Source organism: Elephas maximus, chromosome 22 (assembly GCF_024166365.1).
Source record: "Elephas maximus indicus isolate mEleMax1 chromosome 22, mEleMax1 primary haplotype, whole genome shotgun sequence".
Taxonomy (NCBI): domain Eukaryota; kingdom Metazoa; phylum Chordata; class Mammalia; order Proboscidea; family Elephantidae; genus Elephas; species Elephas maximus.
Genome location: NC_064840.1, coordinates 75,242,763 through 75,386,941, shown reverse-complemented (window position 1 = coordinate 75,386,941; position 144,179 = coordinate 75,242,763). Strand labels below are relative to the sequence as shown.

The window sequence follows — 144,179 nt, the reverse complement described above, 5'->3', positions numbered from 1 at the left end:
CGCTCCTTGGAAACCCTATGGGGCAGTTCTGCTCTGCCCTATGCTGTGACTATGTGTAAGAATGGATTCCTCAATAGCAGGTCTATAGTATTCAAATATGGAGTAAAGAATAAACTACATTAACAACTGCCTACTCCCTGACCCTCCCAAATTTCTTCCACAACCTTCTGAGCTGATTATAAGTTCTACAATAGTCTGTGCCTTGCGTTCGGTCATCCTTGTTTCCCCAGCCCTGCAGCCTAGAAACTCTCTCTAGGCAGGAAACGGAGGCAGTCGTGGGATTGCCTAGCAGTTCACACCTGCTTAATACATGGTGTTCAGGGATCACTGTGCTGTATGCTGCATGATGTCTAATGTCTGAACGTTCTTCCATCTATTTTATCTGATTTTACAGATGTTTCAGGCGAGAGGGAAAACGAATCTCTGTTATTCCATCATGACTAGAATCAAAAGTTCTATTTGTTTTATTTTTCATCTTAGGAAAATAAATTAAGGTTTATAATCATTTTTTATGCTCATACTAAAGCTGTCAAGTCTCATTTGGTCCTTTTGTCACATGCTGTTTTAAGCATTTTCTTGGAGTAAAAGTCTAAGTTTCTTGGTGCAGGGAGCTTGGCGGTGGCACTGTTTTCTTTTCAGTGTATTGAAACTTCCATAATATCTCTAATTAAGCAGATTTAGAGTTTCTATTTTGAGGAGCCCTGGTGGTGCAGTGGTTTAGAGCTAAGGCTGCTAACCGGAGGTCAGCAGTCTGAATTCACCAGCCACTCCTTGGAAACCCTGTGGGGGCAGTTCTACTCTCTCTTATAGGGTTGCTATGAGTTGGAATCAACTCAACGGCACCGGGTTTGTTTTTGATTTGGTTATTGTCCAGTTGTAACTACATGGGGTGGCCAAGCATCCTTAAAAAAGTATTCTAGACAAGGCACATGTTAAAGGTAATTAAGAACAAGAGAATAACAAGGAAATTGTTTAGTTGTTGTTATGGACGGAACTGCATTCTCCAAAAGTATGTATTGGAAACCTAACCCTTATACCGGTAGATGTAATCCTGTCTGGAAATAAGGCTTCCTTTGTCATGTTAATGAGGTCATGTCAGTGTAAGGTGTTTCCTAAACCTAATCACTTCTTTGTTATAAGGAGCAGCACAGAGACAAGCAAACACAATGAAGCTGGAGGGAGAAGGGCATAGGGGTCCCATGAACATGGCCAAGGAACAGAGGGACTCCAAGGCTAGGAAGCTGCATCAAGGGTCTTCCCCATGTGCTGACACAGAGAGCCTTCTCCTAGAGCCTGTTCCCTGAATTTGGAATTCTGGCCTCCTAAACTGTGAGAGGAAACCCTGTGGGGCAGTTTTACTCTGTCCTATTTTTTTTATAGGGTCACTGTGAGTTGGAATCAACTTGACGGCAATGGGTTTGGGCTTTTTTTTTTTGTTTAACTGTGAGAGGAGCCTTGGTGTCACAGTGGTTAGGTGCTTGGATGGTAACCAAAAGGTCGGCGGTTTGAATCCACCAGCCACTCCTTGGAAACCCTATGGGGTAGTTCTACTCTGTCCTGCAGTGTCGCTATGAGTCAAAATCAACTCAATGGCAACGAGTTTGGATTTATTTATATATTTATTTTGGTTTAACCTGTGAGAAAATAAGCTTCTGTTCTCTAAAGCCACCCACTTGTATTATTTCTTATAGAAGCACTAAGAAATTGACAGTTGGCCCACAAAACAAAACAAGACTAAATGGGTACACCAGCCATGGGGCAAGGACTAGAAGGCAGGAGGGGACAGGGAAGCTGGTAATAGGGAACTCAAGGTCGAGAAGGGAGAGTGTTGACATGCTGTGGGGTTGTTAATCAATGTCATAAAACAATATGTGCACTAGTTGTTTAATGAGAAGATAGTGTGTTCTGTAAACTTTCATCTGAAGTACAATTAAAAAAAAATTGACGGTTGGCATATCTACTAAGTAGGTAGATTGCCTTCAGCCACACAAAATCCTCGATGACCTAGTCAAATATGACAAGAAACTAAAAGAAAAATTCTCAAGTATTCTGAAATATAAACTTATATATATTATTATGAAATATGAATGTCTCTGTAAATGAATTATGTTTGAAATATTAGCTACTAACACCATAAAGACATAATGATTAACAAGCCACTTAAAGAGTGTGACAAAAAAAACAATAAAACAGAAAAAGAGCCCAGAAGCAGATGTAGAGGGTCACTTGTTTTGTGACAGGTTACATTGCAGTGATACTGGGAAGAAAGCGTCTTTTTAATAAATGACGTTGTGTCTGTTAGATATCCATACGGAAAAGACCAAATTTAGCCTCTGTTACACGCTACACAAAAATCAGCTCCAGCTGTACCGTAGTTCTAGCATTAAAGTAAAATAATGAAGCTTTTGAGAAAAACATAAGAATGTCCTTAAGACTTTGCTGTAGGCCAAAGTTCTTCAAAAATTGATCATCTTAAAGAAGTTAAGAGAGATAAAAGCCAACTGCTACTCTGGAAGCAGATATTTGCTGCATATATTTGACAAAGGGCTCATACAGAGGAAAAAAAAAATCTTCTATAAATCAATAAGACAAAAACAGACAACCCAATACAAAAATGGGCAAAAACCTCAAAAGTCATTTCACAAATGAGGATATCCAAAAGCCAATAAACATATGAAATATTGCTCAAATTAGCTAATCATCAGGAAAATGCAAATTAAAATAACATGCATAGCAGAATGGCTAAAATAAACAGGCAGAAAATACCAAATTTTTGTGAGAAGGAGCAGTATCTGAAACAGAGAGAACATAAATTGGTACAAACACTTTGGAAGATTGCTTACCTTTGTCTACTAAACCTGAACATATGTGTGGCCTGTTACTCATAAATTTCACTCCTTCATGGACACCTGTTATGGATTGAATTGTGTTCCCCAAAAATATGCGTTGTAAATCCTGACCCATAGACCAGTGGATGTAATCTCATTTAGAAATAGAGTTTCTCTGTTATATTAATGAGGCCATATTAGTGTATGGTGTATCTCAAACCATTTGCTTTTAAGATACAAAAGGAGCAAATTAGGAACAGAGACAAGCAAGCAAAAACAGGGAAAACTGACACTGTGTGGAAGACACTAAGGAATGCCGAGAAGAACACTGGCGAAGCTAAGACATGAATTCTCCCCAGAGCATATCGAGAGAGCCTTCCCCTAGAGCCGGTGCCCTGAATTCAGAATTCCAGCCTCTTAAACTGTGAGAAAAGAAATTCCTGTTTGTTAAAGGCACCCACTTGTGGCATTTCTGGTATAGCAGCACTAAGAAACCAAGACAACACCGAAAGTAAAATGTACATCCACATGTATTTTATGTTTACATGCGTTTTACACACGGAATGAAATGCCACACCATCATCACGATCGGTTGCAGATCAGATCTCTGAGATTCATAGGGTTTTCACGGACTGATTTTTCAGAAGGAGATTGCAAGGCCTTTCTTCCTGGTCAGTCTTAGTCTAGAGCACCACTGAAGCCTGTTCATCATTACAGCAACCATGAAAGCCTCCACTGACAGGTGAGTGGTACCTGCGTACGAGGTGCATCGGTAGGAAATTGAAGCTGCGTTTCCCACATGGAAGGTTAGAATACTACCACTCAACTACCAATGGCCTCATAAGTAGATACCTCGGCTATTTCAAAATTTCATAGCGAGTTGTCAGTCATTCAACTCATTGGGTTGTTCTAGACAGGCCAGAGAAAAATTCAAACCCCAGGTCACTGTTAGCCCCACAGGCATCAGGATGAATCTATATACACACAGAATGTAGGTAGAGCTCGTTTTAAATCAACTCTTCAGATATTTCAAGTATATGTGGGCTCTTGTTATATTTTCTACTGAATTACGGAAATAATGTGCATAAAGAAGTCAAACATTTACTCAGGCTCCATTTTTTATGTTTTTCAAATGTGGTATAAAATTGTATAAGGGGCACAGCACTGTGTTCTTAGGGAGAAATGCGTAAATTGGACGTTGAAGACCATTGGTGTTATTAAATTTGGTGTTCAAAATCTAAAAGGAAGCCTTTCCTTCGGTGAGAAATTAGAGGTTCTCCATGGGTGCAACCAAGAAAGAAGGAGCCTGAGAACATGCTGATGTTGAGAAATATGTTATGTTACAACATGAGCTTGAAACAAATATTTTAAGAGAAACTCCTAACTATTTTTTAATAACGCAAATGTATTGATGAGACTAGAAATGTGTGAGACATAAAAATCTATTTTAAACATTTGTTTTAAACATATATTCTATGTGTCCCCAAACTGAAATGCTTAGTTATTTACAAAGAAAAAATGAGAAAATAAAAAGGAAAATGTGATGTTTCTTTTTCTCCTAAAATGGATTAAAAGGAAAAAAAAAACAATCTGACCCTTCATATTGCTGGTTATGTCTTCCTGCCTGCAGCCTGATGCGTGCAAAGACGGAGGAGACAGACAAGGGATGAGACATTATTCTGATATTCTCAAATTCCCATAGAGGATGTAGTGGAAATGACAAAGCGGGTAGTCTCAGCACTCTGTTCTGCTGAGCTAATCGCCTGCCGTTCAGGCTGTTTTGAGAGGAAAACGTGAGATACCTAAAGATGGCCCCGTCTAAGGTGAACCATAGAAGAAGCTATGTTTAGTTTCCAGTGCCAGCCCTTCTGCTTTAGATTCTGTGTTAGAATCCTACCTCCTATGTGTGCAGCTGGGAGCCCTGGTGGTGTAGTGGTTAAGAGCTTCGGCTGCTAACCTAAAGGCTGACAGTTCAAATCCACCAGCCCCTCACTGGAAACCCTATGAGGCAGTTCTACCCCGTCCTATATGGCCGCTAAGAGTCAGAATTGACTCAATGGCAGTGGGTTTTGGTTTTTATACAAGCAGCTCCAAATCTGTATGGAAATAGAGTTTTCTTTGTGATGTTAATGAGGCCATATCATGGTAGGATGTGTCTTAAACCTAACCACTTCTGAGCTATAAAATCAAAAAACTTGTTGCCAAATCAAAAAACTTGTTGCCGTCGACTCAATTCTGACTCATAGTGACCCTGTAGGACAGGGTAGAACTGCCCCATAGAGTCTCCAAGGAGTGCCTGGTAGGTTCAAACTGCTGACATCTTGGTTAGCAGCCATAGCACTTAACCATTACACCACACCGCCAGGGTTTCCTCTGAGCTATAAGGAGCAGCATAAACACAGAGACAAAGAAGCATAGAAGGGAGAAGACAGATGACATGTGAAGATCCACAAGAAACTGAGAAATGAAAGGGGTACAGATTCTACAAAAGACAAGGATCTTCCTTTAGAGCCCACGGGGAGAAAGCTTTCCGCTGTAGCTAGTGCCTGAATTCAGACTTTTAGCCTCTTAAACTGTGAGAAAATAAATGTATGTTTTTTAAAGCCACCAACTTGTGGTATTTCTGATACAGCAGCACTAGATAACTAGGACAGCTTCTAACCAGTACTTGGCTGTGGGTGCTTGCTAATAGAAAATGGTCTGAGACAATGATCATGCTCAGGCTTGCCTCTGATATTTCATCTTCTGTACAAGGAGTGGGAGCCCTGGTGGCATAGTGGTTAAGAGCTTGGCTGCTGTCCTACGCTAGGGTCTCTAGAGAAGCAAAACCAGTAAAGCGTATAAGTATATATACAGAGAGATTTATATCAAGGAAATGGCTCATGCGATTGTAGAGACTGGAACATCCAAAGTCAGTGGATCAGGATAGAGGCTTCTCTTGATTCACATAGCTGCAGGGGCTGGCAAACCCAAGGTTGGTAGGTTGGAGAGCAGGGCTCTTGCTCACAGGCTATGAAGACTGAAGAATCCCAAGAGTGCCAGGCAAGGCTGCAAGGCTTCTCTTGACTCACGCAGCTGCAGGGGCTGGCAAACCCCTGATCAGAATATCAGAGGGCATGGCTCCCACTCACAGACTGTGAAGATCGACTAATCCCAAGATAGGCAGATAAGCTGATAGCTCAAGTCCCAAGAACCAGAGATCAGACGAACAGGAGGCAGCCACAGGATCCAGAGCGAGCAAAAAGCCAGAAGTCTGCTTATATTTGGGTGCAGGCCACATCCCCAAGGAACCTCCCTTTATACTGACTGGCTACTCGCAGCAGATCCCATCGTGGGAGTGATCACATATAACACTGAGAATCATGGCCCAGCCAAGTTGACACATAATCTTAACCATCAGAGCCGCTAAACAAAAGGTCGGTAGTTCCAATCCACCAGCCAATTCTTGGAATCCTATGGGGCAGTTCTACTCTGTCTCATAGGGTCGCTATGAGTTGGAATCAACTCGACTGCAATGGGGTACAAGCTCTGAGGAAGGTTTGAGTTTGTGTGCAGATATGAGCACAAATCAGGAGTGAACCTGAAAAGAGAACAGTTCTACAGAAAGATAGGAGGAAAGTGACCTAGAGGCACCTGATCCACTTAAAATTGATAAGCTCGTATGCCAATAAAAATACCTGAAACACACAAAATAAAAGTTAAAAAGATTGCCATTAGTATTTTCTTTCAGTCTCCATTTACATTGTACAAGCCAATATGAAGCAATAAAAACTTGGAGTAACTATTAATACAGACTTTCTTCACTTTTTCATGGTAGGCAAAAAGCTAAGTCTGTGAGATTAGATCTTGGTGTAGATTTAGATATCCTATAAGTTTTTTCCTAACTTAGAATAAAAGTCGATGTACTTTAATTTTTAAATGATATTAAAGTAGTAGGAGTTACAGTTGTAGTGTTTCAAGAATGCTCAGGTATAATAAGCTACCAACCCCTAAACCCTGCGCTCTCAAGTCAGTTCTGACTCATAGCGACCCTACAGGACAGGGTAGAACTGCCCCAGTGTTTCCAAGGCTACAAATCGATTCAGAAGCAGACTGCCAAATCTTTCTCGGTTGGTGAGTTTGAACCACGTACCTTTTGGTTAGCTGTCAAGTACTTAACTATTGTGCAACCAGGGCTCCTTTAAGAAGCTACAACCAAGCAAAAATTGAAGTGTTTCACTCCCTTCTGATTTGTCTGTAGACTTGGCCTCAGTGTTGAAATTTTTTTAAGCTTAACGATCCATCCTATTACTATGTCCGTATACATACATGCATATATACAAGTACATATACCCTGTTGCCATCGAGTCGATTCCCGACTCATAGCAACCCTATAGGACACAGTAAAACTGCCCCCATAGGGTTTCCAAGGAGCGGCTGGTGGATTCGAGCTGCGAAACTTTTAGTCAGCAGCCAAGCTCTTAACCACTGAGCCACCAGGGTTCATACAAATACATACACACATCTACAGTTAGAGAAACATACAGATACGTGAATGCACAAACACCACAATGTAGTGATTCTCACTCTGTATAAAGGTGAAAACATTTTTAAACTCTGCACGTAGCCATTCTCATTCCCAATGTAGTGATTCCCATGCTGGAGAAAGGCAACAGTTTTTCTGCTTATTGTTCGCAGTTGCCATGTATGAGCCCCTAAGCTTAAGATTACAGTTTCCTCTATAGCTAATATGTCAAGACAGTTTTCCCAGTTGCCTACAATGTTTGGCTGTCGTGTCTCTATAGTGATATTTCATTTCGAACAGTTATGGCCAATTACAGTAAAATCTATTGAACCTCATCTGGCAATTTTTAATGAGGAAGGGGGATTATGTGAGAAGAAGACACTCTCTGTGTTCTCTGCTTTTTAGAAATTTCCCTTCCATCTGGACTATCATCAAGAGGGAGAAGAAAATAATTTGGCTCCTGGCTGCCTGAGTGAATGCTTAAGATTGAGTACACTTATGTGTTCATATGTTCATCTAGTCATTCAACTGTCTGCCATTAACATTTACTCTGGATTGTGCATTAAACTAAGGTGAGCTATTAAAAGGATAGGGAGCTATGGCCTGTGTTCTCTGCAGCTGACACACAGAACTTCCTGGCTCAGCAAGTGAAGAACCAGTTGACACAGACCAGGTAAAATGCATGAAGGATTTGTAGTAAGGAGAGACTAGGGTTCAATAAGACATGTCTGGTGTGGAAAGTCCATCTCGAATAATGGAATGTGATCATTCTTATTAATTCTTTAATTTCCGTTTCACCTCACATGTGCACATACAGAGAGCAACTTAATGCCTTTAGCTTTGTTTCAACAGGTTGCCCCACCGCTGCACCCCCAAGAAAAACCTGGTACTTTAAAGGCTCATGTGCTGGTAGTTTCTTTCTTTTTGGGGCGGGGGGGACTGATCCTAGCGAAAGACTTGAGAAAGGGAAAAAGGAAGGAGTTAAAAACTGAATAAGAATATTTCATCAAGTTGGCCAACGATATAGGTGACTTAAGCTCAAGGCCAGGCCTTCTAGAGTCTTGTGAACGTCACTGCAGTGACAAAGCTTCCATCCAGTGTTCCTTCTTGGTCCCCTTCTCTGGATTTACCCCCCCGCCAGGCTCTCCTGGGGCCCTTCCTATATTCTCTCAAAGCTGTTTCCCTGCTACATTTCCTGTACGTTTAACACCGCCTAGGAGTCTGCTTCTCGAGAACCCAGACTAGCATACAGGAAAGAAACTTTGAAAATAAATAAAAATAGGAACTTCCAAAAACAAGACATTCTATGATTCTGTGCTGTGATCTACATTCTACCCACCAAATACATCAATTAGACCTGAAATGCAGGCCTATGTGTACGTGCTTGGGTATACTTGTCAAAAGACATAGGTCTATACACAAAATTCAGATGTGAATATCTTTGTGCCTGAAAGAGAAGATGAGTTTACAAGGAAAATCCAGGATTACAGTCAGGGGTCTGCTGAACTCTCGCCCAGAAATAAGCTGAGGAGTTTGGTAGTGAGTAATGGAAATCAAAGACTCACAAAAGCCATGGGATAGAGAAACCAGGCTTTTCTACTGCACAAAACCAAAGGCTGAGGCAGAACTTCCCTTATGTGAAACGAACCTGAAAAAGAGCAGAACAATTCTGGAACCACTCATTCACTGCCTGTGACTCCATGGAACTGATCAGCTGAAGTGAATGACACACACACACACACACACACACACACACACCCAGTGAAAACAGCTCTGAGAGGACCTAGTCAAACCTGACGCTGGCTACCTAGATCAGCCCATTCTCATTGCACGGAAGTTCATGTCGGCCCATAAGCCATCTGATTTTGGACTTTACCATCTTGCTGGCAGAGTCCTTGTGTGGTACAAATGGTGAACATGCACAGCTTCTAACTGAAAGTTTGGAGGTTCGAGTCTACCCGGAGGTGCCTCAGAAGAAAGGCCTAGTGATCTACTTCTGAAAAATCCGCCACAGAAAACCCTGGGGAGCACAGTTCCACTCTGACACACGTGGGGTCGTCACAAGTTGGAAACGACTAAACACAGCCGATGCTGTCGGCTGAGTGGACACAGCCTCAAGGCTGCCAGACAAAAGGGGCAAGTGGCGAAAGAGGGAGACACGCTCCAATCAAGATAAGCTTTGAAACCAAAATTTCAAATCACCTGAGGAAAACGTACACCAGGGAAGACTCCAAAATCAGCAACAAGATCCATTTATGCAAAACGAATTTTTTTAAACGCACAATGTCATACTTTAAAATAAATATGTACAAAATCTCCCCCAAAATAAAGGAAAGAATAACATCAATAAAGATAAATGAGAAAATAGGCAAACGATTATTTTAAATATGGTCCATGCATATTTGTTTATTTATTCCATACTTATGTAAGGAGATAAATAAAATATTAAAATATATATATATGGAGGATAGACTTAGAAGCTCCAATATACGTTCAATGGTGCCAGGAACAGAGAGAAAAATAGGGAATTGGAAGAACTAAAGTTAGAGATTTCCAGAGAGAAAGGGTTGTCTTGCAAGACTACACGAACTGATGAGAACGGTGGAAAAAGAATCACACCCAGACACATATCGTAGACTGCAAAACACTAAGAAAAAAAAAAAAAGGAATGTTAAAAGCCATCAGAGGACAAGTAAAATTATCTGCAAAAAGAAAAAAGAGAAAGACTGATGACAGCCTATTATTAAGTTCTCAAAGATAAAATTATGAGATTAGCTTATAACATAAGGTAAGGAGAGAGAAATTGCAAGTTACTTTTTTCCCATATAAGCTATCTTCAAGAGTCATTGTGAATTAGGCATTTAAAAATTTAGTAAAAACTAAAATCTTTTGTCTTAGAAGAGGTACAACCAGAATGCTTCTTAGAAGCAAGGATGGTGAGACTGCGTTTCACATATTTCGGACATATTGTCAGGAGGGATCAGTCCCCGGAGAAGGACATTAGGCTTGGTAGAGTACAGGGTCAGCGAAGAAGAGGAAGACCTTCAACGAGATGGACTGACACAGTGGCTCCAACAGTGGGCTCAAGCATAACAACTGTGTGGATGGCACAAGTCCCGGCAGTGTTTTGTTCTGTGGTACATAGGGTCGCTGTGAGTTGGAACCGACTCGACAGCACCTAACAACAACAAAATATTTTACCTGAACCTGTAGAGTACGTACTTGTAGCACGAAGAAAAGTAAACCTAGAATGAAGGAGTGAAATGCAGGAAGCAAAGCACAAGGAACAATGTCTTATAAAATTGAAATCATGTTATACACGTACAAGTCACATAAAACAGAAGTGATATAAAATATGTTTACATTTGCTTTACGTTTTGTATTTTACATTAAAAAAATAGTTTGACTTCAAAATCTACAGCCACATTTCTTGAAGGTAATGGTAAGCAGATACTTAGAATGCCAATACCATTGTTTTAGTCAGCAACATGATAGTGATACTAAAAATACAGACTTGTCTAGAAAGATACACAGTGAAGTACAGTATAAATTAAAATTTTAACGGCTACCACTAAATCCAGAAAACTAAAACATAAAAACATGGAAATCAAGAGAAGGTGGAAAGGAAGAACAAAGGAAAATATTATGACCTGCCAACCTTCCCTCTTAGGGCCTTTCCCCAAGCTAAAATCTTTGCCTCGGATCACTTCACTTTATGACTCCAAGATAGGCGGGGTCCAAATCCATTCTAATTGCATTTTTTTTTAAATAACATCGGGGTTTTTTTTTTTTTTTTTAAGCCAGCAATGAAAAATAACTTAAATTTTGAATAATTGATGTGTGGCTTTCTAGAGTCCACCTTGAATGTTTACCTGGCAAGGGAATTAATTTCAAAAAGGAGCAGGCGTAATGCGTAAGAAATCCTCAGATGGGAGGGAGACGCCAGGAAAAACATTAGTATCTGAGCAGAAATAAAAGCGTGACAATTCTGTGACAGAAGTGTGCACTGGGGGCAAAGGAGCCTCAGGAGGTGGGGAATTAAATCCCGACTTTTGTCTTTTAATCCCTGTGCACACATCTGCCAAATATTGACCAAATGTTAGGCGGTGCCAAGGGAAACTGTCAATATTGATATTGCTTATAGATAAAGGGAACTCACGAAGGAGACACAGACTAAGCAAACCAACTTCAACATGTCAAAGGATTCCAATTAAAATCATTTTTTGACACTGTCCCACATGTGTGTCTATTCATTATGCTTTTCACTGGTGTATCACTAAATGTGTCATTTTAATTTAATTATAAATTGATGATAAAAATGATCCGCGTTCCTCTTTAGTATCTTGATCATCCTGTCTCAGGTCACAATTTATAAAATGATACCATCTTGCTAAACTAAAAAAAAAAAAATTTTTTTTTTTTTTTTTGCTGGCAGCATTTAACCAAACAGAGCAATGTTTTTAATTAGAGTTTTCATTCCACCATTCTGTCTGATGTTTTAGAGGGAAATTACCCATAAATAACTTTTTTTTCTTTTGTAGATTGTCATTATTGTATCTTAATTGATGTTATGTTTTCACAATACTTACAGACCGGCAAACTGGATTAAAAAGCAGGAGGCAACTATAGGCTGTCTTTTAAAAACTAACATTTTAAATGCATGAAAATGAGCACACAAGGTGAAAATATAAGCAGTCTTAATGTTGTTGTTGTGTGCCATTCAGTTGATTTCAATTCTAGCGACCCAGTCAGAGAAGAACTGCCCCCTAGGGTTCTCCTGGCTGTAATCTTTACAAAAGCAGATCGCCACATCTTTTTCCAACAAAGCCACTAGGAGGATTTGAACTGCCAACCTTTCAGTCAGCAGCCAAGTGTTTACCTGTTTCATGAGAAAAATTACAATTGTCCCGTTACCTTTAAAATGTTTTGTACAAGTATTAGAAACTCTTTTACTGTTGATTTTAAATATATAAGATGATTTTTAAAAAAGTAAAACTAATATTTATTTAGTTGTTGTTGTTAGGTGCCGTCGAGTCAGTTCCAACTCATAGCGACGCTGTGCACAACAGAACGAAACACTGCCCAGTCCTGCACCATCCTTACAATCCTTGTTATGCTTGAGCTCATTGTTGCAGCCACTGTGTCAATCCACCTTGTTGAGGGTCTTCCTCTTTTCCACCGACCCTGTACTCTGCCAAGCATGATGTCCTTCTCAAGGGACTGATCCCTCCTGACAACATGTCCAAAGTATGTAAGATGCAGTCTCGACATCCTTGCTTCTAAGGAGCATTCTGGTTGTACTTCTAAGACAGATTTGTTCATTCTTTTGGCAGTCCATGGTATATTCAATATTCTTCACCAACACCACAATTCAACGGCATCAATTCTTCTCCAGTCTTCCTTATTCATTGTCCAGCTTTCGCATGCATATGATGCGATTGAAAATACCATGGCTTGAGTCAGGCACACCTCGGTCTTCAAGGTGACATCTTTGCTCTTCAACACTTTGAAGAGGTCCTTTGCAGCAGATTGACCCAATGCAATGCGTCTTTTGATTTCTTGACTGCTGCTTCCATGGCTGTTGACTGTGGATCCAAGTAAAATGAAATCCTTGACAACCTCAATCTTTTCTCCGTTTATCGTGATGTTGCTCATTGGTCCGGTTGTGAGGATTTATGTTTTCTTTATGTTGAGGCGCAATCCATACCGAAACCTTGGTCTTTGACCTTCATTAGTAAATGCTTCAAGTCCTCTTTACTTTCAGCAAGCAAGGTTGTAACATCTGCATAACGCAGGTTGTTAATGAGTCTTCCTCCAATCCTGATGCCCCGTTCTTCTTCATATAGTCCAGCTTCTTGGATTATTTGTTCAACATACAGATTGAATAGGTATGGTGAAAGAATACAACCCTGACGCACACCTTTCCTGACTTTAAACAAATCAGTATCCCCTTGTTCTGTCTGAACGATTGCCTCTTGATCTATGTAAAGGTTCCTCATGAGCACAATTAAGTGTTCAGGAATTCCCATTCTTCGCAGTGTTATCCATAGTTTGTTATGATCCACACAGTCGAATGCCTTTGCATAATCAATAAAGCACAGGTAAACATCCTTCTGGTATTCTCTGCTTTCAGCCAGGATCCATCTGACATCAGCAATGATATCCCTGGTTCCACGTCCTCTTCTGAAACTGGCCTGAATTTCTGGCAGTTCCCTGTCGATATACTGCTGCAGCCATTTCTGAATGATCTTCAGCAAAATTTTGCTTGCGTGTGATATTAATGATATTGTTGTATAATTTCCACATTCGTTTGGATCACCTCTCTTGGGAATAGGCATAAATATGGATCTCTTCCAGTCAGTTGGCCAGGAAGCTGTCTTCCGTGTTTCTTGGCATAATTTATTTGGTACACCATAATTAAAAACAGAAGGAGCCTTGGTAATGCAGTGGTTAAGCACTTGACTGCTAACTGAAAAGCCAGCAGTTTGAACTCATCAGTGGGTCCACAGGAGAAAGATGTAGCAGCCTGCTTCTGTAAAGATTACAGCCTTGGAAACCCTATAGGGCAGTTCTACTCCATCCCACGGAGTCATTATAAGTTGTGAAATAACTGAGAATTTCTTCGATATTAAGTTCTTGCCAACATCACTTCCTCTGGAATATCTTAATTCTTTTTGTCACAACCATTTCCCTCATTTTGTTGGAAAGTTCGCCTTCACTGAATTCCACTAGCTCATATCTAAAATCTCTCAAACAGCGCAGTGTCAGAATTCCCACTGTTAGCTATGTCTTCTGTAACTTCATTTACATTCAACTTGAATTTCACTTCCAGCATTATCACCTTTCATTTCTTTGTTGCACTTTAATCTTTTCTTGACCAGATTCCCTCTTTTGATATCCATTTTTATAAAATGCCATGTGGGTTTATCACTGGAAGACTTGGAGTGATTTATGGGCTAAGGAGGTAACGGTGAAGTTGTATTTTATGCAATTACTCATGGTGAAAATACCATGGTAATTGAAATTTAAACCCTGCTGTTTAGGGAGCTAAGATTTAGTTTATTTACCTAAATCTTGGATTGAATTATGTCCTCAAAAGTGTGTGTCAACTTGGCTAGGTTGTGATTCCCAGTATCATGTGGTTGTCCTTTGATGTAATTATCCTATGTGTTGTAAATCCTAACCTCTATGATGTTAATGAGGCAGGATTAGAGGCTGTTATGTTAATGAGGCACAATTCAATCTACAGGATTAGGCTGTATCTTGAATCAATCTCTTCTGGGATATAAAAAAGAGAAGCAAGCAGAGAGGTGGGGGACCTCCTATCATTGAGAAAGTAGACCTGGGAGCAGAGAGTGTCCTTTGGAGCCAGGGGTCCTGTACTGGGAACTCCTAGACCTGGGGGAAGACTGATGACAAGGACCTTCCCTGAGAACCAACAGAGAGAGAAAGCCTTCCCCTAGAGTTGGTGCCCTGAATTCAGACTTCTAGCTCCTAAATTGTGAGAGAATAAATTTCTGTTTGTTAAAGCCATCCACTTATGGTATTTCTGTTATAACAGCATTGGATAACTAAGACAGTAACTGAATATTATCCTTATCAAACTCATTCAAAGTAAAGATGGCCTCTACAGAGACATCAATTGGTTAAAAGTTAAAGGATAGAAAATAATATTTCATACCAAAACATACACATACAAACACATACAGGCTATACTATATGTTAATATCAGAAAAAGTAGATTTCAAGAAATATAAACAGGGATAAAAAAGACATTTTGTAATAATATGGACAATTCATCAAAAGGACAACAAAGTTATAATTATGCAAAAACATAAAAAGAGACACGAAACAAAACTTATTATATATGAAAGGAGAAATAGACAAATCCACAAATATAGATGGAGATTTGAATATCCTTCTCTTAATAACTGATAGAAAAAAGGCAGAAAAATGATTAGAATAGTTGTTACTGTGTGCCGTTGAGTCAATTCCAAATCATAGCGACACTATAGGACAGAATAAAACAAAACAAAAACTAAACCCGTTGCCGTCCAGTCGATTCCAACTTATAGTGACCCTCTGGGACAGAGTAGAATTGCCCCACAGGGTTTCCAAGGAATGGCTGGTGGATTCAAACTGCTTACTTTTTGGTTAGCAGCCAAGCTCTTAACTACTTCTCCACTAGGGCCTTACAAGGACAGAACTATCACATAGGGTTTCCCACAGAGCAGGTGATGGGTTGAACAGCTGAGTAATTTAACACCAGAGCTCTCCCAGGGCTCCTTAGAAGACTAAAAAAAAAGCAAACCCAGTGCCGTATAGTCAATTCCGACTCATAGTGACCCTATAGGACAGAGTAGAACTGCCCCATATTAGAATGCTAGAACTAGCTAATATACACAGGAAACTTCACTCAACCACAGCAAAATATATATATATATATATATATATATATATAATGCACAAAGATAATGTACTGAGAGATCATATTTGGGAAAATAAAACAAGTCTTAATGAATTTGAAAGTATTGAAACCATTAAATTATACTCTCTGATCACAATGAAACTGACTTAATAAACAAACAGAAATGATATCAGAAAAATCCCCAAATATATGGGAATTAAATAGCATTACTTTTATATAACCCATGGGTCAAAAAGAACAGCACACAACGAATTAGAAAATATTCTGGATTGAATAAAAATGGAACACAAATATCGAAAGTGTGTAGGGTGCAGCTAACTGTCCTTAGAGATATATTTGCAGAATTAAACATTAGAAAATAATGAATTTAACCAAAATGAGTAGAAGAAATGAAATAATAAAGCCACGTCCAGAAAGCATTAACACTGAAAACAGAAAACAATACAGAAAATCAATCAAACCAAAATTTGTTCTTTGGGAAGATGAATAACACGTATTATCCTCTAGTTAGGACTAATCGGTAGGAAAAAAACAAAAGGGAAAAGGCAAACTACAAATAGCTGGCAGGAGAGAGAGCACGTTAGTCAAGATCGCAAAGACTTTAGAAGATAACAAGGGAGTATTATGAATATCTTTATGGCAATAGATGTCAAAGCTTAGATAAAATGGATAAATTTCTTGAAACAAACTAACAAAATTACAAAACTCACAGAAAAAAAAAATGTCCTATAACTTCTGAAGAAATTGAATTTATAGTTAAAATCCTTCCTACAAAAAAAAGAAGAAAGTTCCTGGTGTCTATGCTATTGAATTCTATCAAACATTTCAGGGAGAAATATTATAATTCTACTCAAACTCTGCCAGGAAAACACAAAAGGAGAAAACACTTACCACCTTATTATATGAGGTCAAAATTACTCTGATACCAAAACCAGACAAACACATTAAAACTACTGACCAATATCTGTCATGAACATGGTTACAAAAATCCTCAAGAAATATTACCAAATTTAACCCATACGTAAATAATTAGGATAATTCATCATGACCCAGTGGGGTTTTGCAAGGTGATTTAAGTTTCCAAAAAAAAAAAAACAATGTCAAAAGATTAACTAACTAAAAAAGAAAAGTGACATGCTGATTTCAAGAAATGCAGAGAAAAATTTTGATAAAATTTAACACCAATTCATAACAAAAAATCTCAGTAAAATAATAATAGAAAGGAATTTCTTTAAGCAGATAAAGGGCAATTAAAAATTATAAACAGCGTGCTTAATAGTGAAAGACTGAATACTTTTTCCTTAAATTTGGCAGCTAGGCTACTTTGCCCACTGTCACCATTTCTATTCGACATCATACTACAAGCCATACCTAGTAAAGTACAGCTATAAAAAGGAATAAAACACATAAAGATTAGAAAGAAAATCTGCCTTTATAGAATGAATGGTGATGTATAGAAAAACTTAAATATACATAAAAACTATCAGAACTAATAAGTGAGCAAAGCCATAGGATACAAAGTCAACACACAAACCTCAGCTGTATTTCTATATATTAGTAAAAAGAATCTAAAACTGAAAAAGAAAAATAACCATTTATTATGCATCACAAGGAAACCCCAGTGGCGTGGTGGTTAAGTGCTACAGCTGCCAACCAAAAGTTTGGCAGTTCAAATCCACCAGGCGCTCCTCGGAAACTCTATGGGGCAGTTCTACTCTGTCCTATAGGGTTGATGTGAGTTGGAATCGACTCGATAGCAATGAGGTTTTTTTTTTTTTTATGCATCAAAAAACAAAAAAGAAGAAGACCCTCATTAAGATGGACTGACACAGTGGCTGCAACAACGGGCTCAAGTGTAACAGTGATTGTTAGGATGGCGCCAGACCGGCCTGTGTTTTGTTCTGTTGTGCATAGGGTCGCTGTGAGTCAGAGCCAACTTGATGGCACCTAACAACAACAACATGCATCAAAAAATGTGAAATACTTAAGGAAAATTACATAGAAGCTATGCAAAGATCTGTGCACTAAAATCTACAAAACATTGCTCATAGAATTTTGAAAAGGCTTACATATTTTGTGAAATATTGAGAAGAGTCAATATTGCAAAATGCTAATTCCTCCAAATAGGTCTCTAGCTCAACAAAATCTAAATCGAAATGTCAGCAGCCCATGAACTGATGTTAATGGGAGAGGAACAACTCCGAAAAGGAGGGTGGTACTGTTTGGACAGCTCGAAGAGTGTAATCAATGTCACTGCATCGTGCATGTAGAAACGGTTGAATTGGTGTATGCTTTGCTGTGTATATTCTCAACCACAACAAAGTAAAATAAATTATTTTAAAAAATCAGCAATTTACCCTAAAATTTACACAGAAAAGCAAAATAACTACAAAAAGGAAAACAATTTGTAACCAACTTTGGAGGATGTACATTACTTCAAGACTTATTTTAGCTATTAATAAACCAGACATGTGCTACTGGCACAATGTTAGAAATACAGGTCAGTGGAACAGAGTAGAGACTGCAGAAATAGGTCCACATATATGGGATCAATTGAATTTCAAGAAAAGTATAAGGGAAATTCAATGGATAAATGAGTTTTTCAAAAGATGGTGCTATAAAATTTCGATATCCATATGAGAAAAAAAAAACCTAGACTCTTCACTTACATATGTACAAAAAATAAGTTGAAATAGATTAAATATCTAAATATATAAACTAAAACCATAAAACTTCTGAAAGAATACATAGTAGAAAATCTTAGTGACTTTTGGTTAGGCAAAAGTTTTTTAATAAATCAGTGATAGCATGGAATCTAGAAGAAATAAACTGATAAATTGGACTTCATCAAAATTGAAAACTTCTTTTAAAGACAATATTAAGAAAATAAAAAGACAAACCAGAGGAGAGAAAATATTTGCAAAATATATAAAAAAGGACTTATATCCCGAATATAGAAGAATGTTTACAATAAATAATAAAATGACAAATAATCCAGTGAAAGAATGGACAAAATATATGAAAAAACACTAGGAAGATATACTGGCGTTAAACTAACTGATGAATAGATCCTCAGCGTTATTAGACTTCAGGGAAATAACAGATTAAAACCACAACAAGATCCCAATATACACTCACCAGCAGAGCTAAAATTAAAAACATTGAATAAATGAGGATACGGAGCAACTGGAACTCTGAGCCACTCCCGAAAGGTACCGAAAATAGTACAAACATTTTGGAAGTTCTTATAGTTAGACATATATTACCATAAAAAACCCAGTGCCGTCGAGTCGATTCCGACTCACAGTGACCCTATAGGACAGAGTGCGCCTGGCGGATTGGAACTGCCTTACGACCCAGCAATTCCACACCTACGTTTTCCGCTCAAAGAGGAAGATCCTCAAGGAGATGAATTGACACAGTGGCCTCAACAATGGGCTCAGGCACAGCAGTGATTGTGAGGACGGCGCGGGACCACAGTGTTTTCATTCTATTGTATGTAGGTCACCGTGAGGCAGAACCAACTCAAAGGCACCTAACAACGACAACATGAAATAAAATAGTTGATGAAATTATGACTATTAAAGCAAGTAATATGTTTCCTTTTTCTTTTATAAGATCCATACTGCTGATAACTCATTTCATGGGTTTCATTTTTCCAGGTCAAATATCTTAACTCCTTTTAAAAAGTTTCATAAAAGTTATATTTATAGCCTTTTATGCCTTCGAGTATTCTCTTCTAGAATCTCTTCAGTGTTTCTACCCTTCTTCAAAAATAATACACTAATAAATCTACTAAGTTCAAAAAAATTAAGTTGGAGGATATTTGGAGAAAAATTAACTGTTACAATGAGATAAAGAAAATGAGCTAAACTTAATCATCCCCCAAAATGTGCATACTAGAAACTTGAATTATTAATAAATGTGCCTTCATAATTTTTACTTATATCACTGTTTCAAGCAATATTTTTATGATCTAGGAGAAGCAATGTTTCATACCCTAATTATTTTATGAGGGAAATATGCCCCAGTATTAATTTGTTCACTTATTTGTCTATATGCATATTTGTTCAAAATCACTAAGAGATGTTAAGGAGCTGCTCTTAAGAACTGAGTCTCTGGAACTGAGCACTCTGGCCTGGATCTCAGCTCAGCCACGTAGGAACTGGGTGACCTTGTACAAGTTCTACCAACCTCTCTCTGACTCACCAGACTGTATCATTAAGGTAATAACAGCACCTAGGGAGGAGTAGAACTGCCCCACAGAGTTTCCAAGGAGCGCCTGGTGGATTTGAACTGCCAACCCTTCGGTTAGCAGCCATAGCACTTAACCACTACACCACCAGGGTTTCCTCAAAATGGTTACGAGTGTTAAATGAAATGCTGCGGACTGTCAGACATGTGTTAGAGTTGAACCAGTTGCCGTCGAGTCGATTCTGTGCAGCTAGATTATTTATGTTCAAGAGTAGTCAAAGGTAAAAATAGCCCTAACCAGGAAAAAGCCTATTTAAAATCTTTATGCTGAAGTATAAAAAGGTATTCATTTTTCTTTTTACTCTAAAATTGAGATTTTTGTATCTCAAAGGATGGTCATGGTCACGCCACTGAATTCATAGTAATACAGTTCCTTATTTAACCTGAAAAAAGAAAAAAAATGCAAATTTTAAAATGCCGATATCCTGTGGATATTTCACTCATGGATGATTTGATAACATTCCTAACTAATCCAGGCATATATGTTCTTAGATTGGTGCACATGTCGAATCTGGTGATCGTTCACCTTCTGACTTAAGAAACTTTATATGTATTTCAAATACTGATGTACATTGTTATGTCAATCACAGATTACACAGTTTATAACTTTATTAGTCAAGTTCAAAGTCAACAGCCTTCTAGTTTGTTAGACTTACAAAACTACTCTGGAAAAACTGGGGAGTTATTATATTTATCAGACAACAAACATAAAAACAATTGGTATTGTTCAATAACGAATTACAGAGAAAAATAAACATGAAAGCATAACCAAAAAAAAAAAAAAAAAAGAAGATGGGATTAACCATTAAAATACGTTTCTTAACCAGACTTTACTTCTGTGTTTTAAATTCTAATAAGAATGCAAAATATACTCCCATGTTACTGTTCTCCACTCATGGTTTATGACATGCTGTAAAATTTTCTTATGGTTTGATTCAGTCTGCATTTGAACACAGAAAAGTTTTCAAAAATATTTACCTAATAAAAATTAAAACATGCTAGCTGGTTTGCAATAGCAATTTAAACCAGTGAGAATATTCTCTGTTTTAGAAAGACTCACAGTTCACTGGCTTCGACCCTGTCACAGATGTTACCTCATGAGAAATACGACCCCTCTTACATCCTGATTGAATAACTCTGAAATTTCCTATTAGGTTGAAATCTCTCACTAGTTCTAATGGACTCATTATTCTCAGCACCAGCTAAAATTCTAGTATCAAAATACTAACAAGTGATTATTCTATTAGAATCTATTTTTCTAAATGTGTCATTTTAAAAAGGCAATTTGCTACCTTTCTTCACTTAAAAAAAATTCTTTTCACATATACCAGAGATCCCATAGTAATGAAATATTAAAGACACTAGTGAACAGCTTTTTTTTATACTTTCAGAAAATGTTTTTAGAGAATATCACAGGATCCTGATTACCTGGCTCTCTTCAAAATCACGACACCTAACTCCTTCACACCAAGTGCTGCATTTCTGAAACCCTTTCTTTTTCTCCCAGTATTTTAATCATTCCTTTTCCGAGCCTACACAGCAGCTTCCTCATATTTCAATTATGCCGTTCTTCTCACAGCCACATTTCTACATCAAATGGTCTCCAACTCCCTATCTCTGTATCTCTGCTCCCCTCCTTTGATTCTGTCCTTGTCACCTGCAGACATTCTACCTGCTCTTTGCTCTAGCCTAACTCTCAGGGACCCCTTCAGTGCAGCCCGTGTGTCAATTAACCTGGTAATAAAAATAGATGCATTAATCGTGTAAATATACTTACATATTAATAACAACATTCATCTTTTGTACTGTGTAATAGTTTGCAAAAGGCTTCTACACGTTTTCTGATCTGGTCCTCACAATCTCTGTTGAAGCTATGCAGTCACGCCTGCATGCACGAACGAGTTAATTAAAGACGTCATTAATATCTGGAAATCAATAAATATATGCTGATTGTTTAGATTACTATTGTTTTAATACAAACTCAAATAACATCTAGTTCAATCTAATACATTCTGGATCTATTACTGCTCAAAAGTAAAACAGAGGAAAGAAATTTCAAGCTTCAGTCCTTAGCTTTAAAAACCTCTCTCTCTCTCCCTCTCTTTCTCTCTACATAAGTATAAATATATATATATATATATATATATATATAAACAGGAAATCCTGGTGGGATAATGGTTAAGAGCTTGGCTGCTAACCAAAAGGTCGGCAGCTCGAATCCACCAGGCTTTCCTTGGAACAGTATGGGGCAGATCTACTCTGTCCTATAGGGTCATTATAAGTAGGAATCAACTCCAAGGCAATGGGTTTTTGGTTTACATATAAACAGTCATGGGATGATGTTTGATTTAAACAAACATGACAATCTGGGAACTCTTAAAATTAAGGAAACGTATTGTTTTTCTCCTCTGGAATCAAACTTCCCATTTTTAGCTGTAATGCTCAGGTGGATTTTCAAAAACATTAAGGAGTAAGAAAACTATAGCAGAAAACAATTGTCTTATACTACCTTTCATCTTCAATTATCTTGGTGAGTTTCACACTAATTAACATAAATTTTGCACTTTTATCTAAGTTTTTGTTTATTCAATCTCTTTTCCTTATCAGTACCAGCTGATTGATTACGTTCCTTCCTGATCTTCTGTTAAATAAAACGCAGAGTGAATTTAGAGTCCCTGCATAGTCCCTGAATAACAAAGTTACACTGATAGTGTCTCCTTGAGGATGGTGTGTCTGTCATCCATTAGGTTTCTCACCAACTTCACAGCAAGGTGCCTTCTAAATTTGTGACTTAGCTAATTTGCAAATAACTACATACCCTGAACCTTCAGATCATTTGCAAGTAGTCAAACCTCAAATACCCAGGACTATGGTCCCTTTTCTTGAGCTAGCCAGCCTTCTGTTGATCTATGGATTCCATCACTAAAGAAGGAGTAAGTAGTAAACTTTCTCTGACATGCAAAATTACGAGAAGATAGTCAAGGTCACCTCATTGTACTGTGTCTGGAAAAGGCAAGGAAAGTAGGCACGGACAGCAATGGCGACAGGATGAGTAAGAGGTAAAACAAATTAGGCAACAACTCTTTTGGCGAATATTTTCAAAATGAAGGAAGCTGAGCATTGTAACTTTAAGTTACACTACTCAACATGCAGGCAGCATTATACATGGATATAGAAAAGAGAAGAGTTATAAAGAACATAAACATTCCTTTCTTGTATGGGTTTTCAAATCAACAGGGAAAGAATAAATCATTTAATAAAGGGTAGTGGAGAATCTAAGGAGTCTTTGTGGCTCAATGGGTAAGCGCTCAGCTGCTAACCTTGCAAACCAACCCAGTGGCTCCCTAGAATAAAGACCTGTGATCTACTCTTGTAAAGATTACGGCCAGGAAAACCCTATGGGGCCGTTCTTTCGTGGGGCTGCTGTGAGTCGGCACCAACAACAACAGTGGAGAGTTTGATGATCGTCTGGCAAAGAAAAGCTAGATCTATGCTCTACACCACCAAACATTAGAAAAGAAATACACAAAACTAGAATAACTATTAGTGCACCAACTATGTTACTTCATTTTGACATATGATGTATGTACATAGTGATATGTACAGTTTAATTAATTATACAATGAACACACAGGAAACCACCCTTCAGGTTCAGAAATGAATCATTTCCAATCACAACTTCATCCTTCCCCCCCAGACAACTACTATTATGACTTCCGTGATATGCATGTACTTTCTTTTCTATACATTTTAACATATGCATGCATCCCTAAACAATAAATTCGTTTTGCCTGTTTTTGAACTATATGATAACCCATTGCCCTCGCGTTGATTCTGACTCTTAGAGACCCTATAGGACAGAGTAGAATTGCCCCATATGGTTTCCAAGGAGTGACTGGTGGATTCGAACTGCTGACCTTTATGGTTAGCAGCCAAGCTCTTAAGCATTGTGCCACCAGGGCTTCTTATATGATAAGAATCATATTTTATATATTTTTTGGACCTTACTTCTTTTCTTTTTTTTTTTCAAAGTGATGACTATAAAATTGGTTTGGGCTGTTTTCTTCCTCTGAAGTTTGCCCATTTTCATCAGTAATTTCATCTTAAACTGTGGCCCGTGGACAACTGTGGTGCTCAAAATCTTTTCAAGGCGTTCACGAGGTCAGAGCTGTTTTCATTATGATTTATAATTCTATGATACCATTTGATTTTTTCACTGTCTTGACATTTGCATGGTGGTTCAAAGACACGAGTAGGTAAAACTGCTGGTGCCTGGTGCCTTATGCTTGAATTAATGCGATGACACCAGCCTTAGCATGAACCAGCCAAAATGTCACAGTAGCCATTGTGGCCTTCTCCACAACGCCTTCACAGAGAAAAAATATCTGCCAATTTTACTTAACAATGTCCTGATGAAGCCCCCAAAAATATTAATTTCATGAATGCTCAAAGATTAAGTATACTTTTTAAAATATTCCATACGATGAAATGAGAAGTATGTGCAAAGCATCTCTGCTGCACTCCAGAGTACAAAGGAAAAGCACATAGGCACTTATAATGTGTGAACTACACTAGCCACTTTTTCATAAAACACCATTTTTGCTTGAAAGAATGACTGACAGGCTTGAATAATTCAGACTTGAGTATGAGACCAGCAGCCTGTCCACCATCTTGAATAAGCAAAAGGCTCTGTCTGCCATCTTCTGTGATACATGAACTAAACCCCTATCTTTAAGCTATCTCCTTATTTAGGTATGCTTCCTGCTTCTGGCCAATTTGAGGAAAATAAGAGACTGGGGTCACAAAATCAGCTGAAACTGGCAAGAACTAGATCTGGCCTGCCTGACATGCGCAGAACCATTGGCCCCTCTCCTCTGAATGACCCCAGAACTCTTTTCCCACTGACAGAACCAAACTTTAGCTTTCCCGAGAATGGGGGAAAGCTTTCATAAGTGAGGGGTCCGAGCCTAAGATCCAGTCTGAGAACCACCCCCCCCCCCACTTTCTTTAGACTGAGTAAGCGCAGAAAGGCTGAACTGCCCCAGAAAAACCTTTTTGGGCCAGGCCAATCAGCAAGCTGGACCCACCTTGAGACGTTCCTAAAGACCCCAGACCCAATTTACTTCACCCATATAAACCCCTTGGGCTATTGTTCTGGGAGCCACCTTGGCTGCACAAGTCTCGGTGTGGTCCTTTGTTGGCCAACCAAATAAAGCTTCTTTCGGTTTCACCGGTTTCGTGCCTGTGTGGCACTTTAAGGAAACAAAACTGGTCATATCTGGTGCCAATGATATAATTACCCATTTCAAGCAAAAATTAGAATTTTTGAAATTGTAAGCTTGACACATTTCCAAGACTACATTACAAAATTGTGCAGAGTAAAAGACCCATTCAAAGTGCAAGAGGGGGCCATAGTTTTTAATGTAACAGAGTATAAACCATTAATAGGCTCTTAAAACTCAGCAACAAGAAAACAAACAACCCAACTAAAAAGTGAGGAAAAGATCTGAAAGAACACATCACCCAAAGAAGATATACCAGTGACAAGTAAGTACAGAAACAGATGTTCAACATCAGATGTTATTACAGAATTGTAAATTAAAACAACCATGAGATGCCACTACATACCTGTGGGAATGGTTATAATAAAGAAAAAAAAAAAAAAAACTGATAACATCAAATGCTGGAGAGGATATGGAGCAACAGGAATTCTCATTTATTGCTCACAGAACGTAAAGTGGTACAGCCTCATTAGAAGATGTGACAGTTTCTTACAAAGCTACCCATAGCCATACCATATGATCCAGCAATCCAGCTGCTAAGTATTTTCCCAAAGAATTTACACATGAATGTTTATAGCAACTCTATTCATAAATGTCAAGAATTGGAAGCCACCAAGATGTCCTTCGATAGGTGAACGGAAAAACAAACTGTGGTACATCCACACAATGGAATATTATTCAATGATAAAAGGAAATGAGCAATCAAACCACAAAAAGATAGGGAAGAACCTTTAAATGTACATTCCTAAGTGAAAGAAGTCAGTCTGAAAAGGCTATGTTCTGTGTGATTCCAACTATATGACATTCTGGAAAAGACAAAACTGTAGTAAAAAGATCAGTGGGTGCCGGGAGGTACAGAGACAGATAAGGGGAAAGGAATGAATACGTGGAGCACAAGGGATTTCCAGGGTGGTCAAACTATTCTGTATAATATTGTAATGATTCATATATGACATGGATTTGTCAAAATCCACAGGATTGTACTACATAAAGGGTGACCCCTCATATAATGTATGGATTTTAGTTAATAATGTTATCGATATTGCTTCATCAATTGTAACAAATGTACCACAGTAATGCAAGATATTAATAATAAGGGAAAACTGGACACGGGGAGAGAAGGTACTTGGGAACTCTCTGTATTATCTGCTTAATTTTCTATAAATTTACAGCTGCTCTAAAAAAATTAAGTTTATTAATGAAAAATGTTTTCATGGATATGGCTTCAGATTCCACGTCGCAACTAGCCTGTGAGAACTATGACTTGTTGAATTTTGGTGTAATATCAAAGAATAATATTTTCAATAGTCTTAGAAGGCTATTAAGATACTTCTCCCCTTTCCTACTCTACATCTGCATGAGACTGGGTTGTTTTCATATTTTGCGATCCATACAACACATGACATCAAAAGGAGACATGCAAACCCAGCTGTCTTCTATAAGCCAGCCATTAAAGAGACTGGCAAAGATGTAAAGGAATGCCAGTCTTCTCTCTACTCTGTGGTTTTGGAATATATTCATATTTTTTATAAAACATGTTGTCTTAGTTGCCTAGTGCTGCCATAACAAAAAATAGAAGAAGTGGTTGCTTTAAAGAGAGAAACTTATTTTCTCACAGTTCAGGAGGCTAGACATTCGAATTCAGAAAGTCGGTTCTGGAGGAAGTTTGTCTGTTTCAGCTTCTAGTAGCTGCCAGCAATGCCTGGCATGCCCAGGCTTGTAGCTGGATCTTCTGTGTCTGTCTGTCTTTATGCTCATTTTCCTTCTGTATGTGTTTATTCTGCTCTTTTTATAAGACAACACTCAGAAGTGATCAGGTTTAGAACCTGCCCTGCTCTGGTATGACCTCGTTAACATAACAGAAGAAAATCTGTTTCTGGGGAATGGTGTCCGTGCTTCAGCTTAGTGGCTGAGAGATGCAGTTATGGCCTAGCCCTCCTTCTCTGGCCCAGATCCCACCAGAGAAGGCCTCAGAGGTAGTACAGGCAGTCCCTGTGTTAGGAACGAGATCAGTTCCTAAATCTCTCTTTAAGTTGAATTTGTAGGTAAGCTAGAACAGGTACATGTGGTTCTTATTTAGTTTCAGTTAGTCAAATGTTTGTCTTAGTATATAGTATATATTTTGCCTTTCTATGCATATAAAGCACTTAAGAAACACTTCCAGACCATGCAATGTTTTCATGAGCATCAAAAAGTAGTGAGTGCATTCATTATTACAAACCACTGTATTTAACTCAAATTTTTAATATAACAGGCTTTAAGGCAGGACGTTCTTAAGGGTGAGTTTTCCATAAGTCGGATGTTCAAAACCAGGGGTCTTCCTATAGTTCCCTTGGTGGGTCAGTTCTGAGTTGTTCTCAGGGTCATATCAAGAGGCCTGGTCTCTAGAATTTGCCCCTTCAGTCCTTTCAGCCATTTTGTAGTTGTCTTACTTCCTGAATCAAATCATTTTTTTTGCTTAAAACTCTTTACATGCTTTTAAAAACCCAGATTTTGGTTTCATGCATTGATTCTGAGTGAAATTCAAAATATTTAAGATTGATAAACCAACAGAATTTCTTATCTCTATAAGCCAGGAATCAGAAAAAATTTTCTGTGAAGGGTCAGATAGTAAATATTTAGGCTTGGGGGGGTGGGGGGAATGCAGTCTCTTGCAAATATTCAACTCTGCCAATTTAGCATAAAAGCAGCGATACATAGTATTTAAATGAATGGCTGTGTTTGTGTTTCAATAAAACTTTATTTACAAAAACAGGCACTGGGCCACAGTTTGCTGACCCATGCTACAAGGATAAAATAATTCAGGTTTTAATAAACATTTGATTAAAGTATCTTAAGAATCCTAAATGTAGTTCTAGAGTGAAATACATTTATAAGATCCTTTGACTCCAAATTTATACATATACTTCCACAATTTACCTTCTATTTAAGTAAAAAATAGAAAGTATGATTTGAGTGTCTGTGATTCATAAACAAAAAAAGTATGTATCTTTCACAGGATCTGTGAGTCTCATAAATTGAAATCATATTAAAGGTATTTCAAAACAATTCTGAAAGTTCTGTAGAACTCATTTTATTTGGAATTGTATAAATTATTCTTAATTACATTTTGTGAAATACTCTAAAATTTTAAGGTGTTTTACCTTATTTAAAAAGAGACACATATACCGCACTAAGAAATAATATTTTTTCCATGCTGATTTAAATACAGTATGCTTTCTGCATGTTATGCCATGTTATTTTTTGATGTCATGTAACTTTCTTTGCCATCTGTGATTGAATATTAAATACACTTAGCAACTACAAAGTTCTAGCATATTTTGCTATCTGAACTGGCACTTTTCATTGTTTCAGCCCAAAATGATTCATGTCACTTATGTTTATATTTCATTGGCCATAATAGTCAGGTGGCCCAACATGTAGTCTTGGAAGTGTGGTCTCTAAAATACCCAGGAAGGAAAGGAGAATCTACTATTGGTGAGCACTAGCAATATCTTCCACTCTCCCTTTCTGATTTTAAACCTAGATGCAAGGAGTGTTTCATATTTACGTCACCCACTTTGTCTATCCAGGTAGTTAACTAGTAATGTTGTTATTGGGTGTATCTGAGTCGATTCCAACTTACAGCTACCCCATGTGATCCCATGAAACCCACAGGGTTTTCTTCAATGTTATCTTTACAGATCACCAGGTCTTTCTCCCACACAGCTGCTGGGGGGGGGTTGAACTGAAAACCTTTCGGTTAGCACCCAAGTGTTTAACCTTTGCCCCACAAGGGTTCTTTTAACTGGTAACAGATCTTTAAAAATGTAATTTCAAAATACAGACCATGTAAAAATATTGATACCTTACAAAAATATACTATATATACATTTTCAAAGGCCCTGAAATGGACACCAAAAATTTAAAAAATAGTGATATCACCGCAAGGAATATTATAATAACAATAAAGATAATTGGCACTTATGAGTTTTAACTAAATGGAACACAGTTCTAAACTCATGCAATTTCCACAACAACTCTCTGAGTTAGGTTACTCTTTTATCCCCATTATACAGATGAGGAAAACTGAGGCACAGAGGCATTAAATAATTTGTTCAAGGTCACATAGCTATTAAGAAGTAGATCTAGGATTTAAAACCAGAGAGTTTGACTGTATAGTTGGCTTTAACCATGATGTTAGAACACTATGATTTATACGCATCACAAATTAAGTGTGATGTTATACATAACAAGAATCCTTCCAATTGCTGTAAGATTTAAATCACCAACTTGAATTGCGGAATTGTCAAAGATGAAAAGAATTCTATTTGAGATAAGTAAATAAGAGACTAGAAAATACCACAATGCATCTCCTTTACATCATATTTCCCAGTTGGGTTTACTGGGTCAAATATCATGCCAACACTTATTCTCCTAAAATTAGTTACTGAAGATGAAAGAAGAAGATTCAATGGTTTTACATTTTCAAATTTTTACATTTCAACTTACTCTTCACAATTTAACAATACACTTAGAGTGGGTGTACAAGATGTCAAGCATTGTCATATACATTTTACAAAAAAGTTGCTGTTGTTAGCTGTCCACAGCCCCCAACCCATGGTAACTCCATGGACAATTGGATGAAACACAGCCTGGTCTTGCACCATCCCCATGATTGGTTGCAGGCTGGACCACCGTGATTTTCAGAAGTAGATTGTCAGGCCTTTCCTTCCAGTCTGTCTTACTCTGAAGGCTTCATTGAAAACTGTTTAGTGTCATAGCAACACGCAAGCCTCTACTGACAGACACGTGGTGGCTGCCCATAAGACGAATTAACTGGGAATCGAACTTGGGTCTCCCAGATGAAAGGCGAGAATTCTACCACTGGACAACCAATGTCCTCTAACAAGTATGAACTCAGTCAATTCTAATAAGTCCTAATTTTATCCTAATTTTACTGATGAGAAAATTGAGGTGTGGTAACTTGCCTGATGTCACTTAGTTCGTGAGTTCCAGATAAAGGATTAAAAAATTTGATAGTCTGATACTAGATCCCGTGTTGTATTTTCCATGCTATTTAAATAAAAATTGTGTGTATAATAATAAGTTATTAAAAGAAAGTAAAAATGTTTAGTTGCTGAAAAACACTACAGATTCTATAATGTGCTTTAAACAAATAATACCGTGTTCCTTTATTACAATACTTTTTACTTGCTGATTTATACTAAGTCTTTAAAAGTCCCACCTTGCTCATTTTTCCCATGTTGCGTGACCCCAGCAAATGATTTGTACGTGAGCACTGTATTTTGAAATGCCAGAGCTATCATAACGTCAGCAAGAATTTTCTAACAATTGGTCCAACTCTGCCTCCAAAACCAAAACCCACTGCCGTCGAGCCGCTTCCAACTCATAGCGACCCTAGAGGACAGAGTAGAACTGTCCCGTAGAGTTTCCAAGGAGCGCCTGGTGGATTCGAACTGTCAACCCTTTGGTTAGCAGCCATAGCACTTAACCACTACGCCACCAGGGTTTCCTGCCTCCACTGGAAGGAATTTTAAAATAATATTTTGGTATAGGTTTAAAAGGCTGGATGAGTGGAGTATTTGATAGCCCAGCTTCTGTCATGCACCATTACAGTAAAACAAAAATCTCCTCCAGATGATAAGAAAATAGTCAGAGAAGACTATGCCCTTTGGTTAAGATAAATGCCATTTCAAGTGCTAGATAAACTTGTAAGCATTATGCCAGATGGGAAAGGATTCATGTAAACTTTCAAGAAGCTTTTGCCTTGTGGAAAAAAAAAAAATTCTTAAGATAATTTGTAATCGTACCTAAAAGAGGGCTAAAGATTTAGCATTGCAATTGCCATTTATATTGCAAAGAAAAATGCAATCGTGAGCAGTTTACATCAGTTCCTTCTCTTCAGTTGTTTTAGTCATTCTCTTCTTGGAACTATCATTCAAAATACGGTGTTGCCTTTGTGTCCTTTGTGGGATATACTGCACTTTGTTTGATGATGAAAAGTTGCCATTTTCTTTCATCTGCATTATCATATTCCTTCTTCTTAGGTGCTTTTTAGATGATATCCTCATCCTAAAGAGAGCTGCAGGAATCCATCAGATCTGTTCAGACATCTGAGTCTAATTAATGAGGTTCTAACTATTGTTTTTATCACAGATTTGGTAAATTAGGGTTTCCCAGTCTCTAAGCATTGAGTGGTTCATTACTAAAGATCGCAAAGCGTGTTTCATACGTATATTACATATCTAATGAAGAGGACTAGAACGTGACAAATTTTCATGCAAGAACCCATGTATTCATACTGCCTATGATTCAGTAGACATAACAAACCATTTCTAAAGTTAAAAGTGGAATCACGTAAACTTCTAAACTTTGAGCTATCACAACGGAAAGGAAGAAAGGGGGAGAGAAGCAAAAAACAAAAAAAAGTTACGTAATCACAGTGGTGATTAGCCAGACAAGAATACTGGCTATTCTTGGAACCACCTTGTGTCTCCACAATCAGCTTCTCTTTGGTTACATCAATTATCATCATCACTGTAGGAGGAAGAACTCTGGCTAATATAACCAAAAAAAAGAAACAAAAGGAAAGAGAAGCAAGCACCAGAGAGAGGGGACCTCATACCACCAAAAAAGCAGCGCTGGGAAGCAGAGCACATTCTTTGGACCCTGGGTCCCTGCAGAGATGCTGCTAGTCCAGGGGAAGACTGAAGAGAAGGCAAACAGAGAGAGAAAAATTTCCCCTGGAGCTGACATGCTGAATTTGGACTTTTCGCCTACTTTACTGTGAGGAAATAAACTTCTCTTCTTTAAAACCATCCACTTGTGGTATTTCTGTTATTGCAGCAGTAGATGACTACGACACCCTCCTGCAACATCAATATTTTATCATGGCCCTGATTTCACTAGTTCCCCAAGAGGTGCAGCATTGCTTTCGGATTACTATCCTGGTGGGGAGGGAGAAGTGTTAGCAATTCCATTTGGTCCTTTCCACCATAAGAGTTTTCACTCCACAGATCAGAGAACCAATGTGGATTCTGCCAATTACTAAACATGTATATTTTAAATACACATTCTGTGCCTGGGAAGATAAATGCAGGATGGGTCTGCAGTCCCCAGGACTCAGTATGACACCTTAAGCTAAAACTGTCCATAAGTTAAGTCCCCAAAATGGCCTCAGTGCAGAGCTTACACTTTTTTAGTGAGTCACCTTCATATATTGCCTCTGGACCCTCTGGAGATGGCATCAAAAGAGGTCTGTACTGTAGTCCTGTATTAATTTTCTACTGCTGCTATACCAAATTTGCATGAACTTAGTGACTTAAAAGAATACAAATTTATCTTCCAGCTATATAGGTTAGATGTCTGAAATGTATCCTACTGGGTTAAAATCAAGTGTCAGCAGGGCTAGATTCCTTTACAGAATCTCTGGGGGAGAATCTATTTCCCTGCCTTTTCCAGCTTCTTGAGGTTGCCAACATTCCTTGCCTTGTGGCCCCCTTCTTCCATCATCAAAGCCAAACTTCCATGGTTCTGGCCATTCTTCCATCCTCACATCTCTCTCTCTCTCTGAGTCTCTTCTGCTTCCTTCTTCCACTCTAAGGGCCTGTGTGATTACATTGCTCACACCCAGATAATCCAGGGTAATCTCCCTATTTAAATGTCAGCTGATTAGTAACTTTAATTCTATCTGAAACCTGAATTCCTCTTTGCCGCGTAGCCTAACATATTTGCAGGTTCCAGGGATTAGGACACAGACATCTTTGAGTGGGATAGTAGGCATTGTTCTGCTTACTTCAAATCCTATCATCAAGTTGCTGGATCATTTCTCAAAGGGCAGTGGATTTTTGAACTGGCATAGTTCTGGAACTAGGTAAAATGCTGTGAATCTCTATTACAATGACAGTTAGGTTTCTGCCCATCGGGTTTAGACATTTTCTGCTTTTATAAGTCAAGTAGCTTCTGAAAAGGCCACCCAAAATTCATAAACAATAAATATGTATTTCACTCCTCAATAATTAATATGGAGGACAAACTCTCCTTTCTTTCACAAATCATCTGCTGCTCTATCCATTTGTCAAGACTAATTAGAAACCAGAGATCACGGGAGCCATCTGATTCTGTCCCCAAAGGTCAGCCACCTGGGGCAAAAGAGAAGGGTCAAGAAGAATAAAGAATAGATCTAAAGGGGCAAATGAGAAAAAATTCAAGCCTACCATCTCTCACCACTTTGATCTAATCCATTATTGAGTACCATTAAGTTTGCCTCTGGATTACCTTTATGAACTTCTCTCCACACTGCTGGCAGTACCTTAGTCCAAGGCACCATCTTCTTTCTGCCCCACTACTGCACTAACTTCCTAACTAGTCTATTTACATCCAATCTGATTTCCCACCTCCAATCTATTGTCCACATTGCAAAGAAAATCAACTTTCAAGTCCAAGTCATCTGTCTTATTCACCTCACTTCAAAACCTTTAACGACTTTCCACTGTTCAGAGAAAAACCTCTCAATCCACTGGCCTCCTACCTGACTCTCAGCCTTATGTGGAACCTTGCTGCCAACTTCTGCTTCTTTTTACTCCAGCCACACTGGCCTTCTGTTGGTCCTTGGGCTCTTCATAGTCTCGGCTTCTCCAGTCGTGTGGCTACGCTCTTCTTTCTTCTTATGATGTTCTCTTTCCCTTTCTACCAATTCCATTTCCATCTCTTTTTCAGATGGTAGAAGTCCTACTCTGTGTCCCCAAACTAAGTAGCTATGCATGTTTGTTTTTTGCCTTCCTAGACATCACAGCCATTCTTTTCTTACTGTCTTTTCTGCGCCACAGAGAAAATTCCAGGAACAGCATTGCTCAGAATTGCTTTACCCATAAGGCTCCTGGTTAAATGGTGCATTCAAGAGATTTGCAAGGCCAAAAAGAAGAAGGCCTTTACTTTCTGAAGGTAATTGCAGGCAGATGAAAGAGCAAAAGACCGATTTGAGCTTTGGTGGCACTCCTGGAAATCACCAGCAGTAGCTTCTAGAGATACAGGGATAATGAAGATTTTTAGAATAAGCAATTATGTAAGTTCATGAAGGCTAAGTGACTTCTGTGGCATAGGGGAAAGGCCATCACAGAACGTACGTTCAAGTTCATTCTTGGTCACTGGTCAGGCAGCCCTAGATAATTTATCTGAAGAAGCTTTCTGTTCTCTCATTTTAAAATAAAGAGGTTTCCCTTACAGAATAAAAGAACATGGAGCACGTGAAACAGCAATAAAGTAAATGGCAGTGTCTAGCTTGCTACAATCTACTGAGTTACGCATCCATCCTGTTCTCTTTTTGATCCTGTAAACTTACATCCCATAATGTCAGGAGATATAAGGGAAAGAACTTTCTAAATGAGTTTTCCTCAGGCTTAAGTTAATTGTTTTTTTTTTTTAACCACTTTTAAGCTTATTTAAACGGCATTTATTTCTCACTATAATCCTGAAGACATACTTCCCTAAACTCAACGCAGTGTGCATTCGTGTTTTTAAAATATCACCTAAAATGAGCTCAGCGTCACATTTTTCTTCCTAACTTGCATTTTTTTTTGTTTTGTTTTTTTTCATAAGGCACAATCACGAGGAAAGGGTGATGGTTCATGTTGCTTTTGGGAGACAGCTGAGCTTGCAAGAAAATGAGCCACTAGTATTTCCTACATGTCCTGCCCGTTCTACTTCCTCAACTTGCAGGAGTGTGAGACTTCTAGGCCCTGGATGCACTCTTTTGCCTTTTCATTTTTTCATGAAAGCCAGACATGATATACCAGGTAATAGGGATGTGAATAGGCCTTGAGTGTGAAGTTTTATGTTAATGTGAATTTGGCTAGGACTTGGGCTGTGTTTAATATTTGCTATAGCTACAGGCTCATAGCCTACCATTGCCGTCGAGTGGATTCCGGCTCAGAGCTAGCCTGTAGGACAGAGTAGAACTGCCCCATAGAGCTTCCAAGGAGGACCTGGTGGATTCAAACTGCTGACCTTTTGGTTAGCAGCTGTAGCACTTAACCACTACACCACCAACGGGTTTGGTTTTGGTTTTATAGCTGCGGGTGTCAGAAGCTTGAATTTCCTCTACTGGCTTTACTTTTGTCTCTACTCTTGTCTTTGGAAGGAGTCCTGATGGCATGTGGTTAAAGCTCTCAGCTGCTAACCGAAAGGTTTTGGGTTCAAACTCACCAGCTGCTCCTTGGGAGGAAGACGTGGCAGTTTGCTTCCGGAAAGATTTACCGCCTTGGAAACCCTGTGAGGGCAGTTACTTAGTCCTATGGGGTTGCTATGAGTCAGAATTGACTTGACAGAAGCAGGTTTGTTTTTTAATTGACTTTGGCTTTCCCTATGGTTGTTGTTAGCTGTTGTTGAGTCAGCCCCTGACTAACAGCGACTCTGCACAACAGAACATCACCCTGTCCTGCCATCCCCATGACGGCACTGTTGTGACTCACAGGGTTTTAATTGGCTGATTTTTGAAAGTAGATTGCCAGGGCTTTCTTCCTACTCTGCCTTAGCCTGGAAGCCCTGTTGAACCCTGTTCAGTATCACAGCAACATGCAAGCCTCCACGGACAGAGCTATGGTGGCTGTGCTTGAAGGGCATTGGCCAGAAATCGAACTCAGGTCCCCGAAGGTGGGAATTCTATCACCGAAACTAAAAGCCCTTAAATTAGATCTGAACCTTGCATCTCTTTCAGCTTCAATCCCATTACTACACTGCAGCTCTGTTCCTGTGGTGGTAGAGTTTGGAGGAAGGAAAGTGTCTATCATCCTATAAATCTTAGTCTTTTAGTGGGCCTCTACCTGAGCACTGACCTCCTTCACAATAGGTTTTTAGTCCCCTGCCCTCCACGCCCTCTCCCCTTAACAGGAAGGCTAAAGAGGAAGGCTAGAGGGGGCTGGAATCGGATCATTGTCCTCAGGCTGATCAAGTGAGATAATGCTTGAGAGTCAGAATCCACTCGATGGCAGCTAACAACAAAGCCACAGGGTCTGAAGAGCAGCCTTTATTACAGAGAACGCGCTGGGTGTATTTCAGACTGGTTACTTTCCACCTCCCCCTGCCAGAGGCACCAGTGACTTTTCCTGACTCTTTTTTTATTTTTCTTTTCTTCACCTTGAGGAGCTGGTGGTGTTCTGGAAGTAAAACCCACGAGTGTTGGGCGTTCCTGTGAGACTGCAGCCCCCAGGAGCCTCACAATCACGCTGGTCCACGCTCTGTCTCCAGCTAGCTGCTCCTGCACCAGGTAAGCTGATCTGGGCTGTGATTCTCTGCTATTGCCTGTCTCTCAGGAGCTGGAGTTGGCCCTTTGCCCTGATACCTCAATTCCCTGGTGGGCCCAAGGAAAGTCATTGATTTTCAGGTTGTTGAGCATTTTTCCCTCCAGACATGGGTGACAACTGCCGAGCTTGTTAGATGTAGGAGTTAAAACTGCAAGCCTTCCATACACCCCCTTTCAATAGTGACAGTACGGTAGAGGCAGAGCTTCTCAAAGGAAAAGAAGTATATCGGTCCTTCCACCCCACTGAGAGTTGGCATGCTATTTTATTATAATTTTATGTTATTTTTAGAAACATAAATTTAGACCTAAATTCCATATCTGGAGAGAGACAAATAGAGAGAGATGATTTTTTTTAATGGGCATTTAGATTGGCTAAAGAATGTGGAAGTAAAAGGGAAGTGGTTGGCATTCTGGAAATAAAGGTCTGTGCATAAAAATACCTCAGAGACATGCTAGGCATACAGCCCACTCTGATGGAAATAAACCTCATTAGGATAGAATTTGGATCCCTGGTGGCACAGTGGTTAAGTGTTTAGCTGCTAACCCAAAGGTCGGCAGTTTGAATCCACCAGCTGCTCTTTGGAAATTCTGTGGGCGAGTTCTACTCTGTCCTCTGGGGTCCTCCAAGGCAACAGATTTTTTTTTTTTTTTTTTTTTTGGTTTAGGATAACCAAAAAACCAAACCAAACCCAGTGTCATCGAGTCAATTTTGACTCAGCGACCCTATAGGACAGAGTTTAGGATAACATTTAAGAAAGATTGCAGTCTTATTTTTTATCCCCAGAACTTGACTTTCCTAAACATGTAGCATTGACCCAAAACAAACAAACAAACAAATAAACAAACAAAAAAAACCCCACAAAAACCTGTTGCCGTTGAGTGGATTCCAATACAGGACAAAGTAAAAGTGCCCATAGAGCTTCCTAGGAGCAACTTGTGGCTTCGAACTGGCAACTTTTTGGTTAGCAGCTGTAGCTCTTAGCCTCTGTGCCAAAAGGCTTCCCCAGCACTGACCAAAAAAACACCTGTTGCCATCATGTCCACTCTGACACACGGCAACCCTATAGGACAGAGTAGAGCCGTCCCACAGAGTTTCCAAGGAGCACCTGGTAGATTCGAACTGCCAACCTTTTGGTTAGCAGCCATAGCTCTTAACTACTATGTCACCAGGGTTTCCATAGCATTGACAGGGGTATCCAAATTTAACAATATGGGAAGGGGTTGTTAAACTCGAGACCTCAAAAGGACCTCACTGTAAAGTGAGAATTGTAAAGGAAATAGAATGAGTTCTGATGTTAGTCTGCAGGTCCTCTTTACTGAGAATTTGGTAATAAAAGCCTAAGGGAGTCTTCATACCAGCCCTTCCCGGATCCACCTCTGCCATCCTGCTTCTTCTGGTCTGAAGACCGCCTGGCTAGAGCTGCTGGTGCTTGCTTCATACTGATGACTCATAGCGACCCCATGTGACAGAGGAGAACTGCCCCTTAGAGTTTTCTAGGATCTAATCATTACGGGAACAGATTGCCAGGTCTTTTTTCTTTTGAAGCATGGAGCCACTGGGGGGGTTCAAACAGCCAACCTACCTAGCACTTAATCATTGTGCCACCAGGGCTCCTTCTATTACTCTTAGCTTTTTAATGATTATTTGAAGAATGGTTGTGTGACATTTTGGGTTTCTGTCTCTGAAACGCAGTACACGGTCTCTGCCTCCTTTCTACCAGGCATTTTATCTTCCCAGAGATATGTTCTCTGGTACCTGTGGGCATGCTAAGAGCTTTTGGGCCACCTTTTGACAGGAAGTATCTCACCTCCTGTTTGGAGCACCAAGAAGTGCCTGTGGAACTGAACACCTTCCTCAGAAGTATCAGGTCATTAACGTGTGTTATATTCTTTCTGCACCCAAGTTTGTGTTGAAACTTGAAGAATGTGATTTAAAAAATGAGATGAAAGTGTGAAATTCTGGCAGGATGGCAGAAGGCGAAGGGCATTCTTCTGAGGTCAAGCCTGAAACATCCCCCCACCCCCTTTCCTCCACTGTAGGTCTGGGGAAACAGCTTGTTAGGTGCTCAAAAGAGGTCTGTAGCTAAGGCTCACATCAGTAGAGATGGAGCAGAAGTGGGCATTGTTACATCAGTACTTCCACTGGGTAGCATCCATATCTTTTCCTCCCGTGTCTTGTGTTGAATCAAGAGGAACAAGAAAAACAAATCACTTATGTATGGGGTCTTCCCTCAAAATTACATATTATGAAAGAGGAAATACTGTGAATTAATGAGTATATAGCAAGCATACCTAATTTAGAAACAGGAAAAGATGAGATTTTTATCTGTCCCGTATTATCTGCCCTGCTTCAATAACCCTTATTTTCCTTTTTACTTCTCTTTTTCTTTTTTAATGTCCTAGATGGGAAGAGGAATGAGTTATCAGACAAATTTAGATTTTGCAAACTATTGCACTGATGAAAGTATTATTGAGATGCTTTGTTAAGGAAGATTTTCAACACAGAGATGTGTCATTTCCTTTCCTCATGGACCAGATGCTGAAATAGTATGTAATAAAGATTTTAGGTTTCATTTGTAAAGAGAGAGAAGTGGATAAATCAGTGCTGCCTTCCTTAAGACAATAGGTAAAAGGTTTATTTTAATGTTGTCTCCAGAATTGTTTTTTTAATGTGTCATATATAATATCTGTGTGTGTGTATCTATCTATTTGTCTGTCTATCTATCTATCTAAAAGGAGTTCTGGGGGCACAGTGGTTGGAACTCACCAGCCACTCTGCAGGAGAAAGATGAGGCAGTCTGCTTCCTTAAAGATTTCAGCCTTGGGAACCGTAGCGGGCAGTTCTACCCTTGATGGCAGTGGGTTTTTTTTTTTTTTTTTGGTTGGTGTGTCTGTGTGTGTGTCTACAAATATTTATATATACACATGGGCACATACAATTTTCTGGTAGAATATTTTGTTTTGTATTTGTTTTTTGTTCATTTTAATGATAAATATCAGACATTTCTGCTAGGTTCTATGAGTGAAAAACGTGTACGTGAATAAATATACATGAAATATACTAAATACTTGGTAGTTTAAATTAGCAAGACATTTCTTCATAAAATTGTGCATATTTAATTTTTTTATATTGGCTTTATTCAGAAATATGATTTAGCATATTTTAATTGCTTTTGGTATCTTTTATGTACCACTTTGGTACTCAGCCAATTCCCTGTTTTTACCTTCACTTGTTCATATAGCAAATATTGGCTGGGCATCTACAATACACACTTCACTGAACTGCTTGTGGGGAAGGAATATGGGGGATAAAATACATGTTCTCCCTTCAGGGAGTTCATGATCTAAGGCATATAACCAAATAGGCGTAATATAATTTGATCACCTTAAGTGGCATCAAAGTGCTTCAGATAACTGCTGTGGGAATACCTGAAAGGACAAAACTGCATTAAGGGGAGAAATGACTGTCAAAAACATCTTCATGGAGATGTTAGAATCTAGGCTCATCTTGAAGAATGGGTAAGATTTACACAGTGTGAAGTGGGGCTTGGTATCTCATTGGTCATGCGAGAATAGCAATAGAAAAGTCATAGACGTGAGAGGACGGATGTTTTATACCATGGTTCGGAGCTGAGACTCCGAAACTACGCCACCTGAGTTTAAATCTCAGCTCCACTACTTCCTAGTTGTGTAGCATTAACGACACAAACCATTTGTAGGTTTTGGCTTCCAAACCTGTAAAAAGGGGAAAATAATACTACACATCTTATTGAGCTGCTATGAGGATAAAATAAGAAAGTTCCATATTTTTTTTAACGGTACTTTTAAATCATGGGGATTCATTTGTTGACTGTTTTCTGTGTACCACGAAAGTCACAAAAAATTATTTTTAAAACTCGTAGTAAATCTTTGAGTTGATATTGCGTATAAAGAAACTACAATTCAAAGAGGTTAAAGATTTCCCGACGGTCATACAGCTGGGAAACTGTCCAGCCCAAATTCAAATCTAGATTTCAAATTCTAAAATTGATGCTCTCTCCCCTCACTACCAAGAAAGAGCACCAGCTGAATCCGCACAATACGGACGTTTCCATTTCGTATAGACAGGTTTCTTAAGCGTGGAACTATTTATTTCACACATAAGTTAATTCTGTTTCACCTGACATACATTTTTAACTGGCTTACAAAAAAAAAAAAAAAATTTTTTTTTTAATGAAATTGAAGTTTTTGTAAGGAAGGTTATAAAGTGAATATTTATTCCAAATCTTAAAGATGAAATAAACTTTAAATGTATGATGAAAAATCTGAATAGGGAACAATCTTTGAAGAGAGAATGTTCATCATATATGGAAAGAAAGATAGTAAATATCCATGACATATAAAGAGTTTATTCACGTATATACATAAAAGATAGGTTCTCTGGGATGTATAAGAAATGTGTATGAATAAACAATAAACCAAGAAGAAAAAAATAATAATCACGTAAAAATATACCTTCCACACTAAAATATCATCATCTCTACTAGTAAAACATTAAAAAAGAGGAGGAAAATATAAGAGTTCCATTATAGGAAAATGGCAAAATAAATAAGATACATATATTTGATGAATGGTGGCTTAAACGGTTTAAGTGCTTGACTACTAGCTGAAAAATTGGCCCTTCAAACCCACCCACAGCCTCAGAAGAAAGCCCTGTTGATCTCCTTCCTAAAGGTCATAGCCTTGAAAACCCTGTGGAGTAGCTCTACTCTGCACACATGGGGTCCCATGAGTTGGAATAGACTCGATAACAACTAACAAGAACGACAGTCATTGTAAACATGAAAACACCACATAAGGAATGAACATGTTGATACGATCTAAAGAGAAAAGCAAAATGGCAATAATATGTACACTATGATATCAACTAGAAACCCTGGTGGCATGGTGGTTAAGCGCTACGGCTGCTAACCCAAAGGTCGACAGTTCAAATCCACCAGGCGCTCCTTAGGAACTCTGTAGGGTGGTTCTACTCTGTCCTATAGGGTCGCTGTGAGTCAAAATCAGCTCCATGACAATGAGTTTGGTGTTTTTGTGATACCAACTATATTCATGATGATTATGTACAAAGACTTGAATTTAATCTGAAAATGAAGGTACTTTTTCTTGTGTTAAGGTGATGGGAATGACAAAAATTTTGTCCCAGCCAATCTGTAACATTGCTATTCTGTTTTTATAACTAAAAATAGGAGAAAGTAAAGGTAGTTCTAAACAAGTCATCAGTGAAATTCTTTCATTATGGTTTTTCTCCTGTTGCAGTTTCACTCACTTTTATGAAAAGCTGATATTGCAGAGATGTGTTTCACTTCTGTGAGAAAGTGCTTTTAATAGATTATACAAACGCAGGAGATTTCATAATTCTTTCTCAGTGCATTGACATTTGGTAGGAAAAGTAACTTTATGTGAAGGTGCTTTTTCTCCCTCCTTTGGAAATGATATTTAACGTTGGAAATGATATTTAAAGGCACGCTTGAATTGTGTCTATTGGTCACTGGTGGCTGGCAAAGCCTCTTATGTTTGTTTACTCTGACATGACTAAAAAAATTCAGATGATGATAATGAGAGTAAAGAGCTGGAGGAACGTGGAATAACTGATGCCTTTGGGGGGGAGAGGGAATCGATTGTTGGGGTGATTTTTTTGTTTCAGTTTGTTAGATGTACACAATTCATTTTATTTTCCAATGAGTAAAAGAACTTTTACAACTTCCACATTAGTGAAACATATACTTTTCTTAAGGCATAACCCCAGATGTGAAGTTCAGTCATCTTGCAAAATACTTTGTCTTTTATTTTTTTGTCTTTGTCACTCATTTATTTACTCAAACGTTTGTAAGGGCACCTACTAATTACCAGGAGCTGCTCTTATCACTGAACTAAAGAGATAAATCCTGTATTTTGGATGTAACTGCAGCAAGAGGAGGCAGACGATAAAGAAGATAAGTCAGGGAAACATTTTATATTAGATGATGATGCGTTCTTAGAGAAAAATCTAGCCAGGAAGGGGACGAGGAAGTGAAACAGGGTATAGGCAGTCCGGAGGAGAGCGGAGCTGTTCCTAAGTCTGTCTTTATGACAAATTTGTAGGTAAATCAGAACAGGTGCACACAGTTCTTACTTAGCATCCGTTAGTCAAATGTTTGTCTTAGTATATAGTATATATTTTACTTTTCTATGCATATAAACACTTATGAAACACTTTCAAACTGGGCAATGTTTTCATGAGCATCACAAAGTAGTGAGTGTGTTCGTTACTATGAACTACTGCATTTAACTCAAATTTTTAATATAATAGGCTTTATGGCAATTCCTTGTTCAGTACTAGTTGTCTGTAAGTCAGACATTCCTGACCCAGGGACTGCCTGTAGTCAAAATTTGAAAAGCAATGTTTAAGGGCCACCCTGAGAGTGAGATTTTAGTCTGTACCTGAGTGCCATGGGAAGCAAAGCTCAGGTTTTGAGCAGGAAGTGACAAGATCTGACTTCCTCTTTAAGGGTACCATGCTGGAGGCTGTGGGGAGGATGAAGTGGAGGCAGTATAAATACAGCTGGAAGACCAGTGCTATGAACTGGATTCTGTCTCCTCTCCTACAAAATATGCATTGAATTAATTCCTAGCCTTTGTAGGTGTGTATGTGATCCAAAACAGGGTTTTCTTTTTTGTGTGTTAATTAAGTCATAACAGTGAGGGGTTGGGTGTCCCAAACTGAATCATTTCTGAGGTATAAAAAGACCAGAAGAGTTGTGAGTCACTCACAGGGGGAAGAGAAAGACAAAAGAGAGAGATGCATCTACTAGTCCAGGGAAGCCAAGGGTTGCTGGCAGCTACTAGAAGCTGCAATCATCAGAAAAGGACCTTCCCTAGAACCATGCCCTAAACTCAAACTTCTAGCCTCCTGAACTGTGGGAAAATAAATTTCTGTTCTTTAAAGCCAGCCACTTGTGGTATTTCTATTATGGGCAGCGCTAGGTAACTAAGACAACCAGTTAGAGAGCTATTAAAATAGTTGAGGTGAGAATAAGATGATGGTACTTGGACCAGAATGGCAGTGGAGGTGCTCATGAGAAGCACTTGGCTTTTGCATGGGGCTTGAAAGCAAACCAACAGGATTTAATAAGGGATTGGATATGGAGCGTAGAGGATGTGGCAGATGGAGGCCAAGGACGACACCTAGGTTTGGGTTATACCTGTATTAGAAATCCAAGTAGAGATATTAAGCAGTTGAATGTATGGGTCTGGAGAGGTCTAGGCAGGAGATACTCATTTAAGAATCATCAAGGGTATAGATTGTACTTAAAACAATGAGGCAAAAGAGATAAATAAGGGAATGAATATAGAGGGAAGAGAAAAGAGAATAAAACTGAGGCCTGGCACTCACTGATATTAAGAGATTGGGGAGTTGAGAGGAATAAGCAGAAAAAAGTAAAACTCCCCTCAATGTAATATCTCAGTGCAACCATCAGCATCTGTCTTCTCAACAGAAGACCCTTCATTTTTATACATTTACTATTTTTTGATGTCTCCAGAATCTGCTTCTGCCGCCATCATTTAAATAAAACAGCTCCAGTCCCACACAGCAGGCTATGGATGTCCTCACATGATATCTTTTTTTTAATTCCTTTCATTTCCATGACCCTGACTGCCTCTTGTTCTTCTCCCTCACTGTCAAAGCATTCTTCCTTGTCTTTAGTACTGGTTCTTCTTCCTCTACCTGCCCATTAAATATGTTTGTTCTCGAGTTTAGGTTCCTTATATTTTTTCTTGAAAAATATGTTATACTGTTTGATTTTTTTCTCCTATTTTTTGTTAAAGTTTTATATCTTAACACTTGATCATGAGTTATTTTCAATTTTCATGTCCTCTTTTTAATTGCCTCTTGGGTGTTTCTCTTAGCTGCCTTCCACATTGCCACTACCCAAGATGCCTGGCTGGGGTAGATGAAAAGGAAATTCAAAAATTAAGATAGAGTGGAAAGAATGGATTAAAGGAATGTTTAGAAAGCAGGAAGTCAAGACTTGCTAAGGTCTCGGATCTCGGGGTCTCGGGGTTTCGGGGTCTCGGGTCTTGCGGATGAGTGGTTTACAACACAGACCCGACTTCTGGTTTGAGTGATTGCTTTGCTAGCTCTTACCTCTGTCTCGCAAATATGCCTGACTGAATCATATATTCCTTGTTACACAGTAATAAGCAGATGATAGTAGTAAATGGTTATAATAACAAATAAAGAATACTGAATATACCATAGGCTTCCAGAAGAAGGAGTAAATCAGTCTTAGAAGAAATGCAACCAGAACGCTCCTTAGAAGTGAGCTTGAGAAGACTTTGCCTATCTTACTTTGGACACATCATCAGGAAAGACCAATCACCAAAAAAGGACATCTTGTTTGGTAAAGCTGAGCGTTGGCAAAAATGCAGGAAACCCTCAATGGGATGGGCTGGCACAATAGTCACAACAATGAATATGAACATGCCAACGAACATGAAGATAGCACAGGACTGGGCAACATTTCCTTTTGTTATACATAATGTTACCATGAATTGGAGCCAACTCACCACCAGTTAACAACAACATAACAAATAATTCATATAAATGGACGATATGCTGACATCTGTCTCAGAAGAAGTACAGCCAAAATGCTCCTTAGAAGCGAGGATAACAAGACTTCGTCTCACATACTTTGGACATGTTATCAGGAGCGACCAGTCCCTGGAGGAGGACATTATGCTTGGTAAAGTGGAGGGTCAGTGGAACAGAGGAAGACCCTCAAGGAGATGGATTGACACAGTGGCTACTACAATGGGTTCAAGCATAACAACGATTATAAGGATGGCACAGGACCAGGGAGTGTTTCGTTCTGTTGTGCTTAAGGTTGCTATGAGTCAGAACCGACTCGACACACCTAACAACAATAGCAACTAGTTGCATTAAAAAAAAAAAAATTCTGATTCTGAGATGTGAGATCTGAGCTGGATATATTGGTTCTACCAGTACGCAGGTAGTGTGGTTCAAGCCTTGAAGGTAGATGAGATTCCCAGACAGAGTATGAAGACTAAGGGCAAAAGGCAGTAACAGCGGGAAATGCCAGCAACCCTATGATGGCACCATCCGTGACAAACCTAATCTTTTCTTTTTCTGGAAAAATAATGCTAATATTTCATGATGCTCTCCCGCTGTAAACTGCCCCCAGAAAACAAGCAGAACTTCCCATGACGTGCCAAAGTAGCCAGAAGGGGAAGACTTTTCAACAGATTTTAGTGTTCATCTTACTTCCAGCCTTCTGCTCCTGTCAGGGGTTTTATATAACCCAGTGTGGTCAGCTAGGTAATCCATCCACAGACATTTACGAGATATTTTTCAAAGTTTTAATCTACCCAAACAGACTGTAGTTTGAGATATAGTAATCTGGAAAATATTATCATCTATATTGTTGTTGGTAGGTGCCATCGAGTTAGTTTCAACTCATAGCGACCCTATGCCCAACAGAATGAAACACTGCCCGGTCCCGAGCCATCCTTACAATTGTTGTTATGCTTGAGCTCATTATTGCAGCCTCTGTGTCAATCCATCTTGTGGAGAGTCTTCCTCTTTTCCACTGACCCTGTACTCTGCAAAGCATGATGTCATTCTCCAGGGACTGATCTCTTCTGACATGTCCAAAGTATGTAAGACACAGTCTCGCCATCCTGGCTTCCAAGGAGCATTCTGGCTGTACTTCCACTAATACAGATTTATTCATTCTTTTTTTTTTTGGCAGTCCGTGGTATATTCAATATTCTTTGCCAATACCACAATTCAAAGGCGTCAATTCTTCTTCGGTCTTCCTCATTCATTGTCCAGCTTTCGCGTGCATATGATGTGATTGAAAATTTCAAGGTGATATCTTTGCCTTTCAAAGAGGTCCTTTGCAGCAGATTTGCCAGTGCAATATGTCTTTTGATTTCTTGACTGCTGCTTCCATGGGTGTTGATAGTGGATTCAAGTAAAATGAAATCCTTGACAACTGGACAATCATTTCTCCATTGATCATGATGTTGCCCATTGGTTCAGTTGTGAGGATTTTTGTTTTCTTTATGTTGAGGTGTAATCCACACTGAAGGCTATGGTCTTTGATCCTCATTAGTAAGTGTTTCAGGTCCTCTTCACTTTCAGCCCTTCTATAGATGAGGATGATCATCTATAGAAGCCTATAAAAGATAGATCAAAGTTGAGAGATTTAAAGAAAAACAAATTTGAACTCAGTCTCTATCTCTGCGTGAAAGGGAAAAAAAGCAAGATCTTTAATGGACAATATATGTAGATTGTGATGCCAGCTGTATAAAACCAGGTCATGACTGCCAAAAGAAAAATATTTTTTTGTTTATTTTTACTTAATTTGTGTAGATAACAACTTCAATTTATATTTTGGATAGTTTGTGAAAGCAAGACTGATTAATGTGATCAGAAAAATGAAAGAAAAAATCCACAAGCAGGATGGCAGTGAGCCATTCCTGCTGGATCCTCTGCCTTTTAGTTTGTGCTTCCATGATACTGATCCAGTCTACAGTCCCATATTGTCCATGCTATCATGGCTTTTAATACGTTGTTTTCCATTCCTGGATTATTCTTCTTACCCAAATCACTGTTCATTTCTCAAAATTCTAACAAGGTGTCATCTTTTCTGTGTTCCTACCTTTACTACTCACTTTCCCAGTGGACTTACTCACTCTTTCTTTTGTCTATATCTGTGCCTTGTATGTATATGTATCACGGTGTCAGGTGATTATCAAGTTTATTGTCTCCCGTATTAGTATGAGGTCTTTGATGGTTGAGAATATTATATACACATTGATCCTGTTGACTTACAGAGTACTTGATACAATAACACACAATATGAATTTGTTGAACTGAGCTGCATAGAGATACAGATACTTCCATCTTATTAAAGTCATTGATTGAAAACAGTACCTTCCATCTCTGTTTTCATTATGTAGCAACTGGCATTCTAGGGTTCACCTAAAAAAAAATGCATGTTTGTAATTTTCCCCCAGAAAAGTCCTTTAAGCTAATTTGGCCCCTGTAGTTTCTGTGCTGCAGGTTTATATGAAAGACCATGTGGAGCTTCTGAGCAAATACACAAATATAATTAACCTTTTTCCTCCTTTAGGCCAACTAGACCCCTGAGTTATCCTTCTGGAACTGCCACTGTCTCTTCTCTTTAAAATAATAAAATGTTTAACTTTGGTTGAAAAAAAGCATTCTTAATTGCTTTAACAAAGGCCTGTAATGCATATATAAAGTCTTTAACAAAGGCCTTTAATGCATATATAAAGAACTAGACACACAGAGTGGAATACATTCCCCCAAACAACTCTGAGGAATGTATACTGGTGCTGAAGCTCATGAAGATACCTTTTTCCCCCATGATAGCAGGTCTTCGTTTAAAGGTGTCTTAACAGGCAGGTTGCTGGAGGCAGATATTACAGAGAGAGGGGATGGGGGAGAGAGAGGTTAGGGCTCCTGTCTCTCCATCTACGGTCAGGATATGTGTTAAACAGTGGTTCTTAAAGAGGGCTGGGTGTTTGGAAATATGCAGGGATGAGGCTTGCTTTGTTTTTTAAGAGGGGAGAAAGAAGAGGGATTAGGAGGCAGAGCAATGATTGCACATGGTTAAGCTCTCCATTGTAAACTGAAAGGTTGGTGGTTCGAAACCACCCAATGGCTTGACAGAAGAAAAGACCTGGCAATAAAAATATGCTACCATAAAGATTACATCCAAGAAAACTCAGTGGAGCAGCTCTGCTTTGTCATATTGGGTTGTTATGAGTCAGAATCGACTTGACGGCACCCAAGAACAGCAACTGACATTTAGTGGGTGAGAGCCAGGGATGATAAACCTCCTACACAACCAAAACAGTTCCACACAAAAAGAACTGTCCCCCCAAATTATTGGTACCATTCCCTTTAGAAATACAGAGGGATGTGGCCTAAGCTAGTTGTCAACTGGACATGACAAAATAAAAACAAATACTGGTTAGGCAGTGAGTGGCAATGTCACAACAGCAGAGCACAATCTCTTTTCCCTAAGACTTGGTTCATGTTCAAGGAGGCTATCAAATGAGTAAGACAAACGTAGAATATGAAAAAAAATCGAAATCACGTACAAAACCTACTTGCCAAGAAATTCCCTACCATCAAAAGCGCACCATTTTGATCCCTCTATCCTCCAAATGGCAGCGTTTTATTCTGTTGTACCATAGGGTCGCTGTGAGTAGGAATCGACTCAATGGCACCTAACAACAACCATCTTTATGGTGAGCAGATCACCAGGTCTTTTCTCCCTCAGAGAGCCTGGTGAGTCCAAACCTCCGACCTTTAGATTAGCAGTCAAGGGCTTTAACTACTGTGTCACCAGGGCTCCCCTACATATGGTAGACATACAAATTTAACTAATTAAGTATATTTATCTTCTTCTTAAAATTGCATTCTAATCATAAATTTCAATTTGACATGAAAAAAAAGCCTTAAGCATATATTTTTCCATTTGTTTGATAGAAGCCTTAAGCATATATTCTTCCATTTGTTTGATAGAAGCATGGAGCAGTGGGACAGATTTACCAATGAACAGGAGGAAGCGGATAACCGCTCAGAACCTGTGAGATTTGACGCTCGCTCAATGACAGCTTTGATTCCTCAGAGTAAGTAGAGGGGGGGTATGGGGATGCCCACGGAGGTTGTTATTAGAGTTGTTGACAATATGTAAAATTATAGTCTTGAGATTTATCTTAAACATGTATGAATGTTAAAATAGCAGCTATCTGATGAGTCTACCCCTCTCTTGAGACAGAACAGAAAATGAGCTTAAACCATTAAGTAAAGATCCATTGCATTAGGTTAAATTGGTTCACAATAGATTGACATTTCTGATTTCCAAGTCTCAATACCAGTCCTAGAGATGACTATGGTCTTACCATCATGAACTAATATTTAAAAATTGTAGGTGGTAGGTATTGAAACACACGTTTGTACAGGTTACAACTGGAAATCAAAAGAAGCGCTATTCAGCTGTAGCTGGACAGGCTTGTTCAAGGAGGCAGGACAAAGGACTTCATAATTCCACTAAGTTTTGGAAACCTTGGCGACTTAGTGGTTAAGAGCTATGGCGGGGGGGGGGGGGGAAAGCCCATTGCGGTCCAGTCAATCCTGCCTCATAGCGACCCTATAGAACAGCGTAGAACTGCCCCATAGAGTTCCCAAGAAGCGCCTGGTGGATTTGAACTGCCAACCTTTTACCAAGGTAATAGATGAGATGAAGGCAGTCACAGAGACATTTCAGTAAGAGGAAGTAACATATGCAAAGATAAAGGGCTGTGAATGAGTTCTTGGCTAGGCAAACCTGAGATACAGGTCACAACTCCAGGGCAAGGTGGACCTTTGTGCTGTGTGGAGGATGGAGGGGGGTGTGTGGCTCTAACCACAGAAGCAAAAGCAATAATAGTAAAAGCCGTTATAGGCAGAGATACTAAAATTTGAGAAGGACACAGGCATTGGGGACAAAGAAAAGGCAACAGAAACTTTTGATCCCTATTTAAAAGGTAGAATTCATACAACTTGTGATTTTAAATCGGAGATAAGGAAGAAGACGACTCGTTGGTTTCAGGCTTAGTTGACTTGGTAGGTCATCTTGCCCCGATTGTGGGTTCTTATTTTTCTTTGCTTTCTACCTTTTTGTTTGTTTTCTTTTTTATTTTTTCATCTTCTTATCTTTTCTTTTCCATTTAATCCCACATAGAACATTACTAAACAATGTCTAAACTTTTATTTAGGAGTTTGTAACCTGAAATCAAATTTTACTCCCTTTTTTTTTTTTTTTTAAATTGAACAATAAAGACAAAAGCCATAGAAAAGAATTTTGGAATAGATGTTTTATTCACCTACTCAGAGAAAGGTCATCTCATCTATTAAGTTTCCAGTCCGTATTGATTTACCTCTATCATATTTAACATCTCATTACGTGAACCACCGTTCCACATAAATGCATAATGCTAAAACGTTATTGTTACAAATGTATCTGGAAATGCCCAGAGGATGGGCTTCAGGGATCTGTTCCAAAGTTTAGTCAAAGTGAAAATGTTTGAAAAATTCATATTGTCTTAAAGTACTTGAAAATTTTTATCTTAACCCAGAATATACAATAGCCAATGTTTTCTGTCTAAAAGTAGTTTGGGCTTTTGTTTTTTAGGTCCTAAAAATGGCCCTAATCTTCAAGAGAAACTGAAGTCTTTCAAAGCTGCGTTGATTGCTCTTTATCTCCTTGTGTTTGCACTTCTCATACCTGTCATCGGAATAGTGGCAGGTACTGTATTCTAGAGTTCTGAAGCTCAGCAACTCACCTGTAATTATTTATCGCAGAAGCAAAAAAATAACTGTCCTTTGCATATGGTAGATTCATAAGGAAAACTTCATATTACAAAGTGTTTCTCAAATTTATTAACTGGAAAAATAGATTCTGAAAATTTAAGTGGAAAGGGTAGTTTTTTTTTAAGTCAAATACTACCAAAATCTCTCTCTATATATTTTTTCTGGGTCTAGCAGCATGAAAGGAAATGTATGGGTGTGACAGTGGGTGTGTGGGTGGGTGAGTGGACATGTTTCTCTCTCTGTAATGTGTGGAAATGTCAACAAAGGGGCAAGATTTAATACATATTTAAGATTTAGTTGTTTTCAGAAGTAAAATAGTTTAAGTAAGAATATGTAAAAGCAAATTAATCCTTAAATGTTTCCCCATTTTTGGTATCTATGAGAATTATTTTTTTCTATTTTATATTACCTTTTTGTAGTCAAATCTTAAAAGTTATCCTGCTACAAAGCTACTGAGATGGAACTGGGAAAGAAAACTGTTTTTGCATAATAGGCATTTACAATAAATATTTCTCCTCTCAGTTCTGATCTTCATGTTTACAGTAGAATTTAAACTATCTTTGCTAGTTCTGAATTTAATTTTTCTCTGAAATACCTGGAGTAGTATATATATTATTCCTGAAGAAGCGTAACACAAAAAAAATCCATCCATTTTAGTGATTAATGTGATTTTAAATCATTGAAGTGATTGCTATTGATTATTACAAATTTAGCAACTGAGCCTATACATTCTCACCATGAATCATAGCTTTTGTCCTTGTTGTTGTTGTTAGTTACCATCAAGTCGGTTCTGACTCACAGCGACTCTATGTACAACAAAATGAAACACTGCCTGGTCATGCATCATCTTCACAGTTTGTACCATGTTTGAGCCCATTGTTGCACCCACTCATTGAGGATTGTCCATTTCAGTCCATCTCATTGAGGATTGTCCTCCTTTTTGCTGACCCTCTACTTTACCAAGCATGATGTATACTTCTTTAGGGACTGGTCCCTCCTAATAAAATGTCCAAAGTACACAAGATGAAGTCTTGCCATCCTCACTTCTAAGGAGCATTCTGGTTGTGCTTCTTCCAAGGCAGACTTGTTCATTCTTCTGTCAGTCCATGGTATATACAATATTCTCCACCAACACCATAATTCAAAGGCATCATTCTTCCTAAGTCTTCCTTTTTCATTGTCCAGCTTTCACATGCATATAAAGCATTTGAAAACACCATGGCTTGAGTCAGGTGCACCTCAGTCCTCAAAGTGACATCTTTGCTTTTTAACACTTTAAAGAGGTCTTTTGCAGCAGATTTTCCCAATGCAACACATCGTCTGATTTCTTAACTGCTGCTTCCATGGGTGTTTATTGTGGATCCAAGTAAAATGAAAATCCTTCACAACTTCAATCTTTTCTCTGTTTATCATGATGTTGCTTATTGGTCCAGCTGTGAGGGTTTTTATTTTCTTTATGTTGAGGTGTAATCCATACTGAAGGCTGTAGTCTTTGATCTTCATCAGTAAGTGCTTCAAGTTCTCTTCCCTTTAGCAAGCAAGGTTGTGTCATCTGCATAAGGCAGGTTGTTAATGAGACCTTCTCCAACCCTCATGCTTCATTCTTCTTCATATAGTCCAACTTCTCAGATTATTTGCTCAGCATACAGAGTGAATGAGTATGGTGAAAGCATACTTTCATACAGCTCTGATGCGCACCTTTCCTGATTTTAAACTGCACACTATCTCCTTGTTCTGTTTGAATGACTGCGTCTTGGTCTATGTACAGGTTCCTCAAGAGCACAATTAGGTGTTCTGGAATTCCCATTCCTTGCAATGTTACCCATAATTGTTCAATAATTTCCACATTCTGTTGGATCATCTTTGGAATGGGCAAGTATATGAATTTCTTCCAATCAGTTGGCCAGGTAGCTAGCTGTTTTCCAAATTTCTTGGCATACGCAAGCAACCACTTCCAGTGCTGCATCCATTTGTTGAAACAACTCAGTTGGGACTCTGTCAGTTCTTGGAGGCTTGTTTTTTTGCCAATGCCTTCAGTACAGCTTGGACTTCTTCTTTCAATACCATTGGTTCTTGATCATATGCTACCTCCTGAAATGGCTGAACATCGACCAATTCTTTTTGGTACAATGGCTCTGTGTATTCCTTCCATCTTCTTCTGATGCTTCCTGTGTCATTCAATATTTTGCCCATAGAGTCCTTCAATACTGCAACTCGAGGCTTGAATTTTTTCTCCAGTTTTTTCAACTTGAGAAATGCTGTGTATTTCCCTTTTGGTTTTCTAGCTCCAGGTCTTTGCACATTTCATTATAATACTTTACTTTGTCTTCTCAAGCTGCCTTTGAAATCTTCTGCGCAGCTCTTTTACTTCATCATTTCTTCTATTAGCTTTAGCTACTCTACATTCAAGAGCAAGTTTTACAGTCTCTTCTGACATCCATTTTGGCCTTTTTTTTCTTTCCAGTCTTTTTAATGACCATTTGCTTTCTTCATGTGTGTTGTCCTTGATGTCATCCTACAGATTGTCTGGTCTTTTGTCATTAGTGTTCAATACATCCTATCTATTCTTGAGATAGTCTCTAAATTCTGATGGGATATACTCAAGGTTGTACTTTGGCTCTTGTGGATTTGTTTTAATTTTCCTCAGCTTCAACTTGAACTTGATCTGAGCAAATGATGGTCTGTTCTGCTGTCGACCCCTGGCCTTGTTCTGACTGATGATACTCAGCTTCTCCATAGTCTCTTTCCACAGATATAGTCTACTTGATTCTTGAGTATTCCATCTTCGCGGTCTATGTATAAATTGTTGTTTATGTTTTGAAAAAAGGCATTTCCAATAAGTAGGTCATTGGTCTTGCAAAATTCTGTGACGTGATCTCTGGTGTCATTTCTATCACCAACACCATATTTTCCAACTACAGATTCTTCTTTGTTTCCAACTTTTGCATTCCAATCACTAGTACTTATCACTGGATCTTGATTGCATGTTTGATAAATATTGGTAAAAATCTTCAATTTCTTCATCTTTGGCCTTAGTAGTTGGTGTGTAAATGTGCATAATAGTCACATTAACTGGTCTTCCTTATTGGCTTATGGATATTATCCTATCAATAACAGAGTTGCACTTCAGGATAGATCTTGAAATGTTCTTTTTGATGATGAATGCAACACCATTTCTCTTCAAGTTGTCATCCCTGGCATAGTAGACCATATGGTTGTCCAATTCAAAATGGCCAATACTAGTCCATTTCAGCTCATTAATGCCTAGGATACTGATGTTTATGCATTCCATTTTGGTTTTGACAGCTTTCAATTTTCCTAGATTCATGCTTTGTACATTCCACCTTCCAATTATTAATGGATGTTTGTAGCTCTTTCTTCTCATTTTGAGTGGTACCACCTCAGCAAATGAAGGTCCTAAAAGCTTTACTCCATTCATATCGTTAAAGTTGACTCTGCTTTGAGAAGGAAGCACCTCCCCAGTCCTATTTTGAGTGGAATGCCTTGTTCACCAAAGGGGGACCCTGCTGGTATTTGAAATACCAGTGGCATAGCTTCCAGGTTCAACATGCAAGCCACCACAGTACGACAAACTGACAGGCAAGTGGCAGATGAAACACATAGAATAAAATTTAGGTTTCCATATGTTGGAACCCATGCTGAAATTTATCAACTGATGCCAAAAATGAGACAAGTACAATTTGTGGAAAGTAGTAACTTTCTCATGTATGTTTAGTTAATGGATAGTCAAATATCCGTAGTGATACCTGTATTGGCTTTTCCTGTGACTCTCCCTTTTGCTTCCTACCTGATAAATGAGAACCTATTTTTAGTTTGCCTCCCATTTTATTCCAAGAGGCCTGGTAGAAGCAATATAACCAGAGATTTAAAAATCTAAGTAAGAAGAGTAAGATAAAAATATAGATATGTAAAGGTAAAATGTAATGCCCCCTAAAGTCCTGTATACTTCTAGCAGTAGGTCAAAAATTTGATAAGTATTCTAGTGCCAGTTGAAGACATAAACCTGGTCATTTAAATTAACAATTCCTACACATAATATAAAAGCAAGCCAGTTTTTTCCTGAGAAGCTTTTCTAGTACTGAGAGCAGAGAGAATTACTTCTGTGAGTCTTTGAAGAGAAGAGAACTTGTAAACTAATGACCAACACCTCAACGATGTCTTACAGTTTATATGGCCACATTTTTCATAGGGCTATTATTTAAAATGTATTTCAAAATAACCTAATGAATTTTCTCTGGGAAAAAAAAAACAGAACATTTTACTTGGGCTAAACCTGACATCCTTCAGGTACATGGCTCTTTGGAGAGTCTGGCTTGAATTAGGGATGAATTTGAGGGTTTCATCAGGGGTGTATTGGTTGCACAGTGGTTAAAACGCTCCACTGCTAACTGAAAGGTGGGCAGTTTGAATTCATCAGCCGCTCCACAGGAGAAAGATATGACAATGAACCTCTGTACAGATTTACATCCTTGGAAATCCTATGGGGCAATTCTACTCTGTCCTGTCCTATAGGGTTACTATGAGTCAGAATCGACTGGATGGCATTGGGTTTTTGGTGGGTAACTCTCCACGTCTCTGTGACTGTTAAAGTGTCAGCCATTTGCTCTGACAAGAAATAGCCTGGGAGTAAGATTCATTTTCATGTGCATACTAATCAATTTAACATGAAAATGCTCTTGAATAGAAGGCTAAATCTCCTTTGCTAGGAGGAAAGTTAAGAAAATATTTTAAGACAGAGACAAAATTCTGCTGAGAGGAATAATGACAACAACGACAGTAAAAACTGTAATAGTAACTAGCATTTTTGAGTATTTACTATACTCCTGGCACTATAAGCTTTCCACAGATTATTCTCCGACAACTACCCCCTGACCAGAGACTGCAATGTTCCTCACTACCCACACGAGGAAACTAAGACCGCCCAAAAGCAGAACTAGGACTCCCACCCATGAATTCCGACTCCTACCCTCTATACTCTACTGTCTCCCAGGGTAATTGAGTTTTCATCCCAAAATGGAGTGAGCCAATTAAAAAACCACCACCAAACACAGAGTTGCCATACCTTTAGCCAGGAAAAGTTTTTTCACAGGTAAAATTTAATGTCTATTTTGGCCATGAAAAATAAACAAAAACAAAAATAGGCCAAACAAACGATATAGTCACCTAAGTAAAAAAAAAACCTAATGTGTCTGGCATGAAACAGTTAACTTCCTGATGAGCTGAAGCTATCCCTACATTGTTTATCTAGATGCTTCTCTGATGTTTAAAATGCATACCTGAAAGATGTTCTGTTGTTGGGGATTATTAGCTCTAAGCCAGGAAGGCCATGGGTCCATTCAGAGCCAACCCCAAATGCTGCAACTTCAGATAGTACCAGAAAGAAGTCTGAAAAGAATTCAGGGTTCGGATTAAGTTCAAAATCCCTGGGCTATAAGAAAACGTTACCAAGTCAACACCTTTGTTCTAAGGTTGGCAATGATGGATATGAGGTAGTTTTTTTTTTTTTTTTTCCCTAAAACTGCAATAGGTACCTTGTAAGATTGAGATTGAGAAGAAGCTAAAAATTTTGCAATCTTAAATTCACATTAAACCACCCAGATTCACCAGTGCAACAAAGCCCACTCTGTGTATCATGCATGAGGAAAAACAACTGAATGTCTGTTTATGTCTTACTTAAGTTGTAGATCACAATATTTTTCAAAGTGACCAAAATGTAATACATCTCTCTACATGATATAAAAAAAAAATAAATAAATTAGATAAAATGTATCCTTAAAATGATAATTGGTAGGTGAAATGAAATATTGTACATAAAATATTCTATTCAAATTTAAAGTCTCTTATATATTGAATTGTATCATTTTAATTATAAACTCTACTCCATGTTTCCTTTTCTTAAAGAAGCTGCTTGATGGCTTTCATACTAGAGCATAATAATGTCACATGTCAGGAAGACATAATCTATGATTAATGTTTATAAATTGTTATGGAAACACTGAAGATTCTTTAGTTAAAAACAAAATAAATTTTTACTGGGAGAAGATATTGCCCACATGAAAGAGTAAATTGACCTATAGAATCAAAATAACACTTTCTCTGCTTTTTTTGCACAAGCCATCAAAAGGCCACACAATCTCTCTCTCCAATATTAATGGAAGAAATGAATATGTGAAAATACGATCTCTGGTATTCTTTACCTAGATTTACGATAACAAGAAGTTTTAAGAAAGCGTGGATTAAATTAGTTTTCTCTCAAGGTCTGAGGAAACTAGCAATGTTGTGTTTTTAAACCTATAAGCAAAATGTATCCTTTAACCATCAACTTGCTTTGAACTTGATATTAAATAAAAACCCTTGGTCACATGACTTTCATAAAATTAGGTCCTCCAATTCCATACTGTGAAAAATATTTGCTGTATCCATATGAAATATAGTGCTTTTTCTACCAATGAAAGTAAAATTATACTGGTGGGCAATTAGAGTAATATGGCTAGCATAGAAACTACTATAAAACTACATAAACCATAGAAACTACTATGCATGGGAACATCCAAGCCCAAAATATTTTTGATATTACACAATATTAATTTTCTATAGTTGTCAATATTGGGTTTGTAGATGCTTAAGTCACAGATATTCAATCAAAAATATTAATTGCAATAAATGCTAAAGCTCATTAAATGCTTATTATGTGTTAGGAACTGTCTAAGCTTTAATGTATGCTAGCTCATTTGACTATTTAAACACTAACTATTGGTATCTGATTATACAGATGGTGAACTAGAAGCACAGGAAGATTAAGTAACTTGAGGTCACAGCTTTGAAAGGACAGGGCCAAAATTGCTAACCCAAGTGGTTTGACCCTAGAGCCTGTGTTCTTAACTGCCACCTAAAATGCAATAATCATCATAAACAGAAACTTTTTAAGGAACAATTTCGAAATAATTTTCTTAAAGTTGTTGGATTGGGCTTCTGGTTGATAAAGTCAGAATCTATTCCCAATCAGTTTTATGTTCCTGTGATTCCTAAAGTAGTACTTGACACATAGTAGATGGTTAATAAATAAATCACAGAAAGGGTGACTGCATGAGCGATGCTGCCAACCCAGGACGTGTTCCCTACACTGAACTTAATAAATGTGATGATACGCAATCATGAAAGACACTTGTATGCCCCATTTACCCATAAATTAAAAAAAAAAAAAATTGCCACTGAGTCCGTTACAACTTATAGCAACCTATAGGACAGAGTAGAACTGCACATAAGGTTTCCGAGGCTGTAAATCTTTATGGAAGCAGAATGCCACATCTTTCTCCCAAGGAGCGGCTGGTTGGTTTGAACCGCTGACCTTTTGTTGAGCTTAATCACTGCACCACCGGGGCTCCTTATCAATAAATTGTTGTTGTTAATAGGTGCTGTTGCACCGGTTCTGACTCATAGCGATCCCGTGTAAAATAGAATGAAACGCTCCCAGTCTTGTGCCATCCTTACAATTGATCAATAAATTTGGGAGTATAAAAAAAATACACACTTAATATGTGAGTATTACTATCATGGGCCTTTCCAAAATATTACCACACACGTTTTATTAGCACAAATAAACTAACTTTAAAAAGAAGGTAACCTGGAAAAACATGATAGAATTTTTTTTTGTTAGGGTTTAATTGCATATATAATACAATACTTTTCTTATAATAACAACTACAATAGCAGCAGTCACCAAACAGCTTCTTTAAGAGAGTGTAGTGAATACAGCAGACTCCATAGTTAAGAGAATACCTTACATGATAGGAGCTCCTCGGTGGCGAAAGTGTTAACATGCTCAGCTGCTAACCAAAAGCTTGGAGGTTCGAGTCTACCCAGAGGCACCTTGCAAGAAAGGTCTGGTGATGTACTTTCAAAAATTCAGCCACTGACATCCCTATGGAACACAGTTCTACTCTGACATACATGGGATCGCCATGAATTCGAGTCAACTAGCCAGTAACTTTCATATATACAAAAAAAAAAACTTGTTGCGGTCAGGTCGATTCTGATCCATAGTGACCCTATAGGACAGAGTAGGACTGCCCATAGAGATTTCAAGGTGTAATCTTTATGTTGTTGTTGTTGTTAGGTGCCGTCAAGTCAGTTCCAACTCATAGTGACCCTCTGTATAACAGAACAAAACACGGCCTGGTCCCCAGCCATGCCCACAATCGTTACGCCCGAGTCCTTGTTGCAGCCACTCTGTCAATCGATCTCATTGAGGGTCTTCGTCTTTTCCACTGACCCTGTATTTTACCAAGTATGATGTCCTTCTCCAGGAACTAACCCTTCTAGACAACATGTCCAAAGTATGTAAGATGCAGTCTTGCCATCCTTTTGCTTCTAAGGAACATTCTGGTTGTACTTCTTCCAAGGCAGATTTGTTCTTTTGCCAGTCCATGGCATATTCAATATTTTTTGCCAACACTACAATTCAAAGGTGTCAGTTCTTCAGTCTTACTTTTCATTGTCCAGCTTTCGCATCCATATGATGCGACTGAAAATACCATGGCTTGGGTCAGGTGCACCTTAGACTTCAAGGTAATATCTTTGCTTTTCAACACTTTAAAGAGGTCCTTTGCAGTAGATTTGCCCAATTTAATGCATCTTTGAATTTCTTGGCTGCTGCTTCCATGGCTGTTGATCATGGATCCAAGTAAAACGAAATCCTTGACAACTTCAATCTTTCCCCCATTTATCATGATGTTGCTTATTTGTCCAGTTGTGAGGATTTTTGTTTTCTTTATGTTGAGGCATAATCTGTACTGATGGCTGTGGTCTTTGATCTTCATCAGCCAGTGCTTCATGTCCTCTTCACTTTCAGCAAGCAAGGTTGTATCATCTGCATATCTCAGGTTGTTAATAAGTCTTCCTCCAATCATGATGCCCCATTCTTCTTCATATAGTCCAGTTTCTTGGATTATTTGCTCAGCATACAGATTGTGTATACAAGGCTCTTCATATAAGGCACTTTAAAAAGAGTTCTAATATGTGCCAATCAGGGTTGTGTTTATGTGGTATACACACTTGATCTCATTCAGTCCCAAGAGCCACCATTACTTTTATTACTTTGAGGAAACATAAGCAAGGAGAGGATTGGTAACTTGCTCAGAGGAACCCAGCTAATGACTGAGGGGCAGAGCTAGATTCCAAAGCCAGGTAGTTTGTTCCTGCCTAAATGCCAAGCTCTCATTTATATAACTGATGCCTGAAGCTAAGGCTGGAACTGTTTCTCATTTGTTATCTCAAAAACCTATACATATTTGTAATTCTCAAAAGCCTATAAAGCTGGTACTATTGCTATATCATTTTTATTAAGAAAACCAACAGATTCAGGCATAGTTGTATATACAGATTATTTTAAACCACATGAAGTTATCCTTTTCATAATAATGGCTAAATAAGGAAATCTAATGTGGCAAACTTAATGTGTAGATTTAAAAAAGTACAAATATAGAGAAATATATGGAGCTATGGAACCCTGGTGATGCAGCGGTTAAAAGCTATGGCTACTACCCGAAAGGTCAGCAGTTTGAATCCACCAGCTGCTCCTTGGAAATGCTATGGGGGTTGGGGGAGCAGTTCTACTCAGTCCTATAGGGTCGCTATGAACCCAAATCAACTCAATGGCAACAGGTTTATTTTTGGGTATATAGAAATACGGAAGAACAACAAAATCCTAACCTAATCACTGATTAAGCAATAGTGTTCAACATTTTCTTTATTGTGCATAATTATGGGCTATTTTTATCTGAGAGGTTAATGTCCCTATATTACTATAGAGGCTTTCAGCAGAATCATTAGCTTATTTGGAGAACACATGCCCATTTGGAAATACGTATCAGCAGCTCAGCATGTCCCCAAAATTCCATTTAATAATTTTTTTCTTCAGAAAATAGTTAGCTACAAGATTGTTCATGAAAACATTGACTAAATTAGTGAAAATAGCAGCAAACTAAATGTTGGGGTATTGTTAAATAAATTCTGGTTGATCATACATAGACTGAAATGCAATTAATAAAATCAATTTTACAGACATTAAATAACATGAAAATATTTACTATATAGGATTAAATTTAAAAGTAGCTTCCAAATTGTATATAAAACATAATGTTGTTTTTATAAGATGAATATGATAGTAGAAACAGAGCCAAAATGTTAATAGAGTTTACCTCAAGATGATGAGATTAATGGTAATTTTATTTTATTCAAATAATGAGTTTTCTCTAAAGAGTTCTGCTATTGATATGTGTTTTATAAGCAAAGAACTTTCAGAAAAAATATATCTTTTTTAAAATAATTTTTATTGTGCTTTATGTGAAAGTTTACAAATCAAGTCAGTCTCTCACATATAAACTTATATACACCTTACTACATACTCCCATTTACTCTCCCCCTAATGAGTCAGCCCGCTCCCTCCTTCCAGTCTCACCTTTCATGACCATTTTGCCAGTTTCTAACCCCCTCTACCCTCCCATCTCCCCACCAGACAGGAGATGCTAACATAGTCTCAAGTGTCCACATGGTACAAGTAGCTCACTCTTCGTCAGCATCTCTCTCCAACACATTGTCCAGTCCAATCCATGTCTGACAAGTTGGCTTCGGGAATGGTTCCTGTCCCAGGCCTACAGAAGGTTTGGGGACCTTGACTGCCGGGATCCTTCTAGTCTCAGTCAGACCATTAAGTCTGGTCTTTTTATGAGAATTTGGGGTGTGCAACCCACTGTTCTCCTGCTCCCTCAGGGGTTCTCTGTCATGTTCCCTGTCAGGGCAGTCATCAGTTGTGGCCGGGCACCATCTAGTTCTTCTGGTCTCAGGATGATGTAGTCTCTAGTTCATGTAGCCCTTTCTGTCTCTCGGGCTCATAATTGCCTTGTGAGCTTGGTGTTCTTCATTCTTCTTTGTTCAAGGTGGGTTAAGAATCATTGATGCATCTTAGATGGCTGCTTGCTAGCGTTTAAAATCGCAGACGCCACACTTCAAAGTGGAATGCAGAATGTTTTTTTAATAGATTTTATTTTGCCAATTGACTTAGATGTCTCCTGAAGCCATAGTCCCCAAACCCCTGCCCCTGCTTTGCTGACCTTCAAAGCATTCAGTTTATTCAGGAAACTCCCTTGCTTTTGGAAGAAAAATATATCTTTAAGTGAAAAAATTACAGCCCAATTTCCTTCCCCATCAACTAGAATTAGGCCTATGTAAACTGAACATGGCAGTTCTCTGCCAGCTTCTGTTACGGGACAAGAGGAGCAGACATTTTAGCCCTACAGTGAAGAACACTACTATTTTTACTACATATTGTTTTTTCCATCATTGTTATCATTCATTTTCATAATAACTCACACACTTGACACGTTTACTTCAGAGACCATGTTAAGCACTATCTCATTTTATCCTAACAGTCCCATGGGATAAGCTACAAGGTTCGCCATAATCTGTAGAATTTTCTCTAACTAGCCAAGCCAGATGCAATGTTCTGGAAAATTCATGCAAGCAGCAACTGAGAAAAAAAAAAAAAAAGGATCCTGGAATAAATTCCAATGTAAAGTAGGAAAGGGAGCTGTTTCTCTCTAGGTAATATGCCTAGTGTGGGTCCCACATTGTGTATTTAATATGAATACTTGATTTAGGATCGCATTCAAAATTTTGTGGGGAAATGGAATGGAATCATACAAAATGGTAAGGAATGGTACAGAATGGATAGGAATGGTATGGAAGTAAATGGTGTATACATGTAAGAATACAGCCATAACACTTTATTTTCAATTAAATATGCAGCTCAACTCCTGAAGTGGGAAATGAAAAATTGCACAGTTGGTTCAGTTAATACAAATGGTGTATCTCAAAGTCTCCTTGGAAAAGGAAATGACAGCCAAGATGAAACGAGGTTTCAAGAAATTGTTATGGAACGCGTGAATGTCCTGGAGAAGAGAATCCACTATATTGCAGATATGGAAACCAACCTTATAGACTTGGAGCGTTTCCAGAATTTCAGCGTGACAACTGATCAAAGATTTAATGATGTCCTTTTCCAGCTAAGTACCTTAGTTTCCTCAGTGAATGGATATGGAAATGCAATAGATGAAATCTCCAAGTCCTTAATGAGCCTGAATGCCACGCTGATTGATTTACAGCTCAAGATAGAAACACTGAGTGGCAAAGTTCAAGAGGACACATTTAAACAAGAAGAGGTAAGGTTTTTTGTATTGGAAGGTGGCATGCTAGGAATGAATATATTCAGCTGATCCTGTCTCCTCAGGCAGTTCAGGAAAGTAAGAGTTGTAAACCATGTCTCAACATCATCCTATTTACTCCTCCGGCAACCTTACTAAAAAGTGTCAAATGAATTTACCTAGTGACTTCCCCAGGACTCTTTCCCCACATTGGATATAGACTTTGGGTATTATAATGTTGTAAATATGGTCAGATTTCCTCATTAAATTGCATAACTAAATCATAAACTTTAGATTATCTGAGTGGATCTGTAGAGTTAGGCACTCATTTGTGAATTTTACAACAGACCCTTTTGATGACTTCTTCTTCATCAAAGAATGGAAAACTTATTCACATGGATACCTACAAAATCTAAATTTAAAATTTTGTTTTGCCACTTGCAAGAGATATGTTTTTAAATGCATAAAATCTATATTGAATGAATTAAATTTTGAATGATGTAAGCAATGGTAACTGTCATCATCAGATCCAATACACAATAAGTTTTCCACTCTAGGCAAGTTATGATATGCATTAAACATTTAGAAACACAGCTGTGAGAACAGCATGATTACAATCCATGTGGAAAGGTCAGATACCCCCTTATGTTGGCGCCAAGAGAGCAGCGTATGTTCTAGCACCAGTGACTAGCAGAGTTTATTTGTAAATTACCAGATATTAAATATTTTAGGCTTTGTGGGCCATACAGTCTCTGTCGCAAATACTCAACTCTGTCACTGTAGTACTAAAGCAGCCATGGTCAATCTGTAAACAAATGTGCGAAGCTATGTGCCAATAAATCTTTATTTACAAAAGCAGATTGTGGGTTGAATTTGGCCCATGGATCCTAATTTGCTGACCTTGGTCTAGACTCTTCTGCCGCCAACCCTGGTTTAGATCTGAAGTACGTTTTACTAATGAGAAAGAAGTTACGAAGCAAATCACTTATTTCAAACTGTAATTTTTGTTGTCAAGTAATTATAATTGTTATTTTTCATAAAAAATACACATGATTAAAACTTTATCACTCAAATGAAAAAATATCTTCATATTACAAAATACGTAATACCTAGGATCATGCAAAACGTATAAACTTCCCTCATAGAATAAGTAGTGCTGGTATATTTATAGTAGATTTACTACAATGGATATGTTCTGAATTAGTAGAGTTTTCTGTGCAGATTCACAATTACACAATAGTGATTTTAAAAAATGGATGCCACTTATAGAGCAAATATAAGCATCCAAAGTTATAACATCAGATGAAAACTAATTGAATTAGTGACTGGAGAACAAGATTAAAAAGCTAAAGAACAGAAAGAAAATTCTCCTTCATTATGAATTGACAGGTAAAACCACTGAGAATTTTTGATTCCTTACATGGTCCACATCTCACTGAGTCACACGACAATGACATTGCTATTTAAATATGGGGTTCCTGACAGTGAAATTTATTCTAACACCAACCTTGTCATTCTATTTCTATTCCATGTCACAGCTTCCAAAATCTGTTGGTGTTTCTCAAACCCTTAATAAGTATCTAAGCTTATCAGATGCTATTGGGATGTCAGGGACTGAGGTTACCAGAGGTTTAGAGAAAATGCACAAAGAAGAAACTGTCCCTAGGGTTGAGGGAGGTGGGAGAAAATGAAAGAGAAACATCAGTTACGGGAGTAGACATTGACTGCATTGAGAGGGAAAGGGAGGGAGAAGACATTTTACTTTATGTAGATACAGGGTCAGAGGGGCAGTGAGATGGGGTGGTAGACAGAAGACGACCAGATGGGAAAACAAGGACATATTTGATGGTGGGAGTGTCCCACATCCAGCAGAGGTGATGAAATGTCTGTGAGCCCACATAAATTCAGATTTTAGATATCGCACTAAGATGGAGACCACTTGGAAAGCAGAGGAAATTGTGAATATGTTCAAAATGATAACTAATAGAAATAATCAACATCTGGAGATCAGTCATCTGCTGGAGTGTGGTTCGATTGCGCTTATGTTTTGGAGGGTGTCCCAGCACGAGGGAGGTACAGGAAATGGTGGAACTTCTAAAGCTAATTATTTTTAAAGACAGTAGTCACTTGTAGAGATTTGGAAATGAGGTCAGTGCCAGTGTATGCATTGGGACGGACTCACATCCCTACTGCCTGAAGAACCTTATTCATCTTTAAACCTTTAGCCTAATGTAGGGATAAATAAATGAATGCTGGAGTCACTGCTGTTTGAAGTAAAGGCCAGCACAATGCTTATCAAGAGCAAGCCAAACATTAAGTTGGAAGAAAAAAAGAACACTGGCACGAAATGAAAGCCATGGGTAGAATCAATCTTGTCCATTCTTCATGGGAAGGATTGTAAGACTGTGAAATCCATGGCTTTATTTCCAGACGAGCCAATGGCATGGAGGATGGGGCAGGTGTATGAATGCTGTGCATAATTTTTTAAAAATCAAATGCACTTTTCCTCCTTCCAGCAAAAATTATTTCAAGTGAAATCTGGCTAATGTGAGCACCACATGACGCTTCCAGAAAAGGGAATAAAAGGGCAGCCTTGGATTTAAGGATGAAAAATATAGGGGATTCCTGGGTTCTAGGTAGCAGAAGGAAACCCTGGTGGCATAGTGGTTAAGAGCTACGTCTGCTAACCAAAAGGTGGCTGGCAGTTGGAATCCACCAGGCATTCCTTGGAAACTCTTTGGGGGCAGTTCTACTCTGTCCTGTAGGGCCACTATGAATGAGACTCAATGCCAATGGGTTTGGTTTGGTTGGTTTAGGTAGCAGACAGGGCCCTGGTGGAGCAGTGGTTAAGCTTTCAGCTGCTAACAAAACGGTCAGCAGTTCAAATCCACCAGCTGCTCCTTGGAAACCCTGTGGGGCAGCTCTACTCTGTCCTATAGGGCCACTGTGACTCAGAATCTACTCAGTGGCAGTGGGTAGGTAGCAAAACCACTTCTCCTTCTTCTCTGCTCTGTGTATACCTAGAACTACAACATAGCTATAGCAATTTATAGCCACCTAGATTTAGGATTTATCATTTTGCTTTGCCCTACAAACATCCATGTTGACTAATTCACTTTTACTGTATTACCATATCATATGGAAAATGCAAAATGATCACGTAAAGAGGAGATAGTCTAAACTAGAGCAAGATTGTGGGTGCAAAAGATACAGTTGGGGCAGTAAAAATGAGTGAGACCCTGCTTCCAGAGAGTGACACTGAAAAAGGCCAGTCTGGATTTACTTTCATGTCTTTCCAAAGGTTTGACACCAGCATTGCCTTGATCCTCTCACCTCAACTTGTCCAGTCCTGTCCAGGAGAGTGTAATTTTCTCTTCACACCTGGATTAAGGAACCAACACCACTGGTTTATTTCTGCATGTGAATGGGAAATGAGAATCCATCCACAGTTAAACTCAGAAATAAGTATAAAAGAATAAAGCATATCATGAAGATTGAGGATGGACTAAAAATAGAATAAAGAGGCAGAAAACATAACTAGAAGAAATTAGAAGGTTTGGTATATATGAAAGAGAAAGCCCAAGTCACCCCCAAGAGAAAGCCCAGCAAAGGACCTAAGAGGAAAAGTAATAAAAATATAAGTTGCCAGAACGTTATGGCTGAATGCTTAAGGTCATTACAATTTGAAAAGCAAAGTAAATAGCAATGATTTATGCTAGATCTCTATTACCACGTAAACTTAGAGTGATGGCACCTAGTATTTGAGTCAATAGTCACTCCTATGCAGTTAGTATGTAAAAAATTAGTTCTATGCATTTGAAGGACAATATGGCAATACTGAGCAAAAACTTTAATGTTTAGTCCTTTTGATCAAATTCACTTCCGGGAAGCTGTCATATAGAACCACTTGTACAAATATGTAAAAATATATGGAATAGTGTTCACTGAAGCATTGTTTAAAATTGTTTATTAAAAAAATGCACAGCTCAAGACTCTTATCAATAGAAATCTCAAACTACCATTAAGTTATTGAATACCATTAAGTTACTGAAAATAAGGCAATATCTAATAATAAAATATTCTGTCTCTAATAATAATAAAATATCCTTTAACATTATTATTGAGTGAAATATAAAACCATTATCTAGAACATAGTATTATCTTCTGTCTTATTGTCACTCTACGAATGTATATTTGGATGCATATAAATATGCACAAAATAAGTATCTATATGAAAACATCAAGTTATTCTTAATGTTCAGTACTACTGAGAATTATGATAGTAAAGTCTGGTTATTATAAAACAGTTTAATGCATAAATAAGTTATATTCACAGCATAGGAATATGTTGCCACTGTAAGTAACCATATGAACAAATTTCACCTCAAAATAAGTTACAAACTATTCGGAAAGATTTTAATTTTTTAGTATTTTGATATTTGTATTAGAGAATAGAAGCATAACAGATGTGTTCCACTTCTTTAGGGAGGAGTGTAGAACATTCAGTCATTTCGTCAAAAGAGGAAATGTATCAGAACTAAACCATCCTATTCTTAAAGTTTTCTAATTTCTGTATTCTTATTTCATGCTATTTCTGTAGTATTATTTATTTTTTAAAACTTGAATTTCCAAGGATTTTTTTTTTTTTAATTACACATTTGATAATTAGGCATGTAACGCAGATTGTGGATGCTTGCTGTGTCTTTCAGGAAATGAGAAAGTTAGAGGAGCATGTGTACAACACATCAGCAGAAATCATGTCTATGAAAGAAGAACACGCACATTTGGAACAGGAAATAAAAGGAGAAATGAAACTATTGAATAACATCACTAATGACCTCAGACTGAAAGACTGGGAACACTCTCAGACATTAAGAAATATTACTTTAATTCAAGGTAAAATATCTTCTCATTCCTTCAGAAAATGATAAGTTACAACACACACATGCAGAAATTTGGAATTCAGCATCCTATGGTTTACAATAACTAATTTGTTAGAATACATTTTTTACACATACTCAGAGGAAGGAATCTTAAGTTCGGGACTTGGTAACATAGCCAGTAGCTGGTATACTTTAAATAGAAGGAGATAAACAAATGAAATGTCTTGTAAGCGCTAATGAGTAGGTCATTGTTGAAATCATACCATATGTACTGAAGACGAATATGGGTTCTCTGGTTGTGGGGTACAAAGTTCTCTGAAAACAAAACAAAACAAACCCATTGCCAGCAAGTCGATTCCGACTCATAGTGACCCTATAGGACGCAGTAGAACTGCCCCATAGGGTTTCCAAGGAGCACCTGGTGGATTCAAACGGCCAACCTTTTGGTGAGCAGCTAAATAATTAACCACTGTGCCACCAGGACTCCTCCATAAATCAAGTTTGTCAATTCTGTTTCTCAACTTCCAGGTTCTTAATTACTTCTTACTAATTTTTTAATTAGGAAGCTATTCTGAATTCTCTGAGATAATGGTGGCTATATTATTTCTTCTTCAGTTACTGTTAGTAGAACAAAGTGAACTGAATCTTTTTATAGTAACTTTTAGTTATTATTTATAAATATAATATTTATAAAAATATATTATTATAAATATTTTTCTTTTACTTTCAACATTTTATTTTAGCTTTGTCTCGTAAAGAACACTTACCTTGATTTTTAATTTTTTCGATGCAATCTGACAATCTTTTCCAATTTTGCTTATTTCTACATCTTTGTGCTTTATTCCTGTCCAGTTTGTTCTATGCTCCTTCTGCTATTCTTTCCTGCCTACTTTTGGATTGAGATTTTCATCTTCTTATTCCATTCTTTTCTCCACTGGTTTTGAAATCTTTTAGAGTCTACCTCTATGTTGACAGTTATCTTGAAATTTTGCTGTAAAAATTTATCTTAAAAGTGTCTAATGTGGCTTAGTATGTCTTAACTTTCTTCCTAAAATATGCAAGGAACTTAAAATGCTTTGTCTGATAGCCCCCTTCCCTGGTTTCCGGCTGGCTTTTGTATAAACTAACAAGTGCTTAATCACGTGTAAGTGTAAGATCAATATTGTGAGTTCACGTGCCCTTTTTACAGAAACATTTGCTAAATAATCATGGAGGTAAAAGGGACAAAAAATGTTTCTAGCACATTTCTCATGTCATTGTAATTAGAGTCTGAAGGACTAAGTAGAATTTCTTTGCTGAAATCATGGATCAGAGGCACTTTTGATGTGATTGTGGAACAGAGTTTTGAAGTCTAAATAGCAACCAAGACCAAAGAAAATGACTGCAATGGACTCCAAGTCTCCTTTCTTTAACTTCTGCATGTTCTTTTCTATAGTATGGTAGTATGGCAGAATAGGTTATGACATTTCCTTCCTGTTAATGTAGACATGATTAAAAAAAAGATCGTTGTTAAAGAAAACTGACATTGAAGGATATGTGCAGATAGAATAGGAAAAACACATTCAGACCACATTAAAAAAACTCTAGCAACAGACCAGCAGTGGGAAGATGAAGATGAGAGCTACAGCAAGAATGGAGCAGAGACCAGTTTTGGAAGGCAACACTAGAGGACTGTGTTGATAATTTTCTCGAAGGCTCTAAAAAGAACCTCAGAGTAAAATGGCGTGTGATTTCTTTACTTTCACAAAAATAAATCTAAAAGACACTGAAAACATTTATTGAGAACCTTCCCACAGTTTGTTCTAGACAGTGGAAGAGACATAACAACATGTAAAAATGAAATTTACAATGTAATAGGTGACACATGAAGAATTAGATAACAATAAAATCGAAACATCCAACATACTTAGTTAGAACTATTTCAGGAAAATCCTTACCTGGTTTTCTTACTCAAGTGTCAGTGTTTTATATAAAAAATGCAAACAGGAATCAACTCAGAATTTTATAAAGTAGCACAGATGTATTTGTTGTGAGTGATTGAACAAATGCTCCAAAATGAGAGCTTTATACGGTTCATGTAGTTTGTTACATGCAAAATAATTGAAAGGATGGTAATTCTGAGATAATTCTATTTCTTGCTTATAAGAGAAATGGTGGTAACTCTTAACCTCAGAGGCTAAGGCACTAGGTCTGGACTGTACGTCCCTTGTTTCTTGCCTCACATTTTGCTGTTTCCTGAAATGTCTGTGTCTCGTGTTAGAGCTCTAATTACCATGTCAAAGTCCTTGCTTATGCACTGTTTTCCAAATGCCATCTTTGAGTGCTATGGATCTGCTCCCCTCCAGTTTGCTCAAGAAAATTCAGGCTGCGAATTGAGTCACTGGTTCTCCCCTCCTTGGCCTCTGTGTAAAGATGAATGATTGGCACTGTGCTCATGATCGTGGAAGTTAAATCCTCTGTGTCAGAAAGAACTACAGTCTGCATAGAGTAGGAGATGCAAACAGATTCTCATTGGTGTAGATCCAAGACAATGCTTGTGCACCACTTAAATGTATGTCTCTCAACAACAAGCAAGAGCTTAGGATGCTAGTTAATCACTTTGATGCCCAGTAGTGTGAAGCTTGCATGATACTTATGTGAAAAAATATGCAACAAAAAAAAGATACTGGAAAGAAATATGATGATAGAATTATGAATCATATTTTTCTTTGCACTTTCTCTTTTTTCTCTAGGCTTTTATGTTGCCTTTATTAAGTAGAGTTGCTTTCATAATAAAAACACAATAAAATATTACTGTCCAATGTTTTATATGAAGACAAAGGAGCAATGTGCCACTCAGAAGAGCGACAATCTCTTGAAATTACAGAGGAATTACAGAAGGAAGATTCTAAGTCCCAACCTGGACCTTGAAAAATGGGATGGGTTAGATAAATGCAGATAAACAGGGAACAAGGACTTCAAAAGAAGCAAATATACACAACATATATGTTGGACAAATAGACTTATTCATAAGACAAACTTTATCTATTTATATGGGCCATGTTAGAATTCCTCAGTTTTTTTGTTCCCCCCAACCTGATTAAAATTTCTAAACAGATGCTCTCTACCAATGGTGCTAAATAGACTTGAGTGTTCTCCTTAGCTGGGAGTGTGTGGCCAACCCATGGCAATGGAAAATGCCTCCTTTCAGACATCACTATTTCATTATTATATACTACATCAAGGTTTGTTTTTTTCATTTTGGAGTCGAAAAGAAAAGTGCTAAGTGTTCTGCTATGAATGAAGGGAAGAATACCGTCTCTGTGTACTCCTCATGGAAAGGGAATGCTGGTACGGTTGCCTTTAAGTTCTAAAGACATGCTCAGTGCAATCATTCTAAAAGAGTGATTAGCAGATATCTGTTGGACACAGAAAATTCAAATGAGCAGGTCAATGTCGTTCAAACTTGACACTCAGGGGCCACCTGGGTAATTATGAGGCCAAGACATACACGTCGTTCCCAACCTCTGCATTTGATCAGATCTATAATATGGAGCCCTGGTGATGCAGTGGTTAAGAGCTTGGCTGCTAACCAAAATGTCATTAGCTCGAATCCACCAGCCGCTCCTTGGAAACCCTATGGGGCATTTCTACTCCGCTCTGTAAGGTCACTATGAGTCGGAATCAATTCGACGGCAACAGGGTTATATCTATAACATATAGAGAGTTTGCTCAATATATATATATATATATATATATATATATAATTTTTTCTTCCTTAACATTACTTTTTTTTTTAATTGTGCTTTAGGTGAAAATTTACAGCATAAGTTAACTTCTTACAAAACTTTGTATGTCAACCTCATACAAAAATTTATACATAAATTGTTTTGTGGCATTAGTTGCAATCCCCACAATGTGACAGAACACTCCCCCTTTCCACCTGTGTCCATTCGACCAGTTCCTGTCCCTTCCTGCCTTCTCATCCTGCCTCTGGACAGGAGCCGTCTTTTTGATCTGGTGTATCTGACTGAACTAAGAAGCACACTCCTCACGTGTATTACTTTTTGTTTTATAGTCCTGTCTAATCTTAGTCTGAAGAGTGGGCTTTGGGAATGGTTTCAGCTCTGAGTTGACAGAGCAACCAGAGGCCATATTTTTGGGGTTCCTCCAGTCTCTGTCAGACCATTAAATCTGATCTTTTTATGTGAATTTGAGTTCTGCTCCATACTTTTCTCCTACTTTGTCTGAGACTCTCTGTTGTGTTCCCTGTCAGTGAGGTCATTGGTGGTAGCTGGGCACCATCTAGTTCTTCTGGTCTCAGGCTGATGGAGTCTCTGGTTTATGTGGTCCTTTAGTCTTTTGGGACAATATTTTCCTTGTGTACTCAATAATTTATGTAAAAACGTATACTTCTACTCATTTTCACCTTCCTGGCTTTGCATATACCCCTCTCCTATTTCCCAAGAATTTTCTTCCTTCTCATTCTACCTGTTCTTCAAAGTACACCTAAAATCACACTTTCTTAATAAAGTCTTCTTTAACTAATGTCACTCACACTTATCTCCAATTCTTTGTGAAATATCTAAATTTCGAGTCAGTTCCAACAAGATGGATTCCGGTTGTCTACAGAGTGTGAATTCTTGTTTCTCTTGAGAGTATCGCACATGGCATTATTAAATCTTTACTTGTACATTTCCCACACAATATCTAACTCAATATAGCGACATTCACCTAGCTTGTGCTCAGTAAATACCGATTTAATGCAATTTTTCGTCATTGACTCAGTGCCCTTCCTCCAGCCCACAGGTTCTCAGAATCTTAGAAAAGTGCTGAGTAGGAATAGATATTTATCATATGATGTGGTTGTTTAATTTAGGGCCATATCATTCTTACAGGTACAGGGCATTGCACTATTCTGTAACAGAGCACTGCTGCATTTGAGAAGCTCCATCTAACCCATCCTATTTATTGTACAACAAATAAAAGATTCTGGATTTCCTTACAGAGCTGTCTTTTTGGTAAAATGACAAACCTCTTTTATTTATGCTTTACAACTGTGATCAGTAATTAAAAATTTTTTTTTTAAAGGTCCTCCTGGACCCCGAGGTGAAAAAGGAGACAGAGGTCTTACTGGACAAAGTGGCCTACAAGGCATTCCAGGTCCCATGGGTATGTTAACAGTAACTACTTAGTAAACTAAGGAGATAGTTAATACACATTCATGTGTTTGTATGTGTAGGGGGGAACAGCTACTTTATTTGTCCCTTGTAGTATATGTGTGTGTGTTGGGGACAGCATTAAATGTTTTATCAGTCTAACTACTGTAATATACGGAATGGTAAGCACTGACTTGTGATTTTCTCTAAAAGAAGTTAAATGTTTTAGCTGGAGCTATCACATGGAGTTGTGTGTAACCCTAGAGGTGTCATCCATGTCATAGATGATACAACACTAACATGGCAGACCTACCCTTAGGTCACATGCAAAGGAGACTCTGAAAATCACCTTTGCACTAAATATATTTTCAAGTTATCTGATTTTTAAGATAAAAAAAATTACGTTAATACGAATCAAAGGCAAATTCAATTATATTTCCTATACACTCCTTGATTGGAACATATCTGGCTAAACCCATGAAATTTGAATGTCAGTATGGAACAGGATCCAGATGACTCGCCTTTGCCGTCAGCAACTCTGTATTTTACTTAGAACAAAATTGCTTCAAAATATTTTTCTCCTTCTATATTGTAATCTTGAAGGCAATATTTTGAAAGAAGATAATAGAAGACACAGAAAAGGAGAGTGTGAACTTTCTTAAAAAATAAAGAAAGAAAGAAGGCAATACCAATAACATAATTGTCATGCTACTCCTGGCTAAAATCAAACCCCGCACATGTTCTTTGAAAGTGGGGTATAGTGCAGGGCCTAATGATAACTGGAATGGCTCATGCTGATTAAAAACAAAAAAACAACAAAAAAAAAACTGTAAATACTATGTGCTTCATCTTATTTTTCTGTCTTTAGATTATAAAAAACTCTCCTTTCAGATCGATGTATTGACCAGCCTAGGTTACATCAGAAAAACATCATTTTTTAATGAAAAGTATGAATTTGACACCTGCTTGATCTTTATACCACTGTGCTTAAAAAAACAATATATAAAGCTTACATTTTAAAAAGACATAAATATAAGCAAAAGACATGTCTTTTTAAAATGTGTATATATGTATATATATATACATGCATAAAAAAACAAAATATATATATATATATATATATATATATGGAGCCCTGGTTGGCATAGTGCTTAAGTATTCAGCTGCTAACTAAAAAGTCAGCAGTTCGAATCCACAAGCCGCTCTTTGGAAACTCTATGGGGCCGTTCTACTCTGTTCTATAGGGTCACTATGAGTTGGAATCATATATATGTGTGTGTGTGTGCACATGTGTATGTATATATATGTGTATGTACATGTATGCACACACACACACATATACATTGTCAGGTAAGAATTTTTATTCAGAAAAGTCTTTCTACTTGCCTAGCACTCAGCAGATCATAACAATGGCGCATTAATGTCATAAGCAGGGAAAGTAACCCCTATCACAGCAGCTGCCAGAGCTGCTATTTTCAAGGGTCTGTCAGCTCCTCCATTACAAACTGCAGTTGTCTAAGCTTTATAACTCAACCATCAAAGTTCAGGCTGGGCTACAACCTGCCGTACAAAGCTTCATCTTGGGAGCGTCTTTTGCAGCTGCTCCTGAACTAGGGATGTATGAAATAAAACAGAAAGAGGAATTTAAAACTTTCAGCTTTTGTTAATGGCAGAAATAGATAGCATTGCAAAACTTCTTCAACTCTTTTAGTAAGGGTTTAGTTTGTTGCCATTGTTGCTGCTCATTTCCACAAATAAGCATTATTCAGAACCTTCTAGAAGAGAGCTGAATTTAGTTACGGGGAGATAAATTGATTCTTAGGCTGGCCATTCAGGTGAGATTTGGTTTGGGGCACTGCAGCAGCAGTACTCAAGCTACCACAAATCTCTCCTAATGGACTCTTCCCTGCTAATTGCTGCACTCTGTGCTGGTCTCTGTCAGGTTGCCTAATTGGAGTCCTGGTGGTGCAGTGGTTAAGTGCTGGGCTGCTAACCAAGAGGTCAGCAGTTGGAATCCACCAGCTGCTCCTCGGGAGGAAGACGCGGCAGTCTGCTCCTGTAAAGACTACAGCCTTGGAAACCCACGGGGCAGTTCTATTTTGTCCTGTAGGGTCAGTCGATATGAGTTGGAATTGACTCGACGGCATAGGGCTTGGGGTGTTTTTTTTATATGATACTGCAATCAAGAAGTATTTGATGGATCAACCAAAAAACCCAAACCCATTGCTGTCGAGTCATTTCTGACTCATGGAGACCCCGTGTGTTACAAAGTAGAACTGCTTCATAGAGTTTTCTTGGCTGTAATCTTTATGGAAGTAAACTGTTCGCACCACCCAGGAACCATGTGATAAACAGGATAATTCTACTTCCTGATTAAAGCAAGTTAATTAAAACCCCGCCCATGCATCCAGGAGACCCCACAAAACTTAGCTTGAGAAAGTCAAACTTACGTAGACCTACATCGCAATATGGAAATCTGAAAAAGTTAAATGGTTATCTTAGTGGTCTTAAAACATAAATACTTCAAATATATTACTAATTAATATTCATGTACTGGCATGGCTATTATATTAAAAATATGCTCTATCTCAAAAAAATAACAAACTCCTTTCAAAATGTTCTTTCCCTGAAACGTAAGCAGGGGGGCATGGCCTTTCACTTGAGAAAATGTATATTGAGCACTTTCCCTGTGCCTGGTGCTCTCCAAGGCACTGTGGAACATATGGAAAGAGATATAGTCCCTGCCAAGCACAGGGTTTACAGTATAATAGGTGATTATGTAAATGCGATGATTGTCATGATCAAGGACTCTAGGTGCTGTGTCATCTGAGATCCTTTGGGAGCCTCTTCAGTTCCTAAAGAAAACCTTCTGTGGACAATCTAATGGACTATTTCTGCCCAGTGGGATCAATAACAGGATAGCCTGACCTATAGGCCCAGAAGAGCACTACCTACATATGAGGTACCGACAGACATAAGAGGCCACAAAAGCCTCCTCTGGCTGCAAAATTTCCATCATGCATTCCTTTTTTGTGACTCCTGTAACAAATTACCACACACTGGGTGACTTAGAACGACAGAAACTTATTCTCTCACAGTTGTTGAGAGAATGACAATCAAGGTGTTGGCAGGTCCGTGCTCCCACTGAAGACTCCAGGGAAGGTCCTTCCTTGTCTCTTCCATGCATTTATAGCCATACATTTCTTTATCCCACCCCACACACCACCCCAGTCTGTGGCCCAGAAAGACTTTCCGGTGACTTTTAACAAGGATAACAACAACAACAAAACAAAGCAAACCAAACCAAACAACAACAACAACAAAGACCATGCTCCCTCGATATACGTTTTGGTAGTGAAAGTTGATGGCTACAGGCTGTTCTGTGCCTGAGAATTGAAAGTGAGTTTCTTCGGGAGGTAACAAATTGTGCCAAGAAAGGAGTATTTCTTCTTTTTCTTTTTTTTTTTTTTCCTTCCTCCTGAATTCAAAACTGTAACTATTAACTATGCATATATCATTAAGTAAAACTAAATGTAGCAGCCTTAAAGCTAGTCAAAATAATGATTATATTACTGTTACTACCACTAGTACATTGTGAAAAATGGGAATTCCAGAACACTTAATTGTGCTCATGAGGAACCTGTACATTGATCAAGAAGCAGTCGTTTGAACAGAACAAGGGGATACTGTATGGTTTAAAGTCAGGAAAGCTGTGAGTCAGGGTTGTATCCCTTTGCCGTACCTATTCAATCTGTATTCTGAGCAAATAATCTGAGAAGCTGGACTATATGAAGAACGGGGCATCAGGACTGGAGGAAGACTCATTAACAACCTGTGTTATGCAGAGGACACATCCTTGCTTGCTGAAAGTGAAGCGGACTTGAAGCACTTACTGATGAAGATCAAAGACCACAGCCTTCAGTATGGATTACACCTCAACATAAAGAAAACAAAAATCCTCACAACTGGACCAATAAACCACATCGTGTTAAACAGATAAAAGCTTGAAGTTGTCAAGGATCTCATTTTACTTGGATCCATAATCAACAGCCATGGAACCAGCAGTCAGGAAATCAAAAGATGCATTGCATTGGGCAAATCTGCTGCAAAAGAACTCTTTAAAGCTTTGAAAAGAGGTCATCTTGAAGAAAAAGGTGCACCTGACCAAAGCCAGGGTGTTTCCAATCACCTCATATGCACATGAAAGCTGGACAGTGAATAAGGAAGACCGAAGAAAAATTGACGCCTTTGAATTGTGGTGTTGGCGAAGAATATTGAATATACCATGGACTGCCGAAAGAACGAACAAAACTGTCTTAGATGAAGTACAACCAGAATGCTTCTTAGAAGCAAGGATGGTGAGACTATGTCTTACATACCTTGGACATGTTATCAGGACAGATCAGTCCCTGGAGAAGGACATCATGCTTGGTAAAGTAGAGAGTCAGTGAAAAAGAGGAAAACACTCAACGAGATGCACTGACACAGTGGTTGCAACAACGGGGCTAAGCATAACGATTGTGAGGATGGTACAGGACCAGGCAGTGTTTCGTTCTTTAGTACATAGGGTTGCTATGACTTGGAACGGACTCGACGGCACCTAACCACCACCACCACCACCACTACTGTTACTTGCTAACATTTACATGGTGTTACAATGTGCCAAGCACTTTACTAAGTGTTTTTCATGTATTAACTCTTTTAGTCATCACAACAAATTTATGGTAAACGTACAAATAATATGCCCATTTTTCAGATGCTCAGGGAGGTTAAATGGCATTCCCAAGGACAATCGGGAGTTGGTAGGTAGCAGAGCCAGTATTTCAATCCAGACAGGCATGATTTCAAAGTCCATGCTCTTAACCACCCTGCTAGACCACAGAAAGAAGCCTGGATTGAGAGCTGGGACCCGGGCTATGTGAATAATTTGGTAAGCAGCCTTGTATTAGCGATTTGATCTCCCCAGTCTTCTGTGCCTGTGTCTGCAAAAAGATGGATTTGTACAGGGTGATATCTAAGGTCCCTTGGAACTCTGGCATCCCATGACTGAGGGTTTGGAGAATGCTCTTACTGTTGCCTACGAGTTAGAACCAAGAGCCTGACCCTTTTCCTCGAACCAGATTATTATAGAAGATTAGCAAATAGTCACCTGAAAGCCCCAGAGAACCTGGTTCCCTGCAATGAAATTCAATTGTGGTGCTTAAAACAAAAGGCCACATTTTCAAACATCATTAAACAAATAAGTCATAAAACTCTATATACCACATAAATTTTGCTTACGCATTTTCCTATATAAAATAGAGGCCTAATGATCAACCGATTTCTATGCAAGTACCACATGTACTTCATTTATGGATTCACTTATTCACCCACTGAAAACCTAACATACTTCACAGCTGAACAGCTGTATTTGGAGTATCACTGCAATATCCTCAAAGAGCCACCATCAGAGAGGCCCTTTATGATCCCAAAGCCTTCTGTTACATTTCTCAGTTTTATGACTGCTGAAATTATAACCTTTATTGATATGGTAACTTACTTAACATCTTTCTCCCCTCACTGTTGCTCCACCCTAGGAGGTCCACATAGGCAAGGACCTTTGTAACTCCAGAACGACGAAAGACTGGCACAGTGTATGCCCTTAGTACATCTTTGCTGAATTAATAAAGGAAAATTCTAATGGTAAAAATGGCAGTCCGTGTGAGTGATACTCTAAAAGAGTGGGGAATTGTTCTACCACCAAACTTCACAGTTCACAGACCACAAAAATGAAAGGATATTGTCAGTGTTGATATTTGTAACTTGAGTGACAGATCTCAGAGGCCGTGCATGCAGGGGAGTCTGATGGCTCTCCTTGGAAAACAAAGAGAAGAATAGATACTATTAACCTGTTAGGTTGTCCCGAGAACAGGTGTTTGGCCTTTCTTAAACTCTGCTGTGGAGTCCGACCAATATATTACTATTTCTAAACATAATTTATCCTTTTATTGCTTTGGATATCTGCTTCATTTGGGCTGGAATCAAAGTTTTACACTGGGTTGAAAAAGTATTTCTTAACTGTTTAGAATAATATACTTCTCAAACTGAACATTTCTTAGAGGATGTTAGCCCAATGCGGGGGGGGGGGGCAATATGAAATGATGAACCTAAGAAAAAAATTTTTTTTTAGTGAATTAAATAGGCATGATCACTACCCTCCTGGAACTTGTAAACTCACGGCAATATTATTAAAGGTTGACACTAAAAAAGAGATGTACAATCAATTTCTTATAATGTGCCTCCAAAGCCATCCAAATTGGATTCATGGGACCTCTGTGAACTTATAATGGCACTCCAATGGGATTTTAACAGTTTATCGCAAACCAACAGACTCCAGAATGAAATACTGTATTCTGTAGAAATAAGTTTCCTTTTAAATGCCATTTTTTCATGGTCACCAAAGTGATACTGGGTAAAAAAAAAAAAAAAAAAGCTGTTTTCATTTAAGCATGTAAAACCATGTATATATATATACATATATATATAACATATTTCATAACTGAATCCTTCATATATTATTTACTACACTGTTTGGAATAATGATGGGATGTGTAAAAGTAAGTCCATGACACATAGTTGGTGATATATTCCAGAACTAGGACCCTCCATTTTTTTTATAAGTTATACTTTAATACTTCTAATTCCTTGAGCTTTTTTTCTTTCTCTAGAACAAATCTTAGAAATTCAATTGTCAGCTTATAAATTTCAGTGTTATCTAAAGTACAGCAAAATCCAGTCATTCGAAGATTCCTTATTACCCGATGTATGCCTTCTGGTTAAAATACCAAGTTTTTTGTGTTGTTTTTTTTCTTATGTGCCTTCGTTTGCACTAACAATGTGTTACTTACTGGATAGCTACACTGTACTAACTACACAAATATTTATGCTTATTACTTATATTAACTATCAATGGCACACATGAAATTTTGGGGAAGATACTATTCTTCAATTCGGAAATTCACTTATTTCATATTCTGTCACAAAAATATATATTATACCCCCAAGTCTGTAAAAAAAGTTAATTCTATCTTTTTTCCTTCATTAACCTGTAGGTCCCCCAGGTCTTAAAGGTGATCGGGGAGCAGTTGGCTTTCCTGGAAGTCGGGGACTACAAGGCCCAGTTGGGAGGCCAGGGCGGCCAGGTATTACGATAATGAATACTTTCTTTGTAGACTGTGTAAAACACACAGCATAACATACGTATGCATTTTTTAACTTGTCTGATAACAAAACACGGTCACCACAGTATAGGTAGCAGCACTCACGAGGCAGTTTATTTTGTGATCTGAAACATTTTGAAACTAATTTCTGACCACCTGAGGAAAGTTTCTATGTCCTGAAGGAAAATAGATTAAAAATAAAGACACAGGATTTATAAATTCTACACAACAGTAAATCTCCACGAAGTACGGTATCTATCTTACAACAAAGAGAGCAGAAAGATTGGCAAAGAGAAACAAAAAAGCAAAGTGGAAACGTTCCTTAACCCCAACTCATCCAGATTCGTTAAGTTACGGTAACAAAACACAGAGAAATCTGAAATCCTATCCTGTGCAGAGTAAACTGCTTGGTTTTATATACTAGTGCTTAATAACCAACATTGTTGAGCACTTTAAAATTTGCATGATGATGTCATTTACACCCGGATGGTGCAAACAGTTAAGCACTCGATTGTTAGCTGAAAGGTTGGTGGTTTAAACCCACCCATAAGCTCCTCAGAAGACAGGCTTGGAGATTTGCTTCCTAAAGGTCCCAGTCTTGAAAAGCCTATGGAGCAGTTCTACTCTGCACACGTGGGGCTGCGAAGAGTAAGAAAAGACCCAACAGCAGCCAAAACAACAACATGCCAGCAGTCTAACCTTGAACTTGGCATAAGAAGTTTAGAAGAGAATGGGCAGACTGTGTCCTAAGTTCAAAGTAAACTATCACCAAAACAACAGGGTGTTTTCAATAGCATCAGTGCTTACAGGCTGTGTCAACGATAATTCAGCTAGCCACAAATAAAAACCAGCTGCCATCGAGTTGACTCCAACTCGTGGTGACCACGTACATGTCAGAGTAGAACCGTGCTTCACAGGATTTAAAGGGCCGATTTTTCAGAAGTAGATCACTAGGCCCTTCTTCTGAAGTGCCTCTGGGTGGACTCCAATCTCCAGTCTTTCAGTTAGCAGCCCAGAGCTTTACCTGCCTGCACCACACCGGGACTCCTAGCTGTGAATCCCCAAAATCCAAATCCGTTACCATGGAATCAATTCTGACTCATAACGAACCTATAGGACAAAGTAGAACTGCCCCATGGCGGTACCAAGATTGTAATCTTCGCAGAAGCAGACTGCCACACCATTCTCCCAGGGAGCGGCTGGTGGGTTCAAACTGCTAACCTTTTGGTTGGCAGCTGAGTAGTTAACCACTGCACTACCAGGACTCCTTTGGCCATGAATAAGAAACATATAATCAGTCCCCACCTGATACCTGATTGCCTGAACCAAAACAATATATTTATGTACCAACCATCTCTAAAACCAGCTAGGCCCATTTGGTAACATAGAAGAAGAGTTTTTTTCGTTTGCTTATTTGTTTGTTAATTTGTTTTTAATTATTCACATCATTTAGGAATTGATGAATTTCCTATACAAATTGTGTTCAATAGATAAATGTAAAATATTTTAAATATCTTGAGTTTAACACATTTGCAAGTCCTACTCAGATTCTAGGATAATTCAAATAATTCTATGAAGCCATGAAAAATATTTTACCTGTACTCTAAGTTTTAAAGTAGAAATGTTGTATAAATATACTATCTATTTTAAATAGGGAGTCATTCATTATTCTTGGCAAAATCATGGTAAGGTTTTGTTTGGGATTCTTTCTTGTGCAGTACATTTGTAACTTTCTGTGCACATTAAAGTCATAGGAATCAATTTTATATCAGAATATCACTATAGGCTATGAATAAATTAAAGCTACTAATTTGTCTTTCTAGAAAGTCTACACAAAGGGACAAAGTGGCAGAAATTTTAGAAAAGTTAAGAAGGTCTTAGTATTTCACTCAACCATTTGTTTATTTCACACAGTCCTTCTCTTTATCTGGTCAGGGAAAGAGGTTACGAATAAACAACAGAGGAGACATGTAACTACAGGACAACTTCTCATTTACTGAGAAGCAATTTCCGTCACTGAGTGCCTGTATCGTTCTAAACACTGAGAAACAAAACAAGCCAGTTCCTCATTGTTACAGATTGAATAGTGTCTCCCCAAAATATGTGTCCACTAGGTTAGGCCATGATTCACAGTATTATGGGGTTGTCCTCCATTTTGTGAAAGGAACCCTGGTGGTGCAGTGGTTAAGCACTCTGGTGCTAACCGAAACGTCGGCAGTTCAAACCCACCAGCCAGTAGCTAAGATTAACGAGAAGAAGGAGGATGAAGAATTCAGGGAATAGGAAGAAGCATTAGGTTTGGGAAGGAGGAGGTCACATTTAAATTGAAATAACTGAAAAAGAAAAGAGGACTACAGATAAAAAAATTTTGGTTGAGCTAATTAAGATATGTTTATGGAAATCTCTAACCTAGAATCTGGCTCATAGAAATATTTCTAAAAATTCTTGAAATAATAATAATGTTGAAAACACAGTTTAATACTGCCTCTTAAGATTTTTAAAGTTATGATATCAATGTATTACCTACTACTCTACTTCTCATTTTTCAGTGACTTTCAGAAATATCAATTCCTTATTTTTAGTTGAAAAATGGCATTTCTGACAGGAGATGGTTAACTCTAGGTTGTGACTCTAAGCTCCGGGGCTTGTATTTAGCAAGGATATTACTCTAGAGGGGCAATGTGTTCCTGTTCTCTAAAAAGGACATTTTTGATGTGTTCAGGCTTGAAGAAAAAGATTTCCAGGTAGCATCTTCAAGGAAGTCTCTGAATCACGCTACAATGACATAAAACATTTTTTCTTTTCTAAGAAAGAGGAAAAAAAAGTGTCATTTTACTACCTTTAAGAGTCAAAGTGGTAAAAGAAAAAGAAAACAAAATAAATAAAACTAATTTTTTCATTCCTCATGAAACTATAAGGACCTCAAGTGGGTCATTAGCTCAGGGCTTTGGCTTGAGCAATTCTGCTCTTAAAAGAGCCAAGACAAATTGCAGTGGGAAAAGACTTCCAATAAGAGAGCCAGGTCTCTTCCTTTCTTTGTAATTATGGAATTAATGTTGAAATGATTAAATTAAGCCTATTCCATTTTTTTCTCTTTTTTAATTCAAAAAGATCAATTTTTTAAGACTCTCTTAACTCTTGAGCTTTAACTCAAAAAGTTTTAAATTTTGGTGCTACACCTCCTAAAAAGATACCATCAAAAATGTACAAGAATTTCATGGTGTTTTGTGCCAAGTTACTTTTGCCACTTTAACGGTACCTGAAATGACTCAACTGCAATTAAAAAGTGAATTTAATAATGTAGAGTTTAATCATATATGCAAAGCACTAGAGACGGTCTCTTCGTAATACTCTGATAAGGGATGGCTGGCATCTCATTAAATCTTCAAAATAAAATTTCAGTTGAGAAAAATTTATGCTTTATAGGTGCTAAACCTGAAGGCTCACGCTATTCATTACACATGATATTTTTTAAATTGGGTTAATTAGGGGACGAAAAGTCTTGCCTAAGGAATGAATAAGGGCACATGTTCCAAAACAAAGCACAGATGAGGACAAAGTAAACTAGAGAAACCAAAAGAACTCCAAAATAAAGACTAAAACATTAAAATAAAATTAAGAATAATTGTTTGAAAAAAGTGAACTGAGATGAAAAAATCTTTCTCATTCACTGATAATAAAATCACAGGGGGCGAGTTTCACCTAAGCTTTGTGAAATATTGTAAAATAGAAATAATAGTGATATCTATCACCTCTGAAATGTATCTCATTATGGAAGGTGTTTAATGAAAATTGTTAATTTTCAAGGCAACCTTGCAATGGGAGACTTTTTTTTTTTTCACATTTCCTGAAGAATAGATTTTAGCTCAGAAAGGTTTAAAGATTTGCCTTGAGCCACACACCTACTAAGTGGCAGAGAAAATAATTCAAGACAAGAATTTTTTATTATTTTTATTCCAAAATTCATGATTGTCAAACAATATCCTCTGAGTTCTTGACTAGAAAGATGCAGGTTCTTGATTTTATTGGAGAAAAACAGAGCATTAATGAAGATTTTGACCTAGAGACAGACAGCATTAGGATCAGTTCTGCATTTATGCCAAGAAGGTGATCACTGCACAATGGATATTGGAGGGCAGTTGGAAGAAGAATCAATAACCAGAGCAGTGCCACTCCTTTGGGATGAAACTGTCACCATTACAATCTTATGTTGGCACGAAAGGATTATTTCCTGGGGACCCCTTTAAAAAACGAAAATGTGTGTGAAGTAGCAGGCCCTTAGCAAAGACCAAGTTTCTGGACATATTTCCCTATCTTTCTGAAGACACAGCAGTCACATAAAAAGATCACCGCCTCCTAGTGAAATGAATGAGGTTTCTCAAGGCCAAAACTTGCAGTTGCTCCAAGCCAGCCAGTGAGTGGTACCATGGAAGAAAGGCCTGTTGACCCACAAAGAGTGTAGCCAAGAAAACCCTATGGAGCAGTTCTACTCTAACACATGGGTCACTGTGAGCCAGGATCTACTTCATAGCAATGGGTTTGGGTATTTTTGTTTACAGACTTATATGCCCCAAGGTTCCTCTTAGCTTCCCCAAAACCTAAAGACCCATCGCCCTCGAGTTGATTCCAGTTCATAATGACCCTATAGGACAGAGTAGAACTGCCCCATAGGGTTTCCAAGGAGCAGCTGGTGGATTTGAACTGTTGACCTTTTGGTTAGCAGCTGCGTGTTTAACTGCTGCACCACGAAGGCCCCAGCTTCCCCAAGGGCAGGGGTAATCAGGATTTCAGCATTCTTAGGAATTCTTTCACAGCCCAGGGCTTAGTTTGCTCTTTCCTCAAAGGCTGAGAAATGAGATGGATACAGTATAACAGGAATAGAAGAACATGGTTTAGGATAATTCATTTGGGTTTCCAAAATGGAAAATACTAAGCTTTCTGGGCACAGTCAAGGAACAGGAAGAAAGGAGAATGACTAAGCACAAAACAAACCACTTACACCTCAAATTTTTTTTTTTTTTTTAACCAGTAAGTCTGGTCTTTTTGTGTGTGTGTTTTTATGAGTTAGAATTTGGTTCTACATTTTTTTCCAGCTCTGTCCCGGACCCTCAATTTTGCCTGGTGTAGGAAAAAATAAACCAAAAAACCAAACCTGTTGCCGTCAAGTTGATTCTCTGTAGGAAAAAGGGACTTTTAACGCCCTCCTGAAGGAGCCCTGGTGGTGCAGTGGTTAACCGTTGGGCTAACCAAACCAAAAGGTTGGTAGTTCTAACCCACCAACCACTCTTCGGGAGAAAGATACGACAGTCCATTTCCCAAAGATTTACAGCCTTAGAACCCCTATGAGGAAGTTCTACTCTGTCCTACAGGGTCACTATGGGTCGGAATGGACTTAATGGCAGTGGGCAATGCTCTTGTAAATAATACGAGATAATGTGTGTCAAGGACCTACCCAACGCAATGCCAGGATCATAATAGGACTTAAAAAATAAGAGCTATCATCATCATCTACATTATTATATTTCAGTATCTCTAGGTTGTTATAAGTTGATATTTTAGAGTATCTTGTGATGCTCTGTCTGCATTTAAAGCAAGCATTACTTTTGCCCTATTTTTAGTCTATAAAGTAATATGTACCTTTTTTTAAACTTTTTTTTTCAAGGTAATCCTGGACAAAAAGGCCAGAAAGGGGAAAGAGGCAGTGGAAGCACCCTGGGTAAGTTCATAGTTCTTGTTCTGTCCATGCATATTTGACTACCTGTGTGATAGGAGAGCACTGAACTGGAGGCAAATGCTGAAAAATTCAGCGTTGATCAGTAGAGATTCTACGGAAGCCAGCCAGTTTTCTCCAAGATAAAGCATACTCATTGGGGTAAAACACATAGATTAAATGATCCAACACAGTGAATCTCATTACATTTGTATTTTTTTTTTGTGTGTGTGATGAGCACTATTTTCTAAAAATTCCACATAGAAAATTGTACCAGTTTCAACCCACTGAAGAAAAATCAAGCTTATGAATAGAAACAATTATTGCCTCCTTACTGTGGTTAAGACGACAGCTGCTAACCAAAAGGTCGCCATTTTGAATCCACCAGGCGCTCCTTCGAAACTTTGGGGCAGCTCTACTCTGTCCTATAGGATTGCTGTGAGTTAGAATCGACTCGATGGCAATGGGTTGGTTTGTTTTTCACCTACTAACTGAGCTCACTTAAACCTCGTAAGAATTTGGATATCCAACGCTCCCTGCTTCCAGATTAATTCCTGGTGGCCAGGTTTTATTTTGTTTTGTGTTACTAAAAACTTAAAAAGGTGATATTTCATGCCCTAGGGCTTCAAAAGTTTGCCAATAGATTTCTCAATGGAGCTTCATATTGTGACACTGTGTTAAGGATCTATAAAGGAACCTAAAAATTGGGATGGTCTTCAGTGTGCCCTGCCATCCATCAGTGGTTGTGTTCCTAGGCTAAATCTACACTGATACGATGAAACGATTATGAAAAAGAATAACTTCTCCAGATCAAAGGGCTCCCAATAGGAGCTATGCACACACCCAGCCCAGCGGTCATAATCTTGACCCGTCAGGGGTCTGTTGTAGATAGACCTTTAATATCACAGATTCCTTTTTAAAATTTAACCCTTTTTAGCTGTAATCATTGTTTTTTTTTTTTTAAAAAATACAGTGCCATTTTTTCTGCTTTAGCAAAAATAATTAGTTCAGCCTAATATTCTGTGAATACCACATTTAGACAATTTAGGGTACTTATTGTGAATACCAACCATTAGATTCTAGCTATGCTTTCAACAACTGTTGCTCATGTATGTTTGCCCCAAAGTTAAGCAAAGTGTGTTATACGAAGTGCAAGTCATCTCAGAGTGTTCTAGCATTGTTCAATGGGGAGAATGATAATGACCATTATGAAGATATTAGGGTAATGGTAACATTGGGATATCTTTTCCCTTCTCCTTTGTGTCCATTCATCCTTCAGCATGGTTGCTTTTGTCTGCTGTAGACGTTGTGCTTCACTGGTTCCCATTTCTCTTTGTCACTCTGGTTTTTTTCACTTGGGCTCCACTTATAATTCTCTTACCTGTCTTCATCTTAATCTCTACCTCTATCTTTTTCTTTATCTCCTTTTCTCTTTTCTTGGGGCTTTCCTGGGCTTCTTCACATTGACTCTGAACAAGTTTGGCAAATCAGGGAGGGTACTTATTTATCTTTTTTAGTAAGTAAACCGAGTACCCACCCTGTCTTCTGTTACCTGAGATTATCAAACACTTTGAACTTTTTTTTTTCAGATAAGCTCAGAAATGTTTTTATGTTAGAGATGTTCTTTTGACTGGGGTGTGTATGGGGGCATACTCTCTCTGAGAGAGCAATAAGAGAAAGACTTCTGTGTGTATTTGTATATAGTCTCAATATTCCCATACACACACACACATCCCAATCAATGGAGAGAATGTAACAACTCTATAATGTAGGAGCCCCATTGGTGTAGTGGTTAAGAGCTCAGGCTGCTAACCAAAAGGTCGGCAGTTCAAATCAACCAGCTGATCCTTGGAAACCCAACGGGACAGTTCTACTCTGTCCTCTAGGGCCATTATGAGTCAGAATTGACTCAACGCAACAGGTGTGTTTGTTTAATAATGTTTGAAAAGAGAAAGGATTATATACATCATCATCTATATAGTGTAGTCTGTTTTTTCCTTAATAATATGCTAGTAATCTGCCCGTTAGTAAAAAAAAAAAAAAAGTTGTACACATAGCTTAATGCTTGCACATTATTCCATTATACAAATACACCACAGTTACCACGATATATCCATTCAATCCCCAAGTCACAAACATTTAGGGATTTTTGTTTCATTTGGTTTGGCTTTAACAAGCAATACTACATTCAACATGTTCGTACATGATTTTCTGGGAATATTTTCTAAAGAGGATTTCCTCAAAGTAAAATTAATAGTTTAAGGGTTATATGCGTTTTAAAATTGGATAGATTCTTCCAAGTGGTTCCAAAAAGGCTGTACCAATTTTTTCCATATGAAAGTACTGATTCCCCAGATCGTCAATTAATTCTGATATATGAAAATTTGTATAGAATAACTCTCCATAAATTTTAATGTAAAATTAACAGTAATATACATTTTATTTTATATGAAATATGAAAAATTTTAAAATGCAATTTTAATATGCATTTTTTACATTTTTGAGACATGATTTAAATATAATAAAAATAATCTTTGATTTCCTCTTTTATTGTATGTATCAGGACCGGTACATCTCATGACCTGATCATATTAGGGCAGGACCCTTTTAAGATCAGGTGGATTGGGTGGGACACCCTCTGCTACCATCTTAATAAAAGACCCTTCATCTCTGGATAAGTCATCAGCACATCTGACTTCCAAGATCCTTTTTTGGCTCCACCAAGCGACCTTGGATCCCGTGTCTTTTTCGGCTTCTGCATGGCTTCCTTTCCTGGTCCTTGGTGGTGTTTGGGCCTCTGCTCCCATGTCCATATCTCTTCTAACTCCAGTACTCCACCACCGCCACCCCTCACCCTGGACACCTCCCATGTAGTGGCTGGCAGACTGCTCCAACCAGTCCCCAGAATACAAGCCAACAGCCCTCTTCCATTCACCCACCTAATAACACACTGGATTCTAGGAGAAATCTCATGGTTACTGATTTTACATGTTTCCTTTATAGTCAAAAACATATTCACCCACAGGGATAGCGATGACCTAAAAGAAGACTTATTCATTCAATCATTCATTCATTCAGACTACTTTCACTGTGAACCTCCTGGGACTAAACATATAATCTCTGATAAGACCAATGCTGTCTCTGGTCTTACAGAGCAAATCAGCCATGGGAAACACAGGCAAGTAAACAAGCAGTTGTATCACAGCAGAGCTGTACTGGGGGAGGAACAAGCTCTGTAGGTGTGCAGAGGAAATAAAGACTTGTGAATTTCTTAGACTATTCAGAAAGCTTATTTATTTTGATTTGTTTATTTTACTTTCCTGTCTTCTTCTTCTCCAAATTACACAGTATTTTTTTCCAAGTTTTAAAATGAGATAAATGGAGCTTGGACAATTTGTTCAACAAATTGGAGCCAAAACAAGACTTTTTTCTTTAAGTACCCAGTCATTTCAAGCAAAATATCTTCAGCAGGAAAAAATGTATTGATATCTTTTTGACTCAAAAGAGTTCTTTGTATTTTACGTGGTCGGTATAGATCCCAGGGGAGAAATTGCAACAGAACTGTAGATTTTGGTGTAGTGAAGACTGGGATAAAAATGAGAAAAGGAAAGAAAAGGCAGACCAGAAAAGGGAACAGGAAAAATGTGAGATTCCATGTTATTTTTGCGTGTCTCTCTATTAACAGACCACCTTTTCACAACTCTCTTTTCTTCACCTTTTAACACATAGCCCTAGGTTGACATCATTACGCTTCTAGCAGAATTCTAAGTAGTATGCCTATCTGTAGCTCACTGCTTCTATTCCTTCCCCTGTAAAATGGACATCTTAACCCCTACCTCACAGGGTTGTTGTGAGGATCAAATAAAATATTGTGTGTGAAGACAGCTCTGTAAAATCCTAAGTGCTTTAAACACATAAGGTATGGTTCATAGGGTTCTCTCTGAACTAGCAGTGCTGTTCCATGCTGATACAATGTAGGCATTTTAAATATACCATCAGAAGAGGAGTAAAAGCAAAATGAAAATGTGAGAAGCCAAATAAATGTCATGGGCTAAAAGAGAGGTGCTAGAGAATAAGACAAGATTTTACATTAGAGCAATGCAAGTGTGACCAGATTTCAAATCAGTGAGTTAGTGTGAGCTGAGCAGAAAAGCAAAAGTTATAAATAAAAGGAGAGACTAAACAGGGTGCACGCCAGAGGCCAGAAGCCATTACAGAGGTCAGAACAAAATGTCAGACTAATAAGACAAGAGCCTGGGCTCTGAAGGACAAAGCAGGAGCCCAAGACCCTGGTGATGAGAAAGCTCCAGGAAAAGTTGAAACAAATTAGAGTTGTCAATAGTACTGTCCATCTGTGCCAGCTTGATACAAAAATCTCAAGGGAAAAAGTGAGGTCAGGGCAGGGGTCACTCAGATGTACAGGTAGTCCTCGGTATTAACAAACTGGCAATTTTGTGTTGGGGGCGGGAAACAGTTGCCACAGAGTAGATGCCAACTCATGGTGACCCCATGTATATAATGGTACAACCGTACTCCACAGGCTTTTCGGTGGCTTAATATCCGAAGTAGATCTTTAGACCACCTCTGGGTGGACTCTAACAGCCAACCTCTTGGTTAGCAGCCAAGCACTAACCATTTTTGCCACCTAGGGACTAGCCATCTTATACAAACATCTAGAAACAATTTGGATCTCTTTACCCATGGTTTAAGTTGATGTGACTCCCTCTCCCAGTCCTTAGAGTCGCTTTGCACTGAAGGCCAGGCAGAGCACTGGGGATCTGCTCTTGTCACCAGGCCTTGGTCCACATTGGTCTCAGAATGGCCCAGATCTCAGAGCTCTTGGGAGACCATTCCAGGACACTGAGTTCACAATTCACCTGGCATCCCAGATTGCAAACAGATTGTTAAATGTTTGAAATAGTAGTCTTAACTTTCCAAATTAAGGGAGAAAGCGTCCCTTTCTCTCACTAGACAAAAAGGAATGCTGAATGCCCAGTTCAAGTGCACAAATTATACCAGTCTTAATAATGCATACACATTATTGAAGACAGACACGTCTGTGGGCTTTAACGTTAGTCACAACAGTTTGTCTGCTGTGTTCTCACCCTAGCTTGGAAGGGTGTTTTAGTCGAGCTAAGGGATGCCTGCCATGTAATTAACCACTGCGTGTACAGCTGTGTTTCTATTTTCTCTATGCTCTTTGTTCATGCTCAATGAGACTGTGGTAGGATACGAACCTGGAGCAAGAATTTGAAGCTCATACAGTGATTTGAAAAGTCCATTTCTTCTTCATTTGCTTTCTACTGAGGACTCAGCTCAATCTTAAATGAGTTCTGGCCTTTCACAAAGCTTTCAACTGATCAAAGCCTTTTTTTCCCCAGTCACTAAATAATTATAATAACAAACACTTCCTGTACACTAGCTACCTTCAGTGTATTATAAACTCTTCTGTTCCTCACAACAGTCTGCAGGGTAAGTACTATTATTATTCTGATTTTATAGCCTAGAAACTGGGGCTTGCTCCTGTCAGTGTAAGAGCAAAACCTCAAAGCCAGGTCTGTCTGCCTCCAAAGCCCCTTTGTAATGGAGAATCCATGCACCATTCCCGCCCTAGTCCTAGGTATTTTTTTGCATAAATATCACAACTACGCATGGGAAGTGTGTGAAGAGAGAAAGATCTGCAATGAGCAGTTTGTTTTCTTGGATGGCCTAAGAGTGAAGACCCTGCAGAGATAAAAGCTCTTACTGTATGGCTTTCATTAGGTCAAATGCCACAAATCATAATTAATCTTTACTTGTTTACATTACTACCTTCATATACTATTCTAGCTATGGCTCCCAGCCTCTCCTCCAAGTCCATTACTCAAAAACATATTCTTCCAGGAATGCTCATGGAGCTTCCATTACTGTTAATGAGAGTTACTTACGCGCACCAGGGGAAGGCACTACCTGTTAATATGCTATCTTTGTTCCAGCAACTGGCTGAGTTTTAACATCTTTCAGTATAATTTGGCTGCTTTGATGTCTCTCTTCTTTTGCCATTTCCTTTCTTTTTTTTTTTTTTCTTTAACTCCACAATGTACTTATCTCAGTAGCACAATTAGTAGTTATCAGAGTAAACTTGAGCAGTGATGGCTCTAGGTAACTTAGATAAATGATGTTCGTTCTTGACGGTTATGTGGTGTTTAAAGCCTGTAATTCCCACAAACTGCTGCTAAAAGCACACAGTGTTCTTTCATTTACACAATCTTTGTGTTCTTCAATAGTGTGCACAACTAATAATTTTTTTTTCTTTTGTAAATTAAAATACAGATTTAAATGAGTAATGTACCCTGTGGTTCGCACCTGTACTGTTTAGTTCCAGTCCCAGCTGACTCTCACAGTCTGACTCTCACCAGAGCCAACTAGGAGGAACAATCCTGGACAGCTCCGACTAGGTCTGTTGCACCAGTGAAATCGGGAATTCATTCAGCTATGTGCCGGAATGCAGATGGGGTGGAGAGACGGAACTTATCACCCGCCTTTGTTCCACAACCTCTGATGACCAAGTGGCTTTCCCAACCCTGCTCAGAGAGCTGAGTCCTGGCTTTCTATTCTGTAGGAAGAAATTCACTCTTACAGTAAAGCAAGATCTTTTATTTTGCTTATATCAAAACACCCTCCGAGTGCAAGTTCTCAACCTATTATTTGCCCCCGTCTTTGTGGCATCTATGAAAACGTGCAGCTCTACAATATGAAATTCAAGATAAATTCCCTAGAAGCTTACAGTTGGCTTGTTTGTACTTGGATTGTCCAAAGAAGTTATGTATTCTGGCTTAATCTACAGATTTTTTTAATCCTCTTCTGGAGTGCTATGAAGCCCTGATGGTATAGTGGTTAAGAGCTACAGCTACTAACCAAAGGTTGGCAGTTTGAATCCACCAGCTGCTCCTTGGAAACCCTATGGGGCAGCTCTACTCTGAGTTAGAATTGACTCGATGGCAAAGGGTTTTGTTTTGTTTTTGTAGAGTGCTACAGTTATTTCCATTTTTTTTTTTTTACAGTTATTTCCATTTCCTACTTCCCTTGAATCCTTACCCATATCCTGCTTGATCCACTTCAAAGTGAAATACCTGAATTGCAGCAACCTTTCAGGTGTTCATCATTACGGGGAACTACTTAAAAAATACTAAGCCCTGGTAGCACAGTGGCTAAGTGCTTGGCTGCTAATCAAAAGGTCAGCAGTCCAAATCCACCAGCTGCTCCTTGGAAACCCTACAGGGCAGTTCTACTCTGTCCTATACGGTCACTATGAGTTGGAATCGACTCGATGGCAATGGGTTTGGTTTGTTTCTTTGTTTGTTTAATGTAGATTATTCAGTAAAGTGAAAAGTACCCTTCTTTCAAATGATCTTTTGTGCATTCTAAATTTTTATTTCCTAGAAATGTTAAAAAAGAAGAGGTAAATCCCGCCAATTGAACACAAATATTTCATTCCTATGTATATTTTCATTGAAAATTCACAACTCATAATATTGTTCATATGTCTCTATTTGATACGTTTATCTGTTCTATTGCAAAATGTCCTTCGTACTAAAGTCTCTCCTGTTACATTCTCTCTCACTTTGTCCTGTTAACACCTGCACCCGCACCCAGAAACACTTTTCATTCCAAAATAACATGCAGTATATTAATATATTTATCACAGAGAGTGACTGTTATATCACATAAAAAGTTATGTTGAAGTCCTAACCCCTGAACCTGTAAATATGACTGTTTGGAAACAGGGGTTTTCTTTTGTTAGTTAATGAGATCATACCAGAGTAGGGTGGGTTTTAAACCTAATCACTTCTGAGTGGCATCTTATGAACAGAGCAGAATAGCACACAGAGGGAAATCAGATGCCATGTGAGGAGTATCTGTAAGCAAAGGAATACCAACGATTGCCAGTAATCAACAGAGACTTGGAATGAGGCTCACACAGGAAATCGACATGACTGAGCCCCTGATTTGGACTTTTAGCCTCCAGGACTGTGAGAAATTAATTTCTGTTCTTTAAGGCCACCCACTTGTGATATCTTTTGTTATAGTAACACTAGGTGCTAAGAGAGTAGTTAAATGAATAAATCATTATTAATGTATTGAGGCTTTTATATAAAAAGAAAAAAAAAAAAAACCATTGCTGTTGAGTCGATCCCTACTCATAGTGACCCTATAGAACAGAGTAGAACTGCCCCACAGGGTTTCCAAGGTTGTAACCTTTAGGAGAGCACACTGCCAGATCTTCTCTGAGGAGCAGCTGGTGGGTTTGAACCACTAGATCTCTTGGTTAGCAGCCCAGCACTTAACCACTGCACCACCAGGACTCCAACTAGGCAACCTGGCAGAGAATAGTACAGAACACAGCAATTAACAGGGAAGACTCCATTAGGAGAGATGTGTGATAGCTTGAATACTTCTGCTGCAGCACTCCAAGCCAAATGGCACCCAGATAGCCAGCCTAAGAATCAATTTATCTCCCCTGTAACTAAATTCAGCTCTCTTCTAGAAGGTTCTGGATAATACCTATTTGTAGAAATGAGCGGCAACAATGGCAACGAACTGTACCCTCACGAAAAGGGTCGAAGAAGCTTTGTAATGGCATTTGTTTCTGCCATTAACAAAAGCTGAGACTTTTAAATTCCTCTTTCTGTTTTATTTCATACATCCAGAGTTCAGGAACAGCTGCAAAAGATGCTCCCAGGATGAAGCTTTGTACGGCAAGTTGTAGCCCAGACTGAATTATATGGTTGAGTTATAAAGCCTTGACAATTGCAGTTCTAGGTACTTGGATAGTAATTAAATGAATAAATTATTATTAATGTACTGAGGCATCTTAAAAAAAAAATCAAACCCATTACCATGGAGTCGATTCCTATTCAGAATGATCCTACAGGACAGAGGAGAACTGCCTCATAGGGTTTCCAAGGCTAGAAATCTTTGTGGAAGCAGACAGCCACATTTTTCTCCCATAGAGCCACTGCTGGGTTTGAACTGCTCACGCTTGGTTAGCAGTTAAGCACTTAACCATTGCATCATCAGGGCTCCTTCTGAGGAATCTAGCAGCTACTTAATACTTTAGTGATATTTTAAATAAGAACCTTCTAAGTCTTTGAAGTAGGGATTTTAGGGACAAAGTGAGCATATTAGGAGAGAGGTTTTTTTTTCTCATTTGTAAATTTATACGCACATTGTTACGTGACCCTAGTTGCTATCCCTGTAATGTGACCTCACACTTCTCCTTTCCATCCTGGATTTCTCACGCCCATTCAACCAACTCCTGTCCCTTTCTGCCTTCTCATCTCGCCTCCAGACAGGGGCTGCCTGTTTAGTCTTGTGTATCTACTTGAGCTAAGAAGCACACTCTTCACAAGTATCATTTTATATCTTTATAGTCCAGTGTATTCTTTGCCTGAAGAGTTGGCTTCAGGAATCGTTTTAGTTCTGGATTAACAGAGAGTCTGGGGGCCATGTCTTCTGGGGTTCCGCCAGACTCAGTCCATTAAGTCTGGTCTTTTTACTAGAATTTGGGTTCTTACCCCAATTTTTTCCTGCTCTGTCAGGGACTCTCTGTTGTGTTCCCTGTCAGGGCAGCCACTGGTGGTAGCTGGGCACCATCTAGTTCTTCTGCTTTCAGGCTGATGAGTCTCTGGTTTATGTGGCCTTTTGTTTTTGTCTCTTGGGCTAATATGAGGATAAGAGAGGTTTCTGATGTGATCAAATCACAACACAACAGGTGTGACTGCTTAGTTCCTATTAATAAACTAAAGGAAAAAGCTTGTATTTTCCAGTTTATACCCACTGAGGTACTCAATTTCTCTTTTTATTTGAAAATAATCAAAAACACAAAACATAAGTTAAAAAAAAAGAAAGTGTCAAGAATTGAAATTCATGTCTGTGGGTCCCTCATATCTGGACATTTGTAGCAGGGTCTGAGGTGTTCCAGAAAAAGGAAGGTCCTGCCTCAGTTTTCTTTGCCTGTCAGTTTGCTTTTAAAGAGGGCCTATAAAAAAAAAAAAAAAAAAAAAAATTTTTTTTTTTTTATATCTTACCCCTAAAAACATTGAAGTATTCTGTTGTTTTTATAGTTAGGGGAATGATCCCACTTTCATTTAAGTTTCTTGCCAGTACTGAGCTTTCACATTCAGTCATGTTCTTTTACATTACGGTGTTTTACGGAATCATAAAAATTGGCAGGATAATGCAGTTTAAGTAGACCACAACTGATAGTAAAGAGGTTAATGGCAAACAGAATGACCTGGGAGATCACTTGTTACGTCATTTATCAAATGGCTTGTGTTCGACCACTAATTTAAACTTTGGCTCTCCAAACCCTCCCAGTGGCACTGTGGAAGAAAGCCCTAGTGACCTGCTTCCATAAAGATTACAGCCAAGAACTGTGGAGCACAGTTCTACTCCGTAACACATGGGTTTGCCATGAGTTGGAACCAACTCGATGGCAACTTTTTTTTTAATGTATTTGTCAGAACTTTTTATTTTATTGTGCTCTAGTTTTTTTTTAGAGGAAGGTTTAGAGAGCAATTAGCTTCTCAGTGAACAATCAATATGCATATTGTTTTGTGACACTGGTTGCCAACGCCAAAACTTGTCAACACTTTTCCCTTCTCAACCTTGGGTTCCCCATTTCCATTTGCCCAGCTTTCCTGTCCTCTCCTGCCTTCTCGTACTTGCCCCTGGGCTGGTATGCCCATCCAGTCTTATATATGTGGTACAGCTACATGTATTATTATTTGTTTTATGAGCCTGTCTAATCTTTGGCTGAAGGGTGAACCTCAGGAGTGATCTCAGTACTGAGTTAAAAGGGTGTCTGGGGGCCACACTCTACTTTTTAAGCAGAAAGTAACAGAAACTTGCTTACTGAAAGAGAATGCATTGATTCACATAATTAGGAAATCCAAGACAGGTATGGCAAGATCCAGGAGTTCAAACTAAGTCAGTTGGATTCAATCTCTCTTTCTGTTACATTCATGTCAAGTAGGGTCTTGCTTTGTTCCATTATCTTCACACCTAACTATGTGTGAGAAAGAATACTGCCTTCTTGTCTTTTAAAGAGCTCTCCTTGTTTCTGCTTGGGTCTGAGCTTTCCCCTGGACTGACCACTGCATCTAGAGAATGGGGCATGCTCATTGGCGAACGAGATCAGTGGTGGAAAAGGCAGATTGCCCTTTCAGAACCTCCGAGTGCAGGACACAGGGCACTAGAAGAATGGATCAACATATATTGTTCAATAATACTTAGCAATATTCTTGCTGATTGCTCACTGGGCAGAGATTTATTCAATTCTTTGATGATGTGAAAGATTTAGAACTGGACTACTATGGACAGCATTGGAATGACCTCTGAGTCATTTATCATATAGAGATTGCTGGACGTGACATCTAGGCCTTCTGATTTCATGGGGCTGGGTTGCAGCTAACATATTTGATTTCCAAAAACTCTCCTTAGGATTCTGAAACACTGAGTGGTTGAGAAACTCTAACATATGAATATTTTGTCCTGTCATTACTTATTCACCGTCGTTAGGCCAGAAATCTGTATGTTTAAGAAATAACAATATCGATAATAACAATAATAGTATATTGAGTGACTCTGCTACGTGAGTTACTCTGCAAGCACTTTATATACCTCTTCACTTATCCACACAAGAGATCTATCACTCTGCTCTTTTTCCCACAAGGATTTAGAACAGTTAAGGAATCTGTGCAAACTCAACGTTGGTATGTATATGGTGGGTCTTGGTTTATCTGATTGAAAATTCCATGACTCACCTAGTACATTGCATTGCAGCTCAGAACAATGTGACTTCCCCTCCACCCTTTTGAAAACCCATTCTTGAGCTGAATTAAATCTTCACCACAATCCTATGAGATAATTATGAAAGATATCATAACAAGTGAAGAAATTAAAGTGTAAACAGGAAAATGATATGTCCAAGTCATAAAGAGAGTTTGCAGCACAGCTGGGGCTAAGAGTCCTGGTCTGTAGACACTTCTTGTTCCATGATACTGATTCTCTCCCTTCTCTGATGAGTGAGAACTGTATCTGCTCATTTGAAATAAAGCATGTAGTTCCTTAACCTCACCAGAAGTCCATATATTGAGATACACCCTTTTTCTTTTTAAGCAGGATTTTTTTTCCATGTTTTCCCACTTTTTTTTATTATCCAAAGAAAATACACCATCCTATATATTTTTTTGGTTCTCAAAGAGGATCTGTTTGGATTACAGTATAAAAGTCAAGATTTAAGCAAGCAAACTGAGGTAATGTTGCCTGGAGGAGGGAAACAGCTCCTTTGTTAGAATTTTGAGGCTTCAAACAAGCTGCTCATAAATACCCCTGGGCATAGCTGTTGTACAGGAATTGCAGCGTCTTCTGTCTGACACAGATATAGCAAAGACCATACACACTATTGTGTTCTACCAATTTCAGTAGGTCAGTCTGATCATAGCATTCACAGTATTCACAATCCAAGGAGAACATATATTGTCTTTCAATTCCAAATACAATTCGAGGTATAAACACCCAGAGTCATTTTGGAGATTATTTTCCTTTCATAAAAAGTCAAAGACTCTATATTGAATTACCAGCCTTGCCAATAACTGGAGAGGCTGAACTTTAGTGTGCCAAATTTGGGACATAATTCTCCCAAGATTCACATGTCAAATTCCCTGCAGTCTCTGATTTTAAAGACTCCCAGGAAAAAAAACTTTTTTTTCCAGAATAAAATGTAATAAATAATTTTACTACTACTGTTTTTATAGTACCTTACAGTTTTTTTACAGTTTAAAATACATTTTTTTTTTTTCATATATTGTCCCACTGGAAACCTCAATCCTGGAAGGCAGGTGTTATTATATTTATTTAATAAGTGGGCAAATGAGGACTCAAAGAGGTTAGATCATTTATCATAGTCTCAACGGCTTATAAGAAGGGACCTCAGAAATATTATAAGGTCTGGTTGAAGTCTACACTTCCAAAAATCGGAATGAATTTATGCCATTTTATGATACGAGCTTTCTAAATTAGCTCTGTTCAATATCTTGATGGGTGACATGATTTTTTTTTTTCGTGCCTCAGGGTTTTAAGTGAAGAACAAAATTTTAAATACCCTAGAAACAAATAAAATTTTCCCTTATACATTTTTAAAGGTTCTCCCTTCTAAGTAACTCTAGAATTTAAGACTCACTTAGAAACAAAATATTAATTACAAGGTTGTTCTAAAATTATAGCAAATATTCCATATGTGAACACTATTCCCTGAAGACAACAACATGCTTTTTGAAATGCAGACATTTTTATTTAATTGGCAAATTTGAAAATTTAGCTGTAGAAGCAGCATTACAGCTCATGATACTCTGAAGAGAACGTATACGAACAACCATGCTGTTTTTCTTGTCTCGTTTGAGTTCTAGTTCTTTTTTTTTCTCCCTCTACATAAACCAAACCAAACCTACTGCTGTGGAGTTGATTCCAACTATTAGTGACTCTATATAAAAAGAGTAGAACTGCCCCATAGTGTTTCCAAGTAGGGGCTGATGACTTTGAACTGCTGACATTTTGGTTAGCAGCCATAGCTCTTAACCACTGTACCACCATGGCTCCATGGACAATAGGAAGCAGGACAGAATTGGCCAAGGGGCCACAGTTTGCTTACTTCTGGTCTATAAGCCAAAAAAAAAAAAAAAAAACCCAAACCCACTGCTGTTGAGTTGATTGCAATTCATAGCAACCCTACAGGATAGAGTACAACTGCCCTACAGGATTTCCAAGGCTGTAAATTTTTACTGAAGCCAACTCCCATCTTTCTCCCACTAGCCGTTGGGTTCAAACAACCAACCTTTTGACCTCTTGGTTAGCAGCCAAGTACTTAACCACTGTGCAACCAGGGCTTCTTTGGTCTAGAAGAGTCCTTCCAAAATAATAGAAAATGATGATTGGAAATAACAAAGGCCAAATAAACTTACATCAGAAACCACAGGGCAGGTCTTCTCGATGTGCTCATCCTAGTTGTTAAGAGCTCCTCTTTGAGAAGGATAAACATTAAATGGGTGTCAGTAGAAAAAAATTCATCAGGTGATTAATATCACAGACAGTATTAATTCCATTGCTTTCATCGCAAAATGGAAGCTTCTAATTTTTCAAAAATTGTGAAAATAAAAACTTCATATTTGTATGAGATTTTAAGGAAGGCGTTGTTTTATTTAATCTTCAAAATAACCTTAAAAATATATGAACCTCGAAGGTAGGATACATGTTTTATTCAAATTATTTCTGGAACCCATGGAAGTGCCTGGCACACAGAGAGTATTCAGATGCCTTTAACTAAGAGTGGATATCATATTCTTTTTTTAGCAGATGAAAAATTTGGTCCCTGAGAAGTTCAATGGCTTATACAAGGTCACATAAACAGTGTCAGAGGCAGAATTAAATTTAAATTATCTGACTCCTGGGCCAATTTTACTTATATTCTCAAGTCACAGATATGAAGAAGAACATAGGCCTAACATAGACTATAATTAATATTGCTTACATATACTAAGATTACTGAAATATCTTTATATAATGGACTTATTGTTTGACTTTTCAAAACTCCCCTTCAACAAAGAAATGCCTCCTCCGCCTTCACTCAAGGAATGCTATGTTAATGCAAGTGACCTTACCTGCTGCCCCAAGCTGATTATTTCATAGATGGGCATCTGGCCCAAACTAGGCCAAAGGGTTGGCAGTTTGAATCCACCGGCCGCTCCTTGGAAACCGTATGAGACAGTTCTAGTCTGTCCTATAGGGTCACTATGACTAAGAATCAAACTGACGGCAAAGGGTTTTGGTTTAAGTTTTATATATATATATACAAACACACACAAGCACATACACACATATGCACACACACACATTTTACCCATGGAAAATATCTTTAACTAAATATGTTAGCTTGGTGCCAGAGAAGAAGTCCAGACATCTCTTATATCCACACAACGCTGAGTTGACTAAATTCAGGAAAAAATAATGGTTCTCCAAGTGTGGTCCGTACACCAACAGGATCATCAACACCACAGTCTTACAGAGAAAATGCTGCAATTGAGGCTGTGCAAATTGATAAAATTACTAAAAACATTTTGTATTTTATCATCACCAAAACTGAGTAATCAAATGGTGTATGATGCAACCCCTGAAAAAGTCTTTTCACTGCCTCTTTCCTCTTTATTTGTATGGTCACCTGTCCACAATCAATTTATAATTGAAAAATATTGCAGTTGTCAGGGATGCGTAGGCATATTCAAACAGTTTGGTCCTAAAGAATCGAAACAGGGGGACTTTCTCCCGCTCATAATCACAGGAGCATAGAGGACTTAAAAGAAATCTGCAGCCAGCCTCTTTGGAAGGTGATTGATCAGCACTTGTTTCTGATATCAAATGTCTCTTCTTCTAAACAAATGATGTGATCTTCTAGGTCAGCGGTTCTCAAAGGGAGGTCCCTGCATCAACAGCATTATCATTACCCAGGAGCTTCTGAGAAGTTCCTCTCCAGACCTGCTGAATCAGAAACTCTGTGGGGACTAGCAATCCGTGATTCTGACGCGTGCTAACGTTTGAGAACCACTCCTCCAAGACAAAGCTCATTAATGACATTTTGGAAGGAGTTAGAGAAGCCCTGGTGGCGCAGTGGTTAAGCCCTTGGCTGCTAACTGAAAGGTTGGTGGTTCAAACCCACCAACCCCGGGGAGAAAGGTGCGACAGTCTGCTTCCATAAAGATTACAGACTTGGAAACGCTATGGGGCAGTTCTGCTGTGTCCCGTAGAGTCATTCTTGGTCAGAATTGACTGGATGGCAATGGAGTTGGATATTTGGGGTTAAGCGGTAAAGAATGCACAGTGAGAATGCTTACACACCCTTGTCGGGGCAGTTAGACAGGCTCATAGAAATTTTTTTTTTTTTTTTTTTTTACATATAACCAAATGCTTGAACATGCCTGCTTTTTCATGGTATGCATGATAAATATATTACGTTTGGATATACTTGACTTTGCAAAAATCAACATTTGGGTGTGATGCTAGTTAACCTAACTCTAATATTTAAAAACATTACACAATCTATTCTTGAGACAATAAATTGTATAATGTTTTTAAATATCAGCTCACTAATTCCTTAGGCAATTATGGCGAATGACTGAGTCACTCAGGTATTTTATTCAGTAATTGAAAGTTTGAATACTGTAATAGCAAATCATTTTCCTTTTTAAAAATATTTTTAACTTACGTTTATTAAGTGAATCCTGGTGTACGCACTTTGGTAGGATTACATTAATTCAGTATTTGGCAGTGAATTATACTTTGGGGGAATCAAGACGATAATTATAATTGTAATACTACATGTTAACTTGCTAGCTTTTTATGTTTCTGAGTATCTCATTCAGTTTTATTACAAGAAATGATCTTTTTTTTTTTTAACACATTATAAGATTACTGACCTTTTCACAAATTTGATTCAAATTAGAAAAAGAAAGGCTACTGAGTATTTCTTCAAATGATTGAGCTCTGAAACCCATAACGAAACTCCGTTTTTACATTAGCTATTCTGGCTGTGACAATTGCATCTTGCTTTTTTGTAATATAATGTTCCTCGAAATTAGATTTGAAAGTACACATTTAAATAGAACTGATTCGTTGACTTTAGGATCATTAGAGAATATCATTATTTTTATTTAGGACTAACTAAATTTTGAAAAACATTTTGTCTCTGCCTTTTATTCTACGTTTTAACCAAATACTTTTAAGCAAATACTTGTTATTGTAATGTGCCGTCAAGTCGGTTCCAACTCATAGTCATCCTGTGTACAACAGAATGAAACGCTAGCAGGTCCTGCACCGCCCTCACAGTAACTGATACGTTTGAGCTCATTGTTGCAGCCACTGTGTCACTCCATCTTGTGGAGGGTCTTCCTCTTTTTTACTGACCTTTACTTTACCAAGCTCGATGTCCTTCTCCAGGGACTTATTCCTACTGATAACACATCCAAAGTATGTGAGAAATAGTCTCGTCGTCATCCTTGCTTCTAAGGAGCATTCTGGCTATACTTCTTCCAAAACAGATTTGTTCATTCTTTTGAACTTTGACCGATTCTTTTTGGTACAGCGGCTCTGTGCATTCCTTCCATCTTCTTTTGACGCTTCCTGCATCATTTAATATTTTCACCATAGAATCCTTCAATATTTCAACTCGAGCCTTGAATTTTTTTTTCAGTTCTTTCAGCTTGAGAAATGCTGAGCGTGTTCTTCCCTTCCGGTTTTCTGTCTCCAGATCTTCGAACATGTCATTATAATACTTTGGATTGTAGAGCTGGCCTTTGAAATCTTTGGTTCGGTTCTTTTACTTCATCATTGCTTCTTTTTGCTTTAGCTGCTCGACGTTCAAGAGCAAGTTTCAGGGTCTTCTGACATCAATTTTGGTCTTTTCTTTCTTTCCTGTCTTTTTAATAACCTCTTGCTTTCTTCATGGTTGATGTCCTTGATGTCATTCCACAACTCATTTGGTCTTCGGTCTGTATTGTTCAACATGTCAAATCTATTCTTGAGATGGTCTCTAAATTCGGGTGTGATATACTCAAGGTCGTACTTTGGCTCTTGTGGACTTGTTTTAATTTTCCTCGGTTTCAACTTGAACTTGGAGATGAACAATTGATGGTCTGTTTCACAGTCAGACCCTAGCCTTGTTCTAATATTGAGCTTTTCCCTTGTCTCTTTCCACAGATGTAGTCAATTTGATTTCTGTGTATTCCATCTGGTGAGGTCCATGTGTAAAGTCACCATTTAAGGTGGAGAATAAAAGGTATTTGCAATGAAGAAGTCGTCGGTCTTGCAAAATTCTATCATGCCATCTCCAGCATGGTTTCTGTCACCAAGGCCATATTCTCCAACTGCCTATCCTTCTTTGTTTCTAACTTTTGCCAGTAAATTACCACCAGTAATAGCACCAATCACCAGTAATTATCAATGCATCCTGATTGCGTGTTTGGTCAATTTCAGACTGCAGAAGTTGATAAAAATCTTCAATTTCTTCGTCTTTGGCCTTAGTGGTTGGTGCATAAATTTGAATAATAGTTATCTTAACTGGTCTTCCTTGTAGTCGTATGGATATTATCCTATCACTGACAGCACTGCATTTAAGGATAGATCTTGAAATGTTCTTTTTGACGATGAATGTGACGCAATTCCTCTTTATGTTGTCATTCCCAGCGCAGTAGACCATATGATTGTCTGATTAAAAATGACCAATACCAGTCCATTTCAGCTCACTAACGCCTACGATATCCATGTTTATGAGTTCCATTTTATTTTTGACAACTTCCAGTTTTCCTAGATTCATACTTTGGACATTCCACATTCTGATTATTAGTGGATGTTTACAGCTGTTTCTTCTCATTTTGAGTCATGCCACAACAGCAAATGAAGGTCTCGAACACTTGACTCCGTCCAAATCATTAAGGTCAACTCTACTTTGAGGAGGCAACTCTTCCTCAGTCATCTTTCGAGTGCCTTCCAACCTGGATGCGGGAGGCTCATCTTCCGGCACTATACCAGACAACGTTCTGCTGCTATTCATGTTTTCACTGGCTAATTCTTTTCAGAAGTAGACTGCTGGGTCCTTCTTCCTAGTCTGTCTTAGTCTGGAAGCTCAGCCAAAATCTTTCCCCCATGAGTGACCCTACTGGTATTTGAATACCAGTGACATAACTTCCAGCATCACGGCAGCACCCAAAGCCCCAGAGTACAACAAACTGACAGACGTGTGGGGAAAACAAATACGAGACTAGTACAAAGTATTTGAAAAAATTTCGATCTTCCAGGTCAATTTATTTTGTAATCTTAATTGCATACTTTTATGTATCTGTCTCTAGGTTCAAAATGTATATGTTGCCTTTTAAAAATACCAAAGAGCCATCTCATACTGATGTAAATCTCTTTTTAGTGTGATTAAGATTTTTTAAAATTTATCAGATATCAGGTGGACATTGCAGAATAAACACAGTATGTATTTCCCCATATATTCAAGATTTGTATGATTTTATCTCATTATTGTTTTTCTAAAAACAAAAACAGAAAAAAATTTGTCTTTGGGACAAATTCCAGTGCCTTCATAACAGGAATATTCTTGTGATGTGTAAATGAATATTATTACCAGTATAATTAGCTTGTTTATCATGGAAAAGATAGAGTATTGGTCATTTGTTTTTGTGCTTACAACTTTAAAACTATCTGCTCCTCAACGTACTAGCCACTGAAATTCACTGCATTGTGTGAAATTTGCGTGTTGGCGTGCCAAAAAAAGGTTGGATCACTTCTTTATATATTTTTCTAAATAGTACGCAAAACCTGTATAACATTAATAAGCTTGCAATCATTGAATTTTAAATTCATTGGAGCATAAAGTGTTCTCCTATCTATGACTTCTTTAAATGTTAAAACAGAATGGATTTCACTTCTCAGCTTTTACTAAGGCAATTTTGGCAGTTAAACTCTTTACCAATAGGTGGTGCTGGAAAGTTTTCTTTTTATTCCAGTAGCCGACCTTACTGGTAAAATGAGCCAAAACGCTTTTTAAAAAAGAGAACAGATTGTAATACAATATGTAGATTATTAATGGTTGCTTACTTTTTTTGGTTGTTGTTATGTTACAGCTCCAGCTAAGACAGTTCGACTGTTTGGAGGGAGCGGACCCCACGAGGGTACAGTAGAGATTTTCCACAATGGCCTGTGGGGCACAATTTGTGATGACCACTGGGAAGTGCGCAGCGGACAGGTAGTCTGCAGGAGTCTGGGATATCGAGGCATTCTAACTGTGCATAAGGCTGCTCGTTTCGGACAAGGTAACATAAAGGAAATCTTGTTTTTTATAAAATAAAATCTCGGCATTCTCTAAATACATAGAAATAGGGAGAGGATAAGAGGAAAGAACTCTGTGTGGGATTTTTTAAATGCCTTTTTCTAGAAAGTAGAAATAAAAAGAAACATGAAAGGCAAACGATTGGGGGGTTGTTGCTTAGGGGGTACTGTGTTTCTGTTTGGGATGATGAAAACCTTGTGGAAATAGATAACAGAGACCAATTGTACAATGCGGAGAGTGTAATTAGTGTCACTGAATGGTACACGTTAAAATGGTTGAAACGGCAATTTTTTTGTTATATATATTTTATGACAATAAATTTATTTTTAAGAAATAAAAAAAAAGAAACAAACACAAAAAGCAACCTATCATGTTTAAATTTCATTTAGACTCACTTGGTTAGCTGGAGAGCAATAACATGGAGGAAAACAGAGTGATTGGAAAGGCAGACGAAGAGACACAGCCCACATGCCTGGGTCTGGTGGGCACTGAGAATTCCAGGTGCTCACTCCTATTCTCTGCTCTGTGGAACTGGAGTAGAGGGTGGCTTCCTCTGCTTTTACCTCCCATGATGTCCCACAGGCAGGGAGATGTATCAACCCTGGTGTTCCCAGTTGCCAGTTGAATCAATTCCGACTCATGATGACCCTATGTGTGGAAGAGTAGGACTGTGCTCTATTAGGTTTTCAATGGCTATTTTTTCAGAAGTAGGTTACCAGGCCTTTCTTCCAAGGCATCTCTAGGTAGAACCAAACCACCAACCTCTCAGTTAGCAGACGAGAGTGTTGACCAATCGTACGACCCAGGGACTCTTTACCCATTATGCATCTGTATTCTCAAAGGACCAGGAAAAGTCATGAAAGGAAAAGAAGTAATTACATAGTCTCTGGTGGAGCAGTGGTTAAGAGCTCAGCTGCTAACCAAAAAGAGAGCAGTTCAAATCCACCAGCCATTCCTTGGAAACCCTATGGGGCAGTTCTATTCTGTCCTATAGGGTTGCTATGAGCCAGAATCAACTCGACAGCAATGGGTTTGGTTTGGTTTTGTCTCTATACCTACTACATTCTGACTTATCCTCCTTAAAGAGCGTGACAGGAAAAAGGAAGACAAAGGTTACTTTCCCCTGTCTGAGGTAGATAAAACATTGAATAATTATTTTACTGTGTGTGCATTTCTGTATTTTCACCTGGATGACTCAGTAACTTGTTTAAGAATGTATTAAAAGAGCTAGGGTAAGAATTTGCAGAGGATAATATATTTGAATATGTATCTGTTACATTCTTACTGCCTCAATTGCTTTTTTCTAAATTTGCATCACAGGTTTTATGTATAATTACATACTTAGATCCTGAATAAAGAGTTTAGACAAAGGTAGCCATACATATATTGAATTTATAGACTATCTCAAGAATAGACTTGACATACTGAACACTAATGACCAAAGACAAGAGGAATTGTGGAACGACATCAATGAGATCATACATGAAGAAAGCAAAAGGTCATCAAAAAGACAGGAATGAAAAGTCCAAAACTGATGTCAGAAGAGACTCTGAAACTTGCTCTTGAACTTCCAGTAGCTAAAGCCAGTGGAAAAAATGATGCAGTAAAAAAGCTGAACAGACTGTTTCAAAGGACGGCTTGAGAAGACAAAGTAAATTGTTATAATGAAATGGGCAAAGACCTGGAGTTACAAACCAAAAGGGAAGAACACACTCCTCATTTCTCAAACTGAAAGAACTGAAGAAAAAATTCAAGTCTCTAGCTGCAATATTGAAGGATTCTATGGGGAAAATATTTAACGACACAGGAAGCATCAAAAGAAGATGGAAGGAATACAGAGAATCACTGTTCCAAAAAGAATTGCCCGATGTTCAACTGGAGCAATTAGCAACATCATGATAAATGGAGAGAAGATTGAAGTTGTAAAGGATTTCAGTTTACTTGGATCCACAATCAAAGCCCATGGAAGCAGCAGTCAAGAAATCAGATGACATATTACAGCATTGGGTAAATGTGCTGCAAAAGGCCTCTTTACAGTGTTAAAAAGCAAAGATGTCAATTTAAGGACTAAGGTGTGCCTGACCCAGGTCATGGTGTTTTCAATTACCTCATATGCATGCAGAAACCCTGGTGGCATAGTGGTTAAGACTTTGACTGCTAACCAAAAGGTCGGCAGTTGGAATCTACCCAGCATTCTTGGAGACCCTATGGAGTAGTTCTGCTCTGTCCTATAGGGTCACTATGAGCTGGAATAGAGTCGATGGCAATAGCTTTGGTTTTTTTTTGGGGGGGGGGTGCATATGCAAAAGCTGGACAATGAATTAGGAAGACTGAAGAAGAATCGATGCCTTTGAATTATGGTGTTGGCAAAAATCATTGAATACACCATGGACTGCCAGAAGAATGAACAAATCTGCCTTGAAAGAAGTGCAGCCAGAATGCTCCTTAGAAGCAAGGATGGTGAGACTTCATCTCACATACTTTGGACATGGTATCAGAAGGGACCAGTCCCTGGAGAAGGACATCAGGTTTGGTAGAATAGAGGGTCAGAGAAAAAGAGGAAGACCCTCAACAAGATGGATTGACATAGTGGCTGCAAAAATGGGCTCAAGCATAACAATTGTGAGGATGGCACAGGACTGGGCAGTGTTTCATTGTGTTGTACATGGTGTCACTATGAGTTGGAACCAACTCAACGGCACCTAACAACAACATTCTACTTAAAGACATTTTGCTAACTAGCCTAATCAGAAATCAGAAATTGTGGATAACATGTGAGGCTTTGGAATTACTTTTTGTTAATACATTAATTAATATGTTTTAATTATGATGGTTATTTTCCCTATAAATACAGATAACTCAGATATAGATATCGTATAATCTTTATCCTACTGTCCAAGTCTGATAAACAACTGGCTTCTCTGAAGTTTCTGCTGAGTATAAAATTAATAACAATTAACTTTCTTGATTCTATAAATTCATTATTCTAGGTAAATAGAAAAAATAAATTCTAGGTAAATAAAATGGGGAGAAAATTACATGCAAAATTATACAAATAAAATAGCAGTATTTCCAGTTAACCTTATCTATAAAATAGGGAAGTGTGTCCGATCACCACATCGGAAGACTAGAACAAGATAAGCTATACTTTGTAAACACACACACAAAAAAAGATGGTTAAATTTATACTATAATTCAATGAGTGATTACTATGTGCTAGGCATTGTGCTTAACACTGAAGACAAATGAAAATAGGTCAAATTATGGCCTGAGGAGTCTCGGGGTGGGACAAATGATTAAGTGCTCAAATACTAAGGTTGGCAGTTTGAACCCACCCAGAGGTACCTTGGAAGAAAGGCTGACCATCTGCTTGTGAAAACCCTATGGAGCAAAGTTCTACTCTACACATATGGGGTCACCATGAGTCATACATAATCCGCTTAATAAAAAAAAAAAAAGCAACTGGAAAAATAAAAATTCCTTTGCCTAAATGAATTCTCCATATCAGATTTAAGAGACAGATTTAAACAGGGGTCCCATGTTCTAAAGCCTTCAGAAGCCAGAAAGGTAATTTCATGAAGAGGCTAGATAAGACAATAGAGAGTGGTGACCAGGAGAGTTTTGGCACCCAGGGTCAGCTCCTGGTCATCAGTTTTTAACCTGTGCCTCAAAGGCGTGAAAAGAAGAAACAAAGGAAGAAAATATGCCGCCTGCGATAATCTTTGATGTTTCCAAAATTCCCATCTCTACCACACCGCCAGAATTTTTTTTTCCTGGTAGAAAAGCATAGGACTAAAATTATTCTTGCACCTATAAAATGTGCCACCCCAAATCAAATGTTTTCAAAGTCCAGGAGCTAGAATTCCACCCCCTCCCCCCAAAACAGGCAGAAAGGAAAAAAAACTTTAACTCTTGATTGCTAGAGAATCAAATGAATCAGCCCATCACTTAGAAAGACTGGGCTGACGATTAGAGTCTCCACAATGTTGTTTGTGGCCAGAATACGTTTCTATGGTAACTGAGATCCACAGCATGAAAGGCTGCTTATTTTAAATATATAATTTTATAAAGCAGCTCAGATAAAGACTCACATCTGTGAGGTGGACAACTGCAGTTCTGATGCGCAGGAGGAATGTACAATTCTCCTCCCTGGTGTCTTTCTCACCTGGTAAATGGCTGAAAATTCTCCTGAATTCTATTTTGAAATAATAACATGTGGATGATTCAGATTCTCAGGATGTGCTTTTGTTGACAAAATGAAATACAGCGTTTGCCAATTGTTCAGATAATTTAATCAATGTGGACTAGCTCAGTCCAATAAAGAAAACGATCCTAAAATACTTTCCATCAAGATGAGTTCTTTTGTCGCTTATGTTATCTAGAGAGTTCACAATTCTGCATTTGGCTTTGTTTGTTGAAGAAACAAGCCCAGTTGTACAGTTTTTTAACCACTTCTTTCTTAAAGTAAAACTTTATTACGAAAGAAAATCCAATTCAGAGAAACAACAGTAGTGTACGTTCTTTAATTCAGGGGAAACTAATAAGCTTTGGAAAATTCAGCTTGTGCTATAAAGTGTACAAGATGTATCCCCAGCTTTATTTCTTTACTGTGAGCAAGGAGTCTTGCCATGAACTTCAAAGATGGGTTTGCATTGTCGTTCCAAACACAGGTGGGAACACACACCATTGGAGACTGTTGTCTTATGATGGCATTACCTTTAACGTCTCGTCTCCAAGGTAAAACACTCTTTTTTTCCCAAAGCTTTTATTCATTTCTACTCATATCTCCAGGGATTTCTCGTCTAAAATACTAGTAAGAAAGAAAGGAAATAAGTAGCCTGAGGTACTGTGAAGAAAATATTTTCTATTTGAGTAAATAACGAAACAGTGGAGTTTAGTCTCATGTGGAATTATTGATTTGGCTATACAGAGACAATTCTCAAGTTTTAAAAATTTTTTATTGTGCTTTAGGTGAAATTTTACAGAGCAAATTAGTTTCCCATTTGATAGTTTGCACATGAAGTGTTCCGTGACATTCCCCTCAGTATGTCAGCACTCTCCCCATTTCTGCACTGGGTTCCCTGTTTCTACCCCTTCCTGCCTTCTCATCTTTACTCTTAGGCAAATGTTGTCCTTCTGATTTTGTATAATTGTGTCATTGTTTATTTTATGGGCTTGTCTATTGTTTGGCTGAAAGGAGCTCTCTGGGAATGAATTTAGTTCCAGATCAGAAAGGTGTTTTAGGGTCATAGTCTCCGTGGTTCCTCCAGTCTCTGTTAGACCACTAAGTCTGGTCTTTTTGGTGAATTTGATTTTTTGGCGTATGTTTTTATCTGTTGTGGTCCCAGTCAGAGCCATTGGTAGTGGTAGCCAGGTAGCATCTAGTTCTTCTTGTCTCAGGACCACGTAGGTTATGGTCCATGTGGTTCATTAGTTCTTTACCCCCTTGAGTCTTTGGTTTTCTTCACTCTTATTTGCTCCGGATGGGAAGATACCAACAGTTGTACCTTAGATGGCCGCTTGTAAGCTTTTAAGAAGCCAGCTACTGTTCACCAAAGTAGGTTGCAAAACATTGTCTTTATAAACTATGTTGTGCCAATTGATGCTGACGTCCTGTGAGTCTATGGTCCTTCATCCTCAAGCCTAGAAACTTCACCCCATGAGGTGTTTGGTTATATCTATATTAATTACTATATTAATTCTATATAACTTATATTACTATACATGCAGCACCTACAATTATGTATGTAGAACTATCCACAACCAAACCTGTATCTGCAGGTGGGTGTGCTTTTTTACACCCTCCTACACCTCTTTAGCATACCTATCTACCTATGTATCCACTTGTAAGTTATTGTTTGTTAATACTATTATCGAAGGACTGTTTATGTTACAGTAATTATCGTAGTTACCCTTTATTCTTGTGTTCCTCCCAGGGTCTTCCTTTGCCATTTTCATGTCGAGATGACTTCCCCCACATTGTGTATTGCCTTTTCCTTCACCAATATTAACACGTCTTCTATCTAGTTAGTAATTTTCCCTTCCCCTTCTATCCTTAGTAACCATCAAAGATTTTTTTTCCTGTGTGTAAACCTTTTCTTGCTTTTTTTATAATAGCAGTATCATACAGTATTTGTCCTTTTGTGATTGACTTCTATCATGCAGCATAATGTCCTCCAAATTCATCCATGTTTGAGATATTTCATGGATTCCTACTCTTTATCATTGTGTAATACTCCAGTGTGTGTATACGCCAGTTTGTTCATCCATTCATCCGTTGATGGGCACTTTGGTAGTTTCCATCTTTTTGCTATTGTGAATAATGTTGCAATGAACATGGGTGTGCATATGTCTATTTGTGTCATGGCTCTTATTTCTTTAGAGTATATACCTAGGAGTGGGATTGCTGGATCATATGATATTTCTATCTCTAGCTTTTTAAGGTAGCATCATACCATTTTCCATAGTGGTTGTACCATTTTACATTCCCACCAGCAGTGTATAAGAATTCTAATCTCCCCATAACCTCTCCAACATTTGTTATTTTCTGTGTGTGTGTGTGTGTGTTTGATTAGTGCCATTATTGTCAGAGCGAGATGTATCTCATTGTGGTTTTGATTTGCATCTCTCTGATGGGTAATAATCATGGGCATTTTTTCATGTGTTTCTTAGCCACCTGAATGTGTTCTTTGGCAATGTGTCTGTTCATATCTTCTCTTAAGTTTTCTTAAGATAAATGACTACTTCTCTAATATTAGTGTCTATTTTTTGTGAGGCTGTTTATTTATGGTAGTTGGCAACTGTCTACATTATACTAAATTTTTATTATAATAAAACTATGAAATGTGTATTTACTTTTCCCATTTTCGAGTGCCTGTTATTATTGTTAGTTGTTGTCTCGTTGATTCCAACTCATGGCAACCCCACATGTGCAGGGTAGAACTGCTCCACAGGGTTTTCAACGTTATCACTTTTTGGAAGCAAATCTCCAGGCCTGTCTTCCAAGGTGCCTCTAGGTGGGTTGGAACTGCCAACCTTTCAGTTAGTAGTCAACCATTTAACTGTTTACACCACCCACAGGCTTTCAAGGGTCTAGTGAAATGGCATCAGGATTGGTGGAAGACTCATTAACAACCTGCAATATGCAGATGACACAATCTTGCTGAAATCAAAGAAGACTTGAAGCACTTACTGATGAAAATCAAAGATTACAGCCTTCAGTATGGATTACACCTCAACATAAAGAAAACAAAAATTCTCACAACTGGACCAACAAGTAACACCATGCTAAAGAGAGAAAAGATTGAAGTTGTCAAGGATTTCATTTTATTTGGATTCATAATCAACACTCATGGAAGCAGCAGTCAAGAAATCAAACAACGTAGTGCATTGGGCAAATCAGCCACAAAAGATCTCTTTAAAGTGTTCAAAAGCAAAGATGTCACTTTGAGGACTGAGGTGCACCTGACCCAAGCCGTGATATTTTCAATTGCTTCATATGCATGTGAAAGCTGGAGTATGAATAAGGAAGATCAAAGAAGAAATGAAGCATTTGAATTATGATGTTGGCAAAGAATATTGAATATACCATGGACTGCCAGAAGAATGGACAAGTCTGTCTTGGAAGAGTGCTCCCTGGAAGCAAGGATGGCGAGACTTCATCTAATGTACTTTGGACGTGTTATCAGAAGTAACCAGTTCCTGAAGAAGGACATCATGCTTGGTAAGGTAGAGGGTCAGCGAAAAAGAGGAAGACCCTTGGCAAGATGGTTTGATACAGTGGCTGCAACAATGGGCTCAAAATTACAATGATTGTGAGGATGGTATAGAACCAGGCACTGTTTCTTTCTGTTGTACGTAGTAGAGTCACTGTGCGTTAGAACTGATCTGACAGTACCTAACAACAACAGTGAAGTGAATTGGAAAGACTTTTATAAATAAGGAAATGTGAGTTTAAATCTTAGCTCTGCTGCTTATGTCTGAGAGTTTCAATTTCCTTCCTCATAAAGTAGAAATAATAATACCAACCTGATGTATTTGTTTTGAATTTTAGATAAACTACCATATAAAAGGAAACCCTGGTGGCATAGTGGTGAAGTGCTACAGCTGCTAACCAAAGGGTTGGCAGTTCAAATCCGCCAGGCGCTCCTTGGAATCTCTATGGGGCAGTTCTACTCTGTCCAGTAGGGTCGCTATGAGTCGGAATCGACTCGACGGCACTGGGTTTGGTTTTTTTGGTTTACCATATAAAAAGAAGCCAACACAAGTGTCACTCAGTCGTGAGAGATTATCGTTACAAGGACAATACGAACTGTGTAATTAGGATTGTATTAACCCCTCTTTGTGAAAGGTAAGTGGGCCAGATCAGTACGATTGATGTTGTGTAGCGATGCTGCAGGGATCGTAAAGAACCAAACCTGAGTTGAATGTGATTTGCTGTCGTAGAGACGTGGCTGCAGAAACATACCTTGCAGGAACTCTGTAATGATCTTCCCACCATACTCAGTACTGACCCAGCTCTTGTTCCAGCTCTCTGCCTAGAGTTTACTACCAAACAATTGGGGGAAGATTATGAGAATTTTAAAATCAAAATCATAAACCCAGATGGGCTGGAAGGAAGGAATAATTGAACCGAGGTTGTTTGTTCTGAGGACAAGTCCTGAGAAAGAAATTTCATGATCCGCTTCATCGTCCATTGTATTTTCAGAAACAAGCTTCCACTGTGAGCTGGTTTGGGATTAGACACGCAAACCACCTTTTTTATGTAAAACTGTTCAAACTCCTCCTCCTCCTTATTCTTCCACATTTCCGCTAAGGTTTCACTCAGGAGGAAGGGAAAAAGCAATTTGAATGCAGAATAGAGACAGGAAAGGAAGCTTAGAAACGTAAGTAGAGGGGGAAGGAAGAGACTCATTAGTGTTCTAATTATTTATCATTTTTTCAGAAAAGAGGAATCAGGTCAATATTATATGTAGTTAACAAAATTAAAACACGATTTTAAAAATTTATTCCTTTTGTGTAATTCCTCCATTAAAGAAATAATTAGATTTTCTGTACGTAATTTCTTCATTTTTTTTTTTTCTTCTGGTTTTAAAAGAGCAAACCTGGCTTCCCAGAGATAACCCTTGGGAGCTGGAGGAACAACTCTTTCTTGCAGCTGCAAGCACAATGGTTTCTAGGGATAAAGCTTAAAGCTGCCCTTTTAAATCAGCTCTTTCACTTGGATGCACCTTTTGTATAAAGTCCAATGTTCTTTGTTTTTCCTGAGTAGATGAAAAGGTTAAATTCAGGAAGGACTGTGAGGACACTGGTGCTTGCTGTTGCAGGAGGCAGGAGCAGAAGAAGTCACTCCTATCTCCCTAGCCAGGTTTTCTAGCCCCATGTCCCCATTGTCCTCCAGTAGGAAATGTGGCTGAGCGTTCGCTGACAGTGGGCATTTGCTCCAGGTACATCTGAGCTTGTACGCTGATGACGAGAGCAGAAGTAAGAGGTGGGCCTGCAACAGCATCTTATCTTCTCCCAAGTTTATAGTGCTGAACCTCTAAACTTACAAGCAGAAGTGAAAGAAAAGTCTAAACATAAATGCCATCTTTTAATCATTTTAGCCTACTATTCTTTGCTTTTTTTTTTTTTAACCTATTTCACATTCGATAATCAATTTTCTACATGGGCTTTTCAATAATGCAAGGATAAACAGAAAGAGACCAAAAATATAACTGCATCGCTGAATTATCTTTTAGTGAATGGTAGTAAAAATAATCTCAAAGATTAATAAAACATATCAAGAGATCGGAACTCAATTTATTACAAATTGTCCCCTGACCACTGAAAGTTTTAAAATGTAAATGTTTGGATGTTGGGTATTGTGAAAACTACTATACAGCCTATAGAATTCAAAGTATATGTGTTTTCCTACTTATAGTAACAAAGACAATATAAGTATGTAATAACATTGTTTATCGTGTGCTTACTACATGATCTCATTTAATGCTCACAGTGCCCCTGATAAATAGATATTATCACCCCAGTTTTTCACAGATAAAGGAAGGAAGGCTGACAGAGGTCATAAAAGGTGCCCAAATTTGCAGAGTTATTAAGTGAGGGGTCCAAATCCATGCCTCAACCTGGCCCCTCACTCCTTGGGCCTTTCCATAGACAGAACATCCTTCTTAGGTTCTTCATCCTGAAGAACTTCATATCTGAAGAAGCTACTTCTTCAGGGCCTTAGAATTATAGAATTTTAAAGGTAGATGAAACCTCAAAGCGATTTTAGCCCAGATCCATTTGTCTGCACGTAATAAAACGGAGGAAGACTCCTTCAGAATGACAGAACTAGCAATCAGAACTGTAGTCTTCATTACCCATTCTTCTCAATTCTGACTATCATGCCATGTTGCATCGGGATGGAAAATACAAAGTTTTTCATAAAGGAGAAGGTGTTGAAACAGTACTTTGTAACAGAAGTCTTAACAGTGCTTCCAATCCGTGCCGCACAGCCACGGCTGGATATTATCAAAATATGTTCAAACACTTCTAAGCTGTAGTGATTTTTGTTCCCCGCTTATGCATTCAGCAGCTAATTTCATCGCTTTATATCTGGCTAAGGTATAAAATCTGATTACTTTTCTTCATAACAGTGGTGGGGTAGCGAAGGTCAGGTTAATAATACTCAAACCCCCAAAGAAACATCAATGTTTTTTTTTTTTTAAGAAGAGGAAATGGTATCCTCTGTCAAGTATACTCTCAAGCATCACAAACCAAGTTCATGATGCTTTCGAAGTCGTGGAAAACAACTTTATGGTTGCCTATTTTTGAAAACACAAAAATGAACAATTTAGCCTTCCTACAGCCCTCAAGTTATAAAGGAAGCCATAGATATGTAGACACATAGGCAGACAGACAGATAGACAGATATAGACAGACTGGATTACAGAATTAAAACATCTAAAATACACAATAATTTTCCTAAGTTTTCTTTGAATAGAAAAGTTAGCTCGGAGGTTAAAAACAGAAAAAGGGGTACAGCAAGAACAAAAATCCTTGAGTAACAGTTATTACCTAAAGAAATGAAAACAAATTTGTTTTTTAATCTTTAAGGTTTACATGAGAATAAAATTTTATGAATTTTATGTTACCTTTGCATTAATTTTTTAATGCAGAAAACATTTTCAAACGAGATGGGAAATACATATCAAATAAATTTTTCCCTTAGCCTCAATAGTCCTGATTATTACAAAAATAAAACAACAAATCTTTGGAAATTATTTCTATAATTCTCTTTGGGCTTATACGTAGCCAACAAATGTCCTAAAGGTTTAAATGCCATCATGTTCTGTTGTTTGGCCCTATTCTCTCTGTTATTTTGAGTAAATCTTACTTCTTTTCTGAGGCTTGGCTAATTTACCTGTGAAGTAGATATAACTGCCATTATTTCAAAAGGGCTATTATAAGAAATAAGTTTAATGAATCATATGTGAAAAAACCTAGCATACTGCCTTATGCATTTTTTTTTTCGTTGCCATTAAGTCGATTCTGATTCTTGGCGACCCCGTGTGTTTCATAGTAGAACTGTGCTCCACAGGGTTTTCAATGGTTGGTTTTTCGGAAATAGATTGTCAGCCTTTCTTCTGAGGCTCCTCTGTAGGGACTTGAACCTCCAACCTTTCAGTTAGCAGCCAAGTGTGCTAACTGTTTGTACTACCCAGGGACACCTGTCTTATGCATAGGCACTCAAAACATGTTCATTGTGTCTGAATCTTTACCACATAACACAGACCAGAACTACCGAATGGCCCAATGTATCACATTCGGCAGGAAGTGCACCAAAACGAATTGGGTTCTAGCTCCAGGTATCAACTCTGCCACTGATTACGTATGGGGCCACGCTTGCTTCCTCTGCCCAGAACGTAAGCCCTCACTAGGAAGTCAGCTCAAGAAACTGGAATTCTGTTTTGTTCACTCATGTAGGTACTCAGAAAAGATGTGTTGAATGACTCAAGCTAATAGTGCCAAGTATTGAAGTAAACGATTGATTAAAGGCACTGCCCTGGGCAGACCACCAGGCAGAGCACTGGCCCGACATACAATAGCTGTGTGAGCTTCGGCAAAGTTACTTCGTCTTTCTGATTTTCAGTTTCCTGAACTAGAAAATGGCACGATATTATGCTTACTGTTTTAAGATGATTTGATGATTCAATGAGATAATAGATAAAAAGTACTTTGAGTATTTCTAGCTACCTAGCTAATTTTCCAAAGAGTGGGCTTACATTTTCTTTATTACTAATACAGCTTTGGTACGTAAAACCTTTGCCCTTCTAATAAAAATATTGTTTGAATTCTAGAGATTTAATTACTATAATGACCAATGAAAAAAGACAACTTTCATAATCACCATGAAATTACAGATCAAAATACAATTTTGCTTCGTATTTGGATCTTTCTAGTGAAGGCACGTGTGTTCTGACCTAAATCATCCCCAAATTAAGTGAATACTCCAATTTATATGTGGAAACCAAACTTTCCTCTCTAATTCTAAGAATAAACAAATATGTGATCCTTCAAAGAAAATGTCTATAAAAAACAAAAACAACAAACACTTTGCATCTGAGTTGATTCTGGCTCATGGCAACCCCATGTGACAGAGTACAACTGTCCCGTTGGGTTTTCTTGGCTATAATCTTTACAGGAGCAGATCACCAGGCCTTCCTTCTGCAGTGCCGCTGGGTGGGTATGAACTGCCAACCTTTAGGTTAGTAGTCAAGTGCAAGGAGTTTGCACTATTTAAAACCCCAAACCAAACCCACTGCCGTGGAGTGGACTGCGACTCATTGCACCACTTAGGGACCTGAAAATGTCTGTATAAAACCAAAAAACCAAACCCGGTGCCCTCGAGTAGATTCTGACTCATAGTGACCCTATAGTGGCCCTATAGGACAGAGTAGAACTGCCCTATAGAGTTTCCAAGGAGCACCTGGCAGATTTGAACTGCCGACCCTTTGGTTCGCCACCATAGCACTTAACCACTACGTCACCAGGGTTTCCAAAATGTCTGTAAAGACATCCTATAAACTGGCTTTCTGGTTTATAGATTCTCCCTTCTTTAATCCAACTTCCACACTTTTGCCAGATACATAATTCCAAAATGTAGATCTGAGGATAGCATTTCATTTGATGACTCACAATGTAAAATTCAACAATCTTTACAACATGGCCCCAGCTTTCTATACAGCCTCCCCAATGAACACTCCTCCCCCCATTAATAAACTTTAGGTTTCAGATGCTAGGAGATTGTTGGTCCCAACGCATCAGGCATTTTCATGCTGCCCCCATTACAGGTGGCCCCCAACTTATAAGGGGGTTCCCTTCAGACAACTCCGTCATAAGTCGGTTCTGACATTAGCCGAATACCTCCTGTTTTTTCAGTTTTCATTATTATTGCCTTTTATTATCAGAATCTTTATGAATCAAATATTCGTCTTTGGGGTTGGAAACATTACATATAAACTAACAGATATGATGACATCAGCAAATTGCACTCTGCAATGTTGTATGTAGTACATGTTACGATAAGTTGTACAAAAAAAATGGAAAGTCGTAAGTGCGGTTCATCGTATACGTGGTATGCATGGAAAACTAGTGTGTTGTAAGGTTAATTCAAAGTTCATGTACGTTGTTCCTTACAAAATCCCCCACATCCGCTTATTTATTTATTTGTATGTTATATATGCATATTGCTTTAAATATTAAACGTGTGCATTTTAATTTTTATTATATAGCATTTATTGTGCTCACAGAATACTTTAAACATTAGTGAGAATAACATCATTGAATATGCCTCTTTTAAAAAAAAACTCCTCATTTAACACTTTGTTTTATAGCTACACAAAAATCTGGTTCTAAGTTGAAGTAATTTCTAAATACGTTTTATATAGCTGTTGTGACTGAAAGAGCACTCTTTAAGGTAACATTAACCCCAATAGAAGAAACGCACTATTGATTGTGCCTACACTATTACTTGCTAATACCATCCACCAGTTTAGCAAATGTATCTGTTGAAAGGTAGCTGCTAATTGTTCATCAGTCTTGATGGATAGGAGAGTCTTGAAAATTCACCAGGAGGTTCGTATTTTTAGATATTTAACCAAACCCATGGAAACCATTCACTAGGAAGTTTTGCAAAGGTTCTGCTCCCAAATTTCTTAACTGTAAAACGGACGAGAGCTTTCATAGGTGATACACTTACAAAACCTTCAGAGAATACCAGAAACAAACAAACAAACAAACATTTTGAAGCATTCAGTTTTTAAAATTACCCTTTTAAAGAGTGGCTTTCTTTCAAAAAGCAGTTGTTTTCTTACTCCTTGATAAAATGGTGTCCTTATCTGGGAAGTGGGTATTAAGTCAGATGGTTTAGTTAGCGAAATGTCTCCTAGGTAGCCCGCTGCCCACAGCCACTGTGTAACGTGTCTGCAGAAGAGTGTCTACAAGGAGGTTAAGCATTAGCTCTGCCACTTTCTTGTTTGCTTGTGCTTGCATCATTAGTAATAATCTCGATCCATAAATTTCCTTACAGCGCAGTTTTTAAGTCTCTTGCTGCTTGTATGAATATAATCAAAAATAGATAGCATATTTGGTACACCAATCACCCATAAACTGAAACGCACTGACAGCTAACAAAGAAAGGTGTACGCCATTATCAAGCTCCCGCACCCCTCCAGAATAGTTCACGTTGCAGATATGCCCCAAGACTCCTTGACGTACAGGTCCACTTAATTTATTACATCATTATATATCTATGGATTACTATTAAAGCTTATTCCCTTCCTTCTTTTTAGAGTTAAAAAAAAAAAACTAATCTATTCACTCCTGAGATAAAATCAATGCCTCTTTAATCTGGGCTTCTGTAGGACTACGTAGGTACCTCTGTTATACCTCTTACTACTTTGCGCTTTAGTCATTTACACTTTGGCAGAGTGGGAAGTTTTCTGGGCCAGGGGATTAAGTGTTGAATCCTAATAGCACTGAACTTGCACATAGATAATTATTAATACATTTTGTTAAATTAATGGATGAATTAATAGTTGGTCACACTAACAGCTAAACACTAAACTATATTACTAATACAGTTATATCTGGTTGTTCCAGGTACTGGCCCAATTTGGCTGAATGACATATTTTGTTTTGGGAGAGAGTCATCTATCGAAGATTGTAAAATCAAAGAGTGGGGCGCGAGAACCTGCTCACACAATGAAGATGCTGGGGTCACCTGCACTTCATAATGTATCATATTTTCATCCACAATTATGGAAATCATTACTGTTGCGGAGTTATTTTTATTACTTTGCTCTGTTAAAATCAGTTTAATGAGATTTAGAGTATTATCCAAAAAAATCTTTAAAATCACTGTATATATACATATTGAACACCTTCATACCATATATTTATACTGGACCAATTTTTAACTTCTCTATAAATAGGTTTTTAAATGGAATTTTCTGATATTGTTATGTGTCTATTTAAGCTGAAGTCTTCTGGGTCACGAATGCCAATGGTAATGGAAACAGCAGTCATTGACAACAACTTATCTTCACCACAAGATTACAATTTTGGTCTTCTTTGAAATCTATTTAGTTTATTTTAATTGCATTCTAAATAATAAGAGGGCTGGGAAGATGCCTATTGGGCTATGTTTGCAAAATCTCTGATCCATACAGTTTCAAAAGAAGAATCTTAATCATCTACTCAGATCTCTAAACGTGCAATAACTGTTAGGTAGCAATATTACTAATGATATGTTTTGGCCATGATGGGCCAGGGAGCTTTTTTGGGACTGAGCTCCTAGGCAAGCAGCCCTGCAACACCTGCAACTTGCAACTTATTTACAATACTATGTGCTTGGCTAATGCAAAACCCCCATCCTGGAATCTGCTATAGGGAAGGAACAAACAATGTACTCCCTTATAAGATGTTTTTCAGAAGGACCGACCAGATCTGGTCTGTCCTGAATTGAATTGTGTCTCCCAAAAAATATGTGTCAACTTGGCTAGGCCATGATTCCCAGTATTGTATGGTTGTCCCCCATTTTGTGATTGTAATTTTATGTTGAGAGGATTAGAATGGGATTGTAACACCACCCTCACTCAGGCCACTCCCTGATCCAAGGTAAAAGGAATTTCCCTGGGGTGTGGCCTGCACCACCTTTTATCTCCCAAGAGACAAAAGGAAAGAGAAGCAAGCACAGAGTTGGGGACCTCATACCACCAAGAAAGCAGCACCAGGAGCAGAGTGCATCCTTTGGACATGGGGTCTCTGTGCCTGAGAAGCTCCTCCACCAAGGGCAGATTGAGGACATGGACCTTCCTCCAGAGCAGACAGAGAAAGAAAGCTTTCCCCTAGAACCAACACCCTGAATTTGGACTGGTAACCTACTAGACTGTGAGAAAATTAATTTCTCTTTATTAAAGCCATCCACTTGTGGTATTTCTATTATGGTCACACTAGATGACTAGGACATGGTCCCTGGAGCATGCGCAGACATCCGCAAGGTGACTGACAGATGACTTCTGCCTGATGCAAGTACCTGCCACAGGAATTGAACCAGTGCCACAGGAGAGACTACACAGGTGCAACACCCCATAATAAGTTCTGCTACAAATCCCAGAAGCCTCCAGGACAAGAGCCGTCTTAAAGCCATCTTAGAAAGCTGTAGTTAACAAATCCCTGCCCAGATGGGCCACCTCCTGGAAAACCCCGCCTATGCACATGAATAAATGTAAATCCTTTCCCACGCAAAAACCTTTAAAAACCCCTGCAAGTTCTTTGTTTGGGGAAATGCTGGGTAAGCGTTGCCTAGGCCCTCCTCGTCTCTGCTTGCAAGCCTCTGTGCCTCACCTGTTCACCCTTGACCAGTAAAAGGCAAGAACCTTCTTCAATTAATGGCTCAGAGGTGCTGGCAACAATGTTCTAGCAGCTATTTTACCAAACCATAAAGTCAGTTGAAAGGAGGACATGTGAGAAGAAGCACAGACCGATCCTTGCTACTGGACAACATACTCAAACTGTGTGTGCCCAGATAACTGGGGGTTCCAAAATGCCATCTGTCAACATGCAGCTCAGTTTGTTATGCATTTTAAATTGAGTTGAACTATTAGCTTGTCACAATTCTAAGGCATGGTGTTTAAATTATAAATAACTATAATTACTCCATTCTAATTAAGATAATGCAAATGTCTCGAGTGCAGAAGAAAAAGAAATTTTAACTACCTCTCTGGAGTCTTCTGTGAAGTCCATCAACATTCACAATCAGGGAGAGAGGCGTCTTCAGCTGTAAAGGGAAATAGACAGTGAGCACGCCAAGACAATTTCTTAGCAGTAATCACCCATCCTCAAGCCCGTATCCTGGGGTATGAAAGGCCACGCTGGCACCCAAGGACTGTACCCTGGCACCCAGCTGTCTAGGTGTGCACAGAAAGACCAACAGTTTGCTATTAAAGCCCAACTAAGCCTAATCTCAGCCCTGAGAAGAACATAATCTTCAAGTTTCCCATGGCCTTCTAATAGGAGCACATGATTACAAAATAGTGTTACCGTGGAAGCCCTCTACTGTTCTTCAGTGAAGATAAGCCACAGTGTGGGTCTAAGTATTTTTATTTTTTTCAGTAACCTGAAGTCTCACTCCACAAATAGTCAACAAGTACCAGACTCACTGCTCTCGCACTTGAAGAGGCAAAGCTGTGCTCTGGAACTTGGAACTATTGGAAATAAAAAAAATAAAAATGCATCTGGATCACGTTACATTCTTCTCTTCGTTGGACAAGGGATATCTTCTTTGACCTGTAACTTTAAGGGGATGGACCCTGAATCTAGGCTGACTGATGCAAACACTGGCTTCACCTTGAGCTGGCAATTAATTCTCCGTGTTGAATTCCACTGTCTGGTAAACTAGCATCATTGGTAACGTTGATGATGTGTCTAATCCATAACCCAGAAAATACACTATCTGTAGTCTACATTAAAAAATCCCCCACGCCAGAAGGCACCATGTCCCAGAACGTCCACCTCCATACTATTTGTCATTACAAAAAGTGATGATAACCTAATCCTCCCTCAGTGGTAAACAGATAAATAAACTTTGTTTCATTTTTACTACAGAATGCTATATAAAACTTATAATGAATAAATGGAATCTTCATACATAATCTCATAAAATATTCAGAGACTAAAGCTAATTGTAAAGTGATAATACAGTATTATATTTATGTTAATAAATACTAAAGACAATATTGTTTATGGATATATGCAGTAAATATACAAAATTGTGTACTTAAACAATACAATAATTTCAGCAAAGTGATTACCTTGGGGGAGGTAGGGAAGGAGATAAATGGGCAGGGAGAGCCATAGATGTATCTGTAAATACATACACAAATATAAATTATGACTATAAATATCAATATGTCAGAAGCAAATACGGCAAAGCCTTAAGATCTGTTTGCCTTGGAGTGTCTATAGATTATTTTTCTGTATGTTAAAAATTTTAATAAAACTAAAAAGAAATTTTAATATGAGTTTTTGACATAAAATAGGGTAAATCAAGCTGCAAGAAAGCCAGAAGGAAGATACTCCCTCCCACCATCAGTGTACGCCCTCTAGCTGGAAGCACAGGTTTTGACTATCAAAAAGCTAAAAAATAAGGAGTTCTTCTATTTCTTAAGTGTTGTTTTTTGAGGCAGTTTGAGGGTGTACCTCACCCAATAAAGAAGACTAAAGCATCCAGAAAGCAAGTAGGCAAGACCCTGGGGCAGGAGAGAGCTGGCAGGGGTGCAATGCATTCTGGGAGTTGAAGGGCCCCTGAGCAAAGGCCAGTAGAAAGAAAAGGCAACAGCAGGAGCCACAGAGAACACCTCCTCAAGACCATAGTTTTGCTAAGAACATCAGTGAGCCTGGTAGCAGTGTTTTCACCAGGAGAAAGTCTGCTAGACTCTGGAAAAGGAAATTGGGCTAAGAGCTCTGGATTGCTGACAATAAACAGATATTATTCATACAATCATGTTATTTTTTTCATTTGAAAAATAAAAAATTAGAAATGATGTAGACCAATGTCCTTTTTTCAGATAGGGTAATTGAAGCACAGATAAATTAGATTATTTACTCAAGACTACCCAATTATTAGACCCATTGCGATCAATTTCAGCTCATTAGTAATGCTACAGGACAGAGTAGAACTGCCCCGTAGTGTTTTCAAAGAGCAGTTGGTGGATTTGAACTGCTGACCTTTTTGTTAGCAGCCAAGCTCTTAACCACTGCGCCACCAGGAAGTAAAACCAATTTTCCTTATTCTCAAGTCATTCTTTTTTCACTAAGCAATAGTGCCTTGATTTCCCCGTAAACATACAGGGTATTGGTGAACAAATGGTCTTCTGTGTGTATTTCATTTCTTCAGTATATTCCCATAGGTTAGATACTATAAGACTTAACATATGGGGAAGGGGTGGAATACATAAAAAAATCCTTGACTGTATCTACTTCACGGGAATGCTATAGAAAAAAAAAAATGATGTTAAGGCAAAAAGTCAAATCAAATAAGTGATAACTGACAAAAATTATTGTTTGTAGTGGTGCTACCCAACTTTCCTCCTCCTCCAATCTACCAAAACCTAACCATAACAAAAATCCCTATATTACCTAGGCAGATCGTCCCCATCTTCTATATTACTGTGGTGGATTTATATTGCATCAGCTTGAGCTGAGCTGGAACTATATATTCCAGTATGCTCTGCCCTACTTTGTCCTGGTTTATTAAGGGCCACTGAAGACAATTTGCCTGGAATTTGGAAGAGGAGAGTTTAGCAACTGTCATGTTTTTGTTACGATCAGAAAGTCAGTGCAGCTGGGCATTGAAGCAGCTTACCCTCATTGTTTCTAAACTGCTGGCTCACACAGTTCACATGGGACAGCAGGCCTTGTGGCTCTGAAGTTCCCTCTGGAGCCTCCTTCAGGCTGTCTTTACCAGGCTAGGTGCATGTTTAGCTCCTTGATAAATTTACCAACTTGTCCTTCAGGCCGCCTTCACCATCCAAGTTGGACACTTGGGGGAGTAAGACATAACACAGGTTCAGCTCATCTTCATGTGTGGCAATTTGTCCTTGTTCTCCCCCAATTGATGGTTTTCTTCCCTTCTAAACTGTGGACCCCAATGATTTCAGTTCCAACACCAGACACAACAACAGACTTACATAAACTACTTAACCAGAAACCTAAATCTACAATCACACAAGGTCTAATCTCTTTAACAAATCCCTTATATCATTTATAGAGTCCTTGGAGAGCCCTGGTGGCACAGTGGTTAAGTGCTTGGCCACTAAGCAACTGGTTGGTGGTTCAAACCCACCAGCCACTTCTCTGGAGAAAGATGTGGCAGTCTGATTCCATAAGGATTACAGCCTTGGAAAGCCTATGGGGGCAGTTCTATAGGGTTGATATGAGTCAGAATCGACTTAACAGCATTGGGTTCAGTTTTTTAGTTTTATGTCATGTGAATAGTTAAAGAATTTGGCTATTAACCAAAAGGTTTGGAGGTTTGGGTACACCAGGAGGTACCTCAGAAGAAAAGCTGGCCATCTACCTCCAAAAAAAATCAGCCACTGAAAACCCCATGGAGTGGTTCTACTCTGATACATAAGGGGTTGCCAGGAGTCACAGTCAACTCCATGGCAGCTGGTTTTTACATCATTTATGTTTGCTTCTCTGATTAAACCCTAACCACTACAGCCAGCCAAAGAGAAAAGACTATGATTTTTTGTTTGTTTGTTTTGTTTTGGGGGTGTTTTTTTCCTGTAAACTAAACAAATAAATGGAACAGGAAGAAGGTTAAAGAGAAGAAAGAAAACCATAAGAGCAGGGAACAAGGCAAGAGTAGCTATGGATTTGGGGATTTTTAGGCAGGAAAATGGACAGGAGAACATATGGCATTTGATAATTGCAGCTGTGGGCTCGATATTTAGATTTCCTTCGAGTTTCTGAAACATGTAAGTAAAAAAAAATTACTTTGGCTGCTGAACTGAGCTTTCTGAAGGCAAAACTATGCTGAGACTGAAACACACGGACCAAGATTTTAAAAGGCTCACATATAGGTTCAAATCACTGCAACACAGTTCTTTTTCTATCAAAATGTCAAACACATAGAGTAAAAAATGGAAAGTGACTATATTATTTTTAGTGACTCTAGAATTGAATGTGACCCTTAGAGATATTAGGGCTTCCAAGAATGAAAAACTTTAGAGTTACATGCATATAGTAATTTAGGTGAGAAAGAGGGAAAAAAATGGCTGAAATACATTTGTAAATCTTTCATCAGTAACCTCCCTAGAGCCAAGAATGTTCAATCAAACTCATGATAAAATACTTCGCTTTTTTGACATAAGTATTTTTGATTCTCTATGCTTACTTACATCATTTCCTTAAAAATACTGATAAAATTAATGACATAAACTGCTCTTTTCTTTGATAAAATTGCACAAAATTGCCCCACTCTAAAGGTTCAATGGTAGAACCAAGTGAAAACAGCTATTATTGTGAATAAGGGTTGTTAGAAAAGTCAAGGCTGGGTAGCTCCCAGAGAATGAACATGTCATGCGTCTACATCAGCTGTACAGTGATTGGATGGGGGCAGTGATAACCTGGGAAGGTCGATTAAAAGGAAGAAAAAAAAAAAGATCTCCAAGGGATAGCAAATTCCCTAATCATGTCTTCATTATCCACCAAAAATTTTGAATTAGAAGGTAAGTTGGTATGTGATATTTTTAAACACCCTATACTGAAGTAATGAGGTAAAAAACTAATGGAAAGAAATGGTCCTTGGGACTAAGGTAATGTTAGACAATTACTTTTATCTTAATTTTCAAATGCCAAAGTTGGCTTCTGACTTAAAATAGAGTCTTATTTCATATCACAGGATATAAGTGAAACAAGAAATTTAAGGGTGGCATTGTGCTAACCAAAGGGTCGGCAGTTCGAATCCACCAGGCACTCCTCAGAAACTCTGTGGGGCAGTTCCACTCTGTCCTATAGGGTTGCTATGAGTCGGAATCGACTCGACGGCACTGGGTTTGGTTTTTGTTGTTTTTAACCAATGTCACAAAATAATACACGTAGTAATTCTTGAATGAGAAACTTATTTGCTCTGTAAACCTTCATCTAAAGTACAATAAAAAAAAAAGATACTGATCCCCCCACCAAAAAAAAAAGAAATTTAAGGGGAACACATTTATCATATCAAATGTCCTATCAATGGCTGTGTACTTAGATTATATTTGGAGGAGGTCTCTACCCATTAACCTGAACTGCACTCACATAGAGAAGACAGAACAAGTATCCCCTACGGTAGAACACCACTTGTTATACATTTTTTTTTAAATAAAATGAGACTATTAATCATTATAATTTAACCATTAATATTGAGAGAAATTAAAACACAGGGTTGTTGTTTGATGCCCCTGAATCAATTTTTTACTTATATCCACCCCATGTGACCCAGTAGAATCACCTCATAGGGTCCTCTTGTCTGTAATCTTTACAGAAGTACCTCTGCTGGCGAAATGGCTAAGCACTCAGCTGCTAACCAAAAGGAGGGCAGGTGGGACCCACACAGCAGCTCCTTGGGAGAAAAGACCTGGTGGTCTGCTCCCTGTGGAAATGACTCGACAGCACACAACAACGATCGTTACAGGAAAAGATCCTTAAGGCTTCCTCAGGTCTTTCTCCTGCTGAGGTGCGAGGTGGGTTAAAACTGTCAGCCTTTTAGTTAACAGCCAAGTGCTTTACCGTTACTCCACCTGGGCTTTTTAAATCACACTTAGATAACTTAGATAGCACAAATATGTCCATTTTTCTCTTTCTGTAGGTTATACTATTCTCGTAGAGATGAAAAACTAAAACAGTTCATTACTATTTGCAAGCGCCTTCTCCATGAACAAGAAAAGGCACGCATCGATTCAGGAAAAGGCTGACTGGCATTTATTAGGAAGCCATATGATGTGGTCACTGTACTGTGCTGGAAACAGAAGACCCCTATTTCTGTACTGGCTCTGTCTCTTGCTTGCTGCCTGTTCCTTGGGGTGTCACTTAACCTCCACTCCTCAGCTTCTTGGCACATAAAATGGCAATGATTATGTGTGACCCCCCCAACTCAGAGTGCCATAGTAAGGACCAAATGTTGTTGTTTTTGTTAGGTGCCATCGAGTTGGTTGCAACTGCTAGTGACCCTATGAGCCACAGAACAAAACACTGCCTGGTCCTACGCCACCCTCATGACCATTGTTGTGCTTGAGCCCATTGTTGTAGCCATGGTGTCAATCCATTTCTTTGAGGGTCCTTCTCTTTTTCTCAGATCCTCTACTTTACCAAGCATGATATCCTTCTCCAGGGAGTGGTCCCTCCTGCTAACGTGTGAGACATAGTCTCGCCATCCTACTTCTAAGGAACATTCTAGCTGTACTTCTTCTAAGACACAGTTGTTCATTCTTCTGGCAGTCCATGGTGTATCAGTATTCTTCACCAACACCATTAATTCAAAGGTGTCAATTCTTCTTCCATCTTATTTTTTGTCCAGCTTTTGCACACACACGAGGCAACTGAAAACACCATGGCATCCATTTTGGTCTTTTATTTTTTTCCTGTCTTTTTAGTGACCTTTTGCTTTCTTCATGTATGATGCCCTTCATGTCATTCTATAATAGCATTAGCAGGATTAAAAATGTGACCGGGCTCTGTAACTTAAAATAGAAAATTTACTGGGTTGCCAGAACTTTTGATTTGCTCAGATCGTTAGGAGGAAATAGGCTGTGTGAATCATCTTAATTGAATTTACTGAAGGCTGTTGTTGTTAGGCACCTTTGAGTTGGCTCCAACTCATAGACACCTTAGGTATAACAAACTGAAATATCAACCAGTTCTTCACCAATATCACAATTTGAATGCATCAATTCTTTTTCTGTCTTCCTTTTTCACTATCCAGTTTACACATGCATATAAGGTTATTTGAAGAACCCATGGCTTGGGTCAGGCGTACTTCAGTCATCAAAATGACATCTTTGAAGAGGTCTTTTGCCACGGATTTTCCCAGTGCAATATGTTGTTTGATTTCTTGACTGCTACTTCCATGGACATTGACTGTTGATCCGAGTAGAATGAAATCCTTGACAACTTTAGTTTGTTCTTTATTTATCGCAATATGGTTTATTAGCCCAGTTGTGAGTATTTTTGTTTTCTTCACGTTCAGGTATAATCCATACTGAAGGCTATAGTCTTTGATCTTCATCAGTAAGCTTCAAATGAAGGCAGTTTCCTCCAAACAAGCGTTAAATAAATAAAAAATGTGGGCTTTTCCAAGGCTCTCTAGTGGAACTTGGCTTGCCTAGTGTAGACAGGCAGCTCTGGGTCTCCACAGAGGTTCAGGGAAGGAAAAGGAGTGGAACAGAGGAATTTTCAGGAAGACTGATCCTAAATGGAGCCCTAGCAGAAATCGTGGATCAAGAAGCATTGGTAGAAAGGCTCCCAGATGAATCTTCTTCCTCTGCCTTCCAGAGCTTCAGTCCCTTTAATTTTCTCTCTTTATGTCAGTTCTCTCCTTTGTCTACAGTTCCTTTACTCTCCCCTCTCATTCCAGAAAAGTCCTAGGGTTTAATTTCAAAGCTGTTAAACTAACACTGGCCAGTCCTAGAGAAGAACGCCTGCCAAGGTCTTAATCCAAACCACCTACACATTAACTCAGCCAGCCAGCATCTGACACAGCACACCATCCTCCGAGTCAGGCTATGGAAAGTTACTGAGAAGTAGGAAAATAAGAAAGAAAAGAGGAAGGAACTTGGATCCTTGTTTAGAAGTGTTTACGATCTAAAGGAGAAGAATGTGGTTTGGCAAAGAGGACATTTTTATAAGCACTGCCATGAAAGAATAAAACTCATACTCCCGAGGTAAGAAAACTGAGGGCTGAAAACAAATAAGCCAATTGGTAAAAGTACAAAAACTCTAACTCAGGAGTTTTTAATTGGATTTCAAAGGCATTTGGGAACTGCTGTAAGATCGTGGAAAGGGAAGTAATATCTCGTGATTGTGACTAGAAGAAAGCTGGTTTGTTGCAGGTTTGAGGGACTGATGGTATGTGATACCAGGCATCCATTTAGCTGGATAATGGGGCTTATTTAAGCCGAAAGTGATGTTCCTTGCTGCTGTTCTATGGCAATTTAGAGCTGGTCACAAACTCTGGAAAGAAGCCTTCTGGAAGCCAGTGTGAAATTAAGCCACTCTCTATGCTTAACATCTTTTTATCTTTAAATAAGGTCTGTATGCCTGACCTCTCTATTGCATGGTGGCACTGTTGTGACAAAAATAAGATTCTGATATGAAAATCTTTATAAGCAGCGCAGTTGAATAAACTTTAAATTACCATTATTATTATTATTATTGTTATTGCGGCCCAGGAAGAGAACGTGGGAGAGACAGAGAAAACTTGTTTCTATTTTACACTCAAGGAGTGTATCTGGCTTGGTATCAAGTACAGAACTATGCATGAATACAAGATGAATTTTTAATATACGATAATATTCTAAGTTGTTTAGTAGCTCTGATGAATCATTTTGGTGTAATTATCTTATTTGATTGCATAATTTATATTATTACATTGCCAGGTGCCAGTGTCATTAGTAATAGAGACTGCTTTAATTTTCCGTATTTTTCTTACAGGACTGAAACAAGGCCCACTTTGGCAAATAAAAGGCTCAGTGCTGTGTGGACCGTTTCAGGGAAAGAATTTTTAGCACAGGCAATGATGGTTGGACTTATCGGCGTCCCCTGTTTTTTGAGTTTTACAGTCAGACGTGAGTTTTTGCTGGTTCCACCACGTACAAGTTTAACCCCCAGAGGTATCCACCCATGAGCATCCATTTTCTCTTATGTTTAAATTGGGATAATAAAAGTGCTTTCTCACAGGCTTGTAAAAATCAGTAAAACAATGTGAGAGCAAATGAGGGTAATTTTTAGATGTAGCTGTTATCTAAGAGTGATTTGGGAACAAGAAGAATCTCTCAACTTCGAAAGACAATACTAAAAGCAACCTAACAGAGTCAGCACTGAGGAGCATGGATAGGGCTCTCTGTATTCACTTTATTTATTGCGTGTTAAAACTTTGACTCCCCCCAGGTTCTGAAGAAATATACTTTTAGGACAAGAAGCTGTGTATGCAGTAGGATGCTCAAGTAAGGAATTCATCATTCTGAAGTATTATAAATGTGTTTTCATAGCGATCAGAAGTTTTTGAATGTCTGAATTTAGTTTCTAATGTCAGAGTTATAAGGAATTACAAAATGACAAGACGTGTAGAAAATTTCCTTTTGCTTTGATGGTTTGGAACTGGAAGTCTTGTAGAAACATTTTATTTAAATTTACATTAAACTGGATTAATTTTTTTTCTCCACAGGCAGAGGGAGACCTAGGCCCGTCTCAGCCTCTCCAGGAATTTCATGGAATGTGATTAGTATTGATACTTGACTTAGTCATCTAGTGCTGCTGTAACAGAAATACCTCAAGTGGATGACTGATGACTTTAACAAACAGAAATTTACTCTCTCAGGTTTCAGGAGGCTAGAAGCCCAAATTCAGGGTGCCAGCTCTAGGGGAAGGCTTCCTCTCTCTATCAGTGCCAGGGGAAGGTCCTTGTCTCCTTTCAATATCTGTGGCCCGTGTTCCTTAGAGATTTCCAAGTGTCTTGGCATCAATCTTCCCCTGGATCTAGGAGGTTCTCAGCACAGGGACTCCAAGGCCAAAGGGCATGTTCTGCTCCTGGCTCTTCTCTTTTGGTGGTACTGAGGTCCCTCTCCTTTCTGATCCTTTCTTTCTTTTATATCTCAAAAGAAATTGACTTAAAATACAATCTAATCCTGTAGATTGTGTCCTGCCTCATTAACATAACTGTCTCTAATCCTGCCTTATTAACATCATAACTAACCAACCCTTTGACATTGAGTCCATCTGGACTCATAGCAATCCTATAGGACAGAGTAGAACTGCCCCATAGGGTTTCCAAGGAGCACCTGGTAGATTCCAACTGCCAACCTTTTGATTAGCAGCTGAGCTCTTAACCACAGTGCTACCAGGGCTCCATTAACATCATAGAGGTTAGGATTTACAAGACATAGGATAATTACATCAGACCACAAAATGAAGGACCAAAACAACAAAAAATAAACCAAATCCATTGCTGTTAAGTCGATTCTGACTCATAGCAACCCTATAGGACAGAGTAGAACTGCCGCATAGAGTTTCCAAGGAGTGCTGGTGGATTCAAACTGCCATCCTTTTGGTTAGCAGCCGTAGCACTTAACCTCTATGCCACGAGGGTTTCCAAATGGAGGAAACCACACAATACTGGCAATCATCCTCTAGCCAAGCTGACACATTTTGGGGGGGAGGGGAGGCGGGGGGACAAAATTCAATCCATGACAATACTTTTACTTGGTCAGCCCTGTATTCCCATTCTTCCTTTTGCTGAGTTAGTTAAATTTAAGGTTATTAGTGGTCCAAGAGTAGGTTTCTTTTCCTGCATTGCCTCATTATGGACACCACTGGAATTCCATTAAGCCCAAAATACCACAAACACAAAGCCTGAGAGTTCAGAAAGACAGATAACATTCCCATCAATATACACAACTCAGAACCAAAACTGAAGTTTCACTGTTGTTGAAAACCCCCACCATTGAGAATGTCTCACTATTTCATCTTAACCACCCCCTCGGCAAAAAATAAATAAACCAAACTCTTTGCAGTTGAATCAACTCCGACTCATAGTGGCCCTATAGGACAGAGTAGAACTGCCCCATAAGGTTTCCAAGAAGTGACTGGTGAGTTCAAACTGCCAGCCTTTTGGTTATCAGCCAAGCTCTTAACCACTGCACCACCAGTATCCCTATTGTTGAAGACTTCCGCTATTAAGAATGTCTCATTATTTCATCTTACTTCCCAGGCCACATAATTCCTCTTATTTCCTAGCTCTCTCTTTCCCCAACTTCTTCTCTTTCCTCTCAGGCTCGAACGTAGCACCCAAATAAACGTCCATTAGCATCTTATGCATCGTCACAGACGATCTATTTTTTTCACCGTCTGCTTGCCTTAGGAAGCTGGCTTACTTTCCCTCTCTAAGCTACCAACAAACACTTATCTAATACAGATAGCATTCTCTCTGAGAGAATCTGCTATGAGCTGCTAAAGTTTTAAAGACAGAACAACACCATAAATTGGCTAAAGACTGAAAATACACAAGCGTTTAGCTAGAGGCTGTGATAAAGACAAAAGCAAATTAGATATAACTGGTGAATAAGAAGTGGAAAGGAAGACCCACCAAGGTTACAGATGTGCTGAATTTATATTCATGTTTTGCGGGAGGCTTTAGCAAATAAATAGGCATTCTTACTGAATGACTTAGCCTGCCCAGCTCTTAAACTAGGCCTGAAAACATGCTAGAAGCCCAATCCCCACCAAGCAAGTGTGACCTCAAATCACTAGTGCAGCTGTAGCCCTGGTATCTATCCTGTTTCCTAAGAGTCCGGAGGGTCCTTTGCCCCATGTCAAACCTCCCCATTACATCAGCTGCCAAATTACTGGGTATCTCCTTTGGTGCCTGATTATCACAGGACTTCCCTGGTAGCCTGCAGGCGTTCCAGGAGCCCCACCCAGTTTGCTGGCATCCCATGTCCTATTTAGTTTATGCAAACACCCTATCCCTTTGGCCTAGCCCAGTCCTCTGGACTAGTCAACCCTAAGTGTGTACCTGCTCATATCAAGAGACTGAAAAGCACAACACTCCCAATTGCTGGTGTGTCACTTGTTCTCGTTGGACCCCAGTGAAATATCAGTCCTGGTTCTGTATCCCATTCATCATTCAGAAGAGCTAGAATTCTCTTTATGCCCTCCTTGTACATCAAACTCATGGATCCTGCAGTATCTTTCCGGCTATCATTTGAAAACCATGCAAATCTTTTATCGCTTTATTCTACCGGCAATGTAATACGTAATTTTACAGTCCAGTGCTTCTTAGCAATACTCCATTTAGAAGATAATGTGAATAACTACTCGTTCAAGCACAGGGTTGTTAATAGACCATAAAAAGGTATTTGTTCATGTAAAGTACCCCTCATTGCTTTCGCAATGTACCCTTTATCTAAGCACTGTATTGATGTCTCTGTGCAGTAATAATTTCATTTTTGAACTTTACAACAAGGCTTTAAGTGACAAAAAGCATCTGCTTAGCTGGGGAGGCATAACCTTCCCTGAGTGTTCATGCCAGGGCATTGTAGCTGGGCTCTCTGAATATTATCTGACTTCAATCTAATGTAAAACAATTTGCAACTTAAATAGCAGATAGGTTGGAGATATAATAAGTTAGTGATGAAGTGTTTTCTATTGCTGAGTGTTCTCTAAGATAAAAACAGTGGAATCTCAGAAATGGTAGATTTTACACAATGGAACTAGGGAGAAGGAACTAGAAATAAGAATAAAGGTTGTAGAAAGGAGAAGATGGCTTGTTGGTTTCCTAGGATTTGTAATACCCAAGGGTTCAGTAAGGCAGAGTGGTAGGCGAGGGTGGCGGGAAATGCCCCTCCTCTAACCCGGGCAGAATGGCACATGGGTGGGCCTGGTGGAGAGAGATTCATCAAGGTTTAGCATATATTTTGTACTGAGGCATCTGAGATGAAGTGAGAAGATGTCCTAGCCTGGGGGTTGGGTACAAAAACGGGGAATCTGAGTGCATGTGACGGTGCAGTGGTTAAAAGCTATGGCGAGCTACACCTGCTAACCAAAAGGCCAGCAGTTCCAATCCACCAGCTGCTCCTTAGAAACCCCATGGGGTTGTTTTACTCTGTCCTACAGGGTCGCAATGAGTTGGAATTGACTCGTGGCAACGGGGTTTTGTTTCTTTGTTTGTTTTTAATCATAGTAGGTGAGAAGGCCTGAGGGAAGGCAACAGAATCTGAAATTCAGGAGACCTGGGTTCAATGGCTGATTCTGTGTTTTATTAGTTTATTAGTTGGATGACCTTAGGCAAATTGTCTAAACTTCCATAGACTCACTGGCTCTATCTATAAAATTAATGTAATAATAATTATCACGAAGAGCCATTTTAAGCTGAAGGCTTCACTCTTTGGGAGCCTCACTAAATGTTACGCGTTATATTCTGACACAGTCCTTGGATGACCAGATGAGTGATCAGCATTGGGGATATTTTTTCATAAATAAGAGAGTGAGGTTTCTGGACCAAGAAGGGTAGAGGAGAAGCCCAGGGAGGGGACTAAGTTAGTTGCAAACTGGAACTGATGTTCAAAACAGAACTGAAAGAGATGACTCTGGGGCACCTAGGAGCCTGCAAACTTGAGGCAGAATCCAAGTGGGATGAGCTAAATCACCTCCAGCGGGTTGAGCATTTCAGGGTCCTAGCCTTCAGCACTGGGATGCTGTGAGCTGTTGCGCTCTGCAGTTAGGAGGACTATGAGTGTAGCACCAATGGAAGTCAGGAGTTGGCACTGCTGCCATGATCCGGATTAACCTAACAGGGGGCAGTGACTGAAGGCTAAGAGTTTTCTCTATTCTTCTGCCTGGAGGTTATTTCAGAACATCTTACCTCAAGGTTGATTGGCACTGAAACTAAAGAATGCTTTTCTAGTAACAGTCTTTGACTTCTATTGTAGATTTATGGATAAACTCATTTAGTTGCCCCCACTAAAACCAAAGCCAAACTTGTTGCCGTGGGGTCGATTCTGACTCATAGCAACCCTATAGGGCAGAGAAGAACTGCCCCACAGGTTTCCAAGGAGCGGCTAGTGAATTCAAACTGCCGACCTTTTGGTCAGCAGCCAAGCTCTTAACTCTAAACCCTCAAAAGTTGGCCTTCATAAAAATGTGGAAATAATTTCTGAAGAAAATTATACAACTTGCGAAAGACATTCGTGTTTGCGTGGATATTCCAAGGAGCAGTCCGAGATGTGATTACGAATGCAGTAGATTTATTAGGGGAGACAGCTGAAGGATAAAGGGGAGGAGATGGAGGTCTGAGACCTCTGAAAGGAGAGAGGAAAGGAAAGAGGGCTGGGTAGGAGGCGTCTCAGACCACAGAGATGTTCTAAGAAAGTTGCTGCCGGACTGATGGGCAGTAGTCTGTCAGAAGAGACCTGTGTCAGGCAGAAATGGGCCTGTATCAGTACCCTGCAATGCTCAGTCATTGGCTGGGACCAGCGCAGGGAAGTGCAGCCTCAGCAGCCTGACCATGGAGATGGACCTAGAGGGGTGGCAGCAGCTGGGGCCTTCATCAATCAACAGTTCTCCCCACTGCAGGAGATTGGGAAAGTGCATTTTCACCGTCGCCACAATACTAAAAAAAAAAAAAAAACAGCCAACAGCAAGAGATTCCATGTTCACAAATAGAAAGTTCAGACTTCATTAAAAAAAAAAAAATTCCAATTCTTCCCAAATTAAGAGTGAATGCAATGCTAATAAAATCCCAACTTCTTTTTTTTTTTTTTAATTTGCTTTTGTTTTGTTTCATTTTGTTTTCCTTTGAGTAGAACTTGACTGACTCAAAAAATTATATGGAAGTAGAACAGGAAAAATATCCCCCACCCACCCACACAAGGAACCCAGAAGAAATAACTGGATGGCGAGATTTCCTTCTCTAAATGTTAAATATCGTAACACTATAGTAATTAAGAGAGGGTGGGATTGCTTCTGTACTATACAAATGAAATAGAATTTAGAACCTGGGGTAGGCCAACACATACATGGAAATTTGATACATGATAGAAATTGGGAAAAGATGCTCTCAGTTAATATGCTGAGAAAATTAGTCATCCAAATATGGGGAAAAGTGAAATCAATCACTGACTTATACCACACACAAAAATCAAATCGTGGTCATCTAAAAGACCTAAGTGTTTAAAGCAAACCTATAAAAATAAGAGGGAGAAGTAACCCAGGAGAATACGTTTACAACTTCTTTATAAGAAAAATATTCCTTGAACAGGATGAAAAATATAAACTATAGGAAAAATTATTGATAAATTGTATCACATAAAAATATCTTTAAACAAATCCATATATATCAAATGGAGAAAGAAAAAGCAGGCCAAAAATTGAGATAGAATACTTGGAATGCATATAATCAGAAAAGAATTAGTTCCCATAAAATTACAGAACATCTAAAAATCAAGGTAGAAAAAGCACATGACTAAACAGAAAAGTGGACAAAAGATAGGAACAGGCACTGACAAAAGAGAAAGCAACTAGTAACTAAGAAAAGCAAGCTAAGTCACAATAAATTACCATTTAGCTTTTGGAAATATTTAAAAAGTCTAACAGTTTCAAGTACTGGCAAGGACACAGAACAAAGAGAATTCTCATAGCCCTCCAGTGGGAATTTAAATTATAACAACCTATGTGGAGAATAATTTCTCATTATCTAGTAAATTTAAAAATGCACATTCTCTATAGCCTTTATTACACTTTTAGTCATAAAACCAAACTCGTTGCCGTTGAGTCGAGTCTGACTCATAGTGACCCCGTAAGGACATAGCAGGCCTGCTCCATAGGGTTTCCAAGGCTGTCAGCCTTTACAGAAGCAGACTGCCACATCTTTCTTCCAGAGGGCGGCTGGTGGGTTCAAACTGCCGACCTTTCAGTTAGCAGTCGAGCTCTTAAACACTGCCCCACCATTACGGAATTGTTTAGGTAGTATTGGAAACAATTTAGTGGCAGGAAAAAAAAAAAATGCATCTTACAGAGTTGTGGTAAGAATTTAAACACAAATCCAGGCCCTTGTGTAAAAGAGAAGTTAAACAACACTTTCCTGTCCCAGCGTTAAATACAACTGGGCTAAGCTAACAATAGCAATTTGCTGTAGAGTCAGTTCCAACTTATGACGACCCCCACAGGTTTCAGGGTACAACTGCCCTCCACAGGGGTTTCAAGGCTGTGACCATCAGAAGTGAGTCACCAAGCTTTTCTTCTGAGGCACCTCCAGGTGAGTTTCAACTGCCAGCCTTTTGTTAGTAGTTAAGCACTTAAGCATTTGTGCCACGCAGGGACCCCAAGCTAACAACAGCCCTATGTTAAACAATGTTGTCCTTATGCTGAACAATACTGAGAACAAGCGAAATAACAGCTTGTTCCAAGAAAAACTTGCTCTTGAAAATAAACCTGTGAACCAACTAAAACAGCCTATTTAGCAAAGCTAACAATTCTCCTATCATCTTAAGATTAACAGACACATCAAGATTCCCTTCAAGACCCTCAGCTCGTTGTACACCCAAACTCAAAGCCATAAGGTCATAAACCTGTCCATCCCAAATGATTTCTGCTTTGCAAGTAAAATCACTCATGCCAGGAGCTAAAACTCTGTAAATATTCTTTCCTGCTTTCCCCCTTCTGAAACACTTTTAAAACAACGTCAATGTGGTATTCTCCTTTACTGAAGCAAGCCTAATAAACTGTACTTGATCAACAGTTTGTTTAGTCGGCCTTAGAACAGTTAGCAGTGGTAAACATTCATTTAAACAATGAACGCACTAAGAAAAGATCTGAACTAGAGCTATACATACCAATATGAATAAATCTCACAGACATAATGTGGACTTAAAGCAATAACAATAAAACAAAAGGTGCTATAGAAACATATAGTTAAAATCTGAGGATTTGGAGGATAAAGGGAGAAAGAGATGGGATTGCAATCTGGGAGGGTACAGAAAGTTTCAACTGTATTTGTAATGTTTTAACTCTCGAGATAGGTGCCGGCCTCATCATACTGTGATGCAGACCTTTTTGTAATTTTAATTATTTTATAAATAATTTTAAAAGGAAAAAAGTGTGGCAGGGGTACAATATTTGAGCATACAAATATCTCTAGAAAATCTTCCTCTAGCACAGCATAATTGACCTTGACAGAGGAAAGTAAGGAACTGATTGGGGAAATAGCAAACTCCAAAGGAGCCTGAGGAAAAAAAAGAAAGATTGATTATACCCAGGAGTATCTTTTTCAAAGAAACTAAGAAGAGTGCTTCTAGAAGGAGGGAACGATAAGTGTCAAATGCTGCCAAGGTTCATGTATAGGAAGTAGAAGTGACCTTCTAATTCCTATACACCTTCTACTTCACAGCTTAGAAGTTTCAGAAGCAGATTGCCAGTCCTTTGTTCCAAGCAGACTTTGGGTGAGTTTGAACCGCCAACCTCTTGGTCTTGTTGATTTGGTGGCAATCGAGCAAAAGCTTGAGTGGAGTAGTAGGAATAGAGGTTGAGAAGCGATTTGAAAGTGGGAATGTAGACAGGGAGTAAAGCAACATTTATGAAAGATACGCATACTCCATAGTCCGCTATGTATACTAGGCAGTGCAAATGGTTAACACGCTCAGCAGATAATAGAAAGGTTGGTGGTTTGAGTCCACCCAGAAGTTCCCTGAGAGAGAGACCTGGTGATCTACTTCCAAAAAATCAGCCATTGAAAACCTCATGGAGCATAATTCTATTTGGACGTCGCCATGAGTCGAAACCGGCTCAACAGGAAATTTTTTGTTTGTTTCTGTTTTATACTTAGCGCAAGTGAACCCCGTTGTAAGATGGACTGGAAAAAGCTCAAAAACAAACCTACCGCAGAGAGATTTATCACACTTGCTCTTCTCTTGTGTACACTTGTGGCATACATGACAGACTTTATAATCACCTTCCCTACAGACAAGAATTCCAAGCATTTCAAGGGTTTCATTTTACCTGGATCCACAATCAACACCCATGGAAGCTGCAGTCAAGAAACCAAAGACACATTGCATTGGGCAGCTCAGCTGCAGAAGACCTCTTTAAAGTATTGAAAAGCAAAGATGTCATCTTGAGGACTAAAGTGCGCCTGACCCAAGCCATGGTGTTTTCAATCACCTCGCATGCATGCAAAAGCTAGACAATGAATAAGGAAGACCGAAGAATTGACGCCTTTGAATTGTGGTGTTGGCGAAGAATATTGAATATGCCATGGACTGCCAAAAGAACAAACAAATCTGTCTTGGAAGAAGTACAACCAGAATGCTCCTTAGAAGCAAGGATGGTGAGACTAAGTCTCACATACTTTGGACATGTTATCAGTCCCTGGATGATATCATGCTTGGTAGAGGGTCAGTGAAAAAGAGGGAGACCCTCAATAAGATGGACTGACACAGTGGCTTCAACAATGGGCTCAAGCATAGCAACAATTGTGAGGATGGCACAGGACTGGGCAGTGTTTCCTTCTGTTGTGCATAGGGTCACTCTGAGTCAAAATCAACTTGAAGGCACCTATCAACAACAACAACAGACGAGCATCAATAGCACAGTACTAGTACTTATAGTTATTCAATTTGCATTTTAGAGGCCTTAATTTCTCTGACGACAGGCCGCTTAACGTAAATGAGAAACAACCAAAAGGGTCAACAGGGGTGAGTAAACTGGGGCAAGTTTACTCAGAGGGAGAGTCCAATTGTGGGCCCAGCTTTAGGGGATACATGGCAGCAGGCGAAGGAAAGGGAGAAGTGGAGAATTATTTAAATCCAGGATTCAGGAGGAGACCAGAGAAAAACAGGAGAAATAAAACCATGCTAGAAGTGAGGATTAGGGAAAGCCTTCCTCAATTTGCAATTACTGACCCATGAGAACACATTTAATACTTCCTTTGCCTTCAACAAATACATTCACAATTAAAAACGCATTATCTTTGCATAGCACATTGTAAAACTATGTTCCTCTCTTTTTGAAGCAGCCGAACTCAAGTATTTAACTAAATGCTTACAAAATGTTAATCCCATGACAACAATGTCTGGAAAATTCTGTTTATCAAGTGAAGTCAGAAATAAATGATCACGAAGGAAGGTTAAATCAGAACATGATACCAAACTGTAAAGGTGGCGTAGAATATTATAATCAAAATGAGATTTTATCAACGGTCTGTTTTTGATGGGTTGCCAGAATTAGCAAATAACAATACATGATGATTAAATTTGAATTTCAGATTTAAAAACTTTTTTTTTTAGTATAAATATGTTCCATGTGACATTTGGGATATATATTACAAATTTGTAATTTATTGTTTATATTAACTTCAAATTTCACTAAGCATCCTGTGTTCTATCTGAGAACTCTAGTTCTCAGACATTCTCTCTGGCCTTTCAATCTGATTTAAACGTTTATGTTCCTTCTTTCTTAATACCTTTTTCAGTTTCTCTGTCATATTTTTTCTCTTTTTCTACATGGCATGTCTTTCAGAAAAGTAACAAACCGAATGAGAGATTTCATTTCTTCTAGAAGATCTTATACTTTAGGCTAATTGCTAATTGCTTTACTCACAACCTTCTCTAAATTACCTTATTGTGCATTGTTTGATGGATTTCTGGTAATAAAGTCCATTTGTACGATACACCTTTCTCAGAATTTTTTTTCAGAAGACCTGACCCTGGCTTTTATTTCTTTGAATTCTGTTTGTGTGAGAGCACCCTAAAATTCTGAGGCACTTGGCATAGCTGAAATGGCTGACACAGGTTTGAATTAGACTCCGTTTTGTTTAACGCTACTTAAGCGAAGATAAAAGAATCAAGAATGTGGTCAGGGCATGTGATAAGATGTTCCAGGAAATGTATCCAAGGGCAGGGGTCTCATGATTCCCGTAAAAGCTATTTTTAAAAGAATGTTGCCATGGCCTGTTCTCCTTAAAGATCAGCAGATAAGAAGAAAGACTTGTTCATATCTTTGTGTAAAAAACACTGCTTTCCCTGACCCCAACAGAGCACTCTGTAATTTTTACTCAGTGCTGCCCAGCTATAGCTGTTCTATTCCTCAATAAAATTCCTTTCCCTTCACCCCTAAAAGAGTACAGGATTTTCTTCTTTGACTAAGTCTCACCATCCTTGTTTCTAAGGAACATTCTGGTTGTACTTCTCCCAAGACAGATTTGTTCATTCTTTTGGCAGTCCATGGTATATTCAGTGTTCTTTGCCAAACCACAATTCAAAGGCATCAATTCTTCTTTGGCCTTCTTTATTCATCGTCCAGCTTTCGCGTGCATACAAGGCGACTGAAAATACTATGGCTTGGTCAGGTGTACCTTAGTCCTCAAGGTTACATCTTTGTTTTTTAATACTTTAAAGAGATCTCTTGCAGCCGATTTGCCCAACGCAATGTGCCTTTTGATTTCTTGACTGCTGCGTCCAGGGGCGTTGATTGTGGTTCCAAGTAAAATGAAACCCTTATTTCTTGGGGACTGTAAACTTTGCTGACTCTGCTTTATACAGTGGGAATGGAAATACTAGTAAAATGGCTAAGAGGTCTCTGCTTCAGGGAAAAACAGGGACTTACAGTTTTTAGGTAGAGAAGCAAGCACTCTTGTTCAGAAGATTACAAAAAGAAGAGGAGTAGCCAAACTTGGCAACTCTCAACTAGCTGCCATATATCAAGTGCTTACTAAAGAGAGTATCTCGTCTCAGGAGATGAGATAAATTGTTGTCAGTGATTTTTTTTTTATCATGTTTTCAGTGATTTTCTTCTCAGATGCAGTTTATGATTAAAATTTTTAAAACTGTTGTACTTTCAGCTGACTCTTATTATAGTTCATGTTTTTAATTGACAAATTATCTTTCAATGGTACTAATGTAGATGGTCTTCTGAGAGCAAATTCTGCTAGGCAGAAAATATTTCCAATCCTATTTTTTTTTAATTAAAATGTATAAATAACTCAATAATTTTTACCAGTACTTTTTTTGGCCTCCATTCAGAGCACCTTTCTTCTGTAAATATTCTTGCAGTTCCTATTTACAGTGCTTTTGACTGCTTTGTGAACTTTAGATGCTGCAAAATCATAGGCCTTCTCATTTCATTCCAGTTCAGAACTGAATGTAAATTATCCAACTACAAAAAGGAGCATCATTCAAATTCTTCTCACATGTTGAGATATTGAAAGGCACACTTATATACTTTCAAAAGTATATTTTTTATACTGTTTGAGTTCTCATCAATTAGTTTGCTCCATTCCT

At 38.5% G+C, this 144,179-nt stretch overlaps 1 protein-coding gene across 4 annotated transcripts; it reads left to right on the top strand.

Moving 5' to 3' along the window:
- Positions 1–35,057: 35,057 nt before the first annotated feature.
- On the top strand, positions 35,058–125,149 carry MSR1 (macrophage scavenger receptor 1). Of its 4 annotated transcripts, XM_049865202.1 has the most exons (11): positions 35,058–35,093; positions 36,439–36,562; positions 49,203–49,309; positions 50,854–50,967; positions 62,859–63,271; positions 67,963–68,149; positions 73,207–73,287; positions 80,366–80,455; positions 86,136–86,189; positions 105,899–106,087; positions 121,249–125,149. In XM_049865202.1, exons 1-11 carry the CDS (start codon positions 35,069–35,071, stop codon positions 121,380–121,382), a joined length of 1,518 nt encoding a protein of 505 aa, XP_049721159.1. In that variant the 5' UTR covers positions 35,058–35,068; the 3' UTR covers positions 121,383–125,149. The 4 variants fall into 4 exon arrangements, with proteins under 4 accessions (XP_049721159.1, XP_049721163.1, XP_049721162.1 ...); XM_049865206.1 differs by lacking the exons at positions 105,899–106,087; positions 121,249–125,149 and adding an exon at positions 92,496–93,011 and having other exon boundaries at positions 35,061–35,093; XM_049865205.1 differs by lacking the exons at positions 105,899–106,087; positions 121,249–125,149 and adding an exon at positions 88,747–91,374 and having other exon boundaries at positions 35,061–35,093.
- Positions 125,150–144,179: the final 19,030 nt, after the last annotated feature.

Coding starts and splice junctions, on each gene's coding strand:
- MSR1 (XM_049865202.1), top strand. CDS start 35,069: ATGAAAGCCAGACATGATATACCAG. Junction 35,094..36,438: donor AGCCAGACATGATATACCAG/GTAATAGGGATG, acceptor CTTCACCTTGAG/GAGCTGGTGGTGTTCTGGAA. Junction 50,968..62,858: donor TGTCATCGGAATAGTGGCAG/GTACTGTATTCT, acceptor TTAAATATGCAG/CTCAACTCCTGAAGTGGGAA.